Source organism: Canis aureus, chromosome 13 (assembly GCF_053574225.1).
Source record: "Canis aureus isolate CA01 chromosome 13, VMU_Caureus_v.1.0, whole genome shotgun sequence".
In the NCBI taxonomy this organism is placed as follows: domain Eukaryota; kingdom Metazoa; phylum Chordata; class Mammalia; order Carnivora; family Canidae; genus Canis; species Canis aureus.
In genome coordinates this window covers 22,777,334-22,894,583 of record NC_135623.1, presented here as the reverse complement: position 1 = coordinate 22,894,583, position 117,250 = coordinate 22,777,334, and the positions used below count along the sequence as shown (strand labels likewise).

At 51.6% G+C, this 117,250-nt stretch overlaps 5 protein-coding genes and 3 long non-coding RNA genes across 23 annotated transcripts; 5 read left to right on the top strand and 3 right to left on the bottom strand.

The window, feature by feature from the left end:
• Positions 1-291: 291 nt before the first annotated feature.
• DPH2 (diphthamide biosynthesis 2) lies at positions 292-5,359 on the top strand. Of its 3 annotated transcripts, none has more exons than XM_077845323.1 (6): positions 292-639; positions 841-953; positions 1,219-1,442; positions 1,639-2,316; positions 2,398-2,574; positions 4,923-5,359. In XM_077845323.1, exons 1-6 carry the CDS (start codon positions 493-495, stop codon positions 5,105-5,107), a joined length of 1,524 nt encoding a protein of 507 aa, XP_077701449.1. In that variant the 5' UTR covers positions 292-492; the 3' UTR covers positions 5,108-5,359. The 3 variants fall into 3 exon arrangements, with proteins under 3 accessions (XP_077701449.1, XP_077701452.1, XP_077701450.1); XM_077845324.1 differs by lacking the exon at positions 4,923-5,359 and adding an exon at positions 2,656-4,069 and having other exon boundaries at positions 294-639; XM_077845326.1 differs by lacking the exons at positions 1,639-2,316; positions 4,923-5,359 and adding an exon at positions 2,656-4,069 and having other exon boundaries at positions 293-639.
• A 243-nt stretch (positions 5,360-5,602) lies between these two features.
• ATP6V0B (ATPase H+ transporting V0 subunit b) lies at positions 5,603-8,864 on the top strand. Of its 2 annotated transcripts, none has more exons than XM_077845327.1 (8): positions 5,603-5,776; positions 6,442-6,490; positions 6,721-6,804; positions 6,912-6,989; positions 7,200-7,269; positions 7,396-7,447; positions 7,660-7,850; positions 8,551-8,864. In XM_077845327.1, exons 1-8 carry the CDS (start codon positions 5,710-5,712, stop codon positions 8,575-8,577), a joined length of 618 nt encoding a protein of 205 aa, XP_077701453.1. In that variant the 5' UTR covers positions 5,603-5,709; the 3' UTR covers positions 8,578-8,864. The 2 variants fall into 2 exon arrangements, with proteins under 2 accessions (XP_077701453.1, XP_077701454.1); XM_077845328.1 differs by lacking the exon at positions 5,603-5,776 and adding an exon at positions 6,244-6,319.
• Positions 8,865-9,825: 961 nt separating this feature from the next.
• On the top strand, positions 9,826-19,298 carry B4GALT2 (beta-1,4-galactosyltransferase 2). Of its 3 annotated transcripts, none has more exons than XM_077845321.1 (7): positions 9,826-9,978; positions 11,433-11,788; positions 12,011-12,246; positions 15,144-15,334; positions 15,498-15,620; positions 15,738-15,842; positions 18,407-19,298. In XM_077845321.1, the coding sequence occupies exons 2-7, from the start codon at positions 11,485-11,487 to the stop codon at positions 18,555-18,557; spliced, it is 1,110 nt and encodes a 369-aa protein (XP_077701447.1). In that variant the 5' UTR covers positions 9,826-9,978; positions 11,433-11,484; the 3' UTR covers positions 18,558-19,298. The 3 variants fall into 3 exon arrangements, with proteins under 3 accessions (XP_077701447.1, XP_077701448.1, XP_077701446.1); XM_077845320.1 differs by lacking the exon at positions 9,826-9,978 and adding an exon at positions 10,272-10,418; XM_077845322.1 differs by lacking the exons at positions 9,826-9,978; positions 15,738-15,842 and adding an exon at positions 10,267-10,418.
• Positions 19,299-19,648: 350 nt separating this feature from the next.
• Positions 19,649-23,334, top strand: CCDC24 (coiled-coil domain containing 24). Its single transcript, XM_077845319.1, has 9 exons — positions 19,649-19,716; positions 19,942-20,114; positions 20,328-20,503; positions 20,637-20,747; positions 21,236-21,310; positions 21,877-21,931; positions 22,366-22,432; positions 22,545-22,623; positions 22,710-23,334. Exons 2-9 carry the CDS (start codon positions 19,989-19,991, stop codon positions 23,317-23,319), a joined length of 1,299 nt encoding a protein of 432 aa, XP_077701445.1. The 5' UTR covers positions 19,649-19,716; positions 19,942-19,988; the 3' UTR covers positions 23,320-23,334.
• SLC6A9 (solute carrier family 6 member 9) lies at positions 23,248-55,713 on the bottom strand. 9 transcript variants are annotated; one of them, XM_077845311.1, is made up of 14 exons: positions 55,476-55,713; positions 49,705-49,821; positions 37,478-37,634; positions 36,757-36,888; positions 36,120-36,390; positions 29,132-29,264; positions 28,790-28,924; positions 28,601-28,704; positions 28,028-28,265; positions 27,658-27,792; positions 27,466-27,565; positions 27,274-27,374; positions 24,647-24,817; positions 23,248-24,546 (listed from the first exon to the last, which is right to left on the bottom strand). In XM_077845311.1, exons 2-14 carry the CDS (start codon positions 49,732-49,734, stop codon positions 24,355-24,357), a joined length of 1,899 nt encoding a protein of 632 aa, XP_077701437.1. In that variant the 5' UTR covers positions 49,735-49,821; positions 55,476-55,713; the 3' UTR covers positions 23,248-24,354. The 9 variants fall into 9 exon arrangements, with proteins under 9 accessions (XP_077701437.1, XP_077701443.1, XP_077701440.1 ...); XM_077845317.1 differs by having other exon boundaries at positions 37,561-37,634; XM_077845314.1 differs by lacking the exon at positions 55,476-55,713 and adding an exon at positions 55,263-55,282.
• Positions 55,714-56,663: 950 nt separating this feature from the next.
• Positions 56,664-66,833, bottom strand: LOC144281564 (uncharacterized). The gene is made up of 6 exons (XR_013350026.1): positions 66,754-66,833; positions 61,333-61,438; positions 59,994-60,089; positions 59,398-59,605; positions 58,215-58,401; positions 56,664-57,878 (listed from the first exon to the last, which is right to left on the bottom strand). It is a non-coding gene; the product is annotated as an uncharacterized LOC144281564 (long non-coding RNA).
• Positions 66,834-70,829: 3,996 nt separating this feature from the next.
• LOC144282105 (uncharacterized) lies at positions 70,830-85,886 on the top strand. 3 transcript variants are annotated; one of them, XR_013350460.1, is made up of 4 exons: positions 70,830-71,152; positions 72,287-72,351; positions 80,082-80,485; positions 84,398-85,886. It is a non-coding gene; the product is annotated as an uncharacterized LOC144282105 (long non-coding RNA). The 3 variants fall into 3 exon arrangements; XR_013350458.1 differs by lacking the exon at positions 84,398-85,886 and adding an exon at positions 82,366-83,339; XR_013350459.1 differs by lacking the exon at positions 84,398-85,886 and having other exon boundaries at positions 70,834-71,152; positions 80,082-81,695.
• LOC144282106 (uncharacterized) lies at positions 71,399-78,520 on the bottom strand. The gene is made up of 3 exons (XR_013350461.1): positions 78,247-78,520; positions 77,733-77,804; positions 71,399-72,369 (listed from the first exon to the last, which is right to left on the bottom strand). It is a non-coding gene; the product is annotated as an uncharacterized LOC144282106 (long non-coding RNA).
• Positions 85,887-117,250: the final 31,364 nt, after the last annotated feature.

The following is a 117,250-nucleotide window of genomic DNA, read 5'->3' as shown; positions in this document are numbered from 1 at the left end:
CTCAACCCCCAACGTGGGGCTCCAACTCACAACCCTGCAGTCAAGAGTCATGCTCTTCTGACGGAGCCAGCCAGGCGCCCGGAGAGTCGCTTGGAAGGGGGGGTGGGGTTGACCCGGGACACGAGAGGCTGGAGAAGGCCCGGGGAACTACAACACCCACAAGGCTCCGCGCCTTCCTCTGCGGGAAGGACTCGGGCTCCGAGGCACGTCATTGGTTCTCTGTGGAAGGTCGGGCGGGGATTGGAGGGCGGGAGCAGTGCTGGCTTACGATTGGCGAGGCTGCACCGACCCCGCCTCAAGAACCCGGAAGTGATCCCGGGGCGCGTGGGTACCTGCGTAGCGGAGAAATGTGAGCTTGGACCGGTGCAGGCGAGGTCCGAGGGCTGCCCTCACTGGGTGACTGTGACTCAGCGAGGGCTGCTTTCGAGGACGCGGGGCCTGAAGCTGACCGAGGGACGTCCCCGCTGCTTCCCGCCACCCCGGCTGTGCCTCATGGAGTCTACGTTCAGCAGCCCCGCTGAGGCTGCGCTGCAGCGGGAGGCGGGCGCCCCGGGGCTGCTCACGCCCCCCGAGGACCTGGACCGCGTGTACGAGCTGGAGCGAGTCGCTGGATTTGTCCGCGACCTGGGGTGTCAGCAGGTGAGGGCAGGGCAGGAAAGGGTGGCTCCCCTCGGGATGGGCAGCCCGGAAGCCGGATCTTGGGGTAACTTTATGGGGCGGGGGCGTTGTTCCTCTGAGAGGAGGGGCTTTGAAGGCTAGGTAGGGACTCGGGGAAGGTTTCCTTGAAGAGGCGCTCAGTAGAGGAGAGGCTATTCCTGACTCCGTGGCTTGTGCCTACAGGTGGCCTTGCAGTTCCCTGACCAGCTACTGGGAGATGCTGGGGCGGTGGCTGCACGACTGGAGGGGACCACGGGGTCGAAGATGTTCATTCTGGGCGACACGGCCTACGGCAGGTGTGGATTTGAGCTTGAGGACTGGGGGCCGGGGGCGGGAGGTGTAGGTCTAGTGACCCAAGGCTCTGGGTGTTTCCCTTCTATGACCTTGTGTGCCCCCAGTGGCTGTGTTTTACCTTGATAATGCCCCCCTCCTCTTCTGATACTTGCTCCGCCGGATGACAGACAGTGTCTTCTTTTTCTAACGTCGTTTTCCCCACTGACGACATTTCACACTTCCATGAAGGACGGTGAACTCTTCTCACTAATGGTATCTTCCCTGCAGCTGCTGTGTGGATGTGCTGGGCGCCGAGCAAGCTGGAGCTCAGGCCCTTGTACACTTTGGCCCTGCCTGCTTAAGCCCTCCAGCCCGCCCACTGCCTGTGGCTTTTGTCCTCGGTCAGCGTCCTGTGCACTTGGAGCTCTGCGCCAAAGCCTTTGAGGCCGAGAACCCAGACCCCAAAGCTCCGGTGGTGCTGCTAAGTGAGCCTGCCTGTGCCCACGCTTTGGGTGAGGGTTTTTGCCTGTGCATGCAGGAAGGGTAGGCCAACTACTTTGTTCCTCGATAGTCCCGCTTCAGTACACTCCCAGAGAAATCTCAGGATATGGGCTTGATCCCAGTCTTTTGGGTCACATTCAGTCTCTTGGGGATGAAGGGGTTCCTGTTTAGGCAGACCCCAACTCTGACACCACCTCCTCCTTCCAGAGGCTTTGGCCACTCTCCTGCGCCCACGGTACCTGGACCTGCTTGTCTCCAGCCCAGCTCTTCCCTTGCCAGCGGGCTCCTGTAGTCCAGAGCCTGAGCCCCTAGAGCGTTTTGGCCGCCGCTTCCCCCTTGCTCCAGGGAGGTGTCTGGAAGAATATGGTGCCTTCTACGTGGGGGGCTCTGAAGCCAGTGCTGACCTAGACCCGGACCTGAGTCGGCTGCTTTTGGGCTGGGCACCAGGGCAGCCTTTCTTCACCTGCTGCCCAGATACAGGGCAGACTCAGGATGAAGGTGTCCGAGCTGGGCGGCTCAGGGCACGTAGACACTATCTGGTAGAGAGGGCCAGAGATGCCCGTGTGGTGGGGCTCTTGGCAGGCACGTTGGGTGTGGCCCAACACCGTGAGGCGCTGACACACTTGCGGAACCTGACTCGGGCTGCAGGCAAGCGTAGCTATGTGTTGGCCCTGGGGCGACCCACACCTCCCAAGCTCGCCAACTTCCCTGAGGTGGATGTCTTTGTGCTATTGGCCTGCCCTCTTGGTGCTTTAGCTCCACAGCCTCCTGGTGGCTTCTTCCGGCCTATCTTGGCACCGTGTGAGCTAGAAGCTGCCTGCAACCCTGCCTGGCCACCTTCAGGCCTGGCTCCCTACCTCACACATTATGCAGATTTATTGCCTGGTGAGTACTGGGGTACTGGCTGAGGTAGAAACACTTGGGGCATGGAATTGGGCCAGTATGGATCCTCTTTCTCCCTCCTAGGCTCTCCCTTCCATGTGCCTCTCCCACCACCTGACTCAGAACTGTGGGACACCCCAGATGTGTCACTCATTACTGGGGAACTCCGACCCCCACCTGCATGGAAGCCATCAAATGATCCTGGATGTTTGGACCTGAACTTGCGGCCCCAGCTAGAGCTGGCTGAGAGCAGCCCTGCAGGTAAGTGTGCCAAGTCTCTGTTCCCAGCTGAACTCTTTCCCCAGATTTGGCCCACTTGGCCTCAGTCCCCTCTCTCTGCAGCCTTGTTCCTTAGTTCCCGGAGCTGGCGAGGCCTGGAGCCCCGCCTGGGTCAGACAACGGTGACAGGAGCTGTGAGCGGAAGACGAGGGATTGCCATCGCCTATGAGGATGAGGGAAACAGCTGATACCATGTGAGGCCAGAGACACAGATGGACTTAAGAATTGATGCAAAGACCTTTAATGTTCCCTGCATCAACCTCACTCCTTGCCAGGAACCTTGAAAGAGCCTGGCTGCCGGGAAGGGCAGATAGCCCCTCACTGAGGAAGAGAATCCAGCTCTGTCCTGTCCTGGCACCGGCACAGGGCTTAGCATATAGTGGCTTAATAAATGCCTTTTGGACTGATGGGAGTGATTTGAGGCTTTCCTGAAGGTTTATTGGCCCATCTGTCCTCCTGGGAACAGCCCAGGAGGCTGACTGACTCTGGCCAGTCCCAGTTTCTGATGTGCAATTGACAGTTTGCCCTTGTCAAAGGTTCTAGGTGGTCTAGACCAGGGTTTCTCAACTTTGGTTCTATTGACATTTTGGGCCACGGAATTCTTTGCTGTGAGGGGTTGTCTTGTGCACTGTAGTATGTTTAGCATCGTCTGTGGTTTCTGCCCACTAGATGCCCCCAACATACCCCTTCCCAATTGTGATAACCAAAAATGCCTCCAGACATTGACAAATGTCTCCAATGGGGGCAAAACTGCCCCTAGTTGAGAACCACTAGTCTAGACTTGTGTTCTCCAAAAAGTAACCACTTGAACATATAGCTATTTAAGCATGAATTTAAATTAGTTAGAATTAAAAACTGTTTCTTTTTTTATTATTTTAATTTCAATTTGTTTTGTTTGGTTTTTTTTAAGGTTTTTTATTTATTCATGGGAGACACACAGAGAGAGAGGCAGAGACACAGGCAAAGAGAGAAGCAGGCTCCATGCAGGAAGCCTGATGTGGGACTCAATCCCTGGTCTCCAGGATCACACCCTGAGCCAAAGGCAGATGTTCAACCGCTGAGCCACCCAGGTGTCCCAAATTCAATTTGTTTTTGTTTGTTCATTTACATTTTTTTAATTTAAATTCAATTTGAAAAACTCAGTTTCTCAGGGTGCCTCGCCAGCTCATGCAATTCTTGATCTGATTCATGAGTTCAAGCCCCATGATGGGTATAGAGATTACTAAAAAAAAAAAAACAAAACAAACAAACAAAAAAAGACGACAAAAAACAACACAAACCGCTAAAAATAAAAACTCAGTTTCTCAGTCACACTAGTCACATTTCAGTGCTCGTTTGGCCACATGAGAGGACAGTGTATCTATAGGACATTTCCATTATTGCACAAAGTTGTATTGAACAGTGCTGGTCTACACGGACTGTAACTTTGTTTCTCAGGGAGAGTATGGAAACTTGAATAAACTAGATACTTTTTTTCCTTCTGTTTCTTTTTATTCATCAAACACTACAGGTCCTGAGTGGAGATCTGAATTGTATTTAATTGTATTCCCATCCTCACAGTGTAGTTCGGAAGAGAGGCAATTATATAAGCAATTACCACACAGTGAAATGGTACTTTCCGTGAGGAGGGAAGCCCCCTGGGGGTACATCTCCACGTTTGCAGAGAATCTTGGCATACTCGCCCTGTCCAAGGAGTTGAAGAAGCAGGTGCACAGGGAGCTATGAGGTCCGGGCTTTCAGGGAGTGCCCAGTCTATTGGTAGAGGCAGATCTGTGAACTAACTCTGGCAGCAAAGTGGACACCAATCGTCTATTTTACAAATAGGTATGGAGCAGCCACTGTGTGCCAGTCACTGAACATAAAATAGTAACCTCAACAGAAATCGTTTCGTAGTGCTTACATTCCCTTGGGGGGTGGGGGAAGAGATGGACAAAGTAAAACAATTAGTATGCCCAATGGTGATAAGCAAGTACTACGGAGAGCTATAAAGCTGGGAAGGAGTGTAAGGGAGGAGAGTGGATTGCCATATTGAACAAGTCGGCTAGGGACGGCCTTGTGAAGAGGGTGAGCAAAGACTGAAAAGAAGTGATGGAGTGAGCCACATGGATGAGTAGATGCAGAGGGAACGAGTGCAAGGGTGACATAATGGGGGTATGGCTGGTGTGTTCAAGGAATAGCAAGGAGGCCAGTGCAGTTGGTAGGGGTGTATTAAATGAAGTCAGGTCAGGGGCATGGGAAGCCACATCGGAAGAGGCCTCGTAGGTCATTAGTAGGACTTTATCTTTTATTCTGAATGAAATGGCCTTTTTTTTTTTTTTTTTTTTTTTAAGATTTTGTTTGTTTATTCAGAGAGACCGAGGCAGAGACACAGGCAGAGGGAGAAGCAGGCTCCTTGCAGGGAGCCCGACGTGGGACTCTATCCGGGGTCTCCAGGATGACACCCCAGGCTGCAGGCGGCGCCAAACCACTGCACCACCGGGGCTGCCCGAAATGGCATTTTAAACCAGTGACATGATCTTAAGTTTCATAAGAATCACCAGGGCAGCAGGGTTAGCCCAGAGCAGGCCCATCATCTGCCTCTGCTTTCTGGGGACCAATGGGCGTTAGCTGGGCAACGGGGTGAGCACGAAGAAGATGCTTCAGGGAGAGGAAACAGCACGAGCAAAGTGAGGGAGAGTCCCCTGGCTGGACTGGGAAGGACGGCAACGGAGGAGGCCCACGGAATAGCACGGGGCTGGAGGCTAAGCTAGGGAGGCCCGCGGGCGGGCTCTGTGTGAAGCAGGGCTGGTGGGCCCAAGGGGGGCTGGCTGCGGGGCGGAGGAGGGGGGCGGGTGACCAGCCAGAGGTCGGCGGCCGAAGGACGCCGGAGCCTCTCGGGAAGCGCGAGACTACAACAACCACAATCCTCCGGGCTCCGGTTCCGGCGTCGCCGAGTTCTGGCCGGGCGGCAGCGGCGCGACGCCAGGCCCGGCGTGGGGTCACGTGGTGCCGGCGCGTCACGTGTGTGAGTCAGGTGACGCTGCGGGGCGGGCGGACAGACTGCGGGGCGGACGGTGGACGCAGGGACGCGGGTTTAGCTGTGGCCCCACGGACCCGAGCCCCGCCGTCGTCGCCGCCATGACGGGGCTAGCGCTGCTCTATTCCGGGGTCTTCGTGGCCTTCTGGGCTTGCATGGTCGTCGTGGGTGAGGCCGGGCCCTGGCAGGGGGGCTGCAACGCCGCGGGAGCAGCGGGGTCCCAGGAGTGCTGGGCCCCAGCGCGGGCCCTGTGCCCGGGGCTTCGGGACGTGGCCTCCGGCCCGGCGGCGCTTGTGACCCTGCCGGGGGAGACCCGGGTCTCTGGCCCCGTGACGCGGGGCGCGGATGGCGGGGAGGGGGCCGAGAGCAGCCCCTCCCCCGTCTCACTGCCGCGGTCCGTCGCTCCTTCCAGAGGGGCCCGCTTGGGTCACGAGCCGGCTGTTCCGGTTCCTCTTTGCCGGGTCCTTTTGCCCTTACCCCACCCCCCCCCCCAGCTTGTTGGGTAAACAGCAGCTCAGCCTGGGCTCCAGGGGATTCAGGCCCACGAGCCTGGCCGCGGGGGCGGGGGGAGCCTCGGGCTGGGAGGTGGTGACCCGGGCCGGGGGGGGGGCGCGGGGGGTTGGTTACTGAGGCAGTGGCGGAAAATGGAGGTCTGAGCAGAGGAGCCTGAAGCACGGAGGCCGGGCGAGGAGTCTCCCTTGACTTTGCGAGGTGGGCCTTTGGGGACCGGCATGTCAGCCGAGCAGCAGTTTCTCCACGAAGTTGGGAAGTTTCTTAGTAGAGAGCCGCCTCTAACTCTTTTTTTTTTTTTTTTTTTTGCCTCACTGCTGCAGGAATCTGCTACACCATTTTTGACTTGGGGTTCCGCTTTGATGTGGCCTGGTAAGGGAGGGCGGGGAGAGGATTCCCCTAAGAACTTTGCAGTTCCTCTTCACTGATCTAAGCCCCTACTCCGCCTCATCCTCAGCTGTCTGCAGTGTAGACTTTTGGGAGATGTGACGTGTTTTATCTCAGCATCCAGGACTGGCATGGGCTTGGAGGGCCGGAGGACGGATTTTGTGCTCCCTTCTCCACCAAAGCTGAAATTGCTTTCTTCCCTATTTCCACACCAGGTTCCTGACTGAGACTTCCCCCTTCATGTGGTCAAACTTGGGCATTGGTCTGGCTATCTCCCTGTCTGTGGTTGGGGCAGCATGGTGAGTGTTGGGGGGGGGGGCGTGAGTCATAGCAGGTGTCACTGGGTCCTTAGTCATCCTGGGGGCAGTGACAGGCTCTGCTCATCCGTTTCTTATCTTTCCACCAGGGGCATCTATATTACTGGCTCTTCTATCATTGGGGGAGGAGTGAAGGCCCCCAGAATCAAGACCAAGAACCTGGTCAGGTAAATGTAGGGCCTTCAGAGGGTTGTCAGAACCAGCTGCATTGGGAGCTGCCTATTTGTTTGAACTGATAATGCTGCTGCTGACCAGCCTCCTGGTGGGGTGAGATGTCAGTGGGGGAAATGGTGACTGAGGACTCTGGGGAGGAAGGTTGATTTCTTTCTCATTTTTTTCTCCTCTCCACCCCTCATGCCCACCACTACCACTACCAGCATCATCTTCTGTGAGGCTGTGGCCATCTATGGCATCATCATGGCAATTGTGATTAGCAACATGGCTGAGGTACGGAGAACCAGGGTGGTGTGGGCATCTCTTCCAATGTGTTCTATTCAGTGCTTAGTGAGGCTGGAGGAGAGGGAGTGGCATAAGGGGGAGGGGAGATTCTGAGTATTTCTCTGCCTCCTGCAGCCTTTCAGTGCTACTGACCCCCAGGCCATTGGACATCGAAACTACCACGCAGGTAGGTAGATGTGTGAAGGAAAAAGGCTGGGGCTTCACATCTGCTTCCCCACTTGCATGCCTCAGCTCAGACTCATTATTTCAACATTCACTCCCTTTGTTTGGCCTGCTTGGCCTAGTTGGAGTGCTGACTATCCCCATTAGTCCATGTTGGGCCCTTGTCCTCCTCTCCCCCTGTGCCTGGCTTGGCCTCAATACTCTTTATCCTCTCAGGCTACTCCATGTTCGGAGCTGGCCTCACAGTAGGCCTGTCTAACCTCTTCTGTGGAGTCTGCGTGGGCATCGTGGGCAGTGGAGCCGCCCTGGCTGATGCACAGAACCCAAGCCTCTTTGTAAAGATTCTTATCGTGGAGATCTTTGGCAGTGCCATTGGCCTCTTTGGGGTCATTGTTGCAATCCTTCAGGTGATGAATCCCCTGGGGAGCCTCTGTCCTTGTCCCTATCCCAGCCTCACCCTCCTTCCAGAGGAGCCACTGTGTTCCCTTCTCCATCTATAACCAGAGAATCCCTGAACAGCTCCCACCACTTCATTCCCATTTTTTTGTTTTTTCCTTTTGAAGCTTTCCAATCTGGTATTGTTGACAAGAGTAATGTGTATTTTCCTGTTGTTTTGTGCCTGTAGGTCTTCTGTTGAAGCTTTTTGTTCCATTAGTTTTTGCTTCTGTTTGTAGTCTAGACGAGGTTGGGATCTTGTCTGTGTGTCAGTTTGTCTCGGTGTGATTGTGTATCTCAGGGTCTGTGTGCATGTGTGCTGTCAGTAGGACAGCATGTCTGTATTGTGTGTGTTTTGTCCAACAGTGTGTAAGGGAGGCTGAGGATCAGCCTGACGGTCTGAACGTGATTGTGTGCTAAGTGGGGTTGACATTTGGTAACTGGTCCTGTCCATATTGCCACTTCTCCGTCTCTGTGTCCCACAGCCTGACTCTGCAGTTGTCTGACTGTCCCTGTTCCTGTGTTTGTCACACCATGTCCATCTTGGTCCAGTCATCCATCTGTTGTGGTCTGCCCATCCCACCATGGGTTTGCTAGAGCTGATCTATCATTTGTCACTGTCTTAATCTGTTCCTCTGTCTCTGCCTGATTTCTCCTGTTCTTCTTTTGCAGACCTCCAGAGTGAAGATGGGTGACTAGATGATCTGTTTGGGTGGGGCCGTGTCCCACTCTTATTTATTTGTGGTTTTCCCGGGACAGCTGGAGCTGTCATCCTTGGCCTTTCAGGGGGCTTGGTGTTCAGGGGCCCCCCTGCACTTGCTGCACGTGCTGCCTGTCAACTTGGAGGCACTGCCTGGCTGGACCCTCAGTGTGGGGAGTGGGCCACTCACTGATGGCCGCGTGCACCTGTGTACTGGTGTCCCACCTCTGCCCCCAACCCATCTTCCCAGTGTTTGTGAAATAAACGTGGTTTTCGTCTGGGTCAATGCTGCTTCTGTTGCCCTTCTTTGCTACTTTCTTTCATGGAGGGAGAGTAAACGGGCCTGTAGGCCTCAACCTTATGCCACCCTCTTGGCACGTTTCTGTCTCATACACATTGTCTCTGCTCTGGACAGAGCTGGTTCCTGGGCTGGAGAGGAAGGATGCTGAACATCTTTCCTGGAGGGAACAAGAGGGTCTGGGGATACGGACCCAGGTGTTTGTGCAGGGGAGGGGGCTGTCCTCCTCCCCTGGCTTCTTCAAGGTTCTGTCTGCTAAGCCCGGAAGGGCCACATCTCCTATCTGGCTCTGGCTCTACTACTGGGCATCCATCACCCTCCAGCGCTGTGGGGCTTGGAGCCCATCACTTGCCCTGCCAGTACCTAACCTGAGCGCTTGTTCCCAGGGCCCCGTCCAGCTCCTCCCCCTTCCGTGCCATCTCTTGCCAACCTCCTATTACCCTAGAAGCCCCGGCCACATCCCTCTTTATGTCTTTAAGCTGGCGGCCCCCTCCGCGGCCGCGGGCAGACAATCCCGTGCCCATCAATGAGCTCACAGATCCCTAACCTCCCTGCTGGAGTCGCCTAACTTCCAGGCGCCCTTCTTTGGCGGAGTTGGCGCCCCAGCCCCCACCCGCGCCCTCCCCAGTCCGCACCCCGAGGCCAGCCCCCGGGCGCGCCTCCCCCCGCCGGCCCCGGCCCCGGCCCCGGGCCCCGGCCCCCGTGCGCCGCGCTGGGCCGCCGGCAGGGGCGGGCGGCGGAGGCGCGCGGCGGGCGCGGGCGCGCTGGAGGCGGGGGCCGCGGGGGCGCGCGCGCGGGCGCGGGCGCGCCGGCCAGGCCTGCCCCTCCGAGGCGCCGTAGCGCGGGAGGGAGGCGGCGCTGTGGTCCGTCGGTCCGCGGTCCGTGGGTCTGCCGGCCGCCCGGCCCCGCCCTGCCCCCCGGGGCGGCTCGGCTCCATGGCCCGCGGCGGCGGCGGGAGGCGGCCCGGGGGCCGCGGGGGCCGCTGACCGGGCGGCGGGAGGCGGCGGGGCCGGGCCATGGGGGACGGAGCCGGCCGCAGCCACGGGAGCCGGGAACGCAGCCCGAGCCGGAGCGGCGCCCCCTGCTGAGCCCCGAGCGCCGGGTGAGCCCCCCGCCCAGCGCCCCGACATTCCAGACCGGGCCCGCGATCCCCGCCCCGGAGCCGGCGAGAGGCGCGGGCGGCCGGACCCCGGCCCGGGGCTGCCCCCCCCCGCCCGCGCCCCCCCGCCGGCCGCCCTTATTGTCCTCGCGCGCGGCCGGCGCCCCACTCACGCTCCCCGCGGCCCGGCCCCCGCCCCCCGCCCCCGGCCCACGGACGCTCCCCGGCTCCACACCCACCGGGTCCTCGGGCCGCCCCCGTCCCGGGAGCCACGTGCCCCGGCCGGCCTGCGTGTCGGCCCCGCCCTAACGCACCTCGCCTGACCCAGAAGCCCGGCTGGGAGGGCGGCGGGAGGGATGCTTGCACGTGGGGCCCGGCGTCTGCGCGCCCGCCCGGGAGCCTGCATGCATGGCTGTGCACCTCGAGGAGCCGCCGCTTTGTTTGTGAGTGTGTGACTCTGCGCTACTGTTACTGTCACTGGGGCGTGTCTGCGACTCTGTACGTAGTTCCTGGGGTGTCTGAGTGCAGGTGACTTCAGCTGGGACCCGGGGTGTCTGTGGTGGCCGTGCGGTGCCCTGTATCTGAGTGAGACCCAGCCTGCTCCCTGGAGCGCTGCTGGAACCGCAGCTGGAGCCGTGGCCCAGGGAGGACCCGCGCCTGCCTTGCCGATGTGGGAGCAGTGTCCAGGGCCCGGACCTTCCTTCTTCCCGGGAACCAGAACCAGGAGTGCTGGGCAGGCTCCAGAAAGTTCATGCCAATCCTTGAGGTCTTAGAGGAGGGGCATCCTATGCCCCACCCTATATTTTGACCTCTTGCTCCAGCCATAAACATCTTGATCGTATTTGGGCCTCCTGGGTGCTGAGGGCCACTTCCCAGCCTGGTCCTAGTTGGCCTGGCCTACTTGTCCCTGGTACCTACCTGTCCAACCAAACCAGTGCCCACCATGCTCCTGGCAGGACTAACTGAAGTCATGAGTACCAAGCGCTCCTGCATGGTAGGTGCTCAGTCAGTGGTCTCCCCTCCCCAGCCCTGGGTTGAGGATGCTGCCCTGCAGGGTGTCTGTTCTCTGGGGCACAGGTACACGTGTGGGTCTGCAGGTAAACGTGCTTCCATTTGGAGTTATGAACCACTGCGATCAGAGGTCTGTGTTGGTGTTTCTGAGAACACACAGGCGTGCACCTTGAGTGCGGGTGCATGAGGTTGCACTTGTGTGTGTGTGTGAGCAAGGAGGAGGAATGTCTGCATACGTGGTTAGTCCTCGGGTGCGTGAAGATGTGTGAGTAGTGAATGGCCAAGGACTGTGTCTGCGTGTCTATTAGCAGGTAGATTGGGAGTCTGCGAGCATCACAGGGGATGAGCAGATAATAAGTGTGAGCAGTGGCAGGAGAGGGGTGGGCGGGTAGCCTCACCCTGCCAGCCCTGACCTGCTGGGTCTTTCTCTCTCTTCCCCTGCCCAGGCCGGCAGCCGGATGCCCGGGCCCGTTGGGCGGGCCAGCGGCCGCCTGCGGGATGAGCAGACTGCTGGGGGGGACGCTGGAGCGCGTGTGCAAGGCCGTGCTCCTTCTCTGCCTGCTGCACTTTCTCGTGGCCGTCATCCTCTACTTTGACGTCTACGCCCAGCACCTGGCCTTCTTCAGCCGCTTCAGCGCCCGTGGCCCTTCCCGCGCCCTCCACCCAGCTGCCAGCAGCAGCACCAACTTCTCCCGGCCCAACGCCACGGCCCCCAGCTCGGGGCTCCCCGAGGCTCCCAGCGCCCGTCCTGGCCCCACGGCTCCCGTCCTGCCTCCCTGTCCCGACTCGCCGCCTGGTCTTGGTGAGCCTGGGGGGAGGGCCTGCCCCTAGGGGTGAGCAGAAGACCCCACCGCTGTTTTGACTTGGGGAAGGAGCCCTGGGGGTGCAGGGGTCCGGGCCTGTTGCGAGAGGGCGGCTCTTGGGGCTCTGTCGGCCCACCCCGGGCCCGTCCGGGGCTGAGGGAGAGGGCTGGTGCCCCTGGATGGTGGCGAGGGCCTGATGCCTGCTACCGCCCTGCCTGCAGTGGGCCGGCTGCTGATCGAGTTCACCACGCCCATGCCACTGGAGCGGGTGCAAAGGGAGAACCCGGGCGTGCTCCTGGGCGGCCGCTATGCACCCCCCGACTGCACGCCCGCCCAGACGGTGGCGGTCATCATCCCCTTTCGACACCGGGAGCACCACCTCCGCTATTGGCTCCACTATCTGCACCCCATCCTGCGGCGACAGAGGCTGCGCTACGGTGTCTACGTCATCAACCAGGTGCGCTGCCGGTGGCCCCGGGCTGGCTCTAGCTGCCGGGGGACCCCTGAGCACCTGTGGGTACGGGCACCCACGTGGGGTTGGGAACATTCGCAGGATCTTGTCTGCCGCCGGTTGTGTGGATACACAGCCCCAGGCGGGCCTGCGTGATGTCCATGCGCACTCAGGAGGGCTTGCATGCCCATATAGGGGAGTATGTGCACGCGGATGTTGGCCGCACTGATGGGTGTGTGCATGGCCTCGGGATGGGCCCCGTTGTTGCTCCCCAGAGACCCCTCCCCATGGAGGTGGAGACCTGGGTGAGGAGAGAGAGGTAGAGCCTGAGAGAGGGATGAAGCTTGCTTGAGGGCCACAGCCACCGCAGAGGCCCGGGAACTCAGCTCCGTGTCTAAGCCTTGCCATGAGCCTGGCGAGGCCCGGCTGTTGGGCCCCGAGGAGGATCTGCTGTGGGACTTGGGCCTCCTCTAAGTATGGGACCTGGATCCCCCTTCCGGGCTGATGGTGCAGGCTGACTTGTGGCTGGGGACTAGGAGGGCACAGAGGGCCTTGCCAGCCCGGGAGTTGAGAAGTGACGGTAGAGGTGGGTCTTGAGGGATGAACAGGCATCAGCCGGCTGACTGGCTGGAGGCCCCAGGGGTCGAGAGAACCATCTCGTGTATTCGGGAACTGGTGGCCAAGGTGTGGGATCCAGCATGCAGGGTGGGTGGCAAAGATGAATCTGGAGCTGCTGGCAGAGCCCAAATCCAGAAGGGTCTCTGGAGGCATGTCAGGCAGTTGAATTCCAGCCTGGAGGTGGTGGGGCACCACTGGAAGGTTCTAAGTGAGGAGTAGCATATACATTTGCTTATTGGGAAGATGGCTCTGGTTGCATGTGGGGGAGGAGCTGGAGGGGGAGACTTGGGGGGGTGACCAGTTGGGAAGAGGCTACAACGTTCAGGAAAAGAGTGAACCTGCATGTGAGTCAGTAGCAGTTGTGGCCATGAAGGGAGATGTGACACAGTAGGGAGTAGGGAGAGGGAGACACGGGGACACCTCGAGGGTTTCTCCTTGGCCATCTGCCGTGTGGTTGGCTGTGCCTGTGAGTGAGATGGGAACACAGGAGCCGGGCCAGGGCTGGGGGAGAGCGTGACTCGGAATTCTTTTTTGCATGTGATGAGTTTGAATGTCCGGGTGAAGTATGAGAGGAGTGTTCAGCCGGCAGTTGGACCAATGAGTCCAGCGAGCAACGAGGTCTGAGGTGCGGAGAGGCATCTGGGAGCCACCGGCATGCAGGTGAACCCTAAGCCCGACAGTGTCCAGGCTGCCCCGGGAGCACAGGACCTGAGAGGAGAAAGCCAGCGCGTAAGGGACAGGTGGAGAGAGGGACAGCAGCACACACTGCGCAGGTTGGCCAGAAAGGCTCGAGGAATCCCGGGAGAAGGTGGTGTCCAGAAGCCCAGGAAAAAGTGTCCAGAAGGAAGCACGGCAGCTACGTGAGCACTGCCGGGGGAGTAGGGATATGGACCAAGAAGCGTCCAGTGGATTTAGTAACAAGGTGGGCCCAGCGAGAACCATTTCAGGGGCATGGTGGGGGCGGAAGCAGATTGCAGTGGGTTGAAGAAGGAATCAGATTTGACAAAATGGAAATAGCCAATTGGAGGCAACTCTTAAAAAAAAAAAAGAAAAATCTCTGCCGAGAAGGGGAGGCAAAGGTAGGGCGGTGGCTAGAGAGGTTTATTTTTCAGATGGAGTAAAATTGGGCATGTTCATGAGCCGTGTGGGAGAAACTCGGGGCTCCTGGCTGGGGAGAAAGGTCAGAAAGGAGAGCCGATGAGGCAGGAGAAAGTACACAACTGCTGCAAGGGCTGGTGGGAGAGAAGGTGCAGGGCAGGGAGGGGAGAGAGCAAGTAGGGCTGGGCAGTTTAGGGGAGCAGCTCCCATTCGCTCGGGCTCAGGCTGCCTGGTGGGTAGGAGGGGCATGCCTCAAGACCCCTTCAGGGGCCTGGCCAGCTCCAGCCTAGAGATGGTGGGTTGGGACAGAGGGCCCAGCTCTTTCCATGAGATCCTCCTTGCCCTGGCTAGAATTTGGAGCTTGGGCATGCGTGGCCAGGAACCCAGCCTCAAGGAGGCCCGGCCCTGCAGCCCCTTTTCTAAGGGGACCTCAGGCTCACTGGACTGCGACTGCCTGTACACCTGGGGAGACAGGTCAATCTAGCCAGATCCTGTCCTGTTCCTGTCCCCATCCTGTCCCAGTCTCAGAGGCTGCCCAGGGAGTTGGATGTGGGTCCAGATGAGCCAGAGGGCTGGGTGGATGAGGCTTGGTGGCTCATCCCCATGGTTCTTGATCTTGGACACTGGGCATTGGGGTGTGCATCGTTCATCTCATTTTGTGAGTGCCCAGCGGGGATACAGTGTCTCAGGGCTGCTCTTCCTGGCACAAGGGACACGGCTACAAGGCACGCTGGAAAGAAGGGGTGAAAAAATGAGCGACAGGAGCGCTCTGAGTCCCAGCTTAACCGGACTCTGGCATAAGTGAAGCTCACAGGACAGAGTGAATGATGACCCAGAGGCAGGGAGGTCAAGGATGCCTGTCCAGACATAAGCTTGATGATCAAATCAGAGGAGAGCATTCCAGAGCTAACACCAGGGCCTCACGGCAGGAAGGAGCCTGACATGTTCCAGAGCAGCTGAGAAACATAGCGCAGCTGGGCCCTGGAGTCTGAGGGCGATGGCGCGAGAGGAGACTGGAGCCAAGCCATGGAAGGCCTTAGTAGGCGGGACTTAGGGGAGCCACTCAGAGTGGGGTGGGGGAGGCAGGGAAGTGGCAGGCCCTTGGGGACCACTCTGGACAGTGCTAAAGTGGCAGGTGCCTGCCAGTCACAGGCCCAGAGCTGACCTGTCCCCTGCACCGACCCCAGCACGGTGAGGACACCTTCAACCGGGCCAAGCTGCTCAACGTAGGCTTCCTAGAGGCGCTGAAGGAGGATGCCACCTACGACTGCTTCATCTTCAGTGACGTGGACCTGGTCCCCATGGATGACCGCAACCTGTACCGCTGTGGTGACCAGCCCCGCCACTTTGCCATTGCCATGGACAAGTTTGGTTTCCGGTGAGGGCTCCCTTCTCAGCTGGATCCAGACTCCCCCCGCCGCACCCAGCGCCCCCTTGCCGCTGGCCCCTGTAGCACACTCTCCCCCACACCCACCCATCTCTGGCTTTCCCTCTGGAGTCCTCTCAGGCCCCTCACTGACACCTGCCCTCCCCTGCCACAGGCTGCCCTATGCTGGCTACTTTGGAGGCGTGTCAGGCCTGAGTAAAGCCCAGTTTCTGAGAATCAACGGCTTCCCCAACGAGTACTGGGGCTGGGGTGGCGAGGATGACGACATCTTCAACCGGTGAGTAGGGGTGGGGTGGGGCAGGGAGTCGACCGGGTGCAGAAGGTGCAGCACAGACTGGGCGAGGCTCCTTGCCCTTCCTGGTGCCTGCTCCAGCCCATCTGTCCCCATCCCCAGGATCTCCCTGACTGGGATGAAGATCTCGCGCCCAGACATCCGCATAGGCCGCTACCGCATGATCAAGCACGACCGGGACAAGCATAACGAGCCCAACCCGCAGAGGTGACCCCAAGCGCCCCTATTCCCTTGCTCCTTAGAAGTGACTCCCCGGTGCCACTGATCCCCAGATGTGATCCCAAGGCCCTTGACCCTTGACTCCTAGAGATGGCCCCCACGCCCCTGCTCCCTGTTCCCCAGCCCCTAGCTCAGTCTCACCCCAGACTTCTGTCATCCCTGGCCTCATTCCTAGAGGTGACAACAATGTAACGGCAGGGTTCAAATCATCACAAGTTGATGACATTCCCGTTGGTGTCCTCACAGACCTCCCTCGTGCCAGAGCAGATAGGACAAGAGCTAGCAGGCACTGGGCACAGCTCCAGGGCCTGGGGACCCAACAGAGGTGGCCTTGAGTGGCATGGGGCCAGGCGCCGAAAGACAGTGCTGAGCCCTCTGAGACCAGAGTAGGCTGCTCTGTCCCTGGGGGTGTAGCAACATTTGGTGTCCGGTGCTGGCTGGGAGAAGCACCTGGGGCATGTGCAGTGTAGACCAGGGCTTCCTGGCACTGCTCTAACCTAGGTGGGAGGTGGGGGGAGCCTGGAGCCAGTCCCTGCCGGACATCACACCGTGAGGTTCACTCCAGGGAGGGAGACAGGCAGTTGTAGCACAAGGTGATCAGGGCAAGGTGCTGTCCTTGCAGAAGAGGGAGTGATGGTGGGAGGCCCTCCTGGAGGAGGTGATGGTAAACTAGACTTTGGAAGATGATCCATTGGACAAGTATTTGTCACCCACCGGCCGGGGGCACAGTGCTGTATTCACCAGGCTAGTGGAGGAGGCCAGTTTGGAGAAAAGGCATAGTATTTGCAGGAGTCTGGAATGTGAACTTGCATGATATATACGCTGAGAGTCTGAAACTCTGTTTTACAGTCACTGAAGGCTGGGAGTGACCATAGAGGGGTCAGTGCTGGCTGGGGTGTCAAACCCCAGGTTGGGAGTTTTACTTTTGTGCCCAGGGCACCGGGGAGTCGTGGAAGGACTTTGAGCAGGGAAGGAGCAGGATCAGATTTGGGTTTGAAAGGACCACCCTGTGAGTGCGAAAAAGGTGAAGGGCTGGTGGGCCTGGAAGGAAGCTGACCAGGCTTGATGGAATTGGGGGCCCTGGGGTGTGCTGGGTGTGAGGCTGCCGTGTCCCCGGATGGAACAGTGTGTAAGGGTGGGGAGGTAGGCTGCAGCAGCAGCGGAGGGCCGGCATTTGGCAGGAGCACGAAGCCCTGGGCATCCAGGGAGCTGATGAAAAAGCAGTTCAGATAGAAACCGAGGCAAGCAGGGCAGGGAGAAGAGGGGCTGGAGGGCGTCTGAGGGAGCGTGCTCAGTGTTGAGATGGCTGGGGGGCGGGGGGGATCTGAGCCGAGCTCAGAAGGACTGGGAGGATCAGAACACTTGGGATGAGGGTGGGAGTGGAGCTCTAGAAGCACATGCCGAGGTGTCATCATGAGTTAGTGATGTCTGCCTTGGGTGAGGAAGTGGCCAGACGGCAAAGCATTTCTAGCTTGAAGAACTCTCTGGGTGCTGGTTCCGTCCACCTAGGCGCCTTTGCCCCAAATCTAGTTCTCCTGGATTCTTCTTTGACCCTACATGTCTATACCACCAGCAGGTGGTGTCAGTGCCACTCCCAAAACAGATCTGAGCCCATCTGCTTTTCCCTTCACCACCTCTGCCCTAGTACAGCCTCTGTCATCCTGTCGGGACTGCTGCAGTGGCCTCTCACTAGTTTTCCTGTTTTCCTCTCGTCCTTGTCCTCCTGTGGCTGGTGTCCTCTGGCTGTCCCCGCCGGCCTCCCACTGGGCAAAAAATCCCTGTCTTCTCACTCCTCGAATAAAAAACCTGCATCCTCTGACTTACAGAGCCCCACCCCGACATGCTCTAGCCTCCAAGCTGTTCTTAAGCCCTTGGCCCATGAAGCTCTAACCACTGGCTGTGCAACTTCTCATTTCCAGGTTAGGGTCAGCGTGTGCTGACCTCTGCTTGGAATGCTCTCCCCCCTGCTGTCAGCTTGGTGTCACAGGCTCACCCCTTCCAAGGCAGCCGTCTCCGTCTCCCTCCCCTGTCTCCCTTAGCACTCTGATGCGTCCCTTGTCAGTTGCCTGTCTCCCTGGTGGAACAGACTTGCCATGAGAGGAAGGACTTAGTGCCCTGTCCCTGACTGTGTCCCTAGTACTTATGAGCAGAGCCTGGCACTGGGGGGACTGCTCAGTAAGTAAGTGGTGAGGGACGGAGGAGATAGCCAAGAGAGAAGAGGGGCTTGGGGAGCACAGATGATGACCCGACGCAGGACAAGTTGCCTTTGAGGTGCCTATGGGATGCCCGTGTCTGGGTCTAAGGCTGAGAAGAGCCTGAGATCAGAGAGAGATTTGTGAGGGTGTCCAATTCTGGACTCGAGGGGAGAAGATCTCTGTTTTAAAGGCAGATGCCAGAGCAAAAGGGCTCCAAGCAGGTGACGGGCAGAGGGTTTGGTGAGGAGAACTGAGTCATCCCTGGAAGAAGCCAGGGTGGCTTGAGCCTTACCCCCAGAGACCCCATACTGGGTTTATTGGGTAGCCCTGATCTGGACCCACTTCCATCCTATCTAGGTTTACCAAGATCCAAAACACGAAGCTGACCATGAAGCGGGATGGCATCGGGTCAGTGCGGTACCAGGTCTTGGAGGTGTCTCGGCAACCACTCTTCACCAATATCACAGTGGACATTGGGCGGCCCCCGTCATGGCCCCCTCGGGGCTGAGCTAATGGGTAAAGGCTCCCAGTGCCAAGGATTGTCTGCCAGAGGACTGACCTATATACTATATAGCCTGGCTGGCGGCTACTCTGTGGAGGATCCCCCAGGACTCAGACTGTGGGCTCTGCTTTCGGAGGGTCTTCCACAGGCCCCTCCAGCTGCACCTGGAAGTTTCAGAACCTACTTTGGGGGACTTCCAACCTGGGCGAGCCCCTCCAGTGTGGCCCTCTCTGGGGTCAACTCTTCGTCCTGTCCCTCCCTGCCCAGCCCAGCCCTCCATCACTGTCAGGGTCGGCCCAGCCCCTGCACTGCCTCACCGAGTGGCCCGGGCTAGGTCACTCCACCTCTCTGTGCCTCAGTTTCTCCCCCCTCGAGTCCCCTAGGGCCTGGAAGAGTAGGAGGTACAACTAGGGGGCAGTGTGGCTTCCAGGGGGAATTCTCAGACCTGGGGATCCCCCGCGCTCCCAGGGGAGGGGAAACCTTTTTCATTCAACATTGTAGGGGCAAACTCTGGTGCGCCCCCTGCTGAGGAGAAGCCCCAGGAGGGGACCAGAGGGGGTGCTGTGTCGCTGCCTGGGATCTTGGGGCTGGGCTTTGCATGGGGGGCGGGGGAGGGGGCCTGGATCCGTCAGTCTGGTCCCCGCCTCCCTATCTCAGAGAGAAGGCAGCAGCCCCAGGGCCGGCTCGGTGTTTGTACATTGCACAGAAACTTGTGTGGGTGCTTTAGTAAAAAACGTGAATGGAGCAGCCCCTTTGTCTGCTTGGCGCTGGGGAAGCTGGGTCCCGGGTCCCAGACCCCGCGTGTGCGGCCGGAGGGCCACTGGCCTAGGCCGTCGGGCGGGCCGGGCCCGGAGAGGCAGCGAGCAGTCCCCCCGGTGGGCCCCGGCTTCTCGGTTCTTCCCACCCGCCCCGAAGCTGCCGAGAGAGGAGCCGGGAGCGCCGGGCGGCGAAGCTCCCCGCAGGCCCCGCCCCCGCCGGCTGGCCCCGCCCCGCCGGCTGGCCACGCCCACCCGGAGGGCGGGGCCCGGAGCGGCGCGGTTTCCCGGGTGACGGCCGCGCGGAGGAGGCGGGGCCAGGGCAGGCGGTGACCGGGAGCCGCGGCCCGCGAGAGTCGGCCGAAGCGGGGCAGCAGGGACAGCGCCAGAGACAGGCGGCTCCGGGCCCGGTGATTCCAGTCGCCGAGACTGGCGGCGGAGCTGGGGGACTTGGGAGACGCCGGGGAGCGCGACGGGGCGGGGGCGGGGCCCTGGGGGCCCGGGAGGGGCGCGGCCCTGGGGGCCGGGAAGGGGGCGGGGCCCGGGAGGGGCGGGGCCCGGGAGGGGAGGGGCGGGGCCAGCCCCGGCCACCCGCCCTCTCCCGGTAACGCTGCGGGGCCCCTGCTGTCCCGCAGGTGCGAGCCTGGGGCCGCTCGCCGGGGGGCGGCGGCGCGGGCGGGCCATGCTCCGGGACTCCCCGTCGCTGTGGGAGCTGGTGGAGGAGCACGTTCCGCTCCCGGAGCGGCCCGAAGTGAAGAGGCTTCTGGGGGAGACGACGGTGGACCTGAGCCTGGAGCTGCGGGCAGAGGTGGGGCGTGGGCGGAGGGGCCACACTCCAGGCCTGTCCCAAGACTCGGGTGATTTCCCCACCTCCCCTCGGGCCCCCCCGTCCTGCCCGAGAACTCCCGAGGTCCGGCCGACCAGCCCTCTAGACTGCGCTCTGCCCTCATGAGGTCCCCCAGCCCCGTCCACTCCCGTCACTGCTCTCCCTCGTCGCAAGGTGTGCCAGCTCTCCTTGCAGGTGGTGACGCTACAGGCCCTGCTCCGGGAGGCTCGAGCCTCCCGAGCCTCGGGCTCCCGCCCCACCTCTGAGCCCTCCTCGCTTCTGGCACCGCCGCCCCTCCTAAGAGACCTCGTGCGCCAGGAGCTGAGGCAGCTGCTCCTGAGTCTCCGCCAGAAGGCCATCCGCGAGGGCAGGTGGGAACCTCGGACCTAGGGCGAGGCCCCGGAGCACGGCTAAGGGGGCTTGCCCTGCACCTGAAAAGGGGCCAGGATTGCCTTCGGTGGTCCCCAGGAAGGAGCCCCTGACTTTCCTGTGCACCTTCTGCAGGGACCAGACCCAGGCTTGGGTCCAGTACAGCCCCAGGGTCCTGCGCTTTGCCTTGGAGGAGCCTAGGTGTGATTTGCCAGAACAGAAAATCCAGATGAGGAGTGAACCCAGGTGAAGTGGTGGTAGGAAAGGAGGGATCTCTCCCTACTTGGCAGGGGCCCAGCCAGCTGGTGGCTTCCACCTGGCTCTGTGGAGAAGTTCCTGGCCTGGAGCTGGAACCCCCACAACCACATGTGGGGGTCAACAGGAGCTGGGCTAGAGAGCCCAGGGGACCAAATGAGACAAATGAGGGTGTTCCTAAGTGAATGGCAGCAGCCACTTAGTTCTGGTTCTCACACAACCCTTTGAGGGAGTGACAGCACCCTTTTACTGAGGAGGAAACTAAAACTCAGAAGGGGTAACCGACTTGCCCAAGGTCACACACACTGAAGGGTGAGGGAGCCCATTTGCAAACCCAGGCTCTGGGACTCCTCTCCTTTGTGCTCTATATGTTGCCTTTTCGAGAAAAGACACAGAACTGTCTAGGAGTGGCATTTGTGTCCCGAAGGCCTGGGGTGAGGCAACCTGGGGAGAATGATGTTGACCTCCTCTGCCAGCAGTGGTCAGAGGGACCTCAGCATCATCAAGGACCAGCTGAACGTGTCCAGCATCGACCAGGTTGCTGGACACCTGCGGTGAGGCCCCCCTGAGCGTACGTGGGGGGTGGACACAGGGAGGATGGGGCTGGGGCAGGTCTTGAAGTACTGAGACTGAGCTTCGGGGAGAGGAGAAGGAGGCCACACACCTGGTGGGAGGCCAGGATGGGGAGGCTGAGAGGTGGAAAGGGCAGGTTGCTGCAGGGCCTCAGTGGCTGCTGCCAGGAAGTGGTCAAGCGGGGGGGGGGGGGGGGGGGGGGGTGGGGGGGGGGTGGGGGGGGTGGGGGGAGGGAGCAGCCTGAGGATTTTTATCCTGAGGGGAGGCACCGTGGGAGGGTTTCAAGCAGAGGAAGGGCTGTGATGTGGGGGAGGAGGGAGGCCAGAGGAGGCCCCTGCAGTAAGAAGAGAGGATGGTGGGTGCTGTGCAGTAGGTGCGGGGAGGACACATCCTGCCCTGGAAGAGGCTGGTGGGGGGTGGAAGGCTGGGGCCGAGAGCAGGGTGGGTGAGGCAGGAGGGCCCGGCGGGGGTGGGGCTGGGTGGAAGGCTCAGCTGAGACTGGGTCCTGTGGCGCTGGTCCCGGCTGCCACACTCGCATGTGTCCCAGGATCCTCCTGGAGGAGGAGTGTCACACCTTGGAGAGGATGGTCCCCATCCTGCAGGTGAGCTGCAGCCGTGGGCCGCCCTGCCCAGAGCCTTTCTGCTGAGTGTAGACGCAGCTGCCTCTCACTGGTGTGTGAGGCCCACATACATGTGTGTCTGTGTGCATATGTGCATGTAAAGGTGTGTGAGTCCTGAGGCCATTTCTCACATATGCATGGTCCCTATTGTGTGTATGAATCCAGAATATTCTGGTGAGCCCGTAAGTCCAAGGTCAGCACTTTAGATTAATTTGCTGAACTTGTCCTGTCTTTGTCTCCTTACCTGCCCTAAGTCTGAGTCCAAGCCAGCCACCACCTCACCCAGCGGGGCTTTTCAGGGGGGCGGGGGGACTGGTGCTCCCCCCAGAGACTGCCTGGACCAGTTTTGGGGTCCTGCCATGGGGATCTTGGCCTCTGCGTCCAAGGCTGGGGCACTGAGCCAGCTCTCCCTGCAGCGCTGCCTGGAAGAGTATACAGGGGCACCCCAGCCCTCTGAGGCAACCCTAGAGCCCACCCTGGCAGGTGAGGACCCCATGTAGGCCCCAGAGCACCCAGCCTCCTGCTGTCCACCCCACACTTGTACACACCCCGGAACTGCTACGAGTTGTGTCTCAGAGATACCTCTCTGCTGCAGAGCTAAAGGAACAGAAGGCAGCCATGCAACAGGAGCTGCAGGCACCTCTGAGGCCCCCCTGCGCCTCCTCCAGCCGCAGGTAAACCAGAGCACCTGGCTGGCTGGACAGGGTGGGCTGAGGCTCAGGCCGCTGCTGGCTCACCGCTGCTCTTTCCGTCCAGGCAGCAGCCCGTGGGGTCCTCCAGCTGGGGTCTCGGGCCCGTGCCTCGCCTCCATGGGGCTTCAGGAGCTCGGGCTGGGCCTCTCCAGTGCTGCCGGCCCACTCCTCCTCCGGGGCGCCACCCCCAACCCCGAGGCCTGGCCACCGCCTGCCGCTGGGGACGGCAGCTTCAGTGCGGCCCGCGGACAAAGCCAGCTTCTGCTCCAGTGTCCAGCGCAGCACCCTAGGCCCCCACCTGAGGGGCTGGTCACGAGGAAGGCTTCGGCTTCTGCTGGACCTCACGCCAGCTGCCGCCTCTCCGCCGCTATGGCCCAGCCTGCTTCAGATCTGGTCTCAGATGAGCCCTTGCCAGGACACCGACACTGTCCGTCTGTCTGGGCCTTGCCCCCCACCCCCCTCGTCAAGTCCCTAGTGCCCGGTTCTGACAATCAGAGCCTTTGGCCCTCCTTCTCCTGGCTCTCCACAAAGGCCTGGCAGGCAGAGGTCTCATCCCAGCCCCGACTCTTGTCCCCCTGGGGGACTCAGACAAAGCACAGCAGCAGCTCAGAGACAGGAATAGAAATTTCATTAAAATCTATGGACTTTAAAATCCTAGTGGTGCACACGGATGGGTAGGGGCGGGTGGTGCACCGTTATTGCTACAGAGGATTAGAGGCGGCTCTTCCGGGGCTGTCACGGCACAGAGGGGCACAGAGGACGGACAAACGGACACTGCAGGGCTTGGGGGGAATGAGCTCGGCTCCAGAGAGGGGATGGGGCACGCGGGCTGGGGCCATTTGGCACATGAACAAGGGCAGCCCAGTTTGGGAATCCTGGGCCTTTTGCCTGGTGGAGGGAGGGCAAGGGGGTTTCATGTAAGGTCCCCTTCCCCGGGGCTCTGGGCTCAAACCTCCTGCTGAGGAGCACCCCACCCCTACCCCCCAGAAACTAGTGCTTTGGGCAGGCTGCTGGGTTGTGGGCCTCTGCTGGCTGGGCCTGACAGCCAGGGCTGGAATGAGGCGCAGAGACCCCAGGGCAGCCGAGTGAGGTGCAGGCAGGCCTGGAAGACAAACGGGGCCCGCGGCTGGGGGCATGGGAATGGCAATCACAGAGAATACGATTTTTACAAAAATAATTACACAGACAAACAGGGCTGGGCGGCGCGGCCTGACAAGTAACACTGTACAGCCCCCTCAGCCCCTCACCCTGGCCCCAGATAGGAAGACCCAAATCGGCCCGGGTGGAGGCCGGGGTCTGCTCTGAGGGCAGGAACACTGGTCAGGAGGTGGAGGCCCAAGGAGGGGGACAGGTAGGGGCCCACCTAGAACCTCAGCTCAGGGCAGAGTGTGGGGGCATCAGAGGCCATGTAAAGCCCAGCAGATTTCTGGGGACCTGGCCTGAGACCACCCTCCAAAGTGCTTTGAGCGCCCCCCACCCCCCCCGCCACCCCCCCATGGCCCACACCCATCCCCAGCTGCCGTCTTGGCATCCAAAGGACCTGTAAACACTGGGGACACGAGCACAAATGACCACGCTACCAGTGGCGACCAAGGGGACAGCAGCCGCCCTGGCCAGGGCATGGCAGGGGCAGGTGGCGACACCCGTCGCCTGCCTCCCCAGTCTCTGTGGTGGGAGCACGGGCGGGGCGGGCACTCCCCAGGCCAGCTGTGCTCATATCCGGGAGTCCTGCAGACGGCTCCCGTTGCTGCCCACCATGGGGAGCTGGGCCTTGTCCGGGTGCAGCGGCTGGACCTCAAGCCCATCTTCGGGAGACGGCGGTATGGTGGGGGCATAGCGCCCAGTCTGGTGCTCCAGGAGGGCAGGGCCCCAGTCTCTACTTGGCTTTGTGGCATTTTTCAAGCGCTGTGGGAGAGGCAGACATGGGGGTGGGGGGGGCGCTTCAGGAGGGAGCTGGGGAGCCCCATCCACCCGCCCCCTCCCGCCGGGTGCACCCACCCCTCACCTGGAGGAGGGTGTCCCCATCTGTGCGGCAGAGCTGGAACAGGGCATAGAGAGGGATGCAAATGACAGACGACAGAGCCATAAGGAAGCCGATGGCCACGGCCCAGCCAGGGTACTGGTAGTGGTTGTAGGTGATTGGCCGGTACTGGATCACCGTGAAGATAAGAATGAACTGCAGGGGGCAGGGGACGAGCGTGCTTGAGGCCTGCCCAGGACCACCCCAGCCGCCCTTCCCCGGGTCCCGTCCTCCTCCCAGCACCCCGTCCCTTCCTCTCCAGTCTCCCGGCCTACAAGGCGGCATCGTGGGCAGGTCGGGGCAATGTCAAGGTTGGGGAGTGGAAGGAACAGATGGAGCCAGGGGTCCAGAGCCTGGTGGGCAGGGAGGTCTGTCTTTGCTGTAATCCTGAGCCAGCCCGGGAGCAACTGATGTCACCTCTGAGGTCAGTAGGTCCTGCTCAAAGACTCCCAAGGGCTCCCTCCTGCCCACTGACCAAGGCCGAAGTAAGTAAGGCCAAATCCCTGGCCTCAGGGCTGTTAGCATCGCACACCGCACCTCACTTAGCCCTCTGGCCACATTACCCTGGTCTCAACGTCGCGTGGTCGCGTCTGCACCCAGCATTCTCTTCCCCCTTCATCGATTCTGGAGAACCCTCTACACTTTCCTCTGTCAGACCCTATGCAAATGCCACCTCCTTCAAGAAGCCTCTCCAGATTTCTCATCCCTCTTCCCGAAAGGCCTCTCCAGGGCATTTTCTACCCGCTAAACATTTCCCACAGGCCGGGACCTCCTGGGACTGCAGCAGGGTCTCAGTCTCATGGGCTGATGTGAACGGGCCTGTGCAGAGAGGTGGGAGCGATGCGGGAGAGGAGAGGGCAAGGCCCCACCTGTCTGGCTGTGGAGCCACAGGGGAGGCTGGGGACCCGGAGCCGTTTCGGAAAGACAGGAGTGGGACGGGAAATGAAGCCCGGGGCCGCAGCGACAGCAGCAAACTCAGGAAGCAGAAAGACGGGCCGGCGGCTCACGGGCCACCCAGGGGCCTGGCGTATGCACCGCTCCCCAGGAGGGCTCCGTGTCCACCTCCTGAGCCCTCAGCTGCGTCTCCTGCGTGACCAAATTCAGGAGGGCAAGACCCACACGCACTAGGGGCACCTCCTGGCACGCTGCACGTGAAACAGTTTTCCTGAGTGGAACTAGGTGCTGACCAAGTCGTAAACAGATCCCTTTTTCCAGCAGACAGAAAGATGGTTTGTCCAAAAGAGCTTTGCAGAAATCTAAAGAGGTAAAGCCCCCCCAGAAAGACACAACATTCCAGAAACACGGGGCCACGGGGCCTGGAGTCGTGAGCTTCGGGAGACTCTGGCCTGGCTCTCTGAGCACGGAGAGGCCGCTGCCCACGCAGCCTCCATCGCGCGGAGACTCGGGAGCCAGGCCGAGCTGCCCCTGCGAGCCCCCCTGTACCTGCCTCATTCCTGCCTCCCGCTCTGCCTGGGCTGGTACCCCAGGTCTCCACCCGGGGGGCAGCCTCTTTGGGGCTCTGGAGGGTGAGCTCCCTCCGAAGGGCCCCGGGCCTTGGCCGCACCCCCAGAGGCCCAGGCTTGGCCTGGCCTCCCTCCACCTACACGACGCTTCTGCTGCTCCTGTTCAAAGCTGGGCCAGTGGCCAGAGCTGGGGTCTGTGCCAGCCTCGGGGAAGACCCCACCGCCCAGGTGGTGGCCGCCTCAGCCCTGGGGGGGCCTCCCCCGAAACAGGAGCCAACATGGAAATCCGGTGCTGAGCTTCGTGTGGCCCAGAGAAGCTGGGCGTGACGGGAACACGACAGGACGCTGCCCTTGCCACTAGGCTGGCCCCTCTGTCCCTCAGACGGCCCGGCCTCTCCTCTTCCCCTGGAGCCTCCGTTACACCGTGGAACGCTTTGTGGCCCTGCTCCCGCCCTGAGCACAGAGGAGCAAACTCGGGTGATTAGTCCACGGACCAGTCCTGCTTCCTGCGGCGTTTCTGGTGGAGCCCGGGCCGCACGCAGGCTCCACCCTGGACCCCCTTGCCGCCAGCGGGGCCTCCGTCATTTATGAGCCGCGGAAACTTGGGTCTGTGACCTCCCGTCTCCTCCTCCGTGAAGCGGGAGTGAGGACGCCCCGTGGAGAGTCCTATCACGCGAGCTGATACGTGAGCCACGTGCAGAAAGCGCCTGGTGCCGGGCGGTTGGGGGGTCCCCCTGGGAGCTCCCGGGGGCTGAATGTCGTGGGGCGGGAGCCTTCCCTGTCGGGGAGCCTTCCCTGGGGGAAGCCGGGCCACTCCAGGGCCTGGAAGGCTTAGGAGACTGCCTCCGTCCCGGAGCTGACATAGCACTTGTACCACCCGCTTCTGGAACGTGCATTCGCGTGGCGTACCCCGCGCCCCGAGTACCTGGGCTAAGGGACTGGAGACAGGAGGCTGACGCCCATCTGGCTAACTGTCCCTGCGTCCCTCTGGGGGAGCCGGCGGGCAGCTCCCGGATGGGGCTCTAAGCCGCCTCTGAGCCCCGCCTGTGTCTGTGCAGCGGCTCTGACTCCCCGCGGCAGGAGCCGTGGGTGCGGACGCCCGTGGGGAGACGAGGACGCCTGCCAGGGGGCGCCGGCCCGGGAACTTACAAAGATGATGGCTGGAGAGACAAAGCGCCAGCAAATCTGGAAGAAGAGGGGCGGCGGGAACCCCAGCATCATCTGGATGTCCTGGAAGTAGTTGCGGTGCCCTGGAGAGAGGGGGGTCAGCGAGCGCCGCTGGACCAGGGGCGGGGGACGCGGGGACATGGGGACGTGGGGACGTGGGGGACGCGCACTCACCGTAGATGTACATGATGGACACGCACATGATGCAGGAGATGATGACCAGGGAGAAGCTGGCCGCGTAGTTGTCCATCAAGAGCAGCCAGTAGATGCCTGCCTGTGGGCCATGGGCAGCTGAGTCGGGGGGACCCCCGGGGCCAGGTTCCCCCACCCTCAGCCCTCCCGCCCGGCCTCTCCTCCAGGTCTTACCTGGCTGGTGAGGGGGACGCCCAGCAGGAAGCCAGCCACAGCCACACCCAGGGTCACGTAGGTCTTTTTCTGCAGGATCCACTCATTTCCCACTTCGTCCACAATGGCCGTGACCAGTGTCTCCAGGAGACAGAACTACAGGAGTGGCCGTCAGAGCCCGGCCTCCCGCCCGCCTGCTCCCTCAGCAGGCCACCCACACCCCCACCCCTACCTGAGTGCCCAGCCCCAGCACCCCTACCTGAGGGCCCACGCCCGCACCCCTACCTGAGTGCCCACGCCTGCACCCCTACCTGAGCGCCCACACCCGCACCCCTACGTGAGTGCCCAGCCCCAGCACCCCTACGTGAGTGCCCAGCCCCAGCACCCCTACCTGAGTGCCCAGCCCCAGCAAGATGAGCATGAAGAAGAAGAGCAGGGACCAGAGTGGGGAGATGGGCAGCAACGTGAGGGCCTCGGGGTAAGCCACGAAGGCCAGGCCTGGGCCGTGGTCAGCCACGCGGGACACGTCCACGCCCAGGTGGTTGGCCATGAAGCCCAGGATGGAGAAGATGACAAAGCCCGCATAGACGCTGGTGGCACAGTTAGTGATGCTGATGATAATGCTGTCCCTGAGGGGGAGGAAAACAGGGTTCAAGGCAGGCAGAGAGAAGACCTGAGATGGAAAGTTCTAGGAACAGAGCTTCCCCCTCACCCCCCACCTCTTTTCTAGGGCCTTTTTCAGTGGGCTGAGCCTCAGACCCCTGGGCACCACTGTTCCCCACCCTCTTCTCTGTTCTCCAGTGACCCGATCCAGACCCAGGGCGCCCAGGACCTCAAGGCTACGAGTGGAACCCAGGGCCCTGGAGGGAGGTCCCGGAGGCCACGCTGGATCCGGGGCTCCGGGGAAGCCGGGGGGCAGCTGCAGGGTAGAGGGGCAGCCGGGGGCTGGCAGGGAGAGGCTCACCGGTAGCAGTTGTTGTGGAACTTGTTGTAGGAAGCCATGGTGATGAGGCCCCCCCACGCGCAGCCCAGCGAGTAAAATATCTGGGAGGCAGCATCGCCCCACACCTGCGGGGCAGGAGGCGCGCAGCGGGCGTCAGAGGCAGCGCCCCTTGGCCCTCCCCACCCCTCCAGGCCACTCTCCACGGCCCACCTTGGCCTCCAGGATCTTGTCCCACTGCGGGGTCAGGTAGTACATGATGCCCGTGAAGGCTCCATCCAGGGTCACACCTCGGACGAACAGGATGGTCAGCACCACGTAGGGGAAGGTGGCCGTGAAGTACACCACCTGTGCGAGACCGGCTCCGTCGGACTCCTCCGAGCTCTCCCTGGGGGGGCCCTGGCGCCCCCTCCCCGACACCCCCACGGGCCCTCCGGACCCTCCTCCCCTCTCTGCCCCCTCATCGCCACCTGTCCCAGCTCCCACTCCCACGCCCCGCAGGGAGGCCAGATCTCCCGGGGAGGGTGCAGACCCTGCCGGGGGAGGGGTACTTACTTTCCCTGAAGACTTGACCCCCCGGATGAGGCAGAGGAAGACTACCACCCAAGAGACACCGAGGCAGCCGAGGAGGGGCAGTTGCACCTCCCCAAAGTTCCCAATGTCGTCTGAGAGCTTGAGCACGTAGAGCCTGGGGAGAGGGATGCTCGTCAGTAAGGGCCGGGCCCTGACGCCCAGCACCCGATTCCCAAGGCCCAGGGCGCGGCCTGGCAGGTCCCTTCTTTCTCGTGAGGTCCCAGCATGTGTAAGAAGGGTGCCTGGTGAGGCCCCGGGCCCAGCTGGCCCCAGCACACCCCTCTGCCTGCTGCCCTGAGACTCCACTGCTTGCAGCCTCTTCCAGGACCTCAAGGGCACCTGGAGGTGACACGCGGGGCCTGGGCCAGCCTCCTCCGGCCTGTGGCTGTGCAGGTCTCCCTGTCTCTACGCGGGCCCTGGCTTGTGCATCTCTCCCTTAGTAACGCCCTCTCCTCTAGACCGGGCACATCCTATCCCGTGGCACCTCCTCCAGGATGCCCTTTGTGAACTTTTCACCCACATTAGTCTTCTCCATCTCCGACGAACCGAGGGAGGTGTCGGAGCGCCGAGGAAGGACTGGAGGCTCCGGAGCACGTGGGCCTGGGCTCCAACCTGAATTCCCCTCCTACGTGTGTGCAGCTCTATCTGGCCCCCTTTGCCGCCCCAGGTGCCTTTTCAATCAACCGGATACTTATGTGGCAGGTTCTGAGCCAGGTGCTGGGCACAGAGACCTGAATCAGGCATGCGGGCACCGCTGGAAGGGCATCTCAGTCCCGGGCAGAGGGGCACACTGGAAGGCTTCCCAGAGGAGGTGAGGCTTGAGCTCAGGTTTGAGGAAAGGGGAGCAGGAGGGTGAACAGAAGGGGAAGCGGGTGGCAGGCTGGGGCAACAGCATGCAGCAGGCCAGGGCATCATGGAATAACGCGGCCCAGCCCGGGCTGGTGGGGGGCTCGGCAAGGCTGGAAGAGAGAAGGATGAAGGGTGGGGAGAAGCCAGATTATGAGAAGCCACGAAGGCAAGGCTGCTGAGTTTGAATTTTATCCTAAGAGCAATGGGAAGCTTCTGAAGGCTTTCTCCTTCCTTCCTTTCTTTCTTTCTTTCTTCTTTCTTTCTTTCTTTCTTTCTTTCTTTCTTTCTTCTTTCTTTCTTTCTTTCTTTTTCCTTCTCTTTCTTTCTTTTTCTTTCTTTCTTTCTTCTTTCTTTCTTTCTTTCTTTTTCCTTCTCTTTCTTTCTTTCTTTTTCTTTCTTTCTTTCTCTTTCTTTCTTCTTTCTTTTTCTTTCTTTCTTTCTTTCTTTCTTTCTTTCTTTCTTTCTTCTTTCTTTCTTTCTTTTTCCTTCTCTTTCTTTCTTTCTTTCTCTTTCTTTCTCTTTCTTTCTTTCTTCTTTCTTTTTCTTTCTTTCTTTCTTTCTTTCTTTCTTCCTTTCTCTTTCTTTCTTTCTTTCTTTCTTCTTTCTTTCTTTCTTTTTTTTGTTTTTTTTTAGTTTTTTTTTCTTTCTTTCTCTTTCTTTCTTTCTTTCTTTCTTTCTTTCTTTCTTTCTTTCTTTCTTCTTTCTTTTTCTTTCTTTCTTTCTTCTTTCTCTTTCTTTCTTTCTTTCTTTTCTTTCTTTTCTCTTCCTTCCTTCTTTCCTTCTTTCTTTTTCTTTCTTTCATTTCTTTTCCTTTTTTTTTTTTAGAGATTTTATTTATTTATTTGAGAGAGAGAGCGAACAAGCGGGATGAGGAGCAGAGGGAGAAGCAGGCTCCCCGCAGAGCAGGGAGCCCAGGACAGCGGATCCTGGGACCTTGGGATCATGACCTGAGCTGACGGCAGAGCTTCATCCACTGAGCCACCCAGGGGCCCCTAAATGGGTTTTTCTAAGAGCACTTTCAAGGTCTTGCTTTGCTCAAAACTTTGCAGGGGGTTCCTGCTCTCAGCACGCAAAGTCTGAGTCCTCACTGTGGCTGCAAGGCCGTGAGTGACCCGTGGCCCTCTACCTGCCTCCCTCTGCTCTCCTGGCCTTCCTCTGCACCGCCCACTGCTCCAGCTGCGCAGGGGCCTCTGGTAGGTCCTTCATCACACCCAGCCATCGGGAGTGCCCTTTCCCCAAACATCCATATGTACACAGGTGGGGGAGGGGCAAGTGTGCAGTCACCCAGGGCCCCAGGCTTAGGAGGGTCCTGCGCTGGGCTTGCCGCTCTGCCAGTGACATCTTGAAATTCTTAATACACTCGAACATTTCACACTGGGCCCCACACACGAGGCAGCTGGGTTTGTCGCCATGGCATCCTCCCCCCTCTCCCTCAGGTACTTGTTCCAGGTACCCTCCTTGCAAAGGGGCCCTTTCCGGCGACCCTGCTTAAAACTGCAGCGCAGCACTCCTTACCCCCTTCTTTGCTAGATTTTCCTCCCCAGCATATGCACACGTCTCCTTTTTCTGTCTTTTAACCTATTTATTTTGCCTGCCGTCCATTTTCTAGGAAGGCAGGAGTACCCAGTGCCCCCATGTCAAGCAAAGTGCCTGGCACAGAGCAGTACTCAATAGGTATTTCTTGAACAAATGAATGAATGAATGAATGAATGAATGAATGAGTGATTGAGTAAGTGAACATTGTGGTAAATGGATCCGGAGGTGGAAAGGAGAGAACCTTGGGGGCCAGCCTGGCTGTTGCCGCTGTCCAGGCTGGAAGTGATGAACAAGAGACTACTAGCTCTTGAGCCTCAGCTTCCTCATCTGTAAAATGGGCACAATAACACCAACCTAGTATAATGTGTAGATGGAGTTAGGTGTCTACAGGCTTCCTTCTGTGCCCTCTTACGGCTAGGCCCTCTCGGGAGAGCTCGCAGGCCGTCCTCTATCATTCTCAGCTGCTCTATCTTTTGCAAGTCAGTTCTCAAACCTCATGGCAATATTTTTAACACCTTGTGATGCGATGTTTCTCTGTTGCGTCATGGGACAATGTTGCCAGGCCTGGGATCTGGTGCTGGCTTGGGGACTGCCTCCTCTCCGCCTCCCACCTTCCCTGGAGGCTGCCCTTTGCACAGGGACCCGCAGAGGGCACCGTCCAACACGCCCCTCTCCTGCCCAACTCCCAGCACTGACACCCTCGTTGAACAGGCCTCAGCGCCTGGCCCTGCGTTAGACCCCCTCTGGGCTCTTAGTCAGTGGGGGAGCCAAAGGCCAGGGGATAGCAGAAGTTCAGGAGCCCTGGGACCACCCAGAAGGGTCACCTGCTCCCCTTCAACAGTACCTTCCAATCTTTTTTCCTTCAGAGCACACAGAGAAAGCAGCTTGGGGCCATTGGGGTAAGCAGACCAGGTCACCGTGCTGGGGACTCCAGGCTGCCGACCAGGTACCCCGGGTACCCCCTGGCCAGTGCCGCCCCCACAGTAGCCACAGCGTCCCTCTACTGCTGCTACGCAGAGCTGCTTTACTTCAAGCAACAGTATTCAACGTAGAGACCATTTCTCGTTCAAGAGATTTGTTTTTAACTTTGTCTAATTATATATGTTAAACTGGTAGTAGTTTTGTTTGCTTGCTTAAAGATATTTATTTATTTACTTACTTATTCATTCATGAGAGACACAAAGAGGGAGGCAGAGACACAGGCAGAGGGAGAAGCAGGCTCCCTGCAGGGAGCCCGACACAGGACTCGATCCCAGGACCCTGGGGTCACTCCCTGGGCCGAAGGCAGGTGCTCAATCGCTGAGCCACCCAGGCATCCCTAAACTGGTAGTGTTTTTTATGGGTGTTTTTTTTTTTTTTAAGATTTTATTTATTTTTTGGACACAGAGGAGCGAGCGTGCATAGAAGGAGGTAGAATGGCAGGGAGAGGGAGAAGTGGACTCCTCGCTGAGCAGAGAGCCCGACGTGGGGCTCGAACCCAGGACCCTGGGCTTGTGACCTAAGCCGAAGGCAGGCCTTTAACTGACTGAGCTACCCAGGTGCCCCTCTATGATTATTTTTAATCATTTCTATTATTTGCAAGGGCACAGCATCACAAAACCGGGGTGGGGGTGGTTAAAAGTTTAGAATGCTAACCTGGTCACCAAGTCCTGAATTCCACCTCTTTTTATGGCACCGTATTTAGTTTTTCATTTTGTTTTGGGACTACATGCTTTTTGAGGTCAATTAACCTAAGAACTCTTAGAACCCAACATATTTGCAAGTTGGTTCTTGAGGCATAACGTCTCTGGGATTATTCCATATTATTTTTTTAATTGCCCCAAACCAGTGATCAACTCCTCGTGAACAGAACAGCCTGATCTGTCTCTTTGCATCTCAGCAGCAGCTACATCACTGTGCTTCCTGGGCTCCCATCACTGTTCTTAGTGGCGATGCTGTGTGATCTCATGTCCTCTTCATAACAACAAGCATCTGGCTTGTTTCAAACCCCCCCCCCCACTTTAATGGATGAACGGCTATGACTTAGGTTTGGTGATCTCCCGCGGCCAGACAGCTGATAAGCCACAGAGCCATGGTGTGAGCAGGGTCTGTGCAACTCCAGAGCCGCCGTGAAGACACGGGGAGCAGGCTGGGGGGCCCCGAGTCTCACTGTGCACCACTGTGGAGGTGAGGACGCGGTCGTTACTTAGGGCCTCTGGGCCAGAATCAGACCAGCACACAGATGACCATAAAACAAGGCCGCAGGGCTGCTGGGAGAAAGGAGACTGTGGGCCAGAGGGTGGGCAGGGGGCAGACTGGGGCTCCGAAATCTGTTTCCTGTGCTTCTCTTGCTTTAGAGGAGTCTCTCAATCTTTTTTCTGACTTGCTTCCCTCGTTTGTAAAAGGGGACTCTTTCATACTGCCTGCACGAGCTAGTGAGCAAGGCTGTTGTGGGGCTCGAATGCGATCACACAGCTTTCCAAAGGGGTTTGGAGAGTGTGGACCAAGAGCACCTGCAGAGCATCATCGGCCTAATTCGTACCCAGGCCAGGCACAGTGGATGCACATATCCTGCCCCGGCACAGCTGCCTAGTTCCTTAACCTCTGAACATCAGTCCCTGAATCTGAAAAATAGGGATATTATTATAGGAGATAATAGGCAATAGGCCTGGCACACAGTGGGTGCCCTGGAGATGGGGAGGCTTGCTCTCCTCACTTCCTTTGCCCAAAGCCAACCTGGGCAGGCCTCTCAAGGGTCATTTCCCCAGGTTTTCCAGGAGGGGGCAGCAGGGAGCCATCCTGCAAGGAAGGAGTCCCTTGGGACTGCCCCTAGTTAGGCGGGTGGAGGAGAGTTCAGTGGGTCCCCCAGTGGGCCCCCCAACCCATGACCAGTTCTCTTTGAGGGCTATTCCCCTCTGATCACACTGGGTAAAATCTGCGGAACTTTGCCCTGACTGGTCCTAGCCAGCTGGGACTCCCTGACCCACAGCCCCTGGGGTGGGAGCTTCTAGAGCCGCCCCCAGGTTCACCCCCATCCCTGGTGTACATCACGTTGCCCTGCCCACACCATGCCTGAGACGTAGTTGAATACCTAACTGGGCAGGAATTCGCTTAGTCTTCTCAGTAGACGGGACCTCCACGAGGGCAGGATCCGTGAGTCTCACTCCTCACTCTGTCTCCCCTCTGAGTGCAGGGTCTGGTACCCACTAGGTGCTCAAGAAATGATCTGTCCAGCGACTGAGTGACTGAGTCGGCCTGGAGGTCACTGTGCCTGCCCCTCACTGGGAGGCAGCAGCGCTGTTGTCTACACCACCAGCCCTGTGGGTAGTGACCACATCTCAGCTGTCTTTGGATGGTTGTGGCACAGCCCAGAGGCTGGCACAGGGACACTGGGCCCTGTGGGGTCGGAGCACTGGCACCGGGCTTGGAGGCTACTGACCCTCTAGGACTCCAGACTCCCCGGGGCCTTGGCCATCTCACCCCCAGCTCCCTACCACGTGGTGGTGAAACGTCGAACCTCGGTCTGGCGTGGCTCCTGTCCCACTCGTCTCCACTTTGCCACCTCCCAGCCGTGGCTCACCTGCCCAGGTGTCTCTCCCAGCCCTGCTATGCCTCCCTCCTCCCTCCTAGGGCAGCCCTCTGGGCCACCTCCTCTTGGCCCCGTCCGCTCAGAAGTGGCCACCTCCTCTTTGTGTCCCTACCACACACCTGAGCATCCGGGCACCTAGGCACCTGCCCTAATATGAGCCCCCCTCAGGACTGTGAACTCCTCAGGCTAGGGGGCTCCAGGCTCTCCAGACCCCATGGGCACACGGGGCCTCGCAGAGCAGACCATGTGGATACGGAATGCATCCATGCGGCCTACCCTCGGGCCCCCAACACTCTCTTCCCACAGGTTGCCCAACAGGACATGAGGAGTTTTCTTTGGGAAGCCCCACTCTGCCCTCACGCCCGGCCCGTTGGGACAAGGTGTTCCAGAACACCTCCAGCGGCAGCTTGTGGGCAGCCAGCCCTGAGACTCCAGTGTCTGTCACCACAGAGCACAGTAGGGCCAGGCTTGATGATGATGGCCCTGGGCTCAGGAGGCGTCTACCGTTCCCTCTGCTCTACTGCTAAGTCGAAGCTCAATTCATGTGCCTTCTCCTTGAAGGCCGGGGGCCCCTCCTAGGCCCCCTCCCGCCGTGAGCTTCCATGAGCTTCCCACACACCGGAGTCTCATCAGAACAGCTTGCCCTGTGTCAGGACCGGCTCTGCTCCTCTGGGACCTAAGGCCTCCGCTCCCGCTGATCTCACCAGGAGGCCACCCCGCTCCCCACCCCCCACCCCCACCCCCACCCCCGGCTCTGCTCTGCTGACTTGCCCGACTGCTGGAGGGGAGCTCCCTCGCCACCCCTTGCAAGGTCCCTCACTCAGCGTCCTGCCCTCCACGGCCCCACAGTGTCAGCCTCTTCTGAGCTCCTCTGCTAACTCCTTGTGCACCTTTGCACTCCTCTGCCCTGCTCGGTTCCCGGCACCCCACTTGGGCGGCAGAGACTTGCCTGATGGCTAGGGGGAGAGCTGCGGCTTGGCACCCGGTGTCCCCCCAGCCCGGGCGGTGGGGCCTCACCTCCAGTACTCCTCACTGGGGCTGGTCCTCTGGAGGGAGTGGTTGAGCAGGTGGGAAAGGTTGCCGGGCAGGGCGGCAGGCCGGGAGCCGTTGGTGAGGTTGGAGGCATCCAGCACCCCAGCGCAGTCGGGCGTGTTCCAGGGGTTATTGCAGTAGGCCCAGGGCAGCACGTGCGTCATGGACGAGAAGAAGTAGTAGAAGGCGATGCAGATGACCACGTTGTAGTAGATGCCGATGTACGTGGACACCACCATCATGCCGTAGCCCACACCTGGGGGGGGAGGGCGGGAGAGTGGCCTCAGACCTCTAGCTGGAGAAGACAGGGTTAACTGTGAAGGGCTCACGGGGCAGGCTTTTAGGGAGGCCCGTAGAGAGGACAGGTCAAGGCCTTAGCAGGGGTGAGCTGGAGGGCCCAGGGCCTTTGTATATACACATGGTAGGTGAGGAGGGTGGAGGCCAAGTAAATAGGGGGCTCAGCATGCATCCGTGGCCTTGGCCATTGATGGAGGGCTTGAGGGGAGCACTAGGGCTCCGCGGGGGTTGGCAGTGTTTGTACAGATGGGTGAGTAGGCCCCCAGAGGCCCGAGCACGTGCGTGCTGTGTGTGTAGGGAGGCGTGTACCCCATCCAGGCCTCACCTTTGAACATGGGGCTGATCCTCCAGACCCCCAGGCAGCCTTGACTTGCAAACTGGCCAAAGGAGAGCTCCATGAAGAAGAGAGGGATCCCACAGAATATCAGCATGATGAAGTAGGGAAACATGAAGGCGCCTGGCAGGCAGGGAAAGGGCTGGCTCAGGGCGGGCCTGGGGGGTCCCCCCCTCTTCCTGCTGAGAACCCAACAGCAAAACCTTTGCGATCGGCTGAGACCACGCACTGAGCAGGAGCCTGGGTCTGAGGTAACCTACCCACAGTGTGTCTCTGAATTTGACAGACGCTCCCCGAGCAGAACCCAGGTCCCAGACCCACCATGTTAGGGCGGGATTTGATGGCTTAACCCAGCAAATTCACAAACAGAAGTCGCTGGGATCCTCAAATTCCCTGAACCATTTAGGGGGCTGTCGACACACAGGGGGTATCAGACAGGGAACAACCTCGGGAGGCTGGAGTGCCTTTCTCTCCCTCTCTCAACCCCACGGGAGCAGGCTAGCAGGGTCGAGCCCAGACAGCAGACAGCCAGGGTCGAGGGGTGAGCTGAGCCTTAGGTAATGGGTACCTAAGCCAGGGACTGGGGCGGGGGAGCTGAGAGCCAGAGGCCAGCCTGTCTGGGGTGGGGACCGTGCCAGGGAGGGAGTAGCCCGGGCCTTGGTGGGTAGGCTTTATCCAAGTGGGTGGTCCCTGCCCTGTGCCCGCTGGGTACCTCCCCCGTTGCGATAGCAGAGGTATGGGAAGCGCCAAACATTGCCCAGGCCCACGGCATAGCCCACGCTCGTCAGTACAAACTCGATCTGGTTGCCCCAGTTGCCCCGTTTGAGGTTCTGGTCCCTCTTGGTGGCCTCGCTGGGCACAGCACCATTCTGTGGGGACAGGAGAGAAGCTACCATCAGAAAGGCAGTTGTGCTCCCGTGCCTGGCCCTCTGGGCCTCGCCCAGCAGGGCCACCATGGACCCTGCAAGCCCCCACCCCCACCCGGGCTTCCCCTCTGCTGGCAGGAGCACTGGCCGCCCTGGCAGAGAAGGGGAGAAGGGAGGAGTGGCGGCCAGAGGGCGCCAAGCAGGGCGTCTGTCACCGGGTCCCCCGCCCTGGGCCAGGGGTACCAGCCCACCTGAGGAGCTGCTGCCAACATCTGAGAGGTGGGACGCCCAGGGGGAGCTCGGGCCCAGAGCCCCCCAGCCCCAGCCCCTCCAAAGCCTCCCCTCTCCCCTCTGGGTGAGGATCTGGGAGCAGCTGAGCCTCATACCAAGCAGCCAAGTCGGGCTGGGCACAAAGGGGCCTGTGTCCAGACGGCCCCCCCCACCCGCCGCTACCGCATCACCAGGCTGAGCACGCTGCCCACGGGCAGGCAGTGCGGGGGGCAGGGCATGCCCGACCCCTCCTCCGCCCAAGGCCCGTTCCTGGGGGGCACAGGACGGCCAGGGCTGGAGGTGTCGGGGGAGCGACCGAGCTGGGCCAGCCTCGGGGAGGGGTCCTGGGACTCAGGATGGGAGGGCCCGGGGGAGCCTCTACATTGCCCATAGCTGGGGGTCCCGGGTCCTGGAGCTGACCTGGACGGGGTGGTGCTGGCCATGAGTGGGGGAGGAGACTAGAGTTGTAGGCACCACGCCAGACTTGAGGGACAGACTCTGCTAGGGGAAACAGAGGGAGGCGCTCGGAGAAAGGTCTCTGAGCTGGGGGGGGGGGGGGGGCTGCGGAGGAGGGGGCCAGCCAGGAGGGGATCTGCTCCAAGGGAAGGAAGCCAGGCCTGGCTGGGGGAGCTGTGGGGTTGGGCCGGGTGGCCTGAGGCCCCACTGAGGACAGCCCCGTTTGAACCCCAATCCCACAGTTGGAACTGGCTCGGCAAGTCCCTTTATAAGTGTAACTGGGGACACCTGGGTGGCTCAGCAGCTGAGCATCTGCCTTTGGCTCAGGTCGTGATCCCGGGGTCCTGAGATCGAGTCCCACATCGGGCTTCCCTCAGGGAGCCTGCTTCTCCCCCTATCTATGTCTCTGCCTCTCTCCCTGTGTCTCTCATGAATAAATAAATAAAATCTTAAAAAAAAAATAAGTGTAACTGTGCCCCTTTCCCATGCCATGGCCCTCAAGCCACCCTGAGCGAGAGCCTGAGGGGTGGGGGTGGGGGGTCCTCACTCAGACACATGGGGACCCTGAGAATCACCAAGAGAGAAGCACAGAGTCCTGGAGTGACAGGGACAGCCTCTTAGAGATGGTTCTTCCCTTGAGAGAAACGGACAGGGGTCCCTGGAGGACACCAGGATGAGGGACGGAGCAGCATGGTTTCTGAGGGACGTTGCTGAAGTGACACCGACCCTTAGCTTGAAAGAGACATACTCAAGGACAGCAGTCACACTGGCCAATGAACAAAGAGGTCTGGTGCTTCGAAATGTTGTCGGATCCTGACACTGACCCAACAAATGCAGAGGAGAGGAATGGCTTCATTGAGACCCTTCCAGAAAGGCCCATTTGGGAATGCAGACACAGGAGGCACCAGGGCCCAGTGGAGGCTCTAGCCATGTGCCGTGGCACTACGCACAGCCACCCTTGTGAAGCAACCATCCTGCACACCCAGTCAGGCATCGCCCAGAGGAGACACCGACCGTCACGCCCTCTGGGGAGGTTTGGGGGCGCAGGCCCAAGAGCAGTGTCCAGTGGTCTGGTCCGCATCAAGGAGCTCCCAGAGCAAACTGACAGGCTGAAAGAGGCTGCATACGTTCATTCATGCAAGCATGGGGATTTAGGAACACCTGCTGCGCGCCCGGCCCTGCCTCAGGCGTTGGAAATCCAGCAGTGAACTAAACAGACACCCCTGTGCACCCGCAGCTCAAAATCTAGGGGAGCAGCAGGCCACCGATGAAATAAATCCAGGATTTTTATATCACAGCTGCAAAGTGACCACAAAGCAGAGGTTCTCGAGTCATAAGAATACGGAGGGAGGCCAGGTGGAGGGGCAGGGGCACGCAGGGTGAGGTCAGGAAGGCTTCCCTGACCAAGGGGCTTGAGGCCCAGTCTGGCCCTGGGAGAGGGTGGCTCACAGCCCCGGGTGCCCCCTGGGACAGGCCCATACAGAATCTTGCTGCAGGTTGTCACCACCTTCTCTGGGACAAACCTAGCAATTCTACACGGTCCAAGGGGGCATTTTTTCAGAGGGTGTGAGGCCTGCTTGGGGCAGTCTCTGCATTCCCAAACAAATCCCGGCCAAATAGGGCTCCTATATGTTGACCTTACAATAATAGTTTTATTCTATCCAAGGCTTGTTTACTTAGGGGCACAATGGGAGACTGTGACAGCTGCAGAGAACATGGGTGGGGTCACGAAGCAGTGCTTCCAGCTGTCAAAGAGACACCCAACCATCCAGGATGGTTTCCTGGGCAGGGCAAAGGCAAGGCTCCTTGCAGGGACCGAAGTCCCCAAGGCTTGAAATCTGGGGCTTCTGTCCTGGCCCTGGGCCCCCAACCAAGTGGAGCAGCACCAGAGTCGGATTTCTGAGGTCTGCTCCTTCCCTGGCATCGAGGGGGGCACTGAGGGTGGGGACTCCCCCAGCCCCACACCGCAGGCGGCCACTTGAGTCCTCAGGGGCCCAGTTACCGAGTGGCACACCGCTGGGCTTGCGCTGACCGCTTGGGCCACTGGGCCACACCCCACAACTCAGGGAGGTGGGAGCCCTGGGACAGAGGCCTGCGGACGGAGAGGTGGCGACGGGGCTCTCGGGGAAGGGTGCAGGGTGAGCTGGACACTCAGCCAGCGGGAGAAGCGCCCAGCGGAAGCAGCACTGGCTCTGGCTCCCCAGCCTGCATCTCAGCACTGGGGGGCCAACTCCCACAGCGGCGGCTGGGTGACCCGGGAGCCACGGCTGGGCTCCGACTTCAGTCCCAGCACTTGGAAGGGAAGGGCCGGGCCCCCTGCAGAGGACAGAGTGACCCCACCTTGCTCCAGGTACTCAAGCGGAAAGGAGCCCCAAATGCTCTGCGGGGCGTCTGGGGGCTCCAGTGCCCCTCTCTGCCCTCCACCGGGCACTTCCTGCGCCGCCTTCCTGGGCAGCCAGGCCCACAGCTGGCGAGCCCTTTCCCGCCGTCCTGCCTGAGATGTTTTCCTTGCATCCTCTTCCCCAGCCTAAGCCTCTCATTTTCTTGATCTGCTGGGTAGACACACGTGTCACCCATAAGATCTGTCCCTGTGTGGACGTCGGCTCTCAGGTGCCCACGAAAGAACCCCTTTGTGCTCGCAGCTTCCCCCAGACTGGCGGCCCGTCTGGCTCACCCAGCTCTGCCCTGCCGACTGGCCGGGCTCCAGGCCTCTCCTGCCCGTCACCCATCCTCCTCCACTCTGCCCCTCGCTGCTCTCCCTTCCTCCCCTGCTCACACCTCGGTGACGAATAAAACCACGGTGGCCTGGTGCCTCCTCCCTGGGCTCCCCGGAGAGCACCCACCCTCACCTGTGACTCCACAGCCACGGGCGGGTGCTCTCCAGGACAGGGACGGCCCTGCCCTGTGCCTGCACTCCCCAAGGGGCTAGAATGCAGGCTCTGGGGTTTTCTTTCCTTGGTTGAGGGGGGCAGCTGGCTGATCACCCTCATGACGCCCCCGCCCCCCCACACACACACACACATGCATAAGCCCCTCCCACAAGACCAGCAAGGCACAGATGCTCCTTCCCCTCAGGAGAAGTCTTTGGGGCAGGAGGCCAGGCCCACACAAGCACTGGTGACCTCCCACCCCGCCCGCCTAGCCGGGTGAGCCCTAGGGAGCAATCTCAGGAGTCCTTTACGTCGCCCTGAACTGGGCTTGCTTATTCCCTGCTCTGGATAAGCTCCTGGGGTGGGGGGATGAGGGGTGTTCAGCTACGAGGCCAGAACCCAGATCCCCCCCAAGCACACCTTGAGCTTGGCCGGGCGGGATCCTGCGCTGGGCATGAGAACCCCTGCATTCTAGAGCCCGCGCCCCCAGCGACTCCGGGCAAGTCATTTCCACTCCCTGCAACGCCGTGTCCTTGACTGTGAAATCAGTCACAGGCTGGACAACCTCAGCAGGCCTACTGATTTGATCTGTGGTTCTGCTTGCCTGGGATTTTCCTACTTCCGACTCTTTCCTGTGGCCTCCATTAGTTCCCACTAACTTTCCAAATGCCTTTTAAAAATGTTATCGTTAAAAAAAAAGTTATTGTTTTTCCTCTAATTATAAAAGCATTATAAGCTTATCTCCAAAAAACGGGAGCCTGCGCTGGAGAGTACAGAGGAAACAAAGCTGCAAAGCCCCCTCCCCAGGTAACCAGCACCGCAGGAGGCACCCCCTCCTTTCCTGTGCCCAGACTCAGAGAGAGCCCGGATTTCTAGTCCCGGCTCCGGCTCCGGCTCTCCTCTGGTTCCTGACTCCCGCCCTCCCAAGACCAGTGGCCACTGGATATTTTCGTGAATTGTGAGCTCCCTCCTCCTGCTCTCGGTGGACGATGAAGAATCCTGGGGCTGCCCCAGCTAGGGGGCAGGCCCCACTGGGATCCAGCAGGCCTCTTGTTCAGGACTCTGCAACCCCAGGGTTTGCTCATGGGATGAAGTCCCAGCCAAGACAAACTTTATGGAGGAGGACAGAGAAGACCCCACACCCCAGACTGACCTTGAGCCAAATCCAGATCACTGGCAACTTTCTCTGAGCCCCATCGGGGAATTGAGGCAGAAGAGCCATTACAGTAAATTGTGGCTGCCTCAAAAGACCTCACGACCTCCTCGCACCCCTACATTCTTGCTCCCCCGAGTTGTCTCCCCGGGAGCCAGGCTGGCCCTTAGGTAGCCCCCTGAGCCCTCCGTCCTTCATCTGGCCTCGCTTATCCAGATATGGGAAAGAGTCAGGAGCCAGAGGTGGAGGAGCGAGACCATGGGAAAGTCCGCCCTAGGCCCGAGCAGTACCCAGGGGCTCTTAGCGCCTCTTGCCTCAAGGAAAACTTCAGAGCAGGCTCTGGGCACCTGTTAGGAGTCCAAACCTTCACGTAGCAGGTGCGAGAGGCAAGGGCGTGCCCTGTGCTGTTTCATCCAGAGCCCTAGTTGGTTCAGAGAGACCTGCCAACACCATGGAGAGGAGACCGAGGAGGCACCCCCAGGCATGCCAGGCTCTGCTCCAGGCCCTGGGGAGCAGTGATGGGGAGCGCCGGGTGGGCCCTGCCTCTGCCCTGGAGAAGCCCGGCAGCCCTGCCTCACTCTGCAGCAGCTTGGGCAGCCTCTACCCCAGTCAGTTGGCAGTGGGGCTGGCACTCGGGGAAGTGGCTTCGGTTTGTGACCCTGGCAGTTCTGAGGTTTGAGGGCAGCCCTGCATAATGCTTCTCCCAGACCCAACCCATGTCTCCCCAGAGGACATTCCTTCTCCTGCCTTCAGAAGGTCAAATCGGGATGCTCTACAGAGTGGGGAGGATGGCTTCCCCTGTCCCCTCACCCTTGCTTGCTGCCCTCAGCCCCGTGGTCCCCGACATCCTTCCACATCCCCAGCTTCTAGGGAAGAGGCCCCACTGGTGCCCACCCCGTCCGAGCACTTGCCGCGGACACTGCTGAACGTCGTCTGGGGTCTCTGTCCTCCCAGCTGAGACCCCCATCCCATCCTGTTCCCCCACCGTGCCTGCCCAGTCCATGTACCACGTCCCCCTGCCCCCTCACTCACTCTCCCCATAGGAGTAACTGCCGTGGCACGGACAATGGGGCTGTATTGATTAGTACAATTCCTGGGCACCTCCGGCCCGTCTCCCCGGGAGCTGGGACAATGCAGCTTTGATACACAGAGCAGATTCTCAGCAGGTCCTTGGGCTGGGGGAGCCCTCACCCCCCCCACTCTCTTCCCCCAGGCCCCCACCACACAGCTAACTCTTCCTGCGCTCCTTCGCACAGTTGCGACTTTCTGGGTCACTTCTGCTGGTGTCCGTCTCCCTGGCTGGCCGGCCCTGCCCCTCCCTGGCACAGACCACTCAGCCCCTCTCCCCACCCCCCAGCCCAGCCTCCGGGACCGCCTGGCTCCAGGGAGGGGGCTCAACGTTCTGGAAGGTGACTGACCTGCTCTGGGGAGGAGGGGGCCACAGGTCCACGAGCCGAGGCCATCCCAGGATGAGCACCCAGAGCGGAGCGCGTGTCCCCGCTGCTCATTCACACCTCTGCCAGCTCCCGGCGACACTGACGCATCCCCTGCCTCTCCCAGTGGCGGCCAGCGACAATTACTTTCACCTCGTCTCCTCCCGAAGCTCTGCCTACCCCTCCCCGGCCCTCCCCCTCCGGCCCGGCCCCATGCAGCCCAGCGCGGGTGCTCCAAGCTACAGTGAGGCGTGGGGTTTGTTGTGTTTTTCCCTTGTTCCCAGCAAGTTACTGGAACAGAACACACACACACACACACACACAGACTCACAACCACCGAGTGAGGCAGAGCGAGCGCGGAAGAGAGTGAGCGGCCTCGGGGCCCAGATGCTTCTGAGCTCACGGGCCTCGCACTTGGTGGGCTCCTGGTAGGGTGGTTGGGTGCCATTGGGCACCAGACATGAGACAGGACAGGAAGAGGGTGGGGGCAGAGTCCACAGGGCAACACCAAAGCATCCTCGACTGCTCAGAGAGGTGCGGGCAGGGGGACGGTGGGCCCTGGAACTGTCCCCGGCCCCCTCACAAGAGCTGGAGAGCCTCAGCCAGCCACGATGATGGAGTGTCCTCACCGAAGAATGTGGCTGACCATGCAAGAAAGCCCTGGCCTGGTGAATGGCACTGTCACCTGGCCTAAGAAAGATGGCACAAGCTAAGAGAGCAGTCACCACGGAGTCACCACAGATGGCAGAGGCGCAGCCATGGAATAAGGACCCCTGGAGATCTGTACTGCATGGCCCAGGGCTGGGTTCGGACCAGCAGGTGTCACCATAACTGGGGCGAGATGGCGCTCAGACCCATCCAGTCCCACTTCTCCGAGGCCCTGCTCACCAGTCGGGTCTCCAGCAGGTGCTGAGATACCACAGACCAGCGGTCAGGAAGGTGGGCATGAATATTCCGGAAATTAATAGATTGGTGGAGGCCTTGGTACGTGGTAGGGTCTTAGTAAGCATCCACCAATGGGAAGCATGCATGAATTCTGATGTAAAGCTTGCTTTTCTGTGAGTTTGGTTAAGCATGATGACCTCAAAAGGAACATGGCAGGATGGCTTTTTTTTTTTTTTTAGGATGACTTAAAAAAAAAAAAAAAGGCACAGGCTCTAGAGTCAGATAGGCCTGGTTTAAACCCCAGCACTGCCAGTTTCTCACCATGTAAGCTTTAGACAAATCACATAACGTGTCTGGTCTTAGTTTCTTCGTCTCTCAAATAAGGGTATCACCCGTCATCGACTTTAGTGAGAATCAGCAGTAATAGTAATACATATTAATAATACATATTAAGTACTTACTATGAGCCAGACACTGTCCTAAACACTTTATGCATATTAATTCATTTAATCCTCCCCCCCAAATGCCTTGACGTAGATACATTATCATCCTCATTTTGGGAGGTAGACGGAGATCAGCCTTGGCCCAAGCAAGTCTCCTAGGAATGGTCTCAGACCCCACTGACTCAGCCTCTCACCGGGCCAGCCTCATGCAGCCAGGTCCCCAGACACGCTCCGCTGACTTCCTGCGAGCACAGACTGTGGGCCAAGGCCCTGGCTGGGCCACTGGCTTCAGGAAGGCCCAGTCACCCATGATGCCCAAATGCTCACTTCCACCCAGGGTGGGCTCTGGGCTCTGACTGCCCTGGCCTGGGCAGGGTGCCCAGAACAGGCAGCCCTGGCTGGACGGCTTTCTCTGGCTCTGGCCATGGGGACAGGAGGCGGCAGCAGCCCAGCTGGGCCCTGGCCGTAATGAGGCCTCATTAGTGGGATCCAGCTGCTCTAGCCCCACTCTGGGAGGCCAACTCCCCGAGCCCCCGCCTCTGACTTTTCTTAATAAGAGTGAGCATGCCTCCAGAGGGGCAAGGAATCTAGTTGCTTTGTTGTGCCTGTGGCTCCAGGGGAGGAGGTCCTGCTGAGCTAGGACCAAGGCGGGTGGGGCCTGCAGGGAAGCTGAGTGAAGGGAGGTGAGGGCACAGAACTGAGCAGGTGCGCTCCAGGGAAGGTGAGGAGGGGATGGGGACCAAAGGGGAAGGGAGGGCACAGTCTCAGGTCCAGAGAGGAGGTCTGAGAATGCTGGGCCTTCTCTGGATCTAGATATTGTCCCTTTCACTGGGAGGGTGTAGTAGTGCATCTCCAATCACCTGGCTGGTCACCTAGGTCATTGCTCAGGCTGTCCCAGCTGAGGGAGCCCCTCTTCTGTGCTAGGCCTTATACAGCGAGAGTGCCCACTGTGTGCTGGTCCCTGAGCTAGGAGAGAATCTGCTGTGTGCCAGACTCCGTGCTAGGAAAGCACCCACTGTACTACCAGGACTGGGGTTTGGAAAGCTCCCGCAGGGTGCGGGGACCTGAGTTAGCAGAGTGCCCACTGTGCGTAAAGTCTGAGTGTGCTGGGCTCGTGTTAAGACGGCACCCACTTTGTATCAGCCCAATGCTAGTGAGCCCCTGCGGTGTGCTAGGTCCTGCACTAGATGAGCAGCCGACATGTGCCAAATTCTGTGCCAGGTGAAGACCCAGTGAATCCCCAGCCTGGAGCTGGGTGAGCACCCGCTGTTTGCCTGGCCCTGTGATAGACCAGTGCCCGATGTGTGACAGGCTCTACACTAAGGGAGTGCCCAACGTGTGCAAGTCTGCACTAGTTGAGCACTTCTCATGTGCTGGGGCTTGTGCTAGGTGAGTGCCTGATAGTCGACAGGCTCTTCACCTGCGAAGCGCCCAGTGTGTGCCAAACCCTGTGCTTGGTGAGCTCCCAGTATGGCCAAGCCCATACTAGTTGAGCACTTGCCACTTGCCAGGATGTGGGCTGGGTGAGCACCCACTGTGTGCCAGGCCCTGCAATGGATGGTGCAGATAAGAGGAGGGTACACATCCTCCTATCAGAGCGTAATACAACAGGTCAGGGTGGGGCAGCCTGGGGTGGCCTGCGGTGCTTGCAAAGCCTTCTGGGATGATTTAGATGCTCTGGCGCTCAGGGCCCTAGCCCAGGTGACTCCGCTCTTATTCATCACAAGGTTTCCCAACGGCAGAAGCAACCAGAGTCCTCAAAGATATGGGGAGAGGCCAGTGAGGCTCACCAAGGCCTCTGTTGCCCCAGACTCTGTTGCCAGTGGGGAGCGGGCATGGGAAGGGGACTGAATCAGCCAGCCTGTGACCTTGCTGTGAGGCCGTGTGGTTAAAGCTGACCCAGTGGGGCTCTCCGGCCCTGGGCTCCTCTCCTCCAGCGCCCTGGCCTCCGAGCCTCAGGCAGCCCCACCCCACACGTGTAGAGAAGTATCACCCCACCCACCCCTGGTGCCCCCCAGCATCCCAGCTGCTCCCAGGCTTGGAGGCACCCCGGCCAGCTGGGTTCTTGCATGGCCCTGTCCTAGGAGCTGCTGAGGCGTGAGGGAGGCAGCTGAGCTGGCCTGGCAGAGACCATCTGGGCCGGCAATGGAGGGAGGGACACGTGCAGCGGGCATGTGGGCCTGGGCACGTGCTGCAAAGGGGCTCACTTCTCCATGGGGTGCCTGCCACATGAAGAGCAGGACAAGAGCTCTGAGATGGATGCAGGGTGTCTGGGGATGCTCAAGAGAGCCCGGGGAGCAGGGGGCAGCCCAGGGCAGGGGCTAGCGGTCCACTACCCACAAAACAGGGCACAAATGGCCAAAGAAGCCACAGGCCCCAGACTGTCCGCATGGCTTACATGCCTGGCCCTCAGTACCCTCTCTTCTGCCCCCACCGTGGCACGGAGAGAAGGGCATGTCTTTTTTTTTTTTTTTTTTTTTGATAGTCACACAGAGAGAGAGAGAGAGAGGCAGAGACACAGGCAGAGGGAGAAGCAGGCTCCATGCACCGGGAGCCCGACGTGGGATTCGATCCCGGGTCTCCAGGATCGTGCCCTGGGCCAAAGGCAGGCGCTAAACCGCTGCGCCACCCAGGGATCCCGAGAAGGGCATGTCTGAAAGGAGTGTCCTCAGCGCTTTGCCTTTAGGGGGGCACAGGCACCTCACAAAGTGCTGGCTCAGCTGCCTAGGTTAGCCAGGAGGGCTAGCGCTCCTCTGAGCCCGTTTCCTAGAGACGAGCACTGAATGGAGGTGGCTCCAGTTCCAAACTGGGGCCGGAGAATAGAGTAGCCCAAGGTCATCAGCAGAACCGAGAAAGAGGCAGGAATAGAATCTCCAGCAACCACTGGGGGGGGGGGGGGGGGGCCCAGGGGACAGATGTTATGGGCCTCAAACAAGCAGTGGCGGGCAGAAGCCAAAGGGCAGAGGGCACGGAGGAAACCAAGCCCCGGCTATCTTTAGGCACATCCTGGGGCTGGGAACGCCGTCCCAAGGCAGCGCTGCCTTCCGCACACAGGCTGGCCCCGCAGAGCCCAAGTCCGGGAAGCGGAGCCCCGGCCGGTCACCGGACCTCGTGATTCACGCTCCCCCGGTGGCCCCCATGCTCCCCACCTCGGCCGCTTGCCTGTGCCAGTCCTTCCCGGGTCGCTCCCGAGGAAGAAGAGCAGCCAGGGAATACTCGGGGGGTTTCTTGGGTTTCATGGGGCTCAGACTCTCCACGCGTGGGCAGAGCCACACCCTGCTTCCCCCGGACGACAGGCCCGTGGCGATTCCCAGCCTCCCCTGGGAACAGGGAGCCCATTTTTGGCTGTGTTGCGGCATCACCTCTAGCAAGTGTTCAGGTCATGGGATGTCTACCTCTGCCCATTTATGAGCACTCGGAGTTCAGGTTGGCTCAGGAATACTTCCCGAAGCTTGGCTCACTCGGGCTCGTTCCAACCAGGTAGGAGCTGGGCCAGAGCAGGCCTGAGGGGCGGAATGCTACAAGTTCAGGACGGGGCGGGACAGGGGGTCCTTACCCTGGAGCAAAACCTCCCATCTCCCCCTCCCAAACCATTCCTTTGGACCAAGTACTCTGAGTTCCAGAAATCCTTGGTGAGAGACGGGGCCTATTTAGGGGGTGGGGGAGCTCAGCAGAGACCCCGGCCCAAACAATCCTTAACAGAATGAGAAATACAACAGAAGGAATTGATGTGGGCAAGAGAGTGCCCAGGCAAGGGCTGTGTGGTCACCGGCTTCCCCCCCTGACAGCTGCCCGGCCTAGCCTGTCCCTGAGGCAAGATCCCAAGAGAAGAAATACAACCACTGCTCTTGGGATAGGATCTGACATCTTTGTCCCGGTTCCTGCTTCCAGTGCCAACCCGCTCTGTCCGTCAGGGAGTCTTCCTCCTTCAAGCCCTGACCAGGCCCGGCTCTTGCCCTCTGCTCCTCACGGTGCCTCTCTACCAACTCTCCTGTGCTCCGGGGCAGCGGGCAAAGGAAGGGCCATGGCTTGGGGAAGGGGGAGAGGGAAGTTTTCCGAGGCCTCAGAGGAGGAAATGTTGTTACTTTTCAGAGTGAGAAGGAACCAGGGAAGTAGAGGAGAACCAGACAGGTTTGGAGACCCCTTGATTAGCAAGTACTGAATGCCTCCTGCTGCAAGCAGAGCATGGGGTGCAGGGGGGTGCCAGGGTGCCAACCCTGGGTCCTACTGGCCTCCCAGCAGGACCAGTTGCAGCCTCTCCTGAGCATCTCTTGTGTTGGGGATGGGGAGTGTGCTCCTGCCCCTGTGGCGTCTGTGGGCTCTGGAGCAGACTCTGCCCCGTTCTGGGCTCCAAGCTGCAGCACCATCTAACCTGTTGGGCAAGGGGCTGCCTGCCTGGGGCCTGGGACAGCCCCAGCACTCAGGAGCCCGGGCAGAGCCAGACTCAGGGCCCCAAGAAGCCTCCTAGGCCCTCCTACCACGGCAAGCAGCTGGCAGAAGGCCTCAGAGGGGCGGTGCTCACCATCCCCCCCTTCCTCCCTGCAGTCTGGTTCCTGTACTCACCAGCATCCCTTTGGCACCTTTTCCTACCATAGCAGCAGCAGGCTGGGGGACTCTGGAGTCCTGGACCGCACTCACAGGCTCCGCTTCCAGCACCTTTCAGACCACAGATCTCAAGAGCTGTAGAGAGAGCAGAGAGCGGGGTGGGAACCTGGCCGGGGAAGGTGAGGGCAGGCCAGGTGTGGCCCTCAGGGTGCTCCAGGACAGTCCCTGCCAGGCTCCTGCCCCACCCAGGCCAGCCCACCCTCTGCCAGGCGCTTTCCCATCTTTGTCCTCTTTGGATGCCCCTCAATCAGCTCCCTCATAGCCCTTCTTCCAACCCTTCCCCTGGATCCCTTGGTCTCCAGGCTTCCTGTCCCAATGGGCAAAGGTCTATTTTTGACTCTCCAGATGCCCAATTCTATAAAAGATTAAAAAATGAACACAGAACTGGGACAGAGTCCAATTCCTTCATCGTCTGTGTGGATGGCTTCAACCTTTCTCCTGAAGGGGAGTCCGTTGGGGTCAGTGCACGCTCCCCATCGTCACCCCAGCCGGGCAGCCAGGACAGTGCTTTCTCATCCTGGCACCGCTCGGCTTGGGCTCCAGGGCATCTGGACATGTTTTTATATCACTAACCTGGACCATAAGCCCTATGAACACCAAACACACCGTGCACGGGACTGCCCCCCTTCCGTTGGCTCAGGCTGTCCCCTGCCAGCAACATCTTCCCTCTGGCTCACCCTGTAAAGTTCTGCAAATCCTTTAGGACCATGCTTAAGTGTCACCTCTTCTCTGTGGCCTTTCCTGGCACTCTCCCCAGCTGGTGTGAACAAATTGCTTCCTCCTTTCTTTTTTTGGCAGATTTCTACTAGTGTCCTTATCAACTCATTCAAGACTTATTTGCTTATGTCCATCAACCATGAGTCTGTGGGTTGAGGGTTGGGTCCGTGTTTCATTTACCCTCTACGCCTGCACCTTGCCCCGTACGTGCTTTCAGGAAGTCTTGCTTGACTTGAATCGAAGGGCAATGGGTAAGACTGAGGTCCTGGAATGATGGTCCAGGTCAGCCAGAGATCTTGTGGGAAGCTTCTGAGATGCAGTGTGGGCCTGCCGAGCTGGAGAAGGCAGCAGACAAATGGAAGGAGTGGCTGCGCGGCCAAGCTGGTGTATCCAGGTTTAATGTGAGACCCAGATGGAATAGAGGGTAGTTTTTGACAGGCCTCAGGAGAGAATTCCACCTTCAGGGAGCCTCAAAGAATTCTCTCATGGGAGGGAAACCCTGCATTCGGTGGACAAGGTTGTTTAACTTCCATTGTGCCTGGTCCCTGGAGGGACTGGGCTCGGCTTCTGAGGCCTTCTCTCCCCTCCCAGGGAGCAGACTCTACTCCAAAGGCTGTTCTGTGCCACTCTGCCCCACCCATGGCCTCCTGTAAAGGGCCGCCTCTCTCCTCTAGGCCCAGTAAGGTTGTAGAAGGCCAGAAGAGACCAGGAAGGAGCACCTCGCCTATGAAAATCAGCCCTTGGCTTCCTTAGGACTTGGCCCTGGCCACTCAGGGTCCCTCTCCCCGGGGCAGAGGCAGGCGCAGATGTGACCTGTAACCATTTCCCTTTTGTCACTCATCCAGGTTGGCCTCTCTGCCTCTCAAAGGGGTCCTCCTAAAGAGGTCCCTGTGCATGGTTTTGGTCTCCTGGGGGCAGCCCAGGAGACCAAAAGGGGGGGTTTGTGTTCCCTTAGAAGATCACAGTCTTGTCTTCACTCACTACACCTCTCCCTAAGCCGTAAACTCTCCATGTGACTTCCCCAAAGCTGTCCCTCTTCAGCCAACAAACAGTAATAACAGCAGATGGCATTATTAAGAGCCACCTCGTGGGTTGGTCACTGTTATGCCCCCTGGTTAGGTAAGTAAACTGAGGGCACTCTGCCCAGGGACTTAGGCTCCACAGTGTTCTCACTCAGGTTATCCCTGAACACTTACTGCAAATACAGTCCTTGTGCTTAAAGCGTTTACTGGTTAGTGACCCAAAGACTGTCTGGTGGTGGCCTCCAGGAGAACGAATGAGTTGGGTATAAAGCTTTGCTGCCTCTCCTGCCTCTGCCATTTCTGTTAAATGGCCCCATCCAACCGTTCAAAAGTGGTCCCCATGGGATCCCTGGGTGGCGCAGCGGTTTAGCACCTGCCTTTGACCCAGGGCGCGATCCTGGAGACCCGGGATCGAATCCCACGTTGGGCTCCCGGTGCATGGAGCCTGCTTCTCCCTCTGCCTGTGTCTCTGCCTCTCTCTCTCTGTGTCTATCATGAATAAATAAATAAAATCTTTAAAAAAAAAACACAAAAACAAAAGTGGTCCCCACACGGACTACCACTGGCAAGCTGTGGGTTCAGCACATGACAGAGAGCTTGGGCTCTGGGCTCTGGTAGGCCTGGCCTGGAATTCTGCTTCTGCCGCTCACTCTGTATGTGACTTCAAGCAAGTTACTTAACTTCTCCGAGCCTCAGTTTACTTAATCTGAAAGATGGGGCTAGTAACCCTTCCTTTGTAAATTCTGAAGTTTCTGCTTTATTTTGGACTCCCCTGCAAGTCCCCACCTCCCAGTCCATTAATTTTCCCAAAGCCCTAAGGCCCCAATTCCCCCTCATTGTTCTCCACAGACCACAGGACATGGCCTAGATTGTTTAGCAGGCATTTAAGGCTGGCCACAATTCATTTATTCCACAAATATTTATTTCAGGCTTGCTCTGGGCCAGACCGGTGCTGGGCAGCAAGAAGTCATTGGTCTCTGCCCTCCTGCATCTTACAGGCTGGGGGAAACTCATGACTCAGAGGCAGACAATCAAAGACTGAGATAAAGGGTGTGAAGGAGAAAGATCCTTCTATGAGAGTCTAGAGCAGGGGGACCTGGCCTTGTCTGATAGCCACAGAGGGCTTTCCTGAGGAAGCAATGTTATAGGGTCAGAGGGACTACTCTAGGCAAAGTGGCAATAGTGAGGAAGAGAACAGGAAGGGAGATCCAAGCAAATGAAGTAGTATGTGCAAAGACCCTGAGGCTGGATTCAGATCACCAGGGAGAAAGTGACCAAAGATGAAGGTGGACAGATAAGCAGGGTCAGGGCCTTTGGGACCTGGATTTTGGTTTTTATCCTGAGGGCAATGGCCGTGATCAAAGGCTTTAAGGCAGAATTGTACCTGGCAGGAGCAACTGGAGGAATGCACATTTTAAAAACATCACCCTAGACACAGTGTGGAGAAAGGACACAGTGTGGAGAAAGGAGAAAGGAGGGAGGGGTTAGTGGAAAAAAAGTCAGTCAGGAAGAGGCCAGGCCGGGGAGGAGAAGGTAGAGACCGGAGAGGTGGCCATAGGATGGGGAGAGGTATACAGACCTGAGAAAAATAGAGAAGGCAACACTGGCAGGATTCCATGATGAGCTGCACGAGAGGTGAGGGACAAACAGGGGTGTCTGGTTTCTGCTGGTGCAACAGGAAGAAGCCAGGGCCAGGCCCAAGGACAGGAGTGTGGGGGTGCAACAGGTTTGAAGTGAGGAGAGGGCCAGCTGGGCGTGAGCTGGCCTGTGAGCTGCTCAAGGGTGGATGGTGAGAGGGGATGCGCAGGACCCCCACTACCTCTACCCTCTCATTGCTCTGTCCTTCCTTCTCCCAAACGGGGCTGTCAGTCAATTGTAAGGGTCCATCTGAGCCAAGCCCTGGGGTCCTCTCTGGGAATGGAAAGGTGACAGGCTCTTCCCCTGTCTTCAAGGACCTCACAGTTAAGAAGAAAGAGAGGGGAGGAAGCATACACTCTTTTCACTGTGACCGAGGGAGTGGAGGGGCTGTGGGAGCAGGGGAGGGCTTCTAGTTTTGCCTGGAGCCCAGGTCAGCTACCTGCAGCCACCTGTGGCCATGCGGGACTCTCCAGCATTCCCAGGGCTTCTTGCCTCCGCGTTTGTGCAGGAGGCTCCCTCTTCCTTGAGCATCCTTGCCCCCATTTCCATCTGTACATATCCTACCCAGCTTCAATGCCACGTCCCAATGGCATTCTCTTCAAGAAGCCTACCTTCCTCCTCCAATTGCTGTCACCTTTCCCCCGTACCCCCAAAGCACGCTGAGTACATCTGATTAACACGCCCGTCACATACAGTGTTGCGGCATGGTCATCGGTGCCCAGATCTGGCTCCCCACGCCCTGGAGAGCTCTTCCAGGGCAAACGTGTGATTCTTCTCTGTCCCCGGGGCTGGCACTGAGCGGGCACCGCCGCAGTCGCAGTGTAGGCCGAGTAAGGGGGCGTTTTCTCTGCGGTCCTTGGAAACACTCGGGCATGCTCAGTGCCGCCCATTGGTCCCTTCCTAGAACCAGTTCCCTCACCCACTATTCTCCAACCTTCCGATGCACCCTCACTCTGGACTTCTCACGTCCTTCTTTCCTTTTCCACTCCCCGGCCCCCCCCCCCCGGGTCCCCCACTTCCACCCCAGCCTTTATCTTCTAGCAACCGCAGCCTCAAGCTTGTTCCAGCATAGAAATAGAGCCGTGCTTTGTGCTTGGAGCTGTCAGAGCCGGGGACGCGGCTCCTTTAAGAGTGAGCGGCGAGGGGGCGTGGCCTGCGGGGAGCAGGCCCGAAAGGGGGCGCGGCTCCTTTAAGAAGCAGCCGGCGGACCGCGAGGAGGCCCCCGGCCGGCCGGCAGGGGCGCGGTCGCCTTTGGAGCTGCGGCGCCGCCCGTCGCACCCCGGTTCCTCGAAGCGGGGTGCGCCCGCTTTAATCGAGGTGCGAGGTGTTGGGGGCGGTGTTACATCAGCCGCCACGTGTGGGCCTCTCAGCTGGTGTGGAGGCGGCGGCCCCGCCCCCGGCCCCAGCGGTGGAAAAGTACCGGGCGCCGAGGTCCCCGCCCCCTCGCCCCGCCCCCAGGCCGGCTCCGGCCCCTCCCGGCCCGCCCCGCCAGCCCCCTCCCGGCCCGCGCGGGCCCCGCCGCCTTCCAGCGCCCGCCGCGGCTGCGGGGTGCGGGGCGCCGGCTGGGGGTGCGCGCCCGGCTGCGGGCCCCCGGCCTCACCTGTGGCCGCCCGGGCCCGCCCCGCACGCGCCCGAGTGGAGGCTGGGCAGGGAGGGCGCGGATTTTCCCCGGAGTAGCCGCCCCCAAGGAACTCCACGGCCGCAGCCCCTGCCCAACGCGGGGGTCGCGGGGGGGGCGCGGACAGAGATCCCGAGGCGCCGGGACCCCTGCGCGGCTCCCCGGCACCCGCGGGCGCGCGGGAACCCGGACCCGGCGGGCGGGTGGGCGGGCGGGAAGGGAGGCAGGCCGGCCGGAGGGGCCAGATCGGCGGCGGGGCCTGCGGGGCGCGGACGGGCGGAGCGGGAGCCCGCAGGGGGCGCAGAGCCGGCCGCAGGCCCCCGGCGCGCAGACCCGCTGGCGCCCCAGACGGACCGGGGCGGCTCGGCTCCCGCGCTGCCCGCACAGCCCCGCGCCCGCCGCCCCCGACCGCCCCGGCGTCGGCACGCAGCGCCCCCCCGCTTCGGGAGCGCGCCCCCCCCCCGGTCTCGCCCGCTGGAGCTCCTTGGTGACAGCGGTGACACCCAGACGCGCGCACCTACCCCGATCTCTGCGGCGAGACAGACACCCTCGTGCGTGCGCCCACACTCTCCCCCACGGATGCCCGCCTGCAAGCGCGATCGCACACACAGACACACGCACACGCACTGCTGCCCGCTGCTCCCGGGGCTTAGCCCCGCGGAGCCACCGAACCCAGGCGGACGGCAGGACGGACAGCGGCGCGGGCTCGGCGCGGCCCTCCCCGAGCCCCTTACCATGCTGCAGCCCCCGGCCGGGCGCTGGGTCCGCACCGCGGTGCGCCCAGGTGGCTTTCTTAAAGGGAAAGTTGCATCAGCCTCCCGAGGCTCAGAGCCGCCGCGAGTCCGCCCGCCCCGCCGCGCCGCTCGAGGCTCCTCCGGAGCTTGTTGTGTTTTGGTTTCGGGGAGGCGGGGGCCAAGAGTTTGGTGAAAGTTTGGAGAGTGGAGAAGGCTTGGGAGACCCAGCCAAGTCCCTCCCCTCCCTGAACGGCTCCCCTGGCTGCTCTCCCCCCCCCTTCCCCGTTTCATCCCCACCCCACTGGCCGACTTCTCAGGCTCCTCCTCCCAGGGAATAAAATTACAAGGCTCTCCAGCTTTCGGATGATTGATCCCCAGGAACCCCTGGGAGTGGGCTCCGCAAAGGAAACCCCCTTCTTCGCCCTGGCCTTGCTGCCCGCCGCCTGGGGCCCTTGGAGGAAGCAGTTGTCCTTGCCCACTTCGGACTAGGCTGGAGTGAAGCCAGAAGACCTGGGGCACTTCGGGGGGCTGGGGCTGGAGCTGGCCCTCCAGGCCCCTGGGCTTCTGCGCCTGCGTTGCCCCCGGGGAGAAGCCAGAGCAAATTCCATTCCCTTTGGAGCGGTGCCTCTAGGGACTCTGGGCACAGCTGGGTAAGGCCCCGGTCCTGATCCTTGGAACTGGAGGTCTAGGGGGTAGTCCTTCCTCCAGGGACGCTCCTTGGACCGCTGATTTGGGCAGCCCTACTCTGCTGCTGTGTTCCTGGGCTGCAGACACCAACCTGGGTCCCTTATTCCCTCCCTGAGGGGACAGACCTGGGTTCCAATACTAGATAAAGGAGACTTTGCCAAAAGCAGTGTGCTGAGCCTCAGTTTCCTCCCCTGTGAAATGGAGAGGATGAGCTAAGACACGTTGTTCCAGGCGTCTCCCTGGACAGCAATGCCTGGCAGTTGGCGCAGAGTTTGCTTACGTAGTGTAGCAAGAGCCACTAGTTGGTACTGGCTGTCAGAGAAACGGGTATTGGCCCAGCCTGAGTGAGGCATCTGCCTGGAAGGGGCCCAGCCCGGAGACATAGTACCCCCTCTGTACCTGGACTCGATTCCTCACTGTTGTCTGGTCAGGAGACTGGCTTTATTCCCTGGGGACAGTCAGCCTCCAAGAAGCTGATGCACACACGCCAAAGTCACACAAGTGAGATTCCACTTTATTAATTTACAATCAGAGGCACTGAGCAAGATAATAGGTATCAGGCACAGACATTTCCTGACCACAGGAACGCTCTCAGGCCGCACACAGCCCATTTCACAGACTTTCCCCAGGGCCCTAGGCTCGGAACTTACAACCTATTTACATTGGGAGACCTGATTAGATCTGGAAAGACTATCTCATCACAAGATTATTTGCATTTTTACTTTGTTCCCAAACCTAGCAGGTATAGCATGTTTGGGAGTTATACTCTCCCATGAACGAATCGCAGGTGTCTTGTGCGTGTGTGCGCTTGAGTGCGCCTCTACTCTTGACACTTGAGTCGTCATGCCCCTGCCCCTGTGGATTTGTGCAGGTGGATCTGTGTTTCTGGAGAAGTGTCTGTAGGCACACTGCAGCAGCTCTGTGTAGCAGTGTGGGGGTGTCCCCAACTCCGGGGACGAGCGGCACCTGGGTGGCTCAGTGGTTGAGCATCTGCCTTTGGCTCCGGTCGTGATCCTGGGGTCCTGGGATCCAGTCCTGCATCGGGCTCCCTGCTGGGAGCCTGCTTCTCCCTCTGCCTCTCTCTCATGAATAAATAAATAAATAAATAAATAAATAAATAAATAAAATCTTAAAAAAAAAAAAGAAAGAAAGAAAAGGCCCCCAGGTAGGGAGTGGGGACAAGGAAGTGTGTGAGAGGGCAGGACGATGGCCTCCTTCTCTCTTGAAGCAATAGACAGAGGGTAAAGGGGCACAGGAAGAGAAGCCCAAGCCTATTATTGTGGCCCAAGGAAACCGGGACTTCCTACCTCACACTAAGGCATCCATGTGAAGGGAGGTCGGGATACTCAGAGCCAGATGCCCAGGAGGCCCTGAGGCCCTGGGGGCTGGGGGCAGGGGAGGGTGGGGTGCTCAGGGTTTAGCTCTCTGAGGCCTTATCAGGAAGATAGTTTGGCATGAATCCAAGGCAAGGAGGCAGTCATCACCTTAGTCCATGGGTTGGGGAGAAAAGATTTTCCCTGGGGTGTTTGGGGAAGTTGGAAATTTGCTCTTGAGGGTTTTGCTGGACAGAAAACACAAAATATATTTGTACACATGTAGAGAGATTCATGGATGTGTGCATTTTACCCGCCTTGATCTAGAAAGGACTTCAGGCAGCTATACAGTGAGTTGAATCCGGAGGAGAAACTTGAGAAAGATTTTGGTTTGAAAAGCCAGCTAAAAAAAAAAAAAAAAAAAAAAAAAAAAAAAACAAAAAAAAACAGCTCTGTGAGACAGGGAGGAGAGCGGCTATTGTTGGTGTGTTTTTTTTTTTTTTTTTTTTTTTGGCTTTTTTTTTTTTTTCCAACTAGAATGAGGCCCCAAGGGAGGCAGGTCTGGGCCGAGCCCAGGTCAGAAACTGGGATGGCCTTGTCCCTGGCTGTGAGCTCCTGGCCCGGGGCAGCTGGCCCACAGAGTGGGAAGAGCATGGCTAAGCCTGGGCCGCTGTCAGGAGAGTGGGGAATCAGGCCTGGGACAGACAGGAGGACCGAAGGGGTCAGAGGACCTGCTGACCTGCTTCTTCTGGGGCCAGGGCGGCAAGAGGGCAGGCAGCGGAGGGCCCCACCCACTGTGGGCTAAGGTGTGTCTCCCAAGCCTCCAGTTATTGTGCCATTTCCTGGGAGGGCTGCACCCAGCGTCAGATCCCCCAGTGCTGGCTGGTTTCCTCCTTTGTTGTCGTCAGCCCGCAGGATCAAGGCCTCTGTTGGGACACACAGAGTTGGCTTAGGTGTATGTGTGCGGCAACAGGAATAAGGCCACACTTGGGCCACTTCTGAAGGGCACTGGAGGAGCTGGTGGCATTGGGGAGTTGGTGGAGGGGTGCAGAGGGGCCCTGCTGAGACGTCGGGGGAGGGTGGACACTTTTGAGCTGCAGCCTGGCACGACCATTGGCCTCCACCTCCTTGGAGTCCCAGCCTCAGAGGCAGGATTACTGGGAGTGGCCCGCATGGGCTCTGCTCTCAGATTCTTTCTCCCTTGAACTTGGAGCCCAGTGGTCGGTGCCTGGCATCTCCAAATTGGTTCCCGATCCAGGGGGAATCCATGTCTGTGGGGTTCCATGTGTCCCTCAGACTGTTCTGTTGTGCTGCCTCTGGCCCTGGTCCATGGGGGCAGTACGAGCCAATCATGGGCTCAGAGCAGGGTGCCAGGCTGGATCCTAGCAGCTCTGGGTGAAATTAGGCCTATAGATTGGAAACGTTGGCTTTGGCCCTGTCTGGGGGGTAGCCCCAACGTTCAGAGCATGAAAAGCTCCGATTCTCAAACACCATAGAGCTCCCCAAATTCAGAATCCCCAGTGCCAAGGGTGCCGGAGCTCCCAACACCATAGAAAACCCAAACTCAGAGTTCTCAATTCCCAGAGCCTCGGGGGTCCAATACCCAGGGGGTCTCATGCCCAGGGTACCCAACATCTAGACCACCCAACATTCCTAATATCCAATTTTGAGCGCCAATGTCCTAACCCACCGGAACACACCCAAAGGGGAGGAGCAGTGGGCCTACACGGCCCAGGGCCCTCCAGAGACTGGTATAACCTGGAGAGTGGCTGTCACTGAAGTTGGGACCATCGGTGGTGGTGGAAACAGCAGTACTGCTTCCCTGATGCCCCCATCTTGGGTCTGGAGAGGTCAAGAGGGTCAGCAGGAGGGATGGCTTTCCCAGTCACAGGGCCTATATAATCCAGCGTCCATTTACTCACCACATAGGAGTGTGCATCCTCTGGGAACTGGCTAATAATCTCTAGGAATAGAGTCATGAGAGAAAAGGGGTCCCTGCTCTCGATATGGGATGTATGACGATGTGCTTGTGCCAGTGTGTTGGTGTGGGTCACCATCTGTGGCCCATGTGGCCGAGGGCAGAGCTGTGAGATGCGACGGCTGTCGGCATGTCATAGTGTTGGTGAGAGGCTGTGAACATAAATTGTGTCAGCAGGTGACTCTCAGAACAGGGGCTGGCTATGTCTGTCTGTCTGGCCATCCGTTACGGTCCCTCCCTGCTTCGCTGCTGCCCAAGGGAAGTGATGCAAGGCCCCTGTGCCCCACGAGCAGGCCTCCCTGTGGGGAGCAGGGTGCTGGTGGAGAGCTAGAGGTGATACCCAGAGCCACCCTGCAGTGGGCCTAGAGATTGCCACCACTGCTCCCGCCCCTGCTGGACCCAGAGCCTGTCTGGATCGAAAAGGCAGGAAGAAGGGTGGCTATAAGTGAAGCAGCCAATGCCAAAAATAGCCACCCACCCTCAGGAGGATCCCGGGACACCACCCTCTCTTCCCAGACCAGCCCAACACACCGTGCTGACCTGGAGCCTGGCTAGGACTCTTGTCGGACTCTGCTTCCCCAACTTGCATCTCATTGGCCCCCTTAGACTTGAAGGAGGGACGGAGCAATGATGTCACTGCAAATGATGACATCACAGGGAGCTATGACATGGCAGGGAGGGACACAAGGCTCTGGGTGTGGGTGCTGTCCGGCTGCCTGGGTGGGTGGGGTTCCATCTGCTGGCAGCTCCCCCAACTCCCAGCAGCTGGGGATGGCAGGATCGGATAAAGCCGTGTTCGGGGCCTTGCCTTATCTGTCCCCCCCACATGCCTGATAAGCCTCTTACCAGGGCAGGCCCAGGGAGCAGGCAGGGAGAGGCTGGAAGAGGGGAAAGGGTCAGCTGAGTCTGGCTGAGCTCCAGGACAGACGGCAGGGGTCAGAGAGTCCTGGAAGAGCCCCAGGAGGAGGAGGGGAGGGGTCTCTGGGAGACCATTGAAGAGCTGTGGTTAGGAACCTAGATTCTGAAGCCAGCTCTCCAGCTTACTATATGGGGAAGCTGGGCCTTCAGTTTCTGGAATATCCTCAACAAGAATACTAGTAGTGGGCGGCCCGGGGTGCTCAGCGGTTTAGCGCCTGCCTTTGGCCCAGGGCGTGATCCTGGAGACCAGGGATTGAGTCCCACATCGGGCTCCCGGTGCATGGAGCCTGCTTCTCCCTCTGCCTGTGTCTCTGCCTCTCTCTCTCTCTCTGTGTCTCTCATGAATAAATAAATAAAATCTTTAAAAAAAAAAAGGATACTAGTAGTAGTGAGGATCAATCATAATATTATGAGGGTTACTTATGTGTGACGAGGGCCTGGTATACAGTGAGTGCTCATCCTCCTTCCTAGGTGACACCAGGATCCTCCCAGGAGGTGCCCGTCTTACCCGGCAGCACATTCTGGTGCTGGGGGCTGGGGGCTGGGGGCTGGGGCTTGGGGGCCGTAAGGGCCCATGAGCATCCCTGGCCGCACCCCCACACCTCCCCAGTCTGCACCTGCCTCAGGAATCGTTCCCAGGCATCCCGACCTTTCTGGCCTGGTTTCTTCCTGCACCCCCCACGGACACCTTGGAGACCTGGTGCCCTCTGGTGACAAAAGCCATACACGGCAGTTACAGCTGGATTCCCCTGGGGCACATCTGGCCAGACCAGGTGCTGCTGTCACTTGTCTGGTTATTTTGTGTCGTCCTCACCTCAAGTTTACAAGGTGGCAATTGCCCTCATTTTCTAGAATTCAGGCTCAGGAAAGTTAAATAATTCGCCCAAGTTTACAGAATCAGTAAATGGTTGAACTTGAGCTTGAGCCCACGTTGTCCTGTCTCCCAAACCTACCCTCTCACCTTGTGAACAGTATCCACACAGAGTTGCATGGCAACCGGAGATGTTTTTTAGTTACACAGTTTGAGTGTAAGCACGATTGGGTGTAGGGCCATTGAAGTTCTCCAACTGTGAATATAAAACATGAATTGGTTTTGAGAACAATAAGGTTGGGTGATTGACTTATTGGGACATTTTGTGTGGCTTCGATGTGGCTGATTGCATTGTGTGAGCATAACCATGGTCGGGCTTGTCATTTATGTTGTGTGAAATCAGCCATGGCAAAACATGTGGCTCGTCCTCCCGTGTATGTGTGTGTGTGTGTGTGTGTGCATGTGTGTGTGTGTGCATGTGTGTGTGTGTGTGTGTTGTGGAGGCATGTGTGGTTAGGTTACTGAGACTGTGTGGGGGAAGGTGACAGAGGGCCCTGAGTTCCCAGCACTGTCTGCTTTTGCAGTCCCAGGACTGTGTCCTGCTCACCATGACACACATGATGGATGACTTCACATGCCTGGTGCACTCCCATGGGCCAACCCGCTTTTGATTCCTCTCCACGCCCCTTTTTGGAGGAAGTAAAGCAAATAGTACCACAAATGGAATGGACTTTCATTTTTTCCACGAGATATTTGAGAGAGCCTTTTACAAACCTTTGAATGTTATCTCAAAAAAAAAAGTCATTTAAAAAGAAAAGTGAATACAGCTACTTGAATTCTTTAATTCGAATTTAAGTGCCGATTCTCAAGGTGTTGTTCGAAGACCTCTGGGGGTCTCCAAGACCCCTATGGGGGATCCACAAGACCAAAACAATTTTCATAATAATACCGATTATTATTTGTCATTTTCACTACGTTGATATTCACGTTAGTGATGCAAGGGCAGCAGTGGGCAGGTCTAACCTGGAGCCCAAGTAGGAATCAGGGGGTGTCTTCCAACCATCTTTGTATTTTGTCTGCCACTACACATACACAGGAAAAAAAAAGAGGAAAAAGGAAAGAAAGGGGGCAACTTCACTTAAAAATGTCTTGATGAGGGCACCTGGGTGGCTCAGTCAGTTAAGCATCTGCCTTTGGCTCAGGTCATGATCCCAGGGTCCTGGGATCGAGTCTAGCATCTGACTCCCTGCTTCTTGGGGAGCCTACTTCTCCTTCTCCCTCTACCCTTCCTCCTGCTTGTGCTCTCTCTCTAATAAATAAAATCTTTTAAAAATGTCTTGATGAAAAAAAATGTCTTGATGAAGCAGTAAAATTATTAATTTTTTTAAACTTTCAACCCTTACATGTCTTTTCAATACTTTTGTGACACATGGGAAGCATACATAAAGCACATCTTCTGCATTCTTTTTTTTTTTTTTTAAAGATTTTATTTATGTATTCATGAGAGACATGGAGAGAGAGACAAAGACACAGGCAGAGGGAGAAGCAGGCTCCATGTGGGGAGCCCAATGTGGGACTCAATCCTGGGACCTCAGGATCACACCCTGGGCCAAAGGCAAGTGTTAAACGGCTGAGCCACCCAGGGATCCCACATCTTCTGCATTCTGATGTATGATAGTTATCTTGGGGAAAAGCACTTATGCAATTGACTTATGAGCTGAAACTCACTTTTCTCACTGGATTTACTTAAAAGAACAAATGACAAAAAATAGTTATTCAGACTTGGGTATTTGGCATACACTTTCTCCAAAGTGAACTAAACGAGCCTGTCACTTTAAGGGAAACAACTTCTTAGAGCTTGTCGCCAGTGATAAACTTAGAGCTTTCCAGTGAAAATTAGAATTTGGAAAATATCTATCTGCTACCGTGAGTTTGAAATCAATTTTGACGAGGTTGGTTATGACATCAATGAATGTGTGGAGGTTTTCTGTTTGCTTGTTTGTATTGTATGATAAAATGTGTCAATATTTGGAAGAGCTGCCTAACTCAGTGAACCAATATCTTCCAAGTGACCAGTTTGTGATGTTAAAAAATCATGCATGGATAAAAGATCCATTCAAGGTATGGGACAGACCGATGGGTTTTCATGTAACAGAAAAGCTCATTAATAGAGTTTCAGATTCCCCACTGCAAAGAACCTTTAAGAACTACACCAGTCCCTGGGCAGCCCAGGTGGCTCAGTGGTTTAGCGCTGCCTTCAGCCCAGGGTGTGATCCTGGAGACCCGGGATTGAGTCCCACATCGGGATCGAGTCCCACATTGGGCTCCCTGTCTCTGCCTCTCTCTCTTTCTGTGTCTCTCATGAATAAATAAATAAAATCTTAAAAAAAAAAAAAAAAGAAGAAGAAGAAGAAGAAGAAGAAACTACACCAGTCGAGTTTGGGTGTAGTATCAAAGAAGAATATCCATAACAAAAAGGCTATTCAAATGCTTCCCTTTTCCAACTATATACATTATGAGGCTGAATTTCCTTTACATATTTCAGCCAAACCCACATATGGCAACAGGTTGAATGCAGAAACAGATATAAGAATCCAGCAGTTGGGATGCCTGGGTGGCTCAGCGGTGGGGCGTCTGCCTTTGGCTCAGGGTGTGGTCCTGGGGTTGTGGGATTAAGTCCTGCATCGGGCTCCCTGCATGGAGCCTGCTTCTCCCTCTGCCTGTGTCTCTGCTTCTCTTTCTGTGTATCTCACGAATAAATAAAAATATTTTTAAAAATCTGGATTTTAACTAAAAAACTCCTGATTAAAAAAAAAAAAATCCAGCAGTCTTCTATCAAGTCAGACGTTAAAGACACTTACAAAAATGTAAAATTATGTCACTGTTCTCACTAAAGTTTTTGTTTTGGAAAATGCATAGCTATTTTTCATAGACATTTTTTCTGTTAACATGTTAACAGAACATTGATATTGTTATTTTGTTTTGTTTTTAAAAAGATTTATTCATGAGACACAGAGAGAGAGAGGCAGAGACACAGGCAGAGGGAAAAGCAGGCCCCACGCAGGGAGCCCGATGCGGGACTCGATGCGGGGTCTCCAGGGTCACAACCTGAGCCGAAGGCAGATGCTCAACCATCAAGCCATCCAGGAGTCCTGATATTGTTATTTTGAATTAATACGTATTTTAAATGTCTCTCAGTTTTAACTTTGAATACAGTGAATATCAATAGATAAAACCCACTTAAATAAACCTTTTTGGGGTCCTCAGTTATTTTTCAAAGTACAAAGAGGTCCTGAGATAAAAAAAAAAAAAAAGTTTGAGAACCACTGAATTGGAGTTTTATTTATTTATTTATTTTTAAAGACCTTATTTGTTCATCAGAGACAGAGAGAGAGAGACAGGCAGAGACACAGACAGAGGGAGAAGCAGGAGAAGCAGGAGAAGCAGGCTCCATGCAGGAAGCCTGATGCGGGACTTGATCCCAGGACTCCAGGATCATGCCCTGAGCTAAAGGCAAGCGCTAAACCACTGAGCCACCCAGGGATCCCCTGGAGTTTTTTTTTTTTTTTTAAGATTTATTTAGTTATTTGGGGGGGTGCAGAGAGCATAAGTAGGGGGAGGGGCAGAGGGAGGAAGGGAGCATCTCAAGCAGACTGCCTGCTGAGCACAGAGCCCCACTGGGCTCAGGGCCCACATCCCACAAGCCAGGAGATCATGACCCGAACCAAAGCCACAAGGCAGACGCTTAACTGACGGAGCCCCCCAGGTGCCCCTGGAGTTGTATTATGAAAACACACAAAAAAAGACTGCAAAATTGTATTATAGCATTAAAATTGCTCAGCGACTAGACCGTGATTGTTCCCAGCGCTAGAAGAAATGTTAATGACAGGACGGGAAGAGGTTAGCTAAAGCCCTAATGGCAATCACTTTGCAGTATAAATATAGCAAATCAATTTGTTATTTGCCTTAAACGTACACAATGTTATATGTCAATTGTATTTCGATTTTTTTTTTTAAACAGCCCCCTCTTTTGCCCTAGACCTTTATAATTAGTGTGCTCTTGGCGAGCCAGCTCATTTGACTGCTTACATTACAAAGCACATCAGCTACAGATTTCCAGTATGTTCCTGGTGTGGTTGGCAGCACCCCTCGCCCGCTTGCAGGGCACCCCTTCTCCCCCCCCACCTACGGCCTCCCTGAATGAGCAGAAGAATGTTCTGCATGATTCCCGGTGTTCTTGCTTCACCTGGGTTCTTCTGTCTCTAAGCGCACTTTTTTTTTTTTTTTACACGATTATTTATTGAGGACACTCTGTAAGAACTTTACATTCACTTTCCATTTGGTCCCGACAATGACTCCACGAGCCAGATACTATTCTTCCTATTTTACAGATAAGAAAACTTGGCCTCAGAAAGGTTAAGGGGGAGCCTCTAGGAATGGAACTCAATTTAAGTCCCTTTTTAAAAAACCAACAAGCACAAGAATCTTTTCAAAATCATTTTCAAATCATTCATCACCAGGGCACCCCCTATTTCACCGCCCCCATCCCTCCCCCTCTGGTACCCATCAGTTCCTTCCCTATAGAGTTAGGAATCTGTTTCTGGATTTCTCTCTCCCCGACCCCACTTCAGGCTCATTTGTTGTGTTTCCTAAATTGCACGTATGAGTGAGAGTATATGGTATTTGTCTTTATTTCACTTAGTATAATACCCTGAAGTTCTATCCCTGTTGTTGCAAAGGGCAAGATTTCATTCTTTTTTATGGAGGAATAATATTCCATTGTGTGTACATATATATATATATATATATATATATATATATATATATATATAATGTATGCCCTTTTTTTTTAAGATTTTATTTATTTATTCATGAGAGACACACACACACACACAGAGGCAGAGACACAGGCAGAGGGAGAAGCAGGCTCCATGCAGGCAGCCCGGTGTGGGACTCGATCCCAGGACTCCAGGATCACAGCCTGGGCGGAAGGCAGGTGCTAAACCACTGAGCCCCCCAGGGATCCCAGTCCCTTTTAATTTATACATTCAAGAAGATTCATCTGAAGTTTAGTGCTTTAACAATTATTTTTAGTAACAAGCTACTACGGAAGGGAGACATCAGTACAGATCCTCCGCTGAGCCCTGTTGGAGCCCTCACATCTGGGTCCATGTCCCTGAGCCTCCACGGAAGCCCCCTGTCATATTTAGGACATGTTTGCCCCAAGCCTGAACTCTTGCACCTGGGTCTTGCCTGGATTGTTTCCAGAACCTTTATGCTGAGCCTTCACACCCTCTCTTTTCCACTAGAACCTCTCTGAGCCCCTACCCTGGGGCAACATGCTTGGGCTCCTCAGCTAAGCCTCATACCTGAGCCCACTGGTCAGCCCTCACAACTGCACTTGATGAACTACAGGTGGATTTGGCCTCTGAGAGAGCCCATTCCAGGGAGCAGCTGAGGAAGAGGGGTCGGAGGGTGGGGATGGGGCCTGAGCTGAGCGAGGAGGGATGGGGACAAACCTGGGCACGCAGCCCCCAGCCACGGTCAGAAATGTTCCCGGAGAGCACTGACCTCTCACCCCAACCCGCTACAGTTCGAAGATCCGCTGCCCCCACTGTCCCCACTTCAAGGACTGGCAGCCGCCTCTGGAGCAACTGGGGTATCACCATGGCAACCAGGCTAGGCCAGTGTGTGGGTGGGGCTGCTTTAAAGACTTTTATTAGGCCTGATTCTTTCATTCGGTTATCCTCGGGGGCCCTGTGGCTGAGGGGTCAGGAATAGGAGGAACCATCTGCCCCCCACCAGGTCTCTCAACTCAGAAAGATGTTTCTCTGCACCCCACCAGGTCCTGCCTGGGACAACCCAGTGGGAAACCCAAGCTCTGTGTGCAGCCCCCAGCCCTCCTCAAAGCTCCAGATGCTGGTGGATCTTGCCCCCTCCTGGCACTCTGGTAGCAGAGCTGGAGGGGAGGCTGGAGGCTCTGACCTCTTGTCTCTGCCTTCCTGGGCTGTGATGTTTCAGGGGTGAGATCTTGTCACTCGAGTACCTGAGGGTGGGGGGTGGGGGACAAGGGAGTGACTGTGGGGGCGGGGGCTGCTCAGGGCTTGGTGACCTAGACAGAGGTCTCATGTGGGCGATTAGCTGTCACACTGGGTCTAAGCTCCTTACCCCCAGAATCTAGCTTCCTCACCCCCAGCTCTAATCCTGAGGTGGGGGGAAGGGCTCTGGTGGGCCCCTGGTGACCCATTTAGCATGACCAGCTCTGGCCCTCCTGGAGGGCCTCGGTCTCTGGGAGCGTCTCTGCCTCTTCCTGCCTTGTGTTCTGCATGTGTGTTCCCGTCTCCTTGTCTCTGTCTCAATGCGTATTTTGTGCCTTGTCTCTGTGAAGACCTCTGGAGTGAAATTCTGCTTGAGGACAGAGGGCACTAGGTCATGGGTTCCACCAAACTCAGAGACAGGACTGGTGACAGGGAGTTTTGGGGACACAGACTGTTGGGTGACATGAGGTTTTAGACAACAAGGGGGTCTAGGTGGCCATGTGTTGTGGGTGACCCAGGGTTTGAGGGAAATCGGGTTGCTTGTGTTTGACACTTGCATTGGGGGGTGGCGCTAAGCTGTGGTTGACACAAGACCTGGGTGACGCTATGGTAGCAATTCAGAAAGAATTTGGGAGGCAGTAGGAGTGGCAGCAGTGGTTCTTATCCGGGGCAATTGTCTATGTCTAGAGACAGTTTGGGTTGCCACAACCGGAAGGAAGGTGTGCTAAGCATCTAGGGGTGCTGCTGGACATCCCCCAATGCACCCCATGGTCCTCCATAACAAAGGGTTACTGGGCTGGGGATGCCTGGGTAGCTCAGTGGTTGAGCACCTGCCTTTGGCCCAGGACGTGATCCTGGAGTTGCAGGATCGAGTCCCACGTTGGGCTCTCCGCATGAAGCCTGCTTCTCCCTCTGCCTCTCTCTCTCTCTCTCTCTGTGTGTGTGTGTCTCATGAATAAATAAATAAAATCTTAAAAAAAAGAAAAAAAAAGAGTTACTGGGCTCACACGCAGAGCAACGGCTGCCCAGGCTGAAATCCCAGCTCTTGCACTCCATGACCTTGAGCAAGTTTTCTCATCTCTAACATGGAGCTTCTGAGGTTATTGGGATTACCGAACCCGAACTCGGACGGCGTTCATAATAGCGCCTGGCACTCAGTGAGTCTTGCTCATTGACTCTTTCCCAGTGAGAACAAGAGTAGATCTAGACTCAGGGACTCGGATATTCTCACCCTTTCTCATTATAGCTTCTACTTCAGGAAACTTCCATGGCAGGAAACCACACGGCCAAAAGCAGCTCAGGCCTTATATCACACGGCTTAGTGGTGTCAGAGGAACAGAGATAAGTTTTCCCTGCTTCACTACTCCTAAATCCCCAAGGACAGCTCTCGTTGGCCTAGCTGGGATCATGTGACCACCCGAGGAACGACATCAACTCTTGTCATCTTCACACCACCAACGTGGAGTAGGTGGGCGCTCTTACCTTCCTCTTTCAACAGGAAGAGGAAACTGATGCATGGAGGTGAAGTCACTTGCCCAAGTCCACATGGCTAGGCCATAGCAAACGTAGGACTTGACCAACTCAAGCCTTTGAGCTGGCTTAAAAACATGCCCTCGATCTGAGAGCCACCAAGCTTGAATACATTTCTGCTTAAACATGTCCATTTTTGTCAAATTGTACAAGAAGAAGTAACGTCTCATTGTGGAGGCTCAGCCATAGAAATTTTTTCAACAAGGGCAGCCAGGGTGGCTCAGCAGTTTAGCGCCTGCCTTCGGCCCAGGGCGTGATCCTGGAGACCCAGAATCGAGTCCCACGTCGGGCTCCCTGCATGGAGCCTGCTTCTCCCTCTGCCTGTGTCTCTGCCTCTCTCTCTCTCTCTCCGTGTCTCTCATGAATAAATAAATAAAATCTTAAAAAAAATGTTTTCAACACAAAAGTTTGCTCATTTTCGTTTTTTCTAAGATAACATACTTGTGCAAATACCATTAAGCCACCCATTCCCTTGGGGGGGAGCTAATGAGAGATTAGTCCTGACTTTTTTTTTAAAGAGATTTTATTTATTTATTTATGAGAGACACACACAGACAGAGAGAGGCAGAGACACAGGCAGAGGGAGAAGCAAGGAACCCGACATGGGACTCGATCCAGGATCTCCAGGATCAGGCCCTGGGATGAAGGTGGCGCTAAATCGCTGAGCCACTCGGGCTGCCCCCTGACTTTTGATATAACAACCTTGGGGAGAGGAAACAGCTGGTGCTGGGACAAAGAGTCAGGTAAGAAGGAGGAGGGGAAGCAGGTGGGGGTGACCAGGAGGAGAGCTAGGTCTAGATAGGAAACAGCGTGGTCATGAGGTAGGCCTGCTGACAATGTTGACTTCTCTTTTATGATCAAAAAAATTTTTTGTTTAAAGATTTCATTTACTTATTCATGAGACACACACACACACACAGAGAGAGAAAGAGAGAGGCAGAGACAGAGGCAGGAGCTCCCCTGCAGGGAGCCTGATGCAGGCCTGGATCCCAGGACTCCGGGATCAAGACCTGAGCCTGGGATCCCTGGGTGGTGCAGCGGTTTAGTGCCTGCCTTTGGCCCAGGGCGCGATCCTGGAGACCCGGAGATCCTGGTGCACGGAGCCTGCTTCTCCCTCTGCCTGTGTCTCTGCCTCTCTCTCTCTGTGACTATCATAAAAAAATTAAAAAAAAAAAAAAAAAAAAAAAAAAAGACCTGAGCCCAAGGCAGGTGCTCAACCCCCGAGCCACCCGGGTGTCCCTTATGTTTGCATAATGACCCTAGAGCCAACTCAACCCTTTGGCTTCTCCTGGAGCATTCACAGGGGTCCAGCACTGTGAAATCACCTGCGCTGATAACACACCTGCACCTGTCAGTCACATACATTTTGAGGGGAAAGAATGACTGGCTGGTGTGAGCGTGTGCTGCCCTGGGACCAAGGGCTCGAGAACAGGGAGATGCTGCATTGCTTTCTTATTCACGCCACCTAGTTTCTTCTTAGGAGTTGAGTACAAGGAGCACGCAGGTCAGGTGTGGGGGGGGAGGCTGGAGGAGAGGAAGAGGAATCCCGGGGGCCAGGCGGCCGCACAGGGCGTCACAGGTGGAGTCGTGGTGCCCTCCAGTGGACACTTCGGGAATTTAAGCGGTTTCAGATTCCGAGGTGCGGGTTAGGCCTGCAGCTCCCCTCGCCCAAGACAAGAGGATTTACCAGGGGGTGGCTCCCGGGGGGGGGAGGGGCGGTTTGGAAAGCAGGCCCCCAAAGCCCCTGTGCGTGTGTGTTGGCAGCTGTGTGTCTTCCCCTAACCTCACCGTGCAGACGTCAGGAAACGGCTCTAGAGGCAAAATGTGGGAGTAGCTCCTGGCAAGGGCCCAAAGATTTTATTTAAAAATGTGAGAAAAACCAAAGGCTGTGGAGATAGGAACTTTTCCCCTTTCCTAAAGTAGACCAAGTACGGTGATTTAAATAAGAAAAGAAGGCCCAGCCAGTAACTTTCCAACAGAATTGGCCCCCTGCCTGGGGTGACTCTGGATGTCAGTTAAACTGAGAAATGCTCTGGTTCCACCGATTCCCTTGGTTCACCCAGAACAGATGGGGGGGGGGGGGGAGGCCAGAGGTATCACAGCCACCCTGTAATAAAGGGATGTTTTTGTCAGAATGGGGGAATGGAAGGGTTTGGGGGGAAAGCAGATAAGGGCAGACGAGCTAGAGGCTTCTCCTTAATGGAGAACGCCTTGTCTTGATAACTGTGTTTGACTTCTTCTCCTTCTCAGAAGGTACCACATTCTGTTTTTTGAACCAGAAACTTTTCTTTGGTATGACTGGATTTAGCACTAGTTGGTTAAAAGTTAGTATTGGGGGATGGGGAAAAGATTCTTTTTTGCTTGAATGGCTTCTCTTAAGTATGTAAATGAAGGGCCTCAAGGTGAGCCTGAATTTCTCTTTGCTGAAATGGTCTCCGTGGGTTTGGCTGAAGTATAGTTTGTTTAATTTATGAATACAGTAAGACTTATCTATGAATTAGAGATGTTGGAAAGTTAATTTATTCGGATAATAATAAGATTTTTGGTTTTACGCGTGCAAATAATGCTTGAATGTATTAGCTTAATAACCCTTTAATTGAAACAACTCACATAGAAAAATTCATAAATCATAAATAACTTAACGCATCATTTCAACTTGAACACTTCTGTGTAAACTTAATTGTTTTAGTCAGCTCAGGCTGCTGTAACAAAATACCGTAGACTAGATGGGTCAAACTTCAGACATTTATTTCTCATGGTTCTGGAGGCCGAAAAGTCCAAGATCAAGCCTGGTGATCCAAGATTGGTCCAAGATCAGTTCTTGGTGAGAGCTCTCTTCCTGGCTTCCAGAAGGTTGGCCTCTCTTTACTGTAGAGAGAGAGGGGAGGAGAGAGGAAGTGCGCACACAAGAGAGAGAACACTGTCTCTGGTTATTTCTTCTTCTTTTTCTTAAGATTGTATTTTTTTGTGCATGAGAGACACAGAGAGAGGCAGAGACAGGCAGAGGAAGAAAAGGCTCTCTGTAAGGAGCCTGATGCCGGACTTGATCCCAGGACTCCGAGGTCACAACTCAAGCCCAAGTCAGATGCTCAACCAACTGAGCCACCCAGGTGCCTGAGAGCTGTTTCTTCTGCAATATTTGGGTGTACTGGGACACCTGGGTGGCTCAGTGGTTAAGCGATTGCCTTCGGCTCAGGTTGTGATCCTGGAGACCTGGGATCGAGTCCCACATCAGGCTCCCTGCATGGAGCCTGCTTCTCCCTCTGCCTATGTCTCTGTCTGCCTCTCTCTCTCTCTCTGTGTGTCTCTCGTGAATAAATAAATAAAATCTTAAAAAAATATATTTGGGTGTACTTTTCATTTAGGCGGTTCCAGAGTTCATTAATCATAAGATTTGGCAGCTGCCACTTTTTTAAATGGCATTTTAAAAAATCGTCACTTGGATGTATTCTGGCTCTTTGCTTATGTGGTTTAGACACAGCTTGAGAATAATAATACTTGCTTTTAATTTGCAGTCTTCTCTCCTTCGGCCATAGGTTGTGTGCTGTGTCAAGATCCACGAGCAAAAGACCACCAGGAGCACACCAGCAGTTCATCCGAGGCAGGTTTCCTTGGTTTGCTGCAGCAGGGAGAAATGTACCCCAAAGGAACCTGGGGGCCATCCCAGGCAGGGAGGGTTCTTAATTACCCCAAATGCCACTACCCCAAAATAATTATCTTCAACCTTGGTTGATCATCATTTGAGCAACTTTCTACACAATATATAGAGAAGGTTAGATAGAAATCATTTAATGACATACAATGTAAAATAATTTTGTGTTAGAATTGTGCCAGCGATCAGCTGCAGGCTGGGTTTTTGGCTCATATGTGCTATTTGGCTGTGATTTTGGCCTGAACTCTTAGAAAGTTGACTAGCCAAACACTTCAGCATCATATCTGACGTCTTTGAACTTGTGTGGTCCACGATCATGACTTCCATCACACCTTATCAAGGTAACAATGTTTGCAAATGTAAGTAAGCCATGTTATTTGGGTTTATTATTAATATCTGAATATTTGCTTTCAAATATGGATAGCCATTCCAGATGCAACTCGGTGAAAAGAGCCTTCTTTGCTTTAGATGGTGAAATTCTTATCAGCCAGTGAAGTACAAATGTATATTTAATATTTTGTGAGTAAAATGCTGTAATAATTGATGATTTGAAAGCTGCTAATTGTACACAAGCAATGACTAAGAACTTTCAAATAATTAAATATGGAAGTAGATTAACAGTTAATGCAATTTTCAAGAAAAAGTGTGTTAACTGGATATCTTTAGGAAGAACTTTGTATTATTATTATTATATTATTTTTTAAAGATCCTATTTCTTTATTTTTAATGTTTCAAGTTTTTATTTAAAATTCTAGTTAGTGGGATCCCTGGGTGGCGCAGCGGTTTGGCGCCTGCCTTTGGCCCAGGGCGTGATCCTGGAGACCCAGGATCGAATCCCATGTCGGGCTCCCGGTGCATGGGGCCTGCTTCTCCCTCTGCCTGTGTCTCTGCCTCTCTCTCTCTCTGTGACTATCATAAATAAATAAAAAAATTTAAAAAATAAAATAAAAAAAAAATAAAAAATAAAAAGAAAAAAATAAAATTCTAGTTAGGGGATCCCTGGGTGGCGCAGCGGTTTAGTGCCTGCCCTTGGCCCAGGGCGCGATCCTGGAGACCTGGGATCGAATCCCACATCTGGCTCCCGGTGGATGGAGCCTGCTTCTCCCTCTGCCTATGTCTCTACCTCTCTCTCTTTCTCTGTGTGACTATCATAAATAAATAAAAATTAAAAAAATAAAATTCTAGTTAGTTAAAAAATAGCGTGGTATTAGTTTCAGGAGTAGAATTTAGTGATTCATCACTTACATACAGTGCTCATCACAACAAATGCCCTTCTTAATACCCATCACTCACCCATCTAGCCCATACCCTGCCCACCTCTTTTCCCGCGACCCTCAGTTCATTCTCTATTGTTAAGAGTCTGTTATGGAGAAAAAAGTCTGTTTATTGTAGGGTACCTGGGTGGCTCAGTCAGTTAAGCATCTGCCTTCAGCTCAGGTCATGATCCCAGGGTCCTGGGGTTAGGATCCTGCTTAGTGGGGAGTCTGTGCCTCCCTCCTCCTCTGCCCTTCCTCCCACTCATGCTCTCCTCTCTCTCAAATAAATAAAAAAATATTTTATAAGAGAAGTCTCTTATAGTTTGCCACCTTCTTTGTTTTTCTTTCCCCCATGCTCATTTGTTTCTTGAATTCCACATGTGAGTGAGATCATATGGCATTTGTCTTTCTCTGACTGACTTACTTCACTTAGCATAATACCTTCTGGCTCCATCCACATTGTTGCAAATAGCAAGATTTCATTCTTTTTATGGCTGAGTAGTATTCCACTGTGTATATATCCCCCACATCTTCTTTATCCATTCATCAAGGGACATATGGGCTCTTTCCAAAATTTGGCTATTGTTGATAATGTTGCTATAAACATTAGGGTGCATGTGCCCCTTCAAATCAGTATTTTTGTATCCTTTGTAAATACTGGGTAATACAATTGCTGGACGGTAGGGTGGTTCTATTTTCAACTTTTTGAGGAACCTTTGTACTGTTTCCAGAGTGGCTGCAGCAGTTTGCATTCCCACCAACAGTGCAAGAGAGTTCCATTTTGTCTGCATCCTCACCAACACTTGTTGTTTCCTGTGTTGTTAATCTTAGCCATTCTGACAGGTGTGAGGTGGTATCTCATTGTGGTTCTGGTTTGTATTTCCTTTTTTTTTTTAAGATTTTATTTATTTATTCATGAGAGACACACAAAGAGAGGCAGAGACACAGGCAGAGGGAGAAGCAGACTCCCTGCATGAAGCCCGAAATGGGACTCAATTCCAGGACCCCAGGATCATGACCTGAGCTGAAGGCAGACGCTCAACCACTGAGCTACCCAGGTGCCCCTTGATTTGTACTTCCTTGATGATCAGTGGTGTTGAGCATCTTTTCACATGTCTGTTGGCCAACTGTGTCTTTGGGAAAATGTCTATATTCCTGTCTTCTGCCCATTTCTTAACTGAATTATTTATTTGGGGGTTAAAATTTTTATTTCTAAATAATCTCTACACCCAACATGACCCCCAGACCAAGAGTAGCATGCTCCACTGACTGAGCCAGCCAGGTGCCCCAAGCTTTATATTATTTTAAAGTCTAGAACTGTTTATAACAATTTAAATAATACAAATCAGGAACTAGTGATCAGATTTTATCATAATCCCAATTTTAGAGAGTTCCAATAGTATTCATAACATTAATCAAAATAATCTTTACCAGCTGTACTACTTTCATTTATTAAAAAGACACCTCAGAAGAAATAAAAATATAAGCCACAGCAAAGAAGATAATTATAGCATACATAACCAACAAAAGATTAATATCTAGTGTCTGTAAATAACTATTATAAAACAATAAGAAAAAGAAAATGCACACTTGTGTACCCCCTTCCCCCTCAAATAAATAAATAGATCTTTAAAAAGGGGATCGGCAGGGAACGCCTGGGTGACTCAGTTGCTTAAGCCTCTGATTCCTGGTTTTGGCTTAAGTCCTGATAGCAGGGTTGTGAGATCAAGCCCCAAGTCAAGCTCTGTGCTCAGCAGGGAGTCTGCTCAGGACTTTCTCCCTCTGCCCCTCCCCTCACTCACTTGTGTTTGTGGGTGCTCTCTCTCTCTCTCTCTTAAATAAATAAGTAAATCTTAAAAAAACAAAAACAAAAACAGAAGGAATTCAGTGAAAAAATGGACAAAAGACATTCTTAGGGAAGAAAACATGTATGGTCAATAAATTGATGAAAAACGTTTAACTTTATAATAATCAGGAAATCAAGACCAGAATGAGATATCATTTTATATACAGCCAGTTGACAAAAATTAAAAATAATACTTTCTTTCTTTTTTTAAATTTTTATTCATTTATGATAGTCACACACACACAGAGAGAGAGAGAGAGAGAGAGGCAGAGACACAGGCAGAGGGAGAAGCAGGCTCCATGCACTGGGAGCCTGACGTGGGATTCGATTCCGGGTCTCCAGGATCGTGCCCTGGGCCAAAGGCAGGCACTAAACTGCTGCGCCACCCAGGGATCCCTACTTTCTTTCTTTTTTTTACGATTTTATTTATTATTTGTTTGAGGGAGAGAGAGAGAGAGAGAGCATGAGCTGGGAGAGCAGCAAGGGGCAGAGGGAGAGGGAGAAGCAGACTCCCCACTGAGCAGGGAGCCCAACACAGGGCTCGATTGCAGGACCCTGGGATCATGACCGGAGCTGAGGGCAGACACCCAATGACTAAGCCACCCAGGTGCCCCAGAACAGTACTTTCTGAAGAAAACATTCATCAGTGAGATCTCTGACATATTGATGATGGGTATGCAAATTGAATAACTACTTGGAAAGCAATTTGGTTTCATTTTATGCTATTGAATAATCATATACCTAGAAATTCAACTCTTAGGTATATACCCAAGAGAAATTTTTGCCACGTACATCAGAAGACATGTGACAAGAACGTTGCCAGTAGCACTTTGTGTAAGAACAAAAAAATGGAACAATTGAAATGCCTAGCGGCCACAGAATGAATCAATTGTGCTGTATTCACACGTGGAATACTGTACAGCAGTAAAAATGAATGATATTCCTTTATAGGCCACAACACGGGTAAACCTGAGTAGCATTATTCTGAGTGAAAAAGCAAGTTTCAAATGACTATGCTTTTCATAAAGTTCAAAGACAAATAAAGCAAAAACAGTATCTTACTTAGCCATCCACATATTTGATAAAACCCTCAGAGAGTAGTGACACGGGTCCTGAGGAGCACATTGACAGATCTAAGTTACTGATAATATTGTAACTTGGGATGAGTGTTCAACTCATGGGTGTTCATTATATTATTTAAAAAATAATAACAATAGATAAATAATCCTCAGTATCTCATCTTCTCTTACTAATAGGATCTTCATTGCCGGGCTGCCTGGGTGGTTCAGTGATTGAGCATCTGTCTTTGGCTCAGGTCATGACCCCGGGGTCCTGAGATGAGTCCTGCATCAGGCTCCCTGTATGGAGCCTGCTTCTCCCTCTGCTTATGTCTCTGCCTCTCTCTGTGTCTCTCATGAATAATTAAATAAAACTTTTTTTTTTTTAAAGGGTCTTCATTGCCTTAAAACCCCAACCAGGTCAGATGACCAATGACCAATCCTACCCCTAGACCAGACTCCCTGCTCCCTTGAGCATAATTGTGTTAATCCCTTCTCATGTGAATCACTGTATTGGTCAAAGTTGCAGAATCTGCAATATTCAGTTTAAACAGGAAGGGACTTATTACAAGGTATTAGGTAGTAGGTGAAGCTGAATTTTGAGAGACAATGGGTTGCGGCTGAGATGGGGTCTTGGGTGACGCTGGTTATGAACGATATGGGGCTTTCTAGACTGGCTGGGGTCCCTAGAACAAAGTCTGGCATGGAGATCCCTGTTTAAGTGATTTCTTGGATGAGTTCATGTGGGACAAGGTGAGAGGAACAGAAGAGGTCAGAGGGAGAAAGTCGAACAAGGACGTGGACGTGGTCTCCTCTGGGGACTCCCCAGCCTGGTTCCCAGGGGAGCATTGGAACATGAATCGTTCCATAGAATTGGCTCCTATTTCAGGCAAGTGGGACAGGATAGCCCTTTGTACCCCAGGGAGGGTGCCTAACCTCAGGGGAAGCTGATTCCCACGTAGCTGAGAGATATTATTTAGAGAAGAAGCAACCAGCTCTCACAGCGACCAGGGCTGGGTGCATGGACCAGGGTACAGCACTGCAGTGACCCAATGCCAACCCAAAGCTCACTGGGAAAGGGGAGTGATGTAGGACCAGATTAGGATGAGGTGGTGGGGGGAGGAGGGCAGTGAGCTGGGGTGGGGGGAGCAGCAGGGGGCATCTCTGTACCTTGGAAGTATCAGCCTGGGTTCCTTAAGACCCTGGGGCCTTGGCCTCATGCAGCAGGGACCTCTCTTCCATCTGGACATGGAAAGATAGGCTAAGCTCTCTCCTTAGGTTTTCATTCCAGTGAGGCCCAAGCACACCATCACCCACCCACCCACCCCCACCCCCCACCCCCCCCACCCCCCCCACCCCCCCCACCCCCCCACCCCCACCCCCACCCCCCCCCCCCCCCCCCCCCCGGCCCCAGTCGTCACTGTCGCCCTCCCAGTTACTCAGGCAGAGAGAGGAGGCTTCTCTCTCCTAGTGATCTGCTCCCCTACCCCCCACCCGGGCCTTCTCCTTGACCTCCGGCTCCAGCAGGACTGGATTCAATGTGATATCTGATTCATTGGGTGATGGGCAGTTTTTTCCCAAACTGCTTGTCTCAGTCTGGAGTGGAACATTCTGGCCTCATCGAAGGGCAAACCCAAGGGCATTAACTCCTGCTCTGCCAGCATGATTCCCTGAGACCAGATACCTGGGGTTCTGAAAATTGTTTTCTCCAGGGAGGCACCAAAAGAAGCCTGGTAGAGGGCCGTAGACACTTCTCATTTCCATCCATCCGAGAAACACCTCATCTAGGGGAAAGATAGTGTATCCCCTGGCCGACCCCCCTTTTCAGCATAAATGCCACCCTCTGCCCTTCTGTTTATACTTTCTGGGGTCACTGCTGTGATGTCATGAACCGAGTGGCCTCACCTGTGCCTTCCGCACACATTTCATTCCTCCCTCCCCCAGCAGCAGGCCCTCCTCTCAGTGACCAGGACTCCATATCTAGCAGAGATGTGTATTTTAGCAGCATTTACACAAAAAGTCAGAGCCAGCACACCCTAGTGGCAGAAATTCAGAGGCTGAGACAGGCCTGGGAGGGAGACTTTCTGTTCTCCCATCCTTCCTGCTGCTGGATAGGGGGCATCTTGGTAGGTGGGAGTGGGATGAGGGCCTGGGCAGGGAGGGAGAGCTTTCCCGGAGGGGTCTTGGCCAGAGGAGGCTCAGCAGGCTCTTCCCAGGCTGGTCTCTCCTTTTCTCCTTAGCCTGCTCTTATCTTGAGGGTGCCTGGGGAAAACCTGCATCTCTTTTTAGCCCCACTGCTTGGGTGGGTCAGGGTCCAATACTCCAACCCCAAAGGCACTGACTTCCCCCTTTCTCTTTCCTGGCTCTTGGCCTGTGCAGTCAATGCCTGTACCCTCCTTCAGACCCAGTGCCCCATGGCCCCTCACAGCTGCGGCCACTGCAGTCAGGGGCTCCCCCTGCCTTGGTAGCACCTGGGTGGGGACTCTACTTCCTCAGCTGTCTTTCCTGTGCTCCAGATCCTGCCACCTTCAACCCTCTTGGTTTATTGATTAGCTCTTCCTGCATTTTTAGCCTTCAAGAATATGAGTTTCTATCTGTAGCCTATCAACATGCAAAAACTTCCCTCATTAAAAAAAAAAAAAAAAGAAAGAAAAGGCCCCACTCTGTTTCCACCACACATCGTGCTTGTGTTCTCCTTTCTGTCCTGTCTGGGTCAGAGCCAAACACTGCTGGGTCACCAAGTGGACAAACCAGGCATGTGCTGGAGGCACCAACAAGGAAGAGCGACACCGCAAAGAAATAGTGTGGGGACGCCTGGGTGGCTCAGTCGGCTGAGCATCTGCCTTTGGCTCTGGTCATGATCCCAGGGTCCTGGGCTCCAGTCCTGAATCCAGCTTCCTGCTCAGCGGGGAGTCTCCCTCTGCCTCCCTCCCCATCCCTGCCCTGTCCCCACCACTGCTCATGCTCTCTGTTGCGCGCTCTCTCTCAAATAAATAAGTAAAAAATTAATAAATAAATAAACAAAGCCACGAGACTCCATGAGAACACCGAAGATGTAAAGTAGATTGAAAATAGAGGGGGCACAGGGGTTCCCAACATTAAGAGAGCAGAGAGATGAGCTTCAGAAAGAAAAGATATGTAGGAGGAAAAGTAAGAGGGTGCCGCACCCTGGAAGCCTAGTGGAAAAGGGATTTGATGGAGGAGGGAGCAGTCAACTGTGTCAAAGGTCAAATAAGTAGAGGTCTGAGAATCAACCACTGGATTTCATAACAGGAAGGTCACTGATGTCGCTGACAAGAGCAGTTCAGGTAATGGTGTGGGTGAAAGCTTATTGCAGCGTGTCTGGGAAAGAACAGAGAAGGGTGGGAGTCAGGTGGATAGACCGTTCTTTGAAGGAATTGTGCTGTAGAAAGGTAAAGTGGGTGCTAGCTGGAGGGTGGGTTAGGGACATGAGAGGCTTTTTTTTTTTTTTTTTTTAAAGATGGGAAAAATAACAGCACATTATATCATTTGGTCTAGGGGATTGATCCAGTAGATGGGAAAAGATTGATGGAAGACGAGAGAAATGTTGGAAGAACGGAATCCTGAGGGGCTGAGAGAGGAAGGGACCTATTGGCAGCAGAGAGGTTGGCCTTGGACATCAGCTCCTGCTAGCTGTTCGCATGGCTTCTTCTCTCCCCTACTCTGCTCGAATGTCTGCTCCTTGGAGAAGCCTTTCCTGACCACTCTTCTGGAAAAGTGCCACCCATCACTCTATCCTCTCATCTTGCTTTGCTTTTATCTGGAGCACTTCTCATAATCATATTATATATAACACATTGGTTTATTTTCCATCTTCCTCACTAGGATATAAGCTCCGTGTGGGAAGAGACTTGGTCTTGTTCACCCTTGTATTCTCAGCACCCAGAACAGTGGCTTGCACAGTAGGTGCCCAATAAACAGTTGAGCATGAAGGAACAAGTGAATCTTTCCCCGATGCCCACACTCAATTCTCACTCCATTCTTATTTTTATTCCATTCTTCTATAACCCACATCTCTTCCCCCATTCACCCAGGAAAACATTCAGTCCCGTGTCCATTGTCACCCCTGTCTGCCCCATGCCATCATTCCCCCAACCAATGTGTACCCCGCCTCCTCCAGGTCTGATTTCCTCCACCCCTCCCCATCTTAATTCCCTTTCAGACCCCAGTCTCAGCTCTAGCCCTACCCAGTTGGGTTCCTCATCCTGATCCCATCACTAAGGCTACCCTCATCCGGTTTCCACTGCCTATACCCTCTCTGCTCCCCCCACTCCCATTTCATTCTCTTGCCACCAACACGGGGTCTCCACCTCCATCACTGTTTCTCCCCCATTCCCTTCTGCCAACACCATCACCACCTAACCCGCCTCCTCGCCTTGGTTGGAAATCGCCAGGGCCATGGTTATTACAAGTCTGTGGGAAGAGAGTCTGATGAATTCTTTCTCAGAGTGACTTAGATATATATTAACAAGCCTGTCTTACAAACTAGCATTATTCCCCACAGCAGGCATAATACATGACTTTCTGAATGAAATTTTCTAGAACATGTTTTACAAATATTGGCATTATCACAAGCCTTGGGACTAAGGGGTTCTGAACCTGAGAGATTAAGCCAAACTCTGTGGTAAAAACAATATGACTTGTCAGAGGGCTTTTTCCCTCCCTTAATTTCTAATGTCAGGAAACACTGAGAATGTCTGTAAGTAATGATAAAAAAACAGAGCAATTCCAACTGAATCTTGCTCGGCACTCTGGTCTCTGCCCCAGACTGACTAGTCAGCTAACAAGCCTTTTTGTATTACTCACTGGGTTGTAAGTACTTTGTCTTCCTTTATCTTCAAGAGAAATTATCAGCCCAGCACCTGAATAAACACAGTATTTCTGGCTTCTTTATTTTTTATTTTTATTATTATTATTTTTTATTTCTGGCTTCTTGAGGCTTTTGTTTTATAAGTCTTTCCCCTCATCCCAATTTGTGACCTAGAATTTCCTTGTCAAGGCTGGACCAAAATATGTATATATTAAAATTAATGAATGAATTAATTACAGGCGTACCTGGCTTTATTGCACTTCTCAAATACTGCATTTTTCAAAAACCAATTGAAGGTTTGTGGCAACCCCGTGTTGAGCCATTTTTCCAATAGCATTTGCTCATTTTGTGTGTCTGTGTCACATTTGGTAATTCTCGAAATATTTCAAACTTTTTCATTACTATTATATTTATAGTGATATGTGATCAGTAATATTTTTTTAGGATTTTTTTAAAAAAGATTTTATTTATTTGTTCATGAGAGACAAACAGAGAGAGAGAGGCAGAGAAACAGGCAGAGGGAGAAGGAGACTCCCCCAGGGGAGTTCCAATGTGGGACTGGATCCCTGATCCGGGGACCACGCCCTGAGCCAAAGGCAGACGCTCAACTGCTGAGCCCTTCAGGCATCCCAACATTTTTTTTTTTTTTAATTTGAAAGAGAGCAGAGCTAGAGAGAGAATGAGCAGGAGCTGGTGGGGGAGGAGCAGAGAGAGGGGGGAAGTAGACTCCCCGCTGAGCAGGGACTCCATGCAGCTCAATCCCAGGACCCTGCGAATCATGATCTGAGCTGAAGGCAAACACTTAACTGACTGAGCCATCCATGCTCAGTGATCTTTGATGTTACTATTATAATTGCTTTGGGGAACCATGATCTGCACCCACAGAAGATGGCAAATGTAATCAATGAATATTATGTGTGTTCTCATTGTTTCACTGACGGGCCATTCCCCCATTTCTCTCCCTCTCCTCAGGCTCCCTATTCCCTAAGACACAACAGTACTGAAATAAGACCAATGAATAATCCTACAATGGCTTCTAAGTGTTCAAGTGAAAGGAAGAACCACATGTCTCTTACTTAAATCCAAAACGTGAAATGATTAAAGCTTAGTGAGGAAGGCATGTGGAAAGCCAAGATAGGCCTGAAGCTAGGTCCCTTGAGCCAAACAGCCAAGTTGTGACTGCAGAGGAAAAGTTTTTGAAAGAAATTAAAAGTGCTAAAGTTTTTGAAGGAAATTAAAAGTGCTACTCCAGTGAACATATGAATGATTTAAAAAAAAAAAAAAAAAGCAAAACAACTTTATTGCTGATATGGAGAAAGTCAGAAAGTCTTAGTGGTCTGAATAGAAGATCGGAACATTCCCTAACTCAGAGGAAAGCTCTAACTCTCTTCAATTTTATGAAGGCCGAGAGAAGTGAGGAAGCTGTAGAAGGAAAGTTGGAAGCTAGCAGAGGTGGGGTCATGAGGCTGGAGGAAAGAAGTCATCCCCATAAAATAAAAGTGCAAGGTGAAGCAGCAAAAGCTGATGTAGAAGCTGCAGCAAGTTATCCAGAAGGTCTGGCTATAAGATAACTCATGAAGGTGGCTACACTGAACAACAGATTTTCAACATAGACAAAACAGTCTTATACCAGAAGGAGATGCGGTTTAGGATTTTGATAGCTACAGAGAAGCCAATGCTTGGCTTCAGAGCTTCTAAGGACAGGCCTGCTCTCCTGCTAGGGGCTAGTGCAGTTGGTGGCTAAGTTGAAGTCCATGCTCCTTTACCATTCCAAACCTAGGGCTCTTAAGAATTATGCTAAATCTATTCTGCCTGTGTTCTATCAAAGGAACAACAAAGCCTGGGTGACACACATCTCTGTTCACAACATACTTTACTGAATAGCCTCTTGTTGAAAACTGCTCAGAAAAAATATTCCTTTCAAAATATTACTGCTCCTTGACAAAGCAGCTGGTCACTCAAGAGCTCTGATGGAGACGTAGGATGAGATTAATGTTGTTTTCATGCCTGTTAACACAACATCCATTCTGCAGCCCATGGATCAAAGTTTAATTTTGATTTCCAAGTCTTATTATCTAAAAAATAAGACTTTTATTAAGTCTTTATTAAGGCTATAGCTGCCATAGTGATTCCCCTGTGGACCTGGGCAATGTAAATTGAAAGCCTTCTGGAAAGGATTCACCATCCTAGGTGCCATTAAGGATAATCATGATTCACGGGAAGAGGTCAAAATATTATGATGACCAGGAATTTGGAAGAAGTTGGTTCCAACCTCCATGGATGACTTTGACAGGTTCAACACTTCAGTGGAGGAAGTAACTACAGATGGGATGGAAAGAGCAAGAGAACTACTAGGTTCTAGTAGTTCTATATAAAGTTCTATAGTTCTAAATAAAGTGGAATCTGAAGATGTAGCTGAAATGCTGCAATTTCATGATAAAAACTGAACAGATGAGGAGTTACAATATATGAATGAACAAAGGACCTCGGGATCAGAACCTGAGCCAAAGACAGACGCTCAATCACTGAGCCACCCAGGTGCCCCCAAGAAAGTGGTTTCTTGAGATAGAATCTACTCCTGGTAAAAGATGCTGTGAAGATTGTTGAAATAATGAAGAATTCAGAATATTACATAAACTTAGTTGCTAAAGCAGCTACAGGATTTGAGAGAATTGACTCCAATTTTGAAAGAAGTTCTGGACGTCTGGGTGGCTCAGCGGTTGAGTGCCTGCCTTCAGCCCAGGGTGTGATCTTGGAATCCTGGGATCAAGCCTCACTCACATCGGGCTCCCTGCATGGAGCCTGCTTCTCCCTCTGCCTGTGTCTCTGCCTCTCTCTCTCTCTGTGTGTGTCTCATGAACAAATAAATAAAATCTTTAGAAAAAAATAAAGAAGTTCTGCTGTGGGTAAAATGCAATCAAACAGCATTACATGCTACAGAGAAATCATTTGTGAGAGGAAGAGTCAATCAGTGTGGCAAACTTCCTTGTTGTCCTATTTTAAGAAATCGCCACAGCCACCCCAGCCTTCAGCACCCACCACTCTGACCAGGCTGCAGCCATTGACATCAGGGCAAGACCCTCTACCAGCAAAAAGATGATGACTCACTGAAAGCCCAGATGATGGTTAGCATTTTTTTTAATCAATAAAGTATATAAAAATTAAGATATGTACATTGTTTTTGTAGACATAATGCTGTTACACACTTAATAGACTATATGTCAACATATCTCTTCTATGCACTGGGAAACAATTTCATTTAACTAACTTTATTGCTATATTTGCTTTTTTGCATTGGTCTGGAACTGAACCTGCCATATCTCTGAGGTATGCTTGTATATAATATAGAGATACTATAATAATTATATATTATTAAAATTACTTAATATATAACTAGTTACTGTCACATATTAATAATACTATTATTTCCGATATAATTATGATTCCTTATGTAATTTTATTCCTAGATTTTTTAGTAAGATACCAGCCCAAGTTCATAATTCATAATTCTCAATCTGGTGCTTAATGCTTTTTGTAAAAAGAAAGATTTATTTAGGGACACCTGGGTGGCTCAGTGGTTGAGCATCTGCCTTCGGCTCAGAGCATGATCCCAGGATCAGTGATCAAGTCCCACTTTGGGGTCCCTGCAGGGCGCCTGGATCTCCCTCTACCTGTGTCTCTGCCTCTCTGTGTGTCTCTCATGAATAAATAAATAAAATCTTTAAAAAATTATTTATTTACTTGAGGGTGGAGGAAGGGAGGGGGGAGAGAGTCTTAAGCAGACTCTGCAATGAAGGACCCTGAGATCATGACCTGAGCTGAAATCAAGTGTCAGAAGCCTAACTGATTTAGAGACTCGGACACCCCCTGTATATTAGTGTTCTTTACCAATGAGCACACAAACCCCTTTTTCTTGGCTAGAATAAAATCAAGAGACATGTGATTTTGTAAGCATCATGGTGGAATTTCCTGCCATTACTGCTGTATATAAATTTAACATATAAGAATGTTTATTTGACTCAGGATTGAATAAATGTTTCTCAAGTAGGGACCTATTGCCATAGATCAAGCACATGGACGCCATGACCAAGTCAATTTCTCTTCTACATAATGGGTAACCATCGTCGTGTAACCCTCACCTCTGAGAATCCTATTTTGTTTGAGGTCCGTACTAACCAAGACCCTTCAGACTGACATATTTTATTTTCTTATAAATTATAAAGCAAATTATTTTTTGCATCCCAAAGAGTAATGCAACAAATAAGAACACCATAGAGAATGGTAATGTATGAGGACTATTTGGCATAAATGAACACCCAGGTGCCCATCATCCAGCTCGAGGAGTAGAGCCTCATCCTAGTTTTGAAGCCTTTTAGAAGATCCTTCCCATTGCATTCCTCTCCTTCCTCTGCAGGGATAATGGATATTCTCAATTTTGTGGATATGAACTCTTTGCTTTTTGTTATCATTTTATTACAGATTATGTATGTGATATTAAAGTTTATGAATCTGGGAAGCCCTGGTGGCTCAGTGGTTTACACCATCTTCAGCCCAGGGCATGATCCTGGAGACCTGGAATCCTGGTCTTAAAAAGTGTGTTATTAAAGTTTATGAATCTGGGAAGCCCTGGTGGCTCAGTGGTTTACACCATCTTCAGCCCAGGGCGTGATCCTGGAGACCTGGAATCCTGTCCTGTGTCGGGTTCCCTGCATGGAGCCTGCTTCTCCCTCTGCCTGTGTCTCTGCTTTTTCCTTCTCTCTCTCATGAATAAATAAATAAAATCTAAAAAAATTTTAAAAAATTAAAATAAATAAATATATTTTATGAATCTTTGAGTATTTCATGAAGGGCTTCATAATGCATGTTATACTTCAGTGGTTTACTTGTTTCAATTCACGTTTTGTTCTTGAGTTTTTCCATATGGCTATGTGTAATCACAGTTTGTTCATTTTTCAGGGTGTGTGGTATGACACAGTAAGAACAAACAACCATCTATTTGCTCATTCTCCTGCTGATGGGCATTTTTTTAGTTACTTCCAGATTTTGACTACTACAAACTATGCTGCTATAAACATTTCTGTTTGTGTGATCTGGTTCACATGTGCACAGATTTCAAAAAGGTATGACCCTGAGCATTGGTAGGCTGTAGGATACATGTGTCGTAAACTTTGCTGCTAAAGTGGTTGTGCCCATTCAGTACTCCATCAGCAGTGTATGCGAGTATCTTTTACTGTGACAACACAAACCTTGTGGGCCTTCAGATTCCCTCAAATGCCTCCTTTCCCCCCTTTCTCTTCCTGAGCACTCAAACTGCCCCAGTCACCTGGCCAATTCCAGATTTGGCTGAAATCCACACCGCGGAGCTCGGCCCGAGAGCCCTGGGAAGCAGCCTGGGAGTGTAGCTCTATGTGACGTAAACCTTGATTAACAGAAACAAGAAAATCCAGGAGCCAAGAGCCTTCTTTCTCTCTTCTGAAGCTTAGTTCATCTTGTAATCTTTCTCACATGATGAATGACCACGTTTAACGAACAATCTACTGTGTCTCTTTGAAGTTGGTTGCAAAGCACTAATCAAAAATCTGCACACATGTGAGCCAGGTCACAGAAACCAAGTTTCTGGCAGCATTATCAGTGGTGGTCAGTAAAGCATCACACCGCATCCTAGCTTTCCTTGCCTTCCTTCCCTTCCCTCCTCACCTCGCTGCCCTCAGCTGGCACATCTAAAAGAGAACATTAGTCCTTGTCTTTTTTTTTTTTTTTTTTTTTTATTTATTTATGATAGTCACAGAGAGAGAGAGAGAGAGAGGCAGAGGCATAGGCAGAGGGAGAAGCAGGCTCCATGCACCGGGAGCCTGATGTGGGATTCGATCCCGGGTCTCCAGGATCACGCCCTGGGCCAAAGGCAGGCGCCAAACCGCTGCGCCACCCAGGGATCCCTAGTCCTTGTCTTAATCTTTGTCTCAGGCTCTGCTTTCTAGAGGGTCCAGGCTAAGAACATTTTCATTACTTACTTCCTCACCAACTCTTGAGATTGTCAGACTTTAAACAAATATGCCACTCCGTTGGATGTATCTCACTGTGGTTCTATTTTGCATTTTCCTGAATCCAATGATGTTAACCAACTTTTCACACGTTTATTGGCCATTGTATTTCCTCATTGGTGAAGCACCCATTTGTTACTTTAATCCAATGTGCTATTGGATAGTATGTCCTTTTTCTTTTTATTATTGATCTATAAGATGTTTCACTTAACTACTGGAGGATTAGAAACTAGACTGTATAAGAGCACACAGATGGGAGATAGTATCTTTGGAAAATCCATTTGCCATGTACAGGAGTGCTTTACATTTTCTAGATACTTGTCCTTTATTGATTATATATGCTGCAGACATGTGCTGCCACTCTGAGGATTCGTTTTACACTGTCTCAATGGTATCTTTTATTGAGCAGTATTTTATTTTATTTTATTATTTTATTTATTTATTTATTTATTTATTTATTTTTTGTTGAGTAGTATTTTAATTTAGCCAAATGATAGATCTTTTCCTTTATGGTTGCTGTGTAAATGCCTCCGGGACACTGAGTCCATGAAGCTCTTAGTTTATAGTATCTTCTAAATGCTTTATGATTTTGCTTTTCACATTTATATATTTACACAGTTATCGATTTATTAGTGCTCAGCTCAAATCCACCCTCTTTGCTTTTTTATTTTTCGTTTTAATTGAAGTTCAATTTGCCAACATATAGTATAACACCCAGTGCTCATCCCATCAAGTGCCCTCCTCAGTGCCTGTCACCCAGTTACCCCAACCCCCTCCCCACCCTCCCCTTCCACTACCCCTTGTTCATTTCCCAGAGTCAGGAGTCTCTCATGGTTTGTCTCCCTCTCTAATTTTTCCCACTCAGTTCCCCTTCTTTCCCATATGGTCCCTTTCACTATTTCTTATATTCCCCATATGAGTGAAACCATATGATGATTATCCTTCTCTGATTGACTTACTTCACTCAGCATCACATCCTCCAGTTCCATCCACGACGAAGCAAATGGTGGGTATTCATCCTTTCTGATGGCTGAGTGATATTCCATCGTGTATATAGACCACATCTTCTTTATCCATTCATCTGGCGAAGGACATCATGGGTCCTTCCACAGTTTGGCTATTGAAATCCACCCTCTTTGGTCCCACTTTGTAGTCATGGAGCTGGACCTTCTGAATGGTTCCCCCTTGTCCTCTGACACAATGCTGAATCTTGCCAGAAGAGGATGCTGGAGAGACACTGCAAGAGGAGGGGACGTTTCCTGGTCCTGGGGCTCTCTCTTCTGGTTCCAAAGGCATGGCTGCCAGTAAGTGGCTTCCTTGGCATTGGATGGCTTCTCACTGAGTTTTGCTGGTACCCCAGAGGTGATTTCCTAGCCAGTTTGGCCAGCACCCCCCCCCCCCCCCCCCGTGGGCTGTTTCCTGCCAGCCAGCCAGCCTGAGGCACCTTCTCTCTCAATCAATGGACATCTTCTCCAATGAGGTCTGCAACTCAGCCTGGGGGTGAGGGGAGGACACTCTTCCAAATGTGTTCCTCTCTTGGGTGCTCTGTAACCAGAGAGGTGGGGCTGCTCCCTGCATCTGCTATGCCTGCATTATTTGTAATTCTCTACTCCTCTAAGCAGTTAATCCCCTTGTAAAGAGTTAGTAATTAAAAAAAAAAAAAAGAGTTAGTAATTTTTTATATTAAAAATTTCCGGTTCACATAACTCATGTGGTTTCTTTTGCCTGACCGGATCCTGATTGACAAAGCATTTAGTCTTCCTAGAAATCATTTAGTATACGATATGAGACAGGAGCCCAAATTCACTTTTTCCATACAGATAGCCAATTGTCTTGGCACCATTTAGCAAAAAGACTTCTTTTCCTCCATTGCTCTTTGGTGACAACTGTCATAGAGCGACAGTCCCTGGGTGTGTCTGTTTCTAGGATGTATGTTTTGCCCCATTGTTCTGTTTGTCTGTACCTGTACTAATGCATTCATGTCTTAATCATATCTCATAATACGTGTTGGTATCTAGTAAAGTTAAAGCATGTCCTTCCACAACTATCATTTTCTTCAAAATTATGTTGGCTTTTTGTCAAATGTTTTTTTTCCACTTTTTATGAGATAATCTTAAATTTTCTTCTTTCATCTATGGCAAATCACATTGATTGCTTTTTTTTTTTAAGATTTTATTTATTTATTCCTGAGAGACACAGAGAAAGAGAGAGAGAGAGAGAGGCAGAGACACAGGCAGAGGGAGAAGCAGGCTCCATGCGGGGAGCCCAGTGTGGGACTGGATCCCAGGACTCCAGGTTCACACCCTGAGCTGAAAGCAGGCGCCCAACCGCTGAGCCACCCAGGCGTCCCACATTGATTGCTTTTTAAATGTTAAACTCTGGGGGCCCCTGGCTGGCTTAGTCAGTGGAGCATGTGATTCTTGATCTCTTGGGGTTGTGAGTTCAAGACACACCTTGGATGTAGAGATTACCAAAATAAATAAACCTTTTAAAAATGTTAAACTCTAAACTATTTTATTGTTTCTATTTCTGCTGGCTCTATCTCATGGTGGCTTATTTCCTCATGTGGTGGATTTTTTTTTTTAATTGCTTGCTTGTATTGGGCTAAACAATCTGTAAGATTAAATGATAAAATTTGAACCCCAGACTTATGAGAGGGCAGGTTCATGGTTAGAACTCTGGATAGGCTATTATTATTATTTTCACTCAGAGTCACAACAGAAACAGTTTTTTTTTTCTTGTTATTTTATTGCCCTGTCTTATATGAGCCCCAAACTTTATCTCCTATTCCCCATAATGTTTCTTTACCCCCCAAAGCTTTAGGTTTCTGATATTGATACCTTCCCCATGATAACCTAGCTTCTATGTTGGCCTATCACCAATTCCAGCAATCTCTATCTGTTTCAGGCCCCTGGAGGTTTTCCTTGGTGTCTTGAAGTCCTAGTGAAGTGTATGAATATCTATTTGTTGAAATGTATCTGTATCAGTGTTTTTACACAGAAGGTCATCTTCCAGTGAACCATACTACTGATGGCAGAAGTCTTTTTGTTCTAATACCTTTCAGAGTGTTATTATATGTGACATTACCAACTTGTTCTAAAATCTTGGATAATTTTTCTTAATGGACCTGGCAACACCATATATTTGGAAAGTTAATGTCCAAAGCCTTTCCGTTTCACTTATTTCTCTGAGATTCTATAATTTTGCTTAAGGGAGAGACTAGAAGTGGTGCATAACCAGGATAATATCCCCATAATCATATACGCCAGACCAATTCCTTGGATGCCAAAAGTCAGCTCATGTACCACAGATGAAATAAGCCCCAATAAATGATCACCGACAGTCTAATTGGGCAATTGAGCAACTGAATAGTGGAAGATTAAGATACAGTGATGTATTGAATTTAGGGAAATATCATAAGGATTAATACAACATTCATTATCATTACATTGGCCACTGGCCACAGGAACTAATCCATTTTGAATGAAACATTGAAACACTTTAATGGTGATGGCTATTTGTGGAAAGAGTATGGAAGTAGGGGAAATTACACTTGGGGACAGTGCATTTGGAGGGCTTTATTGGTCCTATTCCTGTAGCAATCAAACACAACTATTTTGCATCCCTAGACTTCAAAAGTCTTCTTAGAGGAGGGGCGTCAGTATCCTGGGTATCCCAGGAGAACTGACCCAATACTTGGAGATATGAAGTTTCTTTATGAATAGAAAGATCAGTTTTAAGCAAAGTATAGTATTTTTATTTCTGGATTTTGACATACCAAAGCCAGACAAAAGCCCATCAATGACTTTGGATTTTTTTTCTAATCTTTTAGATAGTCCTTTTCCCTCTGGAGGGGAACATCCTTTTCATTTTGGAATGGCACATATTCTGTACCGTATGAGCAAGAACCCAAACCAAACCTGTGTGTTCAGAAGGGACTGTGGGACCACTGCCGTGGTGACCTAGCAGAACTGACTTCATCATTTGGTCTCTTGGTCAAAAGAGAGGGGACCACACTCACTGTGTCTTTACTTTTTTTTTTTTTGAAGATTTTTTTTTTTAAATTTTTATTTATGATAGTCACACAGAGAGAGAGAGAGAGGCAGAGACACAGGCAAAGGGAGAAGCAGGCCCCACGCACCGGGAGCCCGACGTGGGATTCAATCCCCGGTCTCTAGGATCGCGCCCGGGGCCAAAGGCAGGTGCCAAACTGCTGCGCCACCCAGGGATCCCCTTCTTTTTGAAGATTTAATTTATTTATTCATGAGAGACACAGGCAGAGGGAGAAACAGGCTCCCTGCAGGAAGCCCAATGTGGGACTCAATCCCTGGACCCGGAATCACATCCTGGGCCAAAGGCAGATGCTCAACCACTGAGCCACCCAGGCATCCCCACCAAGTTGTTCTTAAGGTTAAGACTTTTGCTTGGGGGAACCCTGGGTGGCGCAGCAGTTGAGCGCCTGCCTTTGGCCCAGGGCACGATCCTGGAGACCCGGGATGGAATCCCACTTCGGGTTCCCGGTGCATGGAGCCTGCTTCTCCCTCTGCCTGTGTCTCTGCCTCTCTCTCTCTCTCTCTCTGTGACTATCATAAATAAATAAAAATTTAAAAAAAAGACTTTTGCTTGGATGTCTTCTTGAGGTGGGAAGACTGGAGCAGGATATGTGGGTGATAAGTACAAGCTAGGATGGTTCCCTCCAGGGAAGTTAGAGTGATACTTCTTTCCTCTGATGCATCTTAAAGTATATTCAATCTTCAGTCTGTAGATTATAGTTCAGTTTCTTTTCTTTTTTTAAGATTTTATTTACTTATTCATGAGAGACACACAGAGAGAGGCAGAGATACAGGCAGAGGGAGAAGCAGGCTCCCTGCAAGGAGCCTGATGCGAGATTCAATTCCAGGACCTTGGGATCACGACCTGAGTGGAAGTTAGACGCTCAACCACTGAGCCACCCAGGTGCCCCGATTATAGTTCAGTTTCACCAGGGTGATCTTTCAGGCCTCTTGTTCCTGGGAATAGAAGTTCTGACACACCTCAGTAGTGCTTTGTAAGAATGTACCAAAATGCCATTGAATACATAAATATTTTCCAAGTGGATGGCCACTGGAAGGGCAACAAGAAGTTTCATGAGCCTATCTAGTTCTTCTGTTGGCTATAGTTTTTACGATCTTGAGACATTTGACCATTTTGGTCTGTACATTTTGGCTAATTTCCTTTTTGAAACCCCATTTTGGCTCTCTACCACCTGAGCTAATTGTGGGTGATGTGAGCAGTGCAAGTATTAGTTTCAGTGAGGCTTTGCCCACTTTACAGTTTGACCTGATCACAGCTGAAGGATAAAATTGCCTCAACCTGGGAAAGGAGCTCTTTAGAAGTCTTTGATGAATGGTGACTGTGTAAGACTTTGATTATTGCTAAAAACATACTTGAATTACCAAGACATAATCACATGAACAACATTTCTTGGCCTAGGTAGAAACCTAAATATTTACAAATGTCCTTGTGGTGGAAGATGAGCAACTCATATTTATGGGCAAGTTGGCATTACTGTTCATTCAATGAATATTTATTGAGCACCTGCTACACACCAGACACGATTCTAAGAATTTTTTTTAAGATTTTATTTATTTATTCATGAGAGACAGAGAGAGAGAGAGAGGCAGAGGGAGAAGCAGGCTCCATGCAGGAAGCCCAATGTGGGACTCGATCCCAGGACTCCAGTATCATAACCTGGGCCAAAGGCAGGCGCTAAACTGCTGAGCCACCCAGGGATCCCCAGACACGATTCTAGAACCTGGGGATAAAGTGGTGAATAAGGAAAGGCAAAAATTCCTTCCCCTTCTCCATGGAGCTCACATTCTAGTGGGAAGACGGAAAGAAAAGACAGTATGGAGGTAAAATAGATTATGTTAGATGTACTTAATGCTAATGAGACAAATGAAACAAGGAAAGAGGATAAAAAGTATGTATGTGGTAGGCTGGAAAAGGATTGCAATTTTACTTTATTTATTTATTTATTTTTTAAGATTTTATTTATTTATTCATGAGAGACACACACACACAGAGAGAGGCAGAGACACAGGCAGAAGGAGAAGCAGACTCCACGCAGGGAGCCTGATGTGGGACTCGATCCAGGGACTCCAGGATCACGCCCTAGGCCGAAGGCAGGCGCCAAACTGTCGTGCCACCCAGGGATCCCGGATTGCAATTTTAGATAGGGTAGCCAGGCAAGGCTTCGCAGGGAAGGAGACCTTTGAATAAAGCCAGAAGGACATAAAAGGAGATGAGGAACAGTAGAAGTTCTACCGAGGTAGAAGGGTAAACAGGAGACGATGTTGTTCTGGAAATCAAGTAAAGAAAATGTGTTCAGAAAGGAGATGGTAACCAGCTCTGCCAAATGCTGCTTGGTAGTTGAGTAAGAAGAAGGCAGGGAGCGGGCCAACTCTGGAGGAGCAACAAGGGTGAAAACCTGCCTAACGTGGCTTTAGGGGAGAACAGATGGAGAGAAATTAGAAACCATAAGAATAGACCATTATTTTGAGGGATTTTGTTCTGACAGTGAGCAGAGAGACAGCATAATAGGTAAAGGAAAGTCTCTACCTTACTGCGTTCTGGTTCTGGGGGGAGGTTGGAAGATAATGCAGCATCTCTGAATGGGGGGGCAATCATCCACTAGCAAGTAAATATCAATGCTGTAAGGAAATTGTGGGAGCAGAGTGAGGGCACAACCAGAAGGAGAGAAGACAGAGTTCCTGGGGAGAGATGCTGGCAGACCGGCTAGCCCGAGCTGTGGGATTCTCTCCTGGTGGCCTCCATTGCTGAGCCAAGGGGCAAGGTCATCACAGGGAGTTAGGGATGAAGAGGGAGGAAAAGATGGAAAATAATTATGAGAGTAAGAGAGTTAATGGACTAGACAAATGTAGAATAATTGCTAGGAAGTTAAGTGCCTCCTGGAGGTTAAGTGGTCATGAGTGTGAAGTAGTCTGGTCAACACAGCTTTTTTTCAGCCATGTTTTTCCGCAGCTTTGACCCAAATGTGGAGTAGCCAAGGTCTGGGTTTTGCCAAGCCAGTAATACAGATTGAGATCTGGCCCAGGGAGTTGAGAGCATTTACAGTGGTTCATTGTGATTAATCCTGAAATGTTACCAGGTTAAGGAGGTGCATTAGCTCAGGCTGCCTTATCAAGATCCTACAGATTGGGTGACTTCAACAACAGACATTTATCCGTGCACACTTCCGGAGGCAGGGAGTCCAAAATCAAAGTGCCGGCAGGGTTGGTTTCTGGTGAAGCCTCTCTTCCTGGCTTGCAAACAATTGCCTTCTTGCTGTGTCCTCACATGGCCTCTCCCACATGTATGGACACAGAGGAGAGAGAGCTCTCTGGTGCCTCTTCTTCTTCATTTTTTATGTGGTATAGTTGACATATAACATATTAGTTTCAGATATACTATGTGACTTGATATTTGTATGTATTGCAGAGTGATCACTACAATAAGTCTTTAGTTAACATCCTAAAGGAAAACCAGCTCTCCCTGCAGAGGCATCTGAGTGCTGCCTCTCTGTGTCTACCATGAGGACACCTGTATTTTATTTTGGCAAATATAAAAACCCCTACCAAACAATATGAAATCTAGGTTGTCAAGGTTAGTAGGGGCTGCCCAAATCTGAATCTTTTCATATTCCAGATAGCAACATGGATGGACCTAGAAAGTATTGTGCTAAGTGAAATAAGTCAGAGAAAGACCAATATGATATCTTTTCACTTATATATGGAATCTGAAAAATAAAACAAACAAAAGCAGACACAGACCCACATACAGAGAACAAACTGGTGTTTGCCAGGGGGAGGAGAGTAGGTATAGGGCAAAATGGAAGAAGGCAAATGGAAAGTACAGGCTTCCAGCTAAGGGATGACTAAGTCGCAGGAATGAAAGATACTGCCTAAGGAACATAGGTAATGGTGTAATTGTGTTGTATGGTGACAGATGGTAGCTACACTTGTGAGCACAACATAAAGTAGAGAGATGTTGAATCACTATGGTGTACACCTGGGATGAATGTAACATGTGTGTCAGCTATATGTTAGTTAAAAAAAAAATTGAGTACCCTAAAGAGCTTTGTATGGGGTTACCTCTATCAATATTTAATATTAAATTAGATATGAAAACAGAATAATAAAATTCACTCGGTGAAAGAATTCAATAAAATAGCAGGGTACAAAATTAACAGGCAGAAGTAAATAGCTGTCAGGTATGTAACTCATAATCAGTAGATATGATGGTAGAGAAAAAGCCAATTTACAACAGAGAGGACACTTAGGAATAAATTTAAGAAATGTGCAAAGTCTAGGGGCACCTGGGTGGCTCAACAGTTGAGCATCTACCTTTGGTTCAGGTCATGATCCTGGGACTGAGTCCCACATCAGTCTCCCCGAGGGAAGCCTGCTTCTCCCTCTGTATGTATCTCTGCCCCCCGCCCCGTCTCTCATGAATAAATAAAATAAATAATAAAATAAAATAAAAAGAAATGTGCAAAAGCTGAGGAAAATTTGAAAACACTCCTGAAACACACAAAAATAGACATAAGGAAATGGGAAGATGTCCCTTATTTTTGGACAGGATGATTCAACATAATTAAATGTCAGTTCTCCCTAGGTTAGCTTATAAATCTAATTGTGACCCCCAAACTGTCAACAAGTTGGTACTAAAGTTCCTATGGAAAAATAAACATAAAAAAAAAAAAGAAAAAGAAACATGTAAAAACAGGCTGGAAAGGTATGAGGAGGCGGTACGTCTATCAGTAATTAAAACCAATTGAAACACATTTTGAGGGACCCCTGGGTGGCTCAGGGGTTGAGTGCTTGCCTTAGGGAGTCCTGGGATCAAGTCCCACATCAGGTTCCCTGCATGGAGCCTGCTTCTCCCTCTGCCTGTGTCTCTGCCTTTCTCTCTCTCTCTCTCTCTGTGTCTCTCATGAATAAATAAATAAATAAAATCTTTTAGAAAAAAAACATACACGCAAAAAAAAAGAAACACATTCCTTAGATCTCTCTAATTAAAATAAGACTGGATTACTTTTGCAGGCAATGTGTAATTTCTAAAATCATTATGATTTAGGGGTAGCTGGCTCAGTTGGTGAAGCATGCAGCTCTTGATCTCAGGGTTGTGAGTTCGAGCCCCAGGTTGGGTGTAGATGTGACTTGAAATTTTTAAAAAATCAATAAGATTTGTAATTCGTTGATTTATTTTGTATCTTGCCTATTAACATTTCTGTGTGTGTGTGTGTGTGTGTGTGTGTGTGTGTGTGTTTTAGAGAGAGAGAGTGAGAGGAGGGGGAGAGAATCTTAAGCAGGCTACAGGCCCAGTGCAGAGCCCAACACAGGGCTTGATCTCCAGACCTTGAGATCATGATCTGGGTGAAAATCAAGAGTCTAACACTTAAAAAAAAAAAAAAAAAAAGAGTCTAACACTTGGGACGCCTGAGTGGCTAAGTGGTTGAGCGTCTGCCTTCGGCTCAGGTCGTGATCCCGGGGTCCTGGGATGAGTCCCGCATCAGGCTCCCTGCAAGGATCCTGCTTCTCCCTCCGCCTATGTCTCTGCCTCTCTCTCTGGGTCTCTCATGAACAAATAATAAAATCTTTAAAAACAAACAAACAGAGTCCAACACTTAACTGAGCCACCCAAGTGCCCCAAGAGTCCTATAGTTTTGATAGACAGGTTTGATAATCTGACAAGATAGCTTTAACTTATGTATTTTATTTGTTTCAGCAAATCACTTCTGAATTTTAGTTGTGATAGATAAGCCAGAGCTTTCAGAGAAATTTAGCATCTGATGTCATTGAAGAATCATAGTGAAATTAATGCAGAGAAACTGTGGCAGATTTATGGATTGAGGTAGACATGGTTTTGTTGGTTTTTTTAATCTGTTATATAAGTTTATTAATTTAGTAAAAACAATGTTTTTAGCCTAATGGGTACTCTACCAAATTTATACTTGTATTGTTAATACAAAAGCAAATAAATATGCCTTCAGTGTTAAATTCTTCAACTCTAATGGGAAAGTCAGTTATTTAACCTTTAAGAGTAGGACCAGGGATCCCTGGGTGGTGCAGCAGTTTGGCGCCTGCCTTTGGCCCAGGGCGCGATCCTGGAGACCCAGGATCGAATCCCACGTCGGGCTCCCGGTACATGGAGCCTGCTTCTCCCTCTGCCTATGTCTCTGCCTCTCTCTCTGTGACTATCATAAATTTAAAAAAAAAATAAAAATAAACTTAAAAAATTAAAAAAAAAAGTAGGACCATTCAAAAGTTTTTCTTTAAATTAATGAATTGAATGAAAATAATCTACCCATTATTGACATTTATATCACTGATTTTCTCTTTGATGCATATGATGCTGATATCAAATTGGCATAATTTACACTGTTGTTATACTTCTTTCACTGGTGGAGCCAACACTTTAACACCTAAAAACTGTTGTTTTGCACAAGAAAACTGAAAAAATTGAAACGAGAAATTGAGAACAAGCATTTGACCCAGATTAAAATCACGTTGTTGTTGTTCTCTAAAGATTTTATTTATTTATTCATGAGAGACACAGAAGGAGAGAGAGGCAGAGACACAGGCAGAGGGAGAAGCAGGCTCCATGCCGGGAGCCCAATGTGGGACTGGATCCTGGGTCTCCAGGATTATGCCCTGGGCCGAAGGCAGCACTAAACCACTGAGCCACGGGGCTGCCCTGTTGTTGTTTTTTAAAAGATTTTATTTATTTATTTACGAGAGACAGAGACAGAGAGAGGCAGAGACAAGGCAGAGGGAGAAGCAGGCTCCATGCAGGGAGCCCGACGTGGGACTCAATCCCGAATCCCAGGATCACGCCCTGACCTGAAGGCAGATGCTCAACCACTGAGCGACCCAGGTGTCCCTAACAGAATGATTTTTAAATCACCTTCCGCAGTGACACAAGTTAAATCTGATGATTTAAAAAATATATTTATTTATTTTTGAGAGAGAAAGAGTGTGCACACGTGCAAACTCAAGAGCTCGAGTTGGGGAAGAGGCTGAGGGAGAGAATTTCAAGCAGACTCCCCAAGAGCACAGAGCCTGACCTGGGGCTCAATCTCACTCAAGATCCATGATCTGTGAGATCATGACTTGAGCTGAAATCAAGAGTCGGATGCTTAGCTGACTGAGCCATCCAGGTGCCCCAATCTGACCATTTTTTAAATGTAGCTGCTAATGTCTTAGTTTTTTATGCAGCCAGTGATTTCACTATATCCTCCCAAGTGAATGGTAAATGTCAGCAGACATTTTGTGCAATTTACACATCTACATAAACTTTTTCCAGAAATGAAATACATGAATTTTTATGAAACATGCACTTTTTAAAAAGTCATTGCTGTTGAAAGGATTTATGGAAAAATTTAAAAATAAGTTACTGAGCAATAATATAAATATGTATGCACAACTTAAAGTCAATGACAAAACCAGCTAGCAAGAACATCAAATTATTCTCTATACAAACTATGGTGCAATTGTTCAATCTCTATTCCCCAAACATGTATATATATATATATATATTTTAAGATTTTATTTATTTATTCATGACAGACATAGAGAGAGAGTCAGAGACATAGGCAGAGGGGGAAGTAGGCTCCCTGAGGGGAGCCCAATGTGAGACTCAATCCCAGGACCCCAGGATCATGACCTGAGCCAAAGGCAGACACTCAACCACTGAGCCACCCAGGTGTCCCTTTCTGGACATATTTAATGGAAACTAAGCCTCTTATTTCCTGATTCCCACTAATGCTATTCTTTGGGAAGCTGATGCCTGGCTTGCAGCTAAAGGTCAGAGTGCACATAGTCTCAGGCAAAAAGTGGCTTGCAAACCGAGTGTCTAAATGACTAGAGGGGAGCAGCAGCAACGTCACTGGTACCTAGTTTCCAAGAGCACTTGGTTTAATCAGCAAGTGTCCCATATTCTGTCCCTGAAAGAGAAATTGAGGACACGTTTATATGTGTACACATATATGCAACTAGAAAGAGTTGGGAGAAAGAGATGGGAGTCATCTCTGTTCATCTTTCATATTTTGCCATATGTTAAAGTAAGAACTTTGTTTCCTACACACACATTTTGTAGGGTGCTGGATGAAATATGGAAACTGAAGGTCTACCAAATTCATCGTGGCTTACTGAAGTGCTATTATTAATAATAACACCATCCTGCTCACCAACAATGCCATTTCGTTCCCATATCAAGCCGGTGTCCACTCCCATGATGGCACCCCCTGCTTGGCTAGGTCTGGAAAGAGAGAAAGAGATTGTCACAGTTTTAACCTGTGTATGCCAAGCTAAGTCTTTAAGAGAAAAAACAAAAATTGTGTTATCTGAATTCCCGGTTGCCTTGGTAGCCATGTGCTTGTACTCTTCCTTGACAAAGTATTAGAAGGCTTGCTGCCGTACACTCTGGTACCAGTACCCTGCCTGTGACTGACAGTTGGCAGAGGGCGCTTACACAATGTTGGGAGAAGTCAGCAAGTCAGAGGGCGACCAGCTGGCACAGTTGGTGGAGCATGTGACTCCTGATCTCAAAGTTGTTGATTCAAGACCTACATTGAGTGTGGAGACTACTTAAAAAAAAAAAAGAAGTAAGTCAGGTTGTAAAGAAGACACAAAAGATGTTGGCAAAGGAGATGGGTAAGTCTGCAGATTTTCTTTTGAAGTATTTTGGAATCAAAATGAAGAAGAGAAAATTGCTGTAGTGGGGGTGAGGTGGGTGCTCATGTGTGTATGTTGTTTTTTTTTTTTTTTTTTCTTTTAGAAGATTTTATTTTGGGGGGCACCCCGGGTGGCTCAGCGGTTTAGGGCCACCTTCAGCCCAGGGCCTGATCCTGGAGACCTGGAATCGAGTCCCATGTCGGGCTCCCTGCCTGGAGCCTGCTTCTCCCTCTGCCTGTGTCTCTGCCTCTCTCTCTCTGTGTCTCTCATGAATAAATAAATAAAGGATCCCTGGGTGGCACAGCGGTTTAGCGCCTGCCTTTGGCCCCGGGCGCGATCTTGGAGATCCGGGATCGAATCCCACGTCGGGCTCCCGGTGCATGGAGCCTGCTTCTCCCTCTGCCTGTGTCTCTGCCTCTCTCTCTCTCACTGTGTGCCTATCATAAATAAATAAAAACTTTAAAAAATGAATAAATAAATAAAATCTTTTAAAAAATAATTTTAAAAATGATTTTATTTTTAAGTAATCTCCACACCCAACATGGGGCTTGAACCCACAACCCTGAGATCAAGAGTTGCACACTCCTTCCGACTGATTCAGCCGGGTGCCCTGTAGTTAGTTTCTTTTTCTTTCTTTCTTTCTTTCTTTCTTTCTTTCTTTCTTTCTTTCTTTCTTTCTTTCTTTCTTTCTTTCTTTCTTTCTTTCTTTCTTTCTTTCTTTCTTTCTTTCTTTCTTTCTTCTTTCTTTTTTCTTTCCTCATTTCAATCTCTCTGATACAGAAGTTATGCTATTATTTGAAGGAATGACCAGTTTCACAGTTTTCTCTGAAGAACTTCTGTCACTGCATTGACTTTGTTACTGATCACTCCTCTCCGATCATATTATCCCAAGCATTTTAAAATATTTTTTTGATAATAAAATGTTTCATAGACTTAAGTTGGCAAATTAGGTTCTGGACCCAATTCCACTGTGGGTGAGAGGGGAGCTCCCCATCACAGCACCACCAAGTAATTCTCTGGACACCAGCCAGGTGTCCTACAGTTTAACTTCATTCTGACACTATCTGTCCAGAGTTATAATCAGATTCCACAGGTGAAGGGGTCAGTCTTGCAAGACTGTCCCCCCTACCCCACACTTAAGACCCCAATTGCAAACCAAGATTATCACCTGTGCTTCTGATCAACCAGCAATGCATTAGAAGTTCCTACAGGTTGTTACCGGTACTTCTGCCTGACTGGCTATAAATCCGAGGTTCTCATGAACCCCAACTTGGGTTTGATTAATTTGCTAGAACAGCTCCAAGAACTCAGGGAAACATTCTACTTACTAGATCTCTGGTTTGTTGTAAAAGAATGTAACTCAGGAAGGAACAGCCATTTGGGAAATGTGCATTAGGCAAGGAATATAGGGGGGAAAGGCTTGGAATTTCATGCCCTCTCCAGGTGCACCACTCTTCCCAGAACCTCCACGTGTTCACCAATCTGGAAGCTCTTTGAACCCAGTCCTTCTGAGGTTTTATGGAGGCTTCATTACATATGCAGGAGTGATTAAATCATTGGCCAGGGATGACCCCTTCCTGGAGGTCAGGGGGATGGAACCGAAAGTTTCAAACCCTCTAATCTCATGATTGGTCCTTCAGACAACCATTCCCCACTGGTAGGAGCAGTCCATAAATCACCTCATTAACCTAACAAAAGACCTTTACTGGTCTCATCACTTGGGAAATTCCAAGGGCGCTCAGTGATAGAACTATGATGAAGACCAAATATATATTTCTTATTGCAAATCACAATATGCAGTTGGAAATAGTTATTTTAACTTTATAATAATTTACTAAATCTGAAAACTTAAATACATTTCATCTAAAATGAAATGAAGATGAATCAGAGGAGAAACATTGGTTTCTTTTTTTTTTTTTTTTGAAACATTGGTTTCTATGGTAGTTATCATTAACATCTTATTAGAAAGTAAATGCATTTTTTTCTGAAAACGAATTTAAGGAAATAAGACCAAAACCTGTCAGAAATATGTGCAAGAGACATCAACAGACAATTCACAAAAAAGATATAAAAATGTCCTTAAACATATGAAAAGATGTCCAACCCCACACATAGTAAGAAAAAAAAGCAAAGTAAATTTACTCTGATATGCCATTTTTCACCCATCAGATGGGTAAAAATTTTAAATTGTGACACTTTCTGTTGGTGAGGCGAGGCTGTGGGGAAACAGACCCTCTCGCGCATGGCTGGTGGGAACACAAGTGGCACAAACTTCTTGGAGGGGAATTTAGCAATATCTGTCAAAGTTGCATAGACATTTATCTCCTGATCCATCTATCCCACTTCCAGAAGATATGCCTCCAATAATACAAAAATACTTATGGACAAGGTTATTCATTGCACCATGTTTGTAATTGCAAATCATTGGAAGCAACCTCAATGGCAGATACAGGTGAATGAACTGTGGTACATCCATACACATGACTACTATGCACTGTAAGAAAGAATCTACGTAAACAGATGCTGAATGATTTGCAGTATATATTGTTAAGGAAATAAAATATAATCAAAGTGCAAAAGAGCAACTACAATATGCTACATTTTATGTAAGAAGGAAGAGAAAATAAGAAAATACACATGCATCTGTTCATTTGTGCAAAAGCAGCACAGAATGGAGATCAGAAATAAATGAGACTAACCCACACTGAGTAGGTTAGGGTGAAAGGATGGAGGATGGAAGTGGGGTACCGAGAACGGGAAAGGCGAGAGATGTTTTGCTGAGTAGACCTTTTGTACAGTTCTGAGTTTTATTATTTTATTTATTTATTTACTTATTTATTTATTTAAAGATTCATTTATTTATTCATGAGAGACACTGAAAGAGAGAGAGAGGCAGAGACACAGGCAGAGGGAGAAGCAGGCTCCTCACAGGAGCCCGATGTGGGATTTGATCCCAGATCCCAGGATCACGACCCGAGCCAAAGGCAGATGCCCAACTGCTGAGCCACCTTGGCATCCCCAGGTCTGAGTTTGAGTTTCAGAATCATGCTAATGCTTTATACAGTAAAAAAAAAAAAAAAAAAAAAAAAAAAAACAAGAATGACGGAAGCCTACAGTGGAATGAATATAAAGAAACAAATGAAACAAAGCGTATTTCAAATGGAAAACATAACCAACCACACTGAAGGGAGGGGAAGAGCCAATTCAAATCACTCTTGAATGCAGAAGTATGTGGGCACCCTCTCCAGTGAAAGAAAAACAGAAATATTGAGGTCTGCTTAATATTGAGATCCGGTTTGTTTTCTTGCAATGGTATAAGTTAGATTTTTCTTTTTTTCCCCGCCCCCCTATGTATTCCAGGACTGAAACTATGAGTCAGGTTTATCACTGTTGGACAAGGAAGTTACAAACATGGCAAGAGGGAAGGCTGGGATGAACCCTGTGGAACTGGATTAGAATTGGAAATGTTAACATAACTCACGCTTTGTACTCATGTGTGCATGTGTATAGGTATATTCCTATTTCTTAGCTCGGGCCACTGAGAGAGTCTGAAAAGAATAATACTTAAATAACAATGTGTTCTTCTAGTGCCTAGATCTTGGTTTTTAAATTCATACTAAAAAGAAACCAAGGCTCTAAGGCTAGATTGGGAAAATGTACATGAGGTAGGAATATCTTGTAACAGAAATTAAGGTTAGTACCCAAAGAAAGATGGTGACATGTCAAAAGGTCACATAGGTGGTAGACTGAAGTGGCTCTCCCTGGCCAAATCTGGGACCAGTTGAGTATGAAAATGAATAATGAGTATGAATTGGGCGCATGTGTGATTCAGTGATTGAGTGTCTGCCTTTGGCTTAGGTCATGATCCCAGGGTCCTGGGATCGAGTCCTGCATCAGGCTCCCCACAGGGAGCCTGCTTCTCCCTCTGCCTATGTCTCTGTCTATGTCTCTCTATAATCTCTCATGAATAAATAAACAAAATATTTAAAAAACATATTGAGTATGGGTTATAATCCATTGAGTCAGATGGAAATGTCTATACCATTACAGATAAATAAACAAGGCAGAAAGGGAAGCTCTTCCATACAGTAGGATGCCAATAATAAATAAACATAGGATTAGGAAATTACTGTCTAGGGCAGCCCCAGTGGCTCAGTGGTTCAGTGCCGCCTTCAGCCTAGGGCATGATCCTGGAGACATGGGATCGAGTCCCACATCAGGCTCCCTGCATGGAGCCTGTTTCTCCCTCTGTCTGTGTCTCCGTGTCTCTCATGAATAAATAAATAAAATCTTAAAAAAAAAAAAAAGGAAATTACTGTCTAGCAACCATACTAGTAACAATTGATTCAGGCAGGAATCACAAATGGATACTAAAACTAGTGGGTGAATTAACATAGTCTCAAAAATTCTCCCCACAAAATACTTAATGATTGTGAAAAGAAAAAATAGTAACTTTAATCTCCAAGTATTTGGGGATTTTCCAGCTATGCTTCTGTTATTGCTTTCTAGTTTGATTCCATTGTTGTCTGAGGGCAGATATTCTAAGATTTCTAGTCTTTTAAATTCGTGAAAGTGTGTTTTACGGCCTAGAAAGTGGTCTGTCTTGTTCCATGTGAACTTGAGAAGAATCTCTTTTCTGCTACTGTTGGGTGAAATAGTCTATATGATGTCAATTATATGCAGTTGATGGATGGTGCTGTTGAGTTCAACTATGTCCTCACTGCCTGCTGACCTGTCCATTTCTAATAAAGGAGTATCGAAGTTTCCAACTTTAGTAGCGGATTCAGTTACTCTCATTGCGGAGTATGGAAGTTTCCAACTATAGTAGCGGATTCAGTTAGTCTCATTGCGGTTCTATCAGTTATATTTTGCCCCACCTATTAGGTTCTGTTGTTAGATGCGTACGCATTAAGGATTGTTACGTCATCTTGGAGAACTGACCCTTTTATAATTATGTAATGCCCCTCTTTATCCATGATAAAGTCTCCTGTATCTGAAACTAATGTAGCTGCTCCACCTTTTTGTTTAGTGTTACCATGGTAGATCTTTCTCTATCCCTTTACTTTTAATCTACATGTGTCATCATATTTATTTTGTTAAAAGATTTTATTTATTTGAGAGAAAGCACAAGCAGGAGGGAGGAGCAGAGGGCGAGGGAGAAGCAGACTCCCCACTGATCAGGGAGCCCAACGTGTGTGCGGCTAGATCCCAAGACCCTGGGGTCATCACCTGAGCCTAAGGCAGATGCTTAACTGACTGAGCCACCCAGGTGCCCCATGTGTGTCATTATATTCAGAGTGGGTTTCTTAATACCCTCCAGCTGGAGCAAAAGAAGCTAGAGTACAGAACAGAACTTCTGATTTCTTCAAAAGTTTTCACACTACTTTTCTCTTGCTAAAATGAAAGTATTATATACCATGAAAAGATAAAGTGGCTTTCTTAGAGAAGCGTATAGGTAGGGCTCGTTTTTTTCCATCCAGTCTGATGATCTCTTTTGATATATTTAGACCATTGACATAGTTGGATTAATATCTACCATCTTTGTGGGGTTTTTAAAAGATTTTATTTATTTATTCACGAGAGACAGAGACAGAGAGAGAGAGAGAAGCAGAGACACAGAGAGGCAGAGGGAGAAGCAGGCTCCATGCAGGGAGCCCAACATGGGACTCGATCCCAGGACCCCAGGATCATGCCCTGGGCCGAAGGCAGGTGCTAAACCGCTGAGCCACCCAGGCATCCCTGTATCTACCATCTTTGTTACTGTTTTCTATACATCACCCTTGTTCTTTGTTCCTATTTTTGTCTTCCACTTTTTTTTTGCCCTGTGTGGTTTTACTGAGCACTTTAAGCGATTTCATTTTCTCCCCTTTCTTAGTATATCAATCAAAATATTTTTTGGTATATCAATAAAATTATATTCTTATTTTTTATCTTTATGGTGGAGAAATGTATGATTACATTAACACCTCTAGTAAAAGGACAAATAGATATCTCCTGATATGATGCAGTGAGAAGGGCACATTTCTTACCTGGTATTCCTGCCAAAAAATGCATAACCCTAATTACTCACGAAGAAACATCAAACGAACCCAAATTAAAGGACATTCCACAGAGTAACTTGATTGTATTCTTGAAAAATGTTAAGAGCAGAAAGGATAAGGAAAGACTGAGGAATTGATCCAGAACAAGGCTTTGCAGCATAACAACTAAATTGTGGTTCATGGTCCCAGATTTTCTTTGCTTATGATGAATATTATTTGGATAATTGGTAAAATTGGAACAGGGCCATTTAGTATTGTTTCAGTATTAATTTCCTTATTATGATATTTATATTGTAATTATATACGAGAATGTCCTTAATCTTTAGGAAATATACACTAAAGTATTTAGGGATAGATAGATAAAGCAAATGGTGTTAATATCTGAAAAACCTGAATAAAGGGTATATAGGCATTCTTTGCATCGTTCTTGCAACTTTTTTTTGTAAATATGAAATTTTTTTTTAATTTTTTTTTTTAATTTTTATTTATTTATGATAGTCACAGAGAGAGAGAGAGAGGCAGAGACACAGGCAGAGGGAGAAGCAGGCTCCATGCACCGGGAGCCTGACGTGGGATTCGATCCCGGGTCTCCAGGATCGCGCCCTGGGCCAAAGGCAGGTGTAAATATGAAATTATTTGAAAGTAAAAAATAAAAAATTGCAATAGTGTTTAGTTTACGGGTATTTTGATGGTGTTTAAAAAAAAAAGGGCTGGGATCCCTGGGTGGCGCAGCGGTTTGGCGCCTGCCTTTGGCCCGGGGTGCTATCCTGGAGACCCGAGATCGAATCCCACGTCGGGCTCCCGGTGCATGGAGCCTGCTTCTCCCTCTGCCTGTCTCTGCGCCTCTCTCTCTCTCTGTGACTATCATAAATAAATAAAATTAAAAAAAAAATAAAATAAAATAAAATAAAAAGGGCTATAAGGATGCCTGGGTGGCTTAGTGGTTGAGCATCTGCCTTTGGCTCAGGGCGTGATCCTGGAGTCCCGGGATCAAGTCCCACATGGGGTGCCCCCCGAGGAGCCTGCTTCTCCCTCTGCCTATGTCTCTGCCTCTCTCTCTGTGTCTCCCATGAATAAATAAGTAAAATCTTTTTTAAAAAGGCGGGGGGGGGGGGGCTATAAGAGATACCTGGGTGGCTCATTAGGTTAAGAGTCTGCCTTCAGCTCAGGTCATGATCCCAAGGTCCTGGGATGGAGACCCATGTTGGGCTCCCTGCTCAGTAGAGAGCCTGCTTCTCCCTTTCCCTCTGCAGCTTCCCCTGCTTGTGCCCCCTCTCTCTGTCAAATAAATAAATAAATAAAATCTTTCAAAAAAAGAGTGCTATAATAGCTTTTTTAAAAATATCAATGTTTGTAGTACTTCAAAAATTAAATCATTTGCAACTATTTAACTTACAATGAACATTTCTGATATCAACTTAAAAATACGTGACATTTTTTAAGACAGTGAAACCATTCTCTATACTACGATACTAGTTACATGTCATTATACATTTGTCAAGACTTATACACCACGCAACACCAGGAGTGAACCCTAATGTAAACTACGGAGTTTGGGTGATAATGATGTGTCAATGGAGGTACATCAGTTGTAACAAATGTTATCATTGGTTTGGGATGTTTATAGTGGAGGAGGTTGTACATGTGTAGGGGCAGGAAGTATATGGGAACTCTACTCTCTGCTCAATTTTTGTGTGTGTGTGTATGAGTTTAAAACTGCTCTAAAAAATAAAGTCTATTAAAAAATGTGTGAGACACCTGGGTGGCTCAGGGGTCGAGCATATGCCTTTGGCTCAGGTTGTGATCCCAGAATCCCAGGATTGAGTCCCATATCGGGTTTCCTGCTTCTCCCTCTGCCTATGTCTCTACCTCTCTCAGTGTGTCTCTCATGAATAAATAAAAAATTTTTAAAAATGTGTGAGAGAATGAATACACTTTTCAAGTCTTTAGGGATGAGTGAGAAATTAATTTGGAATCACTTCCATAGAGGATTTGTGCACATGTTCACCAGAATATTTGTATAAAACCAGTCATGATAGCATTTTGACAATAACTTCAACAACCCTATTGTACATCAACAGCAGAGATAAATATATTCATATTCTTATGGAAAATTATTCAGCAATAAAATGAAACACAATACCACAAATGAATCTTACAGATTGACTGCATAAAGCACTTTATACATGATTCCATTTATATAGAGTTCAAAAAACAAGCCAAACTAAACTATATTGTTTAGAGACATATACGTACGTAACTAAACTAAAAGAAAACGTAACGTAAACTAAAAGAAAAACAAGCAAGTAATCCACATAAAATTCAGGATCATAGTTATCTCTAAGGATAGAAAGGGTCATGTGATCTGGAAAGAATCTTGTAAGGATGAGGAGCTGCTTTTGAGGATTCTAGGTAAATTCAAATTTTTTTTTTATTTGGGTGGTAGTTAAATGCATGTTCACATTAGAATTAGTCCTTGTACTTTACATTCATATTTTATGCACTTTTATGTATCTGTTACATTTCACAATAAAAGAGTTTTTAAAACAAATAGTGCTATTAAGGGATTTATTCTTTTATGAGGATTTATTTATTTTTATTTGAGAGAGAAGGAGAATACACAAGCGGGGGAGCAGCTGAGGAAGAGGGAGAAGCAGGCTCCCTACAGAGCAGGGATCCCAACGTGTTGTTAGATCCCAGGATCCCGAGATCAGGACCGAGCCGAAGGCAGACACTTAACCGACTGAGCTACCCAGGTGCCCCATATGTGTCATTATATTTAAAGTGGGTTTATTTTTCGTTTGTTTAAGATTTTATTTATTTATTTATTTGAGAGAGAGAGAGAGAGAGAGAACAAGTGGGGGGAGGAAAGGGAAGAGAGAGAGGGAGAAGCAGAGTCTCCACTGAGCAGGGAGCCCCACGTGGGGCTCGATCCCAGGACCTTGGGATCATGACCTGAGCTGAAGGCAGACGCTCAACCCCTGAGCCACCCAGGCATCCCTATGCATCACTTTAAGTAGAAAAAAAAAAGAATAAATATAAATCATAACAGATTCATAAGCAGCAGCATAACATTGCAAAGCAGCAAAGCAGCCTTGCTAGAGCAAGGCTAGCAAGTTCAATTTTCTTGTGCACAGTGTAAGGCAGAGGGAACCTCTTTACAACCTCCTGCTGAAACCAAAACTTCCTATGTGGAACTTGCCAGGAGAATCTCACTGACCTGTCAAGATAGGTATTTGGGGAGAAAAGAACAGAAAATGTTATTAAATTGGTAACGACTTCAAAGCTATCATGAGCTTCTCTCATTATTGGAACTGAAAACAGGCTGGATTTAACAGAGGGATTTTTTTAAGGATCATAAGATTATAAGAAGAGAGATTTCATATCTGATTTGCTGGGTGTTAGGGGATGTTACTGCTAGCTTTTAGGAGGCTTTTAGGAGAATAGCCACTGTAGAAGGAAGCTTGCATCAGTGCAGCTGTTAAGCCTACCAAACAAAAAAAATTAAAAAAAAAAAAAAAAAAGCCTACCAAACAGATTCAAGATGGCAGACTGACTGCCACCAGTGAGTGCCACCAAACATCCAAGAAGACACAATTACAATCTTATGTTTCCATTGAACTAATAAAGAGGGAATGCTCTCCATTAGTCATTTTATGAGGCCAATATAACCTTGATAACAAAACCTGACAAGCACACTTTGAAGAAGGCAAATAATAGGCCAATCTCACCCATAAACACAGAGACAAAAATGTTATCCTCATTACTACACTATATCAATAGCAAGAAAAAAACATATGATAAAATGTAATATGTATTCATGAAAACTTCTAGCAAACTAAGAATAAAATGACATTTCTTTAACCTGATAAAAGCTATTTACAAAAATCCTGTAGCAAGCAACAAAACGTATTTTTGAGATGGAAACAAGCCGTGGGTGCCTATAATCATTACTTTAATTCAGCATTGTGCTTGAGGTCATAGCCTGCGAGGTATAAAAAGGGAAAAAAAATTAAATTAAAGGTAAAAGATTGGAAAGGAAGAAATAAAACCAGCATTATTCACAGAATGCTATGATTATCTGTATTTAAAAACCTTAAATAATCTCAAAATACACAATTGTAATTCAGCATAGTTGCTAGAGATGAAATCAACATAAAAATCAAATTGCATTTCTACATTTTTGCAAGAAACCAGAATTGAAGTTGAAATAGCATTTAAAAAGATGAAGTCTGGGGATCCCTGGGTGGCGCAGCGGTTTGGCGCCTGCCTTTGGCCCAGGGCGCGATCCTGGAGACCCGGGATCGAATCCCACGTCGGGCTCCCGGTGCATGGAGCCTGCTTCTCCCTCTGCCTGTGTCTCTGCCTCTCTCTCTCTCTCTGTGACTATCATGAATAAATAAATAAAATCTTTAAAAAAAAAAAAAAAAAAGATGAAGTCTGGGGTGCCTGGTGGCTCAGCGCTTGAGTGTCTGCCTTCAGCCCAGGATATGATCCTGGAGACCCAGGATCGAGTCCCACGTCGGGCTCCCTGCATGGAGCCTACTTCTCCCTCCCTCTGCCTGTGTCTCTGCCTCTGTGTGTGTGTGTGTGTGTGTGTGTGTGTGTCTCTATGAATAAATAAGTAAAATCTTTAAAAAAAAGAAAGAAGAAGAAGTCCTAGGAATAAGTCTACAAAATATGTGTAAGACCTTTTCATGTAAAATTATAAAACTCTGTTTAGAGTTATCTGTTGTAATTATAGGGGATCTAAATAAATGGAAGACATAATATGGATTGGAAGAGTCAATAGTGTAAATGTATCAAGTTTCTCCAAGTGGATTTATGGATTCACTACAATTCATTGCAAAAAAAATTCCCAACATGACAAGAATACTGTAAAATATGTGTGGAAATAAAAAGGATTATTTTTAGTAAGAATTACCAATTACTGGGATGCCTGGGTGGCTCAGCAGTTGAGCCTCTGCCTTTGGCTCAGGGCGTGATCCTGGAATCGGGGATCGAGTCCCACATCGGGCTCCTTGTGGGGAGCCTGCTTCTCCCACTGCCCGTGTCTCTGCTTCTGTGTATGTGTGTGTGTCTCATGAATAAATAAGTAAAATCTTAAAAAAAAAAAAAAAAGGATTACCAATTACTACCTGAGATGAGAAAAACAATGTGTATGTCATATACTACCAGGGAACGGGTGTTTATTATAAATCTATTGTAATTAAGTCAGTATGGTATTTTTTTTTTAAGATTTTATTTATTTATTCATGAGAGACACACAGAAAGAGGCAGAGACTCGAGTCCCCAATGCGGGACTTGATCCCAAGACCCCAGGATCACACCCTGAGCCGAAGGCAGATGCCCAACCACTGAGCCACCCAGGTGCCCCAAGTCAGTGTGATATTGATGCAGGGACTGGCCACAGCAAAAGTATGGGTTTGCACAAAGGAAGCACATACCTACCCATTGGTCAAGAGGACTAGTCAGCCCTGGGCATCTCCTCGTATAAATCATTACCTTCCTCAGAAGTGTTAATCTCCAAAGTCTGGAGCCAGAGTCTCCTTCAAGTGTAGCAATGGCTGGAAGAAGTACCCTTAATGAAAGCTGAGAGAATGCCTCAGGCTACAAGCCTCTGGGGACATTGTCCTAGGCGATTTAGTAACTCAGTTTATACAAGGAGCACACTGAGACTGAGTCAATAGGCCTTTACCCATGACTGTACTCCCGAGAGCATACCTTGTTCTGATGAATTCTCAGTTCATGCTGGAAAAAAAAAAAAAAATCTATGAGGAGAAAAGAACATCTCAGCTAAATCTGATGTGACCATCTCAACTCAACCAATTCAAATAAAAATTAAAAAAAAAAAATTAAAGGGATCCCTGGGTGGCGCAGCGGTTTAGCGCCTGCCTTTGGCTCAGGGCACGATCCTGGAGACCCGGGATCGAATCCCACGTAGGGCTCCCGGTGCATGGAGCCTGCTTCTCCCTCTGCTTGTGTCTCTGCCTCTCTCTCTCTCTCTGTGTGTGTGACTATCGTAAATAAATAAAAATTAACAAAAAAATTTAAAAAAATAAAAATAACATGATTAAAAAAAAAAATCAACTCAACCAATTCAACGACCATGGTTATAAAAGCATGTTGAAAGGGATTCTGTTATTCTAGAGGGACCCTTAGGACCAAAACTGAGGACAAAGCAGCAGCAGGTGCTCCAATAGTTAAGGGCGAGCCACCCCTTTGAGGACTTGCGGGGTAATCAAACTAGCTCTACTACTCCTAACCATCATTCCAAACACCCCTCTCCACATAAGCAGAAGAAAAGGGAGAAAGGAGAGAGGGAAAGGGGAATTAGAGATGTGAGTTGAGAGTGGTGTAGGGAGAAGAGCTATGGTTTCTTATCCCCTTCATGTGGTGGTGGAGGGCGGGGGAGGAGGAGGAGATTTCATACCCTTCCCCAAGGGGGAGTGGGCCAAGGATCATCAATTGAGATATTGGAAGTGATCACAAGGAGACTGGTATCCTATGCTGCACATGCCATGGATTTGGTAAGCCTTCTGGGTCTGGTTGAACAGGAAGAAAGCAGATTAGAGAGATGGCAGGGTAACAAGAGGGTGCTACCAAGGAGTGCACCATGTACTCCCACGATTTAGAGTTACCTGTAGGTCAGTGGCTACCAAGGAAGATAGCTAAGTTGAAGCTACTGACTCATTTGAATCATTATCTCCAACCTGATGCCACACACTTCATGATTCCATCCTATTCCCATTTCCACTTCCATTCTATCTCCATTCCTTTTTTTTTTTTTTTTTTTTTAAGATTTTACTTATTTATTCATGAGAGACACACATACAGAGAGAGGCAGAGACACAGGCAGGGGGAGAAGCAGGCTCCATGCAGGGAGCCTGACATGGGACTCGATTTCCGGTCTCCAGGATCATGCCCCTGGGCCAAAGGCAGGTGCTAAACTATTGGGCCACCGGGGCTGCCCTCTATCTCCATTCCTATCCGCCTCTCCATTCTCCTGTCCATCCTCTGCTTCTATCCCATGCCCATGCCCAACTGGTCTCCATTCCATCGTCTCCATTTTCATTCTGATCTCCATTCCCATCCGTCTTTATCACCAGCCTCTCTTCCCAGTGTTTGTTCCTGTCCCATCCCAATCCCCACCTGGGTGCCCCTTGATCCTCATTACTATTTTCATCCTATTCTCAAAACCCCCCATCCCTATTCTTCAGATCCCTTTTCTTTTCTTTTCTTTTTTCTTTTTTCAGATTCCTTTTCATCCTCACCTTCTTCCAGGGTAAAAGTTGGGGAAGATTCACAAAGAACTCTAAGTTTGGGGAAATGTTACAGACTATCAAGGTTGATGACCCTCTATACAAATCCCCCCCTACCTCCCAGTTCCAAGTATGAAACTTCAAAAGAAGTCACTCAAGTTAGATTCCGGGTAGAACTTGTCCACCATTCAAGGTGATTATAGGGCCTGGGATGGAGAGTAGAAGGGAAATAAAGGAACCCTGGGGGAGACATGAGGATTAAACACAAAGAGAGAAGCTACAGTGAGGTGAGAGACCAGAAGAGGCAGAAAAGTAAAAAATTAGGAGTAACAGCTCAGATCCAGTCAATCTGAACCTCTTTCCCATTCCTCCCACTTTCCCCCACAGGTCAGATTTCGCCACAGATACTAGAGAAGGGGAAAGGTGTGGTCTGCACCTTCATTCAATCCTTTATCTGTGCAGCATGGCTTTTTTATTCTAATGAAGCAGAAGAAAGGAGCTGGAAATGGACAATTATTTCTGATTTATCTGGCTGCAGAGATTATCCTCTTTACGCAGAAAAGGAAGAAGGGTGGGGCATGATGGAGATGCGAACAGAGGTGGAACTGTAACGATGATGGTGATGGGTTGACGAATATGAGTCTAGAGTTTTAAATTATACTGAATGACTGGAAGCTAACGAGCCTGCTCAAGATATTGTTAAGGCACTGGAAAGGGAAATGTGACAAGTAAAGTAGAAGGCAGTGATTAGAAAATAATAAAACAGTTTTATGTTTGTACCCTGAGTGAGTTTCAGACCATCCAACCAGCCAGTTACCTGCTGTGAAAATTAATAAAGGGAAACCTCCTCTAGAGGGGAGTTGAGAGACCAGAAGGGGGAGCTCTCACTCACCGGATTGGGAGTCCGCCTTGGTCCATAGCAGACCCAGCAGGGAGAGGTGCACCTTGCAAGTCTGCACTTCTTTAGCTGCCACTTGACTATTCTGGAAGGAGGAAGAAAGGTTTCCTCCTTCCCTGACAACAACCCGGCCAATGAAAGACTCACAACACAGCCAATGAAGAGCCACCATATACTCTGAACTCCCAGTTTATTCCAACAGCCTTCCTCTCCCCTGTGAGAGTGTTCCTCCATTTGGTTCTCTGGCCTTGCCTGTGGTTGTATATGGTAGCTCGTTTGTCCTGGACTGCAATTCTCTGCTATTCCCAAATAAACCCATTTTTGCTGGTAAACTAACTGGCAGTTTTATCAATTTACCTATTTTTATTTTTAATTTTTTTAAAGTAGTCTCCACACTTGGTGAGGAGTTCAACATGGGGCTTGAACTCATTGCCTCTGAGATCAAGATCTGAGCTGAGATCAAGAGTTGGATGCTTAACTGACTGAGCCACCCAGGCACCCCCTGGCAGTTTTTTATTTCATTTTATTTTATTTTATTTTATTTTATTTTATTTTTATTTTTATTTTTTAATTTTTATTTATGATAGTCACAGAGAGAGAGAGAGAGAGAGAGGCAGAGACATAGGCAGAGGGAGAAGCAGGCTCCATGCACCGGGAGCCCGACATGGGATTCGATCCCAGGTCTCCAGGATCGCGCCCTGGGCCAAAGGCAGGCGCTAAACTGCTGCGCCACCCAGGGTTCCCAATTTTATTTTATTTTATTTTATTTTATTTTTTAAAGAGTAAACTTATTTTGTTTTTATATTTTTTAGATTTTATGTATTTATTCATGAAAGAGAGAGGCAGAGACAGAGGCAGAGAGAGAAGCAGGCTCCATGCAGGGAGCCCCATGAGGAACTCGATCCAGGGACTGCGGGATCATGCCCTGAGCCAAAGGCAGAGGTTTAACCGCTGAGCCATCTAGGGGTCCCCACGGTTTTATTTTTAAGGTTAACACTGCTTAGAGCCTCTTTTCCCAAGACCCTGCTGTGTGTTCTTCTGACCTTACCTAAGAGTGAGCTTGGAGGTTTCAAGAGTCAGATAAACCCATACTAGGGAAGCCTTGCTCAGAGATGCTAAAAGGTTTCTTCCCTTATATTAGTGTTGGGAATTTAGCAGTAAAAACCCATGGGTTAAGCCTAATCATATATTTTCATGACTCCTGGAGTGAACTCCAAGAGGCCTTGAGACTTCACTTTTGCTGTCTCTCTCTCTTTTTTAACTTTTGACTCTTTGTTTTTCTTTCTGGTTATTGGCCAGGTCTGTTTGTCTGCGACTTGTCTAGCTTGTTTTGGGGTCTCTCCCTTTTCATAGCTGGTCCATAAGCAGAAGGTATCAGACCCCTAGGCCAGGCTGGACGGCATCCCTGAGAGCGCAGTGCGTACACAACAGTCCGATTGTGCAGGGGTGGTGCATTTTCCCCACGGGGTGCACTGATGCTCTTTCTGTTGGATGAGAGATAACAGAGAATCTGGTTTGTTGGTCTTGAGTTTATTTGTGAGATCAGGTCACTTAAAATAGTTCGTGCCCACTGGGAAAGAGAAGAGCCCTTTGAGACCAGGACTGGTGAGTTATTGTGGTTCTGTGTCTACTCTGACTAGTGACAGGTAAAGCTGAAGCTGCAAACTCTCCGTGTCTGTAGGCTTACAAATGAGAAAAGCCTTAAATCTCATTGTGTGGGTGTGGATTATTTTCCTATGTCCTAAGGGTATTAACAAATTAGATTATAAAGACTCAAATTAAAGGACATTTGTTCTGATTGGTTTATAAAGACTAATAAGAGCTTACATAAATCCAATATTGCTTAAACCCCCTGAAAACAAAGAAACTGAACTTCTAATATTTTAAATGGGTTAAACAAAACAAAACCTTTTCTCATAGAAACTGCTGCCTCAGAAGCAATTTTATGCAAAATCCAAGTTTATGCAATAGAGGAAGGTTGAATGCTTGGACAAGTCAGACTGACCTGAAATTTTACCTTAAAAAATTTGTCTTTGGGGGCTCCTACGTGGCTCAGTCGGTTATGCAACTGCCTTCAGCTCAGGTCGTGATCCCAAGGGTCCCGGGACCCAGTCCCTTACCCAGGTCCTGCTCAGTGGGGAGTCTACTTTACCCTCTTCCTATGCCCCTCCCCTGCTTATGCCCTCTCTCTTTCTCACATTCTTTCTCAAATATATTAAATCTTTTTTTTTTAAGATTTTGTTTATTTATTCATAGAGACATGCACAGAGAGAGAGAATGAGAGAGAGGCAGAGACACAGGCAGAGGGAGAAGCAGACTCCATGCAGGGAGCCCGATGTGGGACTCGATCCTGAGTCTCCAGGATCACGCCCTGGACTGAAGGCAGTGCTAAACCGCTGAACCACCGGGGCTGCTCAATATATAAAATATTTTAAATTTTTTGTCTTTTTCCTGATTTTTACCAGTGTAGAATATAAAATAAACATGCATTTTAGTTTATTTGATTTTTTTTTTTTTTTTAAGAATTTAAGAGAGCGAGAATGTGTGCATATGCTGCGAATGGGGCCAGGGGCAGAAGGAGAGAGAGAGAGAATCTCAAGCAGACTCCGCACTGACCACAGAGCCCAAAGCTGGGCTCAATTTCATGACCCCAAGATCATGACCAGAGCTGAAACCAAGAGTTGAATGCTCAACCGACTGAGCCACCCAGGCACCCCTAGTTTGTTTGTTTGTTTCTTTTTTTTTCCTAGTTTAATTTTTAAGATTCGTTTTCCTTTTCTCAGGAAGACAATTGGTGGGCTGAACATCCCTCTGCCACTGTTGTTCCTGGTATAGCCTCAATCATCTTTATTATAACTTTTACTTTTATGGAGTATCTAGGTCCTGCTTCAGAGAGGGA

Coding starts and splice junctions, on each gene's coding strand:
- CCDC24 (XM_077845319.1), top strand. CDS start 19,989: ATGCTCCGGGACTCCCCGTCGCTGTGGGAGCTGGTGGAGGAGCACGTT. Junction 20,504..20,636: donor AAGGCCATCCGCGAGGGCAG/GTGGGAACCTCG, acceptor CACCTTCTGCAG/GGACCAGACCCAGGCTTGGG. Junction 22,433..22,544: donor CCTAGAGCCCACCCTGGCAG/GTGAGGACCCCA, acceptor TCTCTGCTGCAG/AGCTAAAGGAACAGAAGGCA.
- ATP6V0B (XM_077845327.1), top strand. CDS start 5,710: ATGACGGGGCTAGCGCTGCTCTATTCCGGGGTCTTCGTGGCCTTCTGG. Junction 6,805..6,911: donor TCTGTGGTTGGGGCAGCATG/GTGAGTGTTGGG, acceptor TCTTTCCACCAG/GGGCATCTATATTACTGGCT. Junction 6,990..7,199: donor AAGACCAAGAACCTGGTCAG/GTAAATGTAGGG, acceptor TACCACTACCAG/CATCATCTTCTGTGAGGCTG.
- B4GALT2 (XM_077845320.1), top strand. CDS start 10,384: ATGGCTGTGCACCTCGAGGAGCCGCCGCTTTGTTT. Junction 12,247..15,143: donor GTGTCTACGTCATCAACCAG/GTGCGCTGCCGG, acceptor CACCGACCCCAG/CACGGTGAGGACACCTTCAA. Junction 15,335..15,497: donor ATGGACAAGTTTGGTTTCCG/GTGAGGGCTCCC, acceptor CCCCTGCCACAG/GCTGCCCTATGCTGGCTACT.
- DPH2 (XM_077845323.1), top strand. CDS start 493: ATGGAGTCTACGTTCAGCAGCCCCGCTGAGGCTGCGCTGCAGCGGGAG. Junction 954..1,218: donor GGCGACACGGCCTACGGCAG/GTGTGGATTTGA, acceptor TCTTCCCTGCAG/CTGCTGTGTGGATGTGCTGG. Junction 2,575..4,922: donor GGCTGAGAGCAGCCCTGCAG/GTAAGTGTGCCA, acceptor TTTTTTTTTAAG/ATTTTGTTTGTTTATTCAGA.
- SLC6A9 (XM_077845310.1), bottom strand. CDS start 43,888: ATGAGCAGCGGGGACACGCGCTCCGCTCTGGGTGCTCATCCTGGGATG. Junction 36,889..37,477: donor CTGCTATCGCAACGGGGGAG/GTACCCAGCGGG, acceptor CCTGCCTGCCAG/GCGCCTTCATGTTTCCCTAC. Junction 27,566..27,657: donor GCGTCCCCCTCACCAGCCAG/GTAAGACCTGGA, acceptor CATGGCCCACAG/GCAGGCATCTACTGGCTGCT.